Genomic DNA, 144,179 nt, shown 5'->3' with positions numbered 1-144,179 from the left:
CACTTCATTCAACTACCATAATTCTGGCACTCCTATTTGCGGTTGTTAGGTTATATCCCAGGTTGTTATGTAGACAGAGCAAAACAGCCACCTGCCTTCTAGCAGGCTTTTTCTTTCTTTCTTTTTTTTTTTGGAGAGTGAAAAGGCTGCATGCCAGAGGGTTTGAGCTCTGCATAGAGCTGAAATCCATCAGCAAGCTACTCTTCCAGCCAGCCTATAGAGATGAGATGGAGTCCTTTTGGCAGGTGGCAACAACTTTCAAACAACTTTCCTTCCTGTTACTCAAGACTTTTCACTTTACACTCAGCACTTGACTGATTCAAAACTTGTCGAATTTGGTTCACTTCATAAACACACTTAATAATAAAGTAATTGCCTTGAAGTTTTTTCTTTGACTCTTGTTAACTTTCCCTTTGTACAGGGAAACAAGATATTCTTATAATTGTTATACATTTTTTCTCTGTTATATTGTCATATCTGCAGCTTAAACATTTGTCAACATCCTCAAGGCATTTTATGACATTTTTTGCAACTATTCTTGGATTTATATTTGTTGAAAATGTAATATTTGACATATTGCTAGTATTTCTAAAGTTTCTAAATGTTGCTGTTTCATCACAATTCATTTCATCATACTTATTTCAGTTAAGTTTCATTTTGCTGGAGACATCTTCACTCACTTTCAGAATAATAAGTTAACTTCAGTCAAAATCATTTTGCATTCTCTCTATTTTTTTAATCTTTACAGTTCCTTGTTTCATTCAATTACTTTTTTGCATCTATTTTTTCTATCTATATACATCCTCATTTTTTCAAGAGTAATTTTCATTTTCACATTATTCCAGAGGCATCCTTTTCTATTCTACTCATTATTGTTCCATATTTCTGTAGCACTTGGTAATTTATTTTGTTCCAAGCACCTGCTATTTTCATTGTTTTATAACTTTTCATACATAGCTTGTATATTCCCTTTGTATAATCCTTTTACTTTCTCTCTAGTTGTTTCATTTCTCCCATATCCAATCTTGCCCAAGGTTGACTCTTGATATTGCCAAATAATGGCCTTTTTCACATTCAGAACTGTTCTAGTTTTTTTTTTAGCTTTTCTTAGTATTGTATGTCTCTAGATTTGTATTTATTCTTTGCCATGTGAACATATGTATAGACTTGTGCTTAAATCTTGTGTTTGAAACAAAACTTTTTCAATCCAAATACCTGTCACCATTTTTATTCACTGAGTCTCTTATCCATTCATTTTTATGAACTATGAGTTCTCTTGTCTCTCATCCATTTATGTCACCTAATGGAATATTTTTTCACCTGGAATTTAATATATTTAGAATTTGCATAATCTTTCCCAGAACTCATATTTGGTCCTTCCCTTTTCATTCCCCTGCAGATATTGATGCATTCAATTACTCTAATTCACAAAATCAAACCTTTTCATTCAAACCTATTACATCATTTCCCTTTCTCTTAGTTTATAGTCATACAGTAATTTTACCTTTTATTTCATTTATGGATTCATGGTCTTTGCCACTGACTCCCCTTATATTTCAATTTTGTGTGTATGTGTGCCATGATTATCACCTTATGAGATCATAAATAATTGCTATGTGCAGCCCATCATGACCTAGGTAAATTGAGATTTTCAAATAATACTTTTTAGTAAGTTAACGAAAGTATAACCTGTGTTGCTTATCTTAGTAGTACTTGTGCCATACACAGCATTCTCAATAATAAGCACACATCTGGTTTGAACCATACATCATAAGTAGAATCCAAACCTGATTTTTACCCTAAGCTCTTGTGCTTTGTTATGTGCAAGTTATGATTTATAGTTTAGAAATTACCTTGCAAGCTACCGCCCTATGACTTTTACCCCATCAATTTAGAAGTATGTGGAGTATACTGACAGATGATTAAAATGCAGCCTGAGCTATCTTAGTAGGCTCTACTTCTCCATGATTCCAGGTATAGTCCACAAATATAGTCATGCCAAATGTATCTAGAGAGTTTCAGGTTAAGAAAAGCTGTAATAGATTTCAGAGGTCAATTTCTGTGTTTGCCAGGAAGAAACTATTTCTTTACAGTATATTTAATTGGACTCAAACAGGAGCAGGCAGGATATGTAAGTAGTCTATCCAAGGCTTTGTGTGATTCTGCTGTGGTCTTGAACACTTGTTCTGTTAGAGAACCTTATCTGAATTAGCAAGATTTTCTGCTAATATCTCAATCCCCATCATCTGGTTAACCCAAGGACTTGAGTAAGTTATTTTCCTTTCCTCCTCAGAATCAGCAAGAGAAAGTGATATAATATGACATAGACTTAAGCTTAACAATTTAATAAATCCTAATCGCCACCATAATCTCATTAAGTGGATTTCTGCCATCCATTCTTTAAAACGATTATGTTAGTGCTAAGTAAAGACATGATTTTTTGGGGGTGGGGGGGTGCTCCTGAGTCAGTATTGATTCCTGGCAACTGCCTGGATTAATCCATGTAGTTTCCTACACGTTTTTTGGGGGGGTGAGGTGGAGTGGGGTGATTTGCCACTGGCTCCTTTTTAGCACTGAGAGAGAGTAACTGACCCAAGGCAGGAGTGTCGGACCTGGAAGCCATCTTTTACCTTTGAGCCTTCAGGCCTGCCACAATTTCTACACGGGGGAAAATGGGAGGGGGAATTGTATGGAGTAGGTGATATGTAGTAGTCTGAATAACGTTCTTTCCAGAAAGTCAAGGCCGCTTTGCCCTGCAGCTGCGAAGAAGTGATTGGGAGGCATCTTCAGATTTGGATGGTGCCTGATTAGATCGTGTGATGGACATGTGGGTGCTGGACAGGGACTTGAACTTTCTTTTGGATGGAGAAAACCTGGAAGTTCTCAGATTCGGGTTTTCCTAGATGTGCCAATATGACATCTCTAATAAATTGTAGCTTTGAGAAAATCCAAGCCTTGGAGTTTCTTTTCATTGGGGGTGTTACTTGGAACCCTGACAAGGAGTAGAATTCATAGTTTCCTGCTTTCTAGCCTGGTGCGTTAACAACTACAGCACATTGGACCACTAATTATGAATAAGAAAAAACTAAAAACCCTAGGTTTGTGGGAAAGAAAGCCAGCAGGACAAGAAGAAGGAATGTTCTATAATAAAATTGTGTATAAATACTTGAGATTGTGTATAAATACAATTGTGTATAAATACAAGAGACATAAACTCAAAATTCTTCTTTAATTCAGTCAAGTAAAAGTACAACAGGTGACTCTGCATCTGAATCCCATAGGTTTGTTGTTGGGTTTTTTTGTATGAGCAGGATAATGTTCTGAAAAGAGCTTGAAATTTGAAGCTGGACCTCTATAGGAATGACTAGTACATTTTCTGATTTACATTACAGAGTATAATCTTAGTTCCTGCATGAAGATATTCCAGGATGAGCCTACTGAATGGAGAGGCTATCCCTAAAAACTAATTCAACAATATATCAACTGAATTGAGCTTTTAAGAAGAAGCAGGGGTAGAGCTGTTCAGCTTGATACTTTTGGTCTGCATGAAATGCTACTCTACCTGTGATAGTCTGAATCTTTCCCTATATTGGTATTATGAAATAGTAGCATGTTAAGGTGTGCCAAACTAGTTCAAGACAGATCTGCCTTAGCTGCCCACAGGTTTCTATTCCTCATTACATAATTGCCAATCTGTATGGGAGTATTTGTCTTATTTGTTTATAAAATGGGAGTATACCATTATTATTATTTTTTTTAATTTGATTTATATGCCGCCCTTCTCCGAAGACTCAGGGCGGCTTACAATGTGCTCAGCAATAGCCTTCATCCTTTTTGTATATTTAAACAAAGTCAGCTTATTGCCCCCACAACTGGGTCCTCATTTCACCTACCTTAGAAAGGATGGAAGGCTGAGTCAACCTTGAGCCTTGGCGAGATTCGAACCCTGCAGTAATTGCAGGCAGCTGGTCTTAATAACCAGCTTAATAACAGGGTGCCTTAAACCCCTGTACTACCAAGGCTCTTATATTGCCTCTTGTGCTTTTTTCTTAATTGCTCTGTTACGAACACATAGCTTTACAAAAGAAAAAAAGTTAACACTCTTCTTATCTTGGCACTAAATGTTTGAAGCTTCAACTTTGCTAATTTTACAGATTTTAAAATAAAACTCAACAGGATTTTCAGCAACCCAAAGTGAAAAGACTCTGACTTCTTAAGATTTTCCTTCATAAAATTAAGTCAAATATTCATGAGCTCAACAAGCTGATTAACAGATAATTAAGTTGCTAAATGGGATATCACTTTGTACAAAAATGCCCTGGCCTACGAGATGCAGTTTTGCTAATTTTTTAAATATGCATATTGAAATGACATTTTTAAAATGAATTTATTTCCTTTAGATTAATACCATACCTAGACCATCTACATCTCTAAGTGTCTTGTCAGATCTGATAAGAGGGGTATGTTCTGGATCCCATATATATTAGAAGTGCTATCTTATGGGACCCAGGAACCATGCCTTTTCTTGTTGTCTTCTGGAGTACCATACCACCTGAAATTAGGTTGACCTGTATTGTGTTGGCTTTTCAGAAAACTGTTAAGACCTGGCTATTTTCTCAGCATGGGATTGGGAATTTAGCTGAGCCTATTTAGGCTGGTTGCTGGTTTCCTTGGTTGCTGCAACACATTGTTTGTTTTGTCTTTAGTTTTTATTTTACTAGTGGTACAGTTTTAGAATTTCTAAATTCTAAAGAGTCATGTTTGTGAGGTGGGCAGCTGGTCCCCAAAGATTTCAGTATCTTTATCTGCATTCTGGGAGTGTCAGACAAGCTGTGCTACAGCTGCTGAATGGTGGCTGCATTGAAGCCATTGTATTTAGAACGTGAAGGGAAAACCCCCCTGAAAACCTGGGTTCATACCCTCATCACCACTGCGAGCCCATCTTTCAATTTGAAGTAACTGCTGAAACTAGAAATTGGAAAGCAAGCAGGAATTGGTATGGTAATACCTGTGAGCAGCCTATAGCAGAAGCAATGTGAGCAGCGTCATTAATTATGGAAGCATTATCTTGCCGAATGTATCCTCTCAGTGCAGTCTGTAGAGCTGATAGATAATAGGCTCAGAAAAGGAATGAGTTGCTTCAACACTAAGACTTAGTATAAGCACCCTGTCCATCACAGCCCATGTTGGATGGAATTTATTCTAAAGCATTCCAAAAATTTATTTGATAAGCATGAAGGATTTCTTGTCAAGGCTGTAATTACAGTAATTGTGCACTCTTAGTCCATTCTGAGATTTGGCATTTATTCCTATATTGGCAAATATTTTGGTATATAAACTGGCTACTCTAAGTATGCCAAAATGATGTCGTGTAAAGGTTGGTGCTTGTCTGTCAAAGAGACAGCTGTTGAAATATTATTGGAGAAATGTGTATTTTGTTAAATGTGTATTTTGTCTCCCTCAATGACTTAAAAACTACTGACTTCAGGAAATAATTTCCTCATGATTTTCTGCAAAGCTTTTGGGGATCTTTTCAGACAAATAATACTGGATGTTGATATAATTTCACATCAGCTGCTGGTAACATTCAGATAAAGATACAGAACATCTTGAATATCTGAAATCTTGAAGCGATGTGAGAAAAATATCTATATTGAAATATATGTAATACTAGTATTGGGCTTTTCTCAGCTGAAACTAGAACCTTTACAGACAAATAGTTGATAAATAAGTTTATTGCAAAAACAAAGAATGGAACAAATAACTATTCCAGCAGCTGCTAAATATAAAATACCACCTCTATTTATGTGCCTCTTTTTCCCACCTGCACAGGTGCAGTTGTCTGGAGGTCTCATACTTTGGGACAAGAGGAATAATTATCAGGTGCCTTTTATTGTAACAGACTGGACTGGTCTAAGGATGCTTCTAACCTTACCAGAACAGAGCCTTTTGGTACACCTTCCTCCTCTATATTTCCTCCTTTCCTCCCTAACCCATTCAAGGAAGAACTTGATGCTTCTCCAATCCCTTTTTCATGTCTATATCAATATATAGAGATACATATTTTAGTTGCATTGAACTATTTGCTCTAAGCTAGAAGGTCAGCTATACGAGAAAATAAAATCTATTATATACATACAGGGATGTTGCTGTAGGCATGCCCTTAGTTTTGATCAACTTTTATACACTTTAAAAATTGAGTCCCTAGGTATCTTAGTCAAAGGAATGAAAAGTAGATTAGTGGAAAATTAAAACAAGTTTTTATGTTCTTTTTGCAATCAGTATGTTATTTACAAATCTAAAAGGATTTGTAATAAATATATTATTCATGCTTAAAACATAGTAACTGCAGTTTGTATCATGTTCTCTATTATGCCAGAACTAAGAATGGTCTGTATTTGTATCCATGTATAAATCAGAATTGGTTTGTTCCAATAAATGCCCCACATTATAACTTTTTCTCTTTGGAAAAGTTCTACTTTGAAATCTGGTGGTAAATCATTTAATTGGAAAGCTTGGGTGGAAACTGAAGTTATGACTTTAAATCAAACTGTTATGTAATGGCTGTTGTAAGTTTAACTGGTAAGAAGGAAGAATTTATTGCCTAGGCTGCAGTTACAGTAATTGGGCAAACACCCTCCGTTCTGAGATTTGGCATTCATTCCTATATTGGTTCTGTATATAAGACTGGCTACCTATGTATGCCATAGGGATGTGGTCTAAGGTTAGTTTGTTTGCTTATTTGTCAGAAAAATAGCTTTTGAAGCCATGTTATTGGAGAAATTTATATTTTGTTAGTAATCAAAGAATTGCCATTGAAAGAATAATATTGCTTGTCTAACTCAATTATTTTAAAACTACTGACGTCTGGGAACCATTCCCCATGATTTTATATTTAGTCAAGCTTTTCAGGATCTTTTCAGGGAAGTAATACCAGATGTTCTAATCTCACATCAGCTGCAAGTATATCTAGATAAAGATGCAAAGCATTTTTGAAATATCAGAAATTTTGAAGCTATGTGAGGAAAACGTTTATATTGAATATATACAATACTCAGGTAGTCTTTGACTTATGATCAGGGGTGGGTTCTAAATTTTTTTACTACTGGTTCTGTGGGTGTGGCTTATTTTGTCATCGTGGCTTGTAAGTCATGTGACCGGGTGGCCATGGCTATGTGTATAGGGACTACTCAGAGGGCTGAAAAAAGTCATTTCTGACAGGTCCTCGCACTTTTGACTGGTCCTCACACTTATGACCATCCTCACATTTATGCCCGTGCAGCATTCTTAACAACCATGTCACTCATTTCACAACTTCTTCTCTTCACCATGGTGACAAGATAGGGCGAAAAACGTAAAATGTGAGGACAGTCGTAAGTTTGAGGACTGGTCAAAAGTGTGAGGACCAGTCAAAAATAACTTTTTCAGCCCTCTGAGTAGTCCATATGCACAAAAGGATTCAATTATTTCTTCAAAGTGCTGATGATTGCATCCTGGCTGGAAGAACTCCAACAGGGGAGTATTTCCTCCCAACAGCAGTGTAAAAAACTTAAAACAACCCTTCCCCTTTAAGAAAGTCAAGCAAAAAAATAGCCTCCAGAACCAGAAGTGACAGTAAGTCTAGGCATACTGCCAGAGAGGCACTTTCTGTAATAAAGATTAGGCTAGGAAACAACACCAAATGTTGTAATTAATCCTTACAGAATTAACCCTGTAAAGTGGAAAAAAACAAAAGGAGATTTCTTTTAACAACTGGTTCTCCTAACTGCTTAACTACTTAACTACTTAGAATCCCACCACTGGGTCTGCCCATTTATTTTTGCAGGCACTGGTCTACTCATTTGTTTTCTTTTAACACTGTAGGGCGGCCCTTTGAAGCCCCGCGGCAAGAGTTTAAACAGTTTTTTTCCCTCTAGCCATCAGCTGGGACTCAGGAGGCAGCAATAGATTGGGGGTGGGGCCAAATAAAAGGTAAGAACAACCGGGGGGGGGCAGAACCGGTTTGGTGACGTCATATCGTCACCGCTACCAGCTCGGCCGAACCGGGAGGAACCCACCACTGCTTATGACCACTCATTCAGTAACTGTTTGAAGTTATGACCCACCCAAAAAGGAGACTTGCAACTTGAATTTAAAGTTTGATTGGGCTCCCTCCATGGTCATGACTGAAATTTGGATGCATTTATTGTCATTTACAACACCACGTTTTACAATGGTTTTGCTGAAAACTGTGCTGTTTTTCTGGTTTTCAGCAAAACTGTGCCTGTAGCAAACCATTGGTTTGCTTAATGACTGCCATATTCACTTAACGACTCCAGAAAAACAACAACTCATCTTGCAGCCATCACAATATAGGACCTTAATCAGCAGCCTCAATTATGGTTGAATGTTGAGGGACCTGTAGCATTAGGCTTTTCTCATTTGAAACTAGAAGTAGAAACTTTATAGAGACAACTTGTTGATAAACAAGAACAAAGAATGCAACTAAGAATTATTCTAGCAACTGCTAAATATAAAATACCATCATATTTATATCACAAACAATATGTTCTTGTGCCTTTTTTTCCCACTGCACAGGTGCAGTTGTCTGGAGGTATTATAATTTTGAACAGGAGAAATAATTGGCAGATACCTTTTATTGTAACAGACTACATTGGTCTAAAGCTATTTACTTGTACCTTTGTCAGAACATGACCTTAAACCAGTCTTCTCTATTTCCTTCTTTGCTCCATCCCTTATTTAATTCCCTTTTCCTTGGCAACAATTGAAGGATATGTTACTCTTCTACTGTCCAGGGAACTTTGACATAATTTCTATCCTTATTGAAATGATAAAGACCTGAATTTCAGGTTTTCAGGTTTTGCTTTTCACTGAGAGGAAAAGATAAGATGGTTGAATAAATGTTATGTATTCACATTCATACATATGTGGGTTGGGTGACATATATATTTAATTACTTAATTACATGCACTTAAGCTGCATTGAACTACAGATAGTCCTCCACTTATGAGCACAATGGGGCCCAGAATCTTGGTCATTGAGCAAGATACCACGTGACTTTTTTGCTCAATGACAGCAATCCTGGCTGTTCCAGCTTGTTTGTTAAGTGACTGCATAGGTCATTAAGCATAGGTCATCACGTCTGGGAGGCCTAGGGCATCTCCCTGCCCCCCTAGGGAGAATGATCACAAAACCAATGGCAGTCAGTAGTATTTTTGCCAGATTTTAGGTTTGTTCTTCAGTGTGCCGAGGAATTTCTCTGGGGAAGGCTTAGAACACTGGAAGGAAAACTGCTAGGAAAGGCCATTATTCTGAATCTTTCAGAATGATGATGTTTGGAGAGAGAAATGCTAGTATCCTTTTGGGATCGTGTATTAATGTATATAAGTAGGTTTATGGGTTGGCAGGATGGGATTTAAAATTACAGTTCTTGAGTGCTCAGATGATTTTCCTTAAATAGATTATGTGCCATCCATGACAGTCCGTCCCTAATCTGGTTTTTAGCAGGGTGGATAAAAATCAATGATTTTAAAAAAAAAAAAAATCAAAAAAATCGGATTTTTTTGATTTAAATCGGATTTTTTTGATTTTTATCTAATTTATTTTAATAAACTTTTGGGGTAAAAATCTATCGTAAGATAGTTTTCTATTTAAGATACATAAATCTTTAAGATACATAAATAAGATTCAGCATGAAATGGAGCTTAGTTATGTAGCATGAGGCTGTATATTCTGCAACACTGGGACTATCGGTGAGTCAACAGTGGGTCAAAGGAGTAGCAGAGATGACAGTTGCTCTTTAAAAATTATGATTTAAATTAAGCCTTTTTATTAGTGATTTAAATGATGATTTAAATTGTGATTTAAATCAACTCAATTTAAATCAAATCCACCCTGGTCTTTAGGTCTTCCAACAGTGCATCTTTCATAACTGAGTCCATTCATCTTGCTACTAGCTTTCTCCTCTTCTTTTTCCTTCCATCTTTCCCAGCATTAGAGCCTTTTCTAGAGAACAAAGTCTTCACATAATTAATACATCCAAAGTAGGATATCTAATTTGAGCCAGAACATTTGTGCCTTGAGTGGATTGATTAATGAGACATTTGTTTCCTTGGCTGCTTATGGTATTCACAAGAGTCTTCCACAACCAACGTTCAAAAGGGTCTATACCCCTCATGGCGAACCTATGGCACGTGTGCCACAGGTGGCACGTGGAGCCATATCTGTGGGCACGCGAGCGTTGCCCTAGCTCATCATGCGTGTGCTGGCTAGCTGATTTTCAGGCCTTCTGGGCCCACCGGAAGTCAGAAAACGAGCTGTTTCCGGCCTCCAGAGGGCCTCGGGGGGGGCTGTTTTTGCCCTCCTCAGGCTCCTAAAAAGCCTCTGGAGCCTGGGGAGGGCGAAAAACAGGCCTACCAGGCTCACCGTACCATAAGCAAGGGGAGCACGGGAGGGAGGATTGTGCGCACATGCACGGGAGGTGGGGGGCATTGAATTATGGGTGTGGGCACACATGCGAGCAACCCCCCTCACTCCCCCTGCTTTTGGCATGCGACGGCAAAAAGGTTAGCCATCACTGGTCTATACTCTTTCTATCCAGCTTTTCTACGATCTATTCCAAGGTACAGTTACTTCAATAGATGGATAGTAATATCACACTTCTGAATTTGAAGAGGGGGATATTCTACGGTAGGTGAATTTAACCTGACAATAAGCTCAATTGAAACTCAGTCACCATGACTTAAAGTGGACCTACATAAGATTGTACTGTAGTTCTTTGAGGACCACTTTTTTGGCAAGTGACCTTGACCTGTGTTTATGTGTGTTTCAGATGTTTCTTTGGACTGTGATTAAAAAGCTGTTAGTCACATTGCTTTGCCACCCTGCTTAGAACATCTGTATATTTATCTGTGTAAGGTTTTGGACTCTATGATATTTGTTTGATTGATGTCCCTTATCCTGGTTCATGGCAAATGTTGCATTTCTACTACAATTTTACATCTTTTTTTAAATAGCTCCTTGAATTGGCAGCATCAGTGGTTTAATCGAGGCAAATATAAAATTTATTAGGATATATTATAGGCCCAAGGAAAAGTTTAGAAATTCTATCAAGAACTTGTTGATGTAATGTACTTTTTCATTTTGATAACTGTTCACAAATACTGGGCATATTTTTTTTGCCTAAATTTATTGTGCTTGGTATATATGGCATTCATAATCTGTTTAGTTTTCCACAGATTTCTCTTCTATGCTTTGTTGGTGTGAAATTTTTGTATGTTTTAATCTGTATCTCATATAATTTCCTTTTGAGATTAATATATAGTATATGCTCTTTTTGTTTTAGGGGAATCCTCTCAGATAAGAAGGTCTAATTTACTCTTGGAATTCAACACTACACAAATTTGTTCTAAGGGAAGTCAACACACATGGCAAAGTAACATCAATTTCTATTGTGGGAAAACTTTGGTTAGTATGTTACTGCTGAAAATTTTATTTCTAAATAGGCAATAATTATTTTTAATTATTAAGTACTGATAAGCTATCCCAGTCCTGACAGAAGAATTATGTTTGTCCTAGAATGTATCTGCATGTTCCAGCAGTACAGATTGCTTATGTGCAATCTGTACTATTTAATGACCCTATTTAAAAAGGTGTTTAATTAATGTGCCAACATGAAAGAGAAATATCAAATTGGTCAGATTGCATAAAACTAGTGCTTCTTAAAAATTGATTAAAAAAATCTGCCTCTCAACTTATGTGCTTGGTATTAGGTAAAAATTTTTAAGGCATTTCATTATCTGTTTTCAGGGAAGTTTCTTTACCAGAATGTCTTAAAAACATTTATTTATCTATTAAATTTGCATGCCACCCATCTGCCAGATAGATGGACTCTGGGTGGCTTACAAAACAGTACGGTGCTATTAAAGATAAAAATCTTAGCTCTTGGCATTTAATTTCATACTGTCTAGGTTCTGAAATGTTAATTTTGTTTTATTTTCCCAGTTATTTTAAGTTATGGAGAATTTCCACATTCTAGAGTTGATATATATCTGGATAAAAGTAGTTTCTTGCTTGGAAATGTAAACTATACTAACCAGTAGAATTTATTTTAAACTTTATTATTATTTAGGTTTTAATTGTAATTACAAATACAAATTGATCAGTATTGTGCATCACTTTTTTCTTAATTAGGGTTCCCCAGAATTTGTGACTTCATTTGAGTGTGTTCATTATTTTGAATGGAGAACATTCCTTGCATGCAAGAAGGACTTATTTACATCAGCTGAAGAGGTAACACAATTTCTGTTTGAACATAAACTAAAAATCATTATATGCATGTTGTTTGGGAAGTCAGTCCATTAGATTCACTGGGCCAAATAGGTTAACTAAGCAATGCATCCTCAATTTATTATTTTCTCACCAATTCAGGGCTCCAAAAATTATCATCTCATATTATTTACAAGTGATATTAAATGCCATTTAGTGTTAGGTTTCTGGTAATATCATGAAAATTTTAAAATAGTAGTCAAACATGTTTTCAGTTTGAACAATCTATCACTTTTTGAATCTAGCTATAAAGATGTTATTCTCTTCTTCTAGTGCTGCTTATATAATTTCTATTGTTTGTTAAATATTCTGCAGTATGTGAAAGAAATTGATACTTTGTATACTCTGAGAACTCATTTTTATCTTTTGAATATGGTTTTATCTCGGTAGATTGTGTATTGAATTGTGTACATTCTTTCATATACCCATATCACCAATCCATCCTTGCTGTTGCTTGCTTAGTCTCGTAGAACAGAGTTCCCCACACTTTCTGTCTTGGGGGGGGGGGGCGGGAGGAGAGGGGATAGTTTTGCACGAGTGGTGGGCAAGCAGGCACGTATACTCAGCTCCATTTGTGTGAGTGGTGGGCATATGTGCCAGCCGCTCACGCAAATGGAGCACACACACTTGCCCACTGCTTGTGGAAGTGGGGATGCACATACACTCTCCAGTATATCTGCGGCCTGGTTCCGAAAGGCTCAAGGCCCAGTAGTGGGCTGCAGCCTGGGTGATGGGAGCCCCTTCCTGGAAAACTGCTGGGCAAACAGGCAATCAATTACATGACAGGAGTAAAATAACAACCCAGATATGAATATAGCAGCTGCTTTTTAACAATTGAGCATGTATGTATTAAACAATAGTCACAGAAAATTATGGATTCTGATGGCCCTTCCAGAATACTATAGGTTTGATTAGACAGTTCTGTATACACTTACTAAATACTCTGGTTTGATTTGCTCAAGCTGTGAGTAATAAATAGTAGCTTTGAATGAGTGCGCACACTCATCAGTACCACAAGATGGAAGCATAATATCTTTATTAGTTCTGCATGTTAAAAAAATAGGACCAGGTTTGAAACATAGAATGACAGATGGAATGCCGATAATGACCCTATATTGTGTATGATCCTATTTTCAAGACATGTTTTAAATTTCTAGGTACCTTGCTACATATTTGATGAAAACCTGAAGAAACGTGATTTAAATCCATTGATTAAGACTTCTGGTGGATACTTGATAGAAGACTCAGATGATGATTCACAGTTATACATCAACATCTGTAGAAACATAGGTATGAAATCCAACTAAAAATGGGTAATTTTCTCTGATCTCCATAAGGCAAGACATTTTTCTATATCTAAAATTTTACCATGCTTCCCTTCAGGATGAAATACATAAAATATTAGTGCTTTTATTTGAGTTACACTGATTCCTCAGTGTTTTCCAGTTCTCCATTTCATTTAATACCTCTTATTTTATTAAACATTCAGAAATTTATTTACTATTCATATTTATGAGACTTTCCAATTTTTGAAAATATACTCTAAATTTCCTCTTGTACCTGTAGCTTTGCAGAATTTGCTGATCAACTCTTTCCCACATTTTCCGCATAACTTTTTGTCTAAATATTAGATAATGTTTATGCCTATTTATCTTGGATATTTGGTTGTTGACTAATCTATAGTTCAATATAACCTATTGGTGCTACCTTATTCCATTTTAGTTATCAATAATAGTAAGATCTTCCTTAAATGTGTGGAAAAACTATGTTTGAACTCAAGATTTTCTCAGACTGTTGTTTGTAGGGTTTTTAGACTGCCTTATGGAAATCAGTTTGTGGATAATCGTTTAAATATAATACAATTTTTGGGGGAAATCACAATTTCAGTTATATAAAATATTTTAGATCATATATTAATAGGTATAAAGTTGATTTATAGCTTCCTTTGAGAATGCCATTTCTATGATTAGAAGATATGACTTTGGTGCATGATGTTATTCTTAAAGCTGTGAAAACCATTTTGAGGTACTAAAAATGAGTGTAATCTTGCATAATACTTCATGCAAATAACTTGATAAATATATTTGCCTTATTTCTGGAACTTCTGATCAAGGTACCTCTGTAAGACCGATATCACTTCAGTCATATAAATTTCTAAAATGTTCTTACCCACTTTGCAATGTTAGTATCTATTGTATATAAAATAAAATCTTGATTGCCATAATTCTGATTCATAACTTGGCTAAATATCTTGTCTCTTCTATTTTTTATTGATGATGTGGTTAAAGAGCATATCTTGAGTTTGATTTAAACAATCTTTTGGAAAGTTTAATCAAGGAACATACTTATACATCAGTAATACATAGGTTGTTACTCATCATTGCTTTAACAGGAAGGTCATCAGGTGAAACTCGCAGTTGTCCAGAGCACAGTGCAGCTTGCTTGGTGAAGGATGGTCATGCATTTGATCTGGGCCATACTAAAGAATTACTAAAACGGCTTGATAAAGACAGGTATGGCTGAAGTCTTTGTGTGATCTTTGAAAGTCATCAGCATGTCAGTGCTATTTATGATTAATAAGCTTGGAAGAATGTAGCTATAAAGTTCAAATATTAATGCAGAGTTTAACTCTTATTTGTATTGAGAGTTAAATTACATGTCCTTTGTTTAACTTACAACAGTTTTAAAATTAGCCTATTTTTGTATGTTTTTGGAACACAAAAATAACTTTTTATTAGAGGATGGCCTAGAATCCCTAGAAAACCACTAACATTGTTTTCATAGGTACTGTATTCTTAATTTTGTTCTAATTGTATATTATATTATTCTGTTGAATTCACTGAATTTGTAGCTGTTCTTCCCACCACTATCCCTTTATTATTTACTTGTGCTAATGTAGCAAATTTCAACAAATATTTCTTCCGAAGTGCCCAGCATCTTCCTGGAAGTATCTTACTTGCTATTTTATTTTTTGTGACTATATATTCCCTTGGGGTGGGCTAAAGGATTATGCAAGGGTACTGATAGAATTAGTGTAGTTTTAACCTGGGAAAACAATATAAAATGATTTGAGTCATCTTGTAAAGTAAATAACAATTTGAAATTGTTATGACACCATTGTTCTAGATTCTACTTGTTCACAAGTTTGGTATCTTGCAGATAAGTTTGAATTCCACTTCCTTATATTATCTAACCCTCTTGTTTCATAACTGTTACACTTCAACTACACTTTGGGAACTTTGCTTTGCGTGAATCTCCTGATATTTTTTTTCATGTTTATGTTTCTTTATTTTTTCAGGTTTCAGCTGAGATACAGCAATGTAAAAGAGAGACCAGATTTTTGTGGTAGCCATGATCCAGCAGTTACAATTACTTTTGTATGTCCAGAGGGAAGGCGAAGAGAGGTAATCAACAATTTCCTATGGTGGATGTTGAGCACTGTTACTTGACTGGGAAGACCAATGGATCATAGCATTAACTAAAAATAAATGTATCAGCATATTTCAATTTTACAGGGCCAAGTCAAGATAACCTATTGCTTGAAAAGTAAATATTGTGATCATTCTTTCTCATACTTTCTTCATTGACCAATCAGAGTTCAGTATAAAGGTTGTTAAAATTATTTTTGAGGCAGAATGTCCGACAAGTCTTTCCCCTTCCTGACAACAAAAATACTGCTTTAATGAATTTAAATTTATTCATTTTAAGTTAATGAATTAAATTATGACAATTTCTGGACACGCAAAATCACCTGTGTTGACTCTTTCATTGAGGCATTAAGATCTTTGCCATAATTCATGACACTCTAAACTGCAAACAATTTTTGACAGGCACTGCCCTGATTTTTCTAGTAGTTGAGGATTTTATTGGACAAGGATATTTATAGGTTTAGGGAGTTTTTATGATATTTAATTGATTACTTGGATTTTTAAAATCCAAAGGCAGTTGTTTTCGAGCAAGTGTTGCACTTCATTTTTTTGTTTTGTTTTCATTTATGTCCAGTTTCTAAAGACTGCTAGAGGTATGGTGGTAAAGTCACAGAAGTGATAGGCTAAAATGTTTAGCCAGTTTTTCTATTTTGAGTGGATGGATGCTTTAGTTAAAAACAGAAAAAAGGATATAAATTATACCAAAGCTTTAATCATTTATTTTAGGGTGATATTTGTTGGGTGGGAAAAGCACTACATTTTACTGCTGAAAATTGAGGTTTTGATGGTATGGTCCTCCAAGTTACAGCTAGAAGCTAGAAACAATGAAAATGGTCTATAAGAGGGCATAAGCACAACATGAAACAGTTTGTCATTTTCCACCCTCCCCAGTTTAGGCTATTAAAAATCCAAAATCTGAGAGCTAGAAGGACAAAGCAGTATATAGCAAGCAAGCAGCCATTTGAAACTAAACTACTGTATTTTATAATAAATAGTTCATATATGTTGTTCTGTTGGAAAATTTCAGAATCCAAATTTGATTTTGTATTGGAAAACTGCACCTATGTCTTGCTATAGGACACCTTTGCTTTTCCTGTCAGCTACCAGCTATTACTAAATACGCACAAAGAATTATTTGAAGAGGGAAACAAAGATGGCTGTATGACATTACGTTTTTTTTTTTTTTAATTGGTAAACAGAAAAAGCTTTTACAGAGCATGTAGGCTAAAATGGAATGAAGGGAACAAACTAAAACTGTACAGCCAGTTGTTCTACCACCTTGGTAGGATCCAGACACTGAAATGGCATTTCTGTGACCGAGTTTTAACATTTAGGTAAATGTTAAGTAACATATTTTAGCAACATTTAAATAGGGTGGTATTAAAATGAGAGATTGTGTTACTATTCTCTAATTCTGGAGACTTGTACTGGACTTGTGAGCTTATGTTTGGGGGTAAATAAATCAAAGTTCTCTGATCTGACTAGTTATTCTTTTAATACAGGATACAAATCCTACGCTCACTGCTCAAAGCAATTGCCGCTATGAGATTGAATGGGTTACTGAGTCTGCTTGTGCCAGGGACTACCTGGAGAGTCATAATTGTACTCTGAGCAGTGAACAACATGGTATTTATGTGGATCTGACACCTCTTACGCAATCTCCAGGTAACTATCCTTTTTCCCTTAGAGTGTGTGCAACATGATATTTTATACAAGTAAAACCAGTAGCTATAGCAAAAATTAAATATAGCAGAATTTGACAAATTTCAAATTCTGGTATAGATGTATGGTACAAAATATTACGTGTTTTGGTCTTGAAAATGAACCAAATGGATGGATATATAAATGAAATCACCATACATGAGATTGTACTATTTTGAAGATTATCTATTTTGAATGTATTTTTATGCATGGGAACGGTTAACTTGCTTTTTTTGTCAAAAATACAGTATTTATTAAAGCATTAAAACGAAAGCAACAAATAAATCAACAGACTGAAATTACAGATTGCTCATTACAATAAGTGCTCTAAAATCTAATGAGCTAGCAATTTAGAAACCACAACAAATCTGATCAAACACAGTGGAAGTAGCATTATATCCCCTGCTCTAGCAATCACAAAAACATGATTTCCTTTTTGGTTGTGTCAAATGAGGATGATGATCACATAAGCTTAAAGATACTAAAACAAAAATAAAAATAAACAAAAAACAAAAACATTATAAAGAGAAAAATTAGTGACATGGTTTACAGGCATTTTCACTGATTTATCAGCTTTAGACATGCATGGGATTTCACAATGCTAGATGCAGTATGAGAGTGCATTCAATTTAACCCCTCCAGAACTGGGGTATGGAGAAAAAACTAGAAAATTTGTGAGGAGACTCTTGTTTTGAATTTGAGGATGAAATGGAGAAAATTATAAATATCTAGAGTATAGTTTTCATGAAATTAAAATTTGTCTTGCAAAATTCTACACCTGAATCATTGGGTAAGTTTAGAAAATGGCTAAGAGCATCACTTGTGGCACAGAGGCAGATTATAACAATGCTATACAGTGATCATATACATATGAACATATCATATACATGTTTTCCCAAAAATAAGACCCTGTCTTATATTTTTTTGAACCTGAAATAAGTTGTTGGCCTTATTGCCATGCGCTCAAAAGCCCGATTGGGCTTATTATCAGGGAATGTCTTAATTGGAGGGTGGGGGGAAACAGGGTAAGTATTTTGGTGTCATAAATATATATTTCCATTTGTATGATCATTTGAGTATTTCAGATGTGGATTTCAATCATATTTTCTTTAGGTGATGTGTCATATCTTGCAAAAGATAAAGAGTATAACTATTATCTGAATGTATGTGGGAAAGTAGCTGGCGGTGTTTGTAAAGATAAGGATGTGTCTTCATGCCAAGTTAAATCTGAGAAAAGTCAGCAGAAAGCGGCAGGAAGATTTACCAATCAAACCCTCAGGTTAGTACTAATCCAGAAACGTAAACATGTTTCTTTTGGAAACAAAATGTGTGATATTGCCCAAAAATATTTTGTTTGATATTAGAGAAAAATAGTTTTTGTTTCTGAAAGAAGATATTTTTCACAACATAAAATGCTGTGCGGGTAGTCCTCAAATTATTACTACTCATTCAGTAATCGTACAAAGTTTTGATGGCACTGTGATACTTACAACTGGTTATTGAAATTCTGGCTGTTGCAGCATCCAATAAAACTAATTAAGTAGAATCCTATTGTTTTTTTGAAATCAGGTATGCTGATGGAGACCTTATTCTGACATATCCGGAAGGAGATAGTTGTAGCTCGGGTTTTCAGAGAATGACAGTCATAAATTTTGAATGCAATCAAACTGCAGGTAATGTACCAGTCTGGGTGTTAATGGATTAATTTGAGCAGTATTGTTCTGTTGGAGTAACTGCTGATGCTTTAAAAACAACAACATTATATATAGAAAACTAGATATTTCATTTCATTACCACCCATGTCATTCAAAGGGACACTGTGTTCAATAAAATAAGTTGTGGCTTATTTGGTAATTGAATGTACTAAACAAATTATAGGTAAGTGTAGTGTGTGAACTCTAATATTAATTGCAGTATTAAAACCTTTTTATTTCAACTTGTGATGGATTGGCTCATGCCAATTCTGTTATGGAAATGGATGCCCAGCTAAATTATATTTGACTTCAAGTTTTTAAATGTTAATCTGTTTTAGTTTCTCTTGAATTATTTGGGATGGCTGGACTCTGTTATTCTTATGTTTGATTATGTGTCATAAGTCTAAATGTGAATATTCAATGGACAGTATCAGTACTTTAATCTGGTATCTTTTTATACGTTTCCTGTTATATGTTAACACTTTTTAATCTGAATGTTTCCTGTATTTTTGTGAATTTATTAAAGATAATAATGGCAAAGGACATCCAGAATTTAATGGTGAAACAGACTGTTCATATTTTTTCACCTGGCAAACCAAATATGCTTGTGTCGGTGAAAAAGAAGGTTTACCTTGCATGGTTTCAGACAAGAAGAAAAAGTATGACTTGACACGACTGATTCGTCATTCTGGTATGAAACTTTAAAAATCTATTGTCTGCTTAATTGTTTTAAAAGCTCTAGTTGATATATAACTAGTTGCCTGAAATATTGTCCTAAACATAACATATTGTTGCCAAATATACCGGGTAAATAGTAGAATATTGATGATTTTCCAAGATAAAAGGATTTATGTTTGGAGACGTTGGTAGAAAAGCTCTTTGTTTTATTTTTGAACATAATGCACAATGCACATTACTCAATGAACATGGTGAGTTCTTGTGGTTGTAGAGGTGCAATGCAGGAGGCGATACTCCCAACACATTCATGTCACTGTGGTGTCTACAGTGCTAGCTTAACATTTTAAGAAAACCTTACGGTGTATTCAATCCAGCCCTCTGTGTCAGATGTTGATCAATCTGATCCATTGGACATGAAGCAGTTATCCTCTTCCGTTGTTCCAAGGCATGCTGCCTTGGAAATTTATGTAATCCTGGATATCACAACAAGTACCCGTATTTTTCGGATTATAAAATGCTCCAAAGTATAAGATGCACCTAGCTTTTGGGGAGGAAAACAAGAAAAAAAAATCTGCCTCTGCCTCCCAGCAATTTGCCTCCTTGCAACAAACCGCGCAGTCAGCTTCAGCACAGCCTGATTTTGCATGAGCAGCTGATTGGTGGTTGGCTCTTTTTTGATTGACTATTGGAACAGCTGATTGGCGTCTCATTTTTGGTCCGTTCCAGGCGGCAGGGATTGCCATCGCTGGCGATCCTCATCGCCTGGAGCAGGCCGAAAATGGCATGCACGGAGGTTGAAAACGGGATGCACGGAGGTGAAATATGGGGTGCACGTACGCAGTAATAGGAGACAGCACCGATGGGTAGTGGCGATCCCCGCAGCCTGGAACAGCTGATAGGAGGTATTCCAGGAGGCCAATCCAACTGTCAATCAGCTACTCATGCTAAATCAGGTTGTACTGAAGCTGACCACGCTGTTTGCTGCAAAGTGGTAAATTGTTGGGAGGCAGAGGCTGATGGGTGGAGTGTGGCGGGTGGGTGGGGGTTTGGCAACATTCGCTGTATAAGACGCACAGACATTTCCACCCACTTTTGTGGGTGGGGGAGTGCATTTTATACTCCAAAAAATATACTTGATATTTGTGTTAAGCCTACAAACACTGCAGATTAGGAATGCTCCCAATTTGACCACCTGGAAGAAGAACTTTATCTCCTTTATGATATGAGTATGGTTTTCATTAAATTGTTGTATGGTTTTATATTATACACCAAATGACAATTTTGTGGTGGCTTTTAAATAGTCTGTATGCGATAGTGTTGATTAGCTCCAGGCTCTGGTTTATCATTAGTATTTTGACCTGACCACATTTGTACATCTCTCTTTTGCATTCCTTTTTTGAACCTTGTTCTTGAGTTTTAAAAAAAGTCTTACAATAACTGAACTTAATTGTCATTTTGGATAGGGAATTAAGTGTGGAATGTTAGATAATGTGGCATTAGAAAGCAAGCAGGCAGTATATAGCTGTGGTAGAAACTAGGAAAGAAAAGTACAAAGAGTTATCATGAGTTGTATTATTGTAAATTAGATATACTATATTTTCTTATCCCTTACTTTTTACTACCTTGTTTTACAATTATTTACTCCCTTTCTGCAATGTTTATAACTGCTTACCCCAAAGGGAAATAACATGATGGATATGTGGCATCTAAATATTTTAATCCAAAATATGTCATCTTAATTCTAGAATCAGAGGAGAATTGGGAAGCTGTAGATATCAACCCCGTTGATGCAAAAAAGAAACGTTTCTTCATAAATGTCTGTCACAAGGTACTCCAGAAAGGAGAAGCCATGTACTGTGCCAAAGATGCATCAGTTTGCTCTGTTGGTGAGTAGGGGTCTAAACTCAGTCTCTCTCTTAATAAAAGCTAAGTTGCTTTTCTTTTCATAGAACAACAACAACAATAATTTATTTTAAGTCTGAAGGACAAAATGTCTGCTCTAGAATTTGCACTCCCACTTCTTCTGTTTTATATGTTTCTTTCATTTCTCATGTTTCAAATTTTAAGATGGTATCTGCATTAAAATACCTTGCACTTAGGAAATTCTTGCTTAACATTCTAGAAGATTTGATAAATCAGTTCTAAGACTGATTATAAAAATGGTAGCTATCCACATCCTAAGAGTTGACAAAAGAAGGAGAGCAAATTTAGCAGTATAGGTCTGCGAAAGTGATCTGTAAGACATCTGCTACATTTATATATACATTTCATTGAAGAGCATCTTCATTGTAGGAGGCTATGCCATGAATTTTAATAACCATCATCTTCGCTCTTCCTTTATTGTTGTTATTTTGGATGACTTGTATTTTTAATAGTTGTACTTACTTTACATTATTTCCATGCTGCATTATTCCAATCACATAGCTGTGGAAAGCATACAATTACTGTATTTTTCGCACTATAAGATGCACCGGACCATAAGACGCACATTAGCTTTAGAGAAGGAAAACAGCGAAAAAAAATCTGCCTCTGCCTCCCAGCATCCATCTGTATTCATCTGACTAGCATCCTTGCAGCAAACAGCCTGGTCAGCTTCAGCACGTTATTTCAGCCCCAGCACGTGGCTCATCAGGGCTCCGCTCTGTTGCGTCCACCACTGGTCAACTGAGCTGAGCTGCTGCCACCGCTGGGGTACGCTGGAGCCTTCGCTGCCAAACACTTGATCGCTGGTTGGATTGGCCTCCTGAAATACCATCGATCAGCTGTTCTAACCGGCGGGGATCGCTGTCTATCGCTGCTGCTGCCATTCGGCGGCGGCAATTGGTGATTTGCAGCAGCAGCAGTGACAGGTGGCAGTGGTAAATGGCGCCGCCGCACCAACCCCCCTCCCACCACCGCAATATTCGCTCTATAAGACGCAGAGACATTTCCACCAACTTTTTTTGGGGTGGGGGGAAGTGTGTCTTATAGTGCGAAAAATACGGTACATAAATGAAGCCATGAAATACATAATTGCAATAGAATAAAATAAATAGTACCTTGTAAGTACTACTCTTACATGGTTTAAGTCCAAAATCCAGGCAGAAGAGAAAACTTTTAATTCACCGTATTTTTCGGAGTATAAAACGCACCTTTTTCCCCCCTAAAAGGGGATGAAAATTTAGGTGCATCTTATACACCGAATATAGCCCCGCCCACCCATTGCCCTCCACTCTTTGGCCTCTGCCTCGCAGCAGTTACCTCCTTGCAAGCAAACAGCAAGAAAAAACAGCTCCTTTCAGCTTCTTCACAGCCTCATTAGCACAAGTTGATTGGATCGTCCTCCCAACTCTCAGCTGATTTGCTCTCAGCTGTTTTGCACAGGCTCTCTTGCTTGCTGCAAAGAGGTAAATTGCTGGAACAGATTTTTTTCCCCCATGTGCTAATCAATCTATGATGAAAACGAAAATCAAAGTAAAACAGGCTGTTTGCTGTAATGTGGCAAAATTGCTCAGGCAGAGGGAGATTTCTTTTTCTTCTTTTCCTCACCAAAAAAGGTAGGTGCGTCTTATACTCCGGTGCGTCTTATACTCCAAAAAATACGGTATTTTCTACGTGTCAATAGAAAAGGGTAATTCATAGAGGGTAGCTGTTCCCTAGGATTGGGGCAGCAACAGAAGAGGAGGCATATTTCCTGGACTCATTGAATTTCATGTTGCATAGGAATATCTATACCAGATGCAAACTTGGTATTTTTAGTTATGATTTAATAATAAACCACAAAAACAATATTTTGTGGTTTATTATAACAGAATTTTAAAACAATTCTTGAATCCCTTTACTTTCAAGATAAAATAATCTTTTCCATCTGACCACCTATATTGAAGATTTTATTTTGTATACAATCCTGCAGTCAACTTGCACTAACCCTCCAGTTTGAGAGTGAAAGTTTTTTCTGTGAAAGCCAGTGTTCATAGTTTTTATATTGTATTGCTTTTTAGATAAAAACAATAATACAAGAAATCTTGGGACTTTCATGTCTCCGCCCAAAAAGGTTGGAGAAAATATTGAGCTTCACTATTCAGATGGAGACGAATGTGCACCCAATAAAAAAATTGAAACAAGTATAATCCTTATATGTAAACCAGGTGAGTGATGTGATTTCATTATTAAACCTTAAATATCTGACCTTTATAGAGAATAGTAAAATTTTAAATGCAGTGGCAGTGAGACCCTAAAGTCTGCCAGGACATCTTTTTTATTCTTTCACTTTGATCATTAATAATTAAACCATTCTCAAGCTACTTTTGCAGCCTTAGAGTACCTTGTTTCATATTTACACATGCAAGAAAATTTGGTATTATCTTGGGAAGGCTTGTTTGTCTCAAATGGAAGTGGTATAGTAGTTCCTAGTGTGGTTGAGGATCTCAAAATGTGAACTGATCTATTGGAGATTTTTAGATTTACTTCATAGAATTACTAATATGTTGTTATGGCAAAACAGATTGCTATGTGGTGAGATTGTTTTGTAGATAACTTGATTCTAACCCATTGAATTAAGATTTCATAGGCAATAACCAGTGCCTTAAGAATTAAATCTGGTAATGAATTGAAAACTTGTGTTGTTTGCTTGATTGATTATATTCCAACACAATCAGTTTGATTGATGCAGGTGATTTGATATAAAATTATGCAAAAAGAAATCCTTGGAATCATTCCAGTTGTATTTTCTGTCAAAATACATTGTAGTAATTGTATATATTTTTACAAGCTTTGACTTTTGAGTCTTTAATGTATCTCTACAAAGTATTTTTAAATTATTTTTGGGTACAGAATAGTGAAGATTCATTGTCACAGTATTCAGGTCTACCACTACAAAGCTTCGATATAGCATATACAGTGGTGTATGTAGTGCTTAAAAGTGAACACTTTTGAATCGTCAATATTTCTGTATAAATATGAACTAAAACATGATCTGTTTTCCACACAATACTAAAACTAGGTAGAAAACACTATTTATTTATTTATTTATTTGATTTATTAGTTCAATTTATATGCCGCCCCCCTCCGAAGACTCAGGTTAGCTTACAATGCACTTAATAGCAATAGCCTTCATTCTTTTGTATATACCTGCTTATTAGGGCTTTTGGCCCCCCATAAGCGGTGTTTCTACAAAGCTTATTGCCCCCACAATCCAGGTCCTCAATTTACCTACCTCGGAAGGATGGAAGGCTGTGTCAGCCTTGAGCCTGGTGAGATTTGAACTCGCACTAATTGCAGGCAGCTGGCAGCTAAGTGCTACATAACAGCACTTAGTCCGGTGCACCACCAAGGCTCTTTAAAGATTTTAAATATCTTAAAAAACCATACTTGTTCATGTATTTATTGAGGAAAATGATCAAAACCTATGTGGAAAAGAGGTCAAAAGTGAGTTTATGCAAAATGTTTTGATTTGAACCATTTTGAACTAAAACCACTCTGGTTTGAGTGTGAAACAGCTATTTTGGCAATGGAACGATTATTTTTAGTTATTCCAAAAGTTATCTGAGCTCAGAATGCACCTAAGTTGCTTGAAATGGCCACTTTTCTGCTTGAGAATGGTTTGAATAAGAGAATGCATGCTTCTAGTCCATAAATCAGAATTTTACAGTTGAAAGAAAATCAGATAGGAAAGAATGTGGCATTTCTCACTGTTTATATTTTATCGGTGATGAAAAATACTCTGATTGAAGAAATATAAACTGATTAAATAATTGATTGCATATCTGATCAGATAATCTGGGAAGTTCTGTTACTATGTTCTTGAAGATGAGTGACTATTCAGATCAGTATTTTTCTGTTGATAGGTGATCTGGAAAGTGCTCCTGTTTTGATTAATTATGGATATAATGGATGCTTTTTTGAGTTTGAATGGCATACTGCTGCTGCCTGTGTCCTGTCTAAAACAAAAGGAGACCACTGCAAAGTTTCAGATCTTCAAGCTGGTATGTAGCTAAAAAGAATCTATGATGGGGAAATTCAGATTTCCTGTTTGAATTTGTGTCAGTTAACATTTTGTGTCAACTAGCAACACTGTTTTTTATCTTCAACGCAATATTAAGTATAGGGTCATACATATTTAGAAATGTTTATTATATATCTTCCCTCTTACAATGACTTTTTATTAAAGAAGACTTTTTAAAATTTCTACTTAGGAGTTTCCTTCGACTTATCACCACTGATGAATGAATCTTTCTCAATAAACACAAGTGACTATACCTTTCACATTAGTATTTGTGGCTCTTTGTCAAATAAGTATTGTGAGTCAGAGTCTGCAGTTTGTCAAGTAAAGAAAAGGTAAGTATTATGTGTATCTCCATTTTATGGGATGCTTGATGGCTTTTACATACTTTTGGTCCTTACTGTAAATTAGGAAAGTAACTAGGGCAGCGCTCAAAGAATGAAATAAACCAAAAATTATGAATAGGGCTGTTGCTTTACCCGCTCTGCGTTTTTTGTGTCCTGTAAAACCAGTGTTCCAATCTTGACATGGCCTTCACAACTCAAGTGAATCCAGTCTTTTCATCAGGTGAAGTGATGTTCCCTTTTTCCCCAATCCCAAGGCCAAATTAGATCCAGGATTACTGTTGACGTGCAAATAAAAATATGTTGTATCTTCAAAATGAGTTGGTTCCTTTAGCTAAGTGATTGTGAGGTGGTGAAAAAGATTAATTACATTTTGGAATATTATTCTGTGTTTTGTTAGGTTGTTTACATGACATTAAGGTTTTGGTTTATAATTCTGTCATGTATGTTTTATTCATATACTTACTGAATGGAGTATGACAACAATAATAATACTGAATGAATGCTTCCTCTAAAACAGTCTTGGAACCAAAAAAGCTCTAGGACATGTCTTCCAGTCCCAAGTGATCAATCCCAAGGAGCTGTTCCACTACATGAATTGCCCAGTGGCATGAACTCCTGATTAATACTTGACCTGAGCTCCTAATTTTATCGGGTGACTATAAATTTGTGCTAGGATGTGGCCTTAGCAATTTGACTTCTAAATAAAATATGGATTATTGTTGATTATGATCGGAAAACATGATCCAAAGATGAGTGTATCTTTGATGAGCGATAGCACAGTTGGACAAACCATTATAGAGAAAGTTGGTTCATAAGATTGAACTTATCAGTCAAGAAACATATATGTGATAGTTACATATGGTTTTGTAATGCAGCTTAATTTTTGGGAATGTGAGATTATGCTGGAACATTTAAAACAAATTTACATGAAATTGGATTATTATATACTTTTAGTGGCCAGGGTTCTTGGAATCTTGGGATGCCCAGTTCTCAGCTGTCCTATTATGATGGAATTATTCAGCTAAACTATCAGAATGGCACACCCTACAACAATGTGGAGCATACAAGACGGTCTACCCATATAACGTTCCTGTGCGATCGTGATGCAAACAAGAGTGTACTGGAGTATCAGGTAGGAGCTGAATAAGAAAAAATTCCTTTAATTCTGTTCTTGCACTGCATCTTTAAGTCAGCTTTTGAAGGGCTAACAAAACGGGTAATTAACTCACCAGACTTACTTTTTGAGTGGTATAGAGGGGGATCGTGCAGCTTTTTTTTTTTTTTTTTTTTTAAATTGATTTATATGCCGCCCTTCTCCGGAGACTCAGGGCGGCTTACAATGCGTTAAGCAATAGCCTTCATACTTTTGTATATTTATACCAAGTCAGCTTATTGCCCCCACAAACTGGGTCCTCAATTTACCTACCTTAGAAAGGATGGAAGGCTGAGTCAACCTTGAGCCTGGTGAGATTCGAACTTACAGCAATTGCAGACAGCTGGTGTTAATCACAATGCTATCAGTCTGCTGAGCCACCAGGCCCTTGTGGCCTTGTGTTGATAAAAATAGACTCGTCAACATGATTGCCAATGTCCAATGATGGATATGGCACAAGAAGAAGATGATAGACGGGGAATTCTAATTCCATATAAGCCTTATATCAGTGGTGAAATCCAAATTATGTTACTACCGGTTCTATGGGCGTGGCTTGGTGGGCGTAGTGTGGCTTGGTGGGTGTGGCTTGGTGGGTGTGGCAGGGGAAGGATACTGCAAAATCTCCATTCCCACCCCACTCCAGGGGAAGGATATTGCAAAATCCCAATTCCCTCCCCACTCCTGGGGGAAGGAAATTGCAAAATCTCCATTCCCACTCCACTCTGGGGCTAGCCAGCGGTGGTATTTGCCAGTTCTCCGAACTATTCAAAATTTCTGCTACCGGTTCTCCAAACTGCTCAAAATTTCCACTACCGGTTCTCTAGAACCTGTCAGAACTTGCTGGATTTCACCCCTGCCTTATATGCCTTGGAGATCTATCTTTATAGATTGCCTAGAAAGCATCAATAAATCAGCTTTGATGTCAATTTTAGATATTTTCATATAATTCTTACGCTTTGGGATGAAGTATACATACATTTCAGCTTTAAAGTAGCCTGCTCAGGGTCCCCTTGCTAACTCATTCATAAAATTGGCATATGGGGCATCTCCAGTTACACATTGGCAATTTACCAGAATGCTATCTACCAACCTCTGTAACCACTCCTGATATAGGACATTTCATCCTATCTGAACTTTTTTTTCCTTTATCTGGGCAAGTTATATTTCTAGGCAAAGTGCTTTTATATTTTTTAAATTTTTCAGTGAAGCCTCTATGGCTTATTGGGGGCTCTGAGAACCTTTTAGAAGTAGAGATGATGTTGGAATCTGGCACTTTGCTGTGCATCAGTTTTGTTTTCTTTTTTAACTTTACAGTTAGAAAAGTTTAATAGAATTTTTTAACTTTAACTTTTTAAACATTAATAGTTTCAGTTATCTGAAAGGAGAAGCTTAGTGGGCATTAAAAGAAGGTGCCTTCATTGTTGTCCTGGGCACCGCATTGAGGAATCTGTAGTTAAGCACATACATATTGAAAGTTTTTGTTTGGGGTCTGCTGCTTCTAATTACAAGTATAAATATAGATTTTACTGAACATTCTGGTAGAAAAGCCTGAATCTATAAAGACAAAATCTGTGTCTGAAAGCTGAAACTTCTCATTTTGAACTGTCATAATATTGAGGTGTTCTATTTCCAATCTTGATTTTTTGCTTTCTATATTTTTGATCATGATAACTTAGAAGGAAGACAATTTCACATATAACTTCAAGTTGTATACTCAGTATGCTTGCCCAGAAATACCCACAGAATGTGTTGTAACAGATCCTCAAACCATGAAGCAATATGATCTGTCAAGGTAAATAAGAAAACAAAAGTTCTGAATGTAAATTTTAAATATGTGGAATTCTCAGCTAGCAATTTTTCCAAGCCAAAAAACAACTTTATATTTTAATCTTAACACTACCTTGCATTGACCAGCAGTGCTGTCATTATGCTTAACTATCAGAGAATCAGTTTGTTGTGGAAAAATCGCTTGTTATCTTACAACTCCTAAAGGTATAGTTTTAATTGTTCATCCATCAGTATTGCTACTATTTCTGATGTGGATTAAATCTTATTTTCTCAATAGTGTGTTTTAAATCAACAATGGATAATTTCTAGTGCATTTCCATACTTATTTCAGTAGGGAAATATAGGAATACAATTACTTCTGTCTTGTTTCTGAATACATTATTGCCAACTGTAACCTTTGTTTTTTATTTTTAAAAACTGATGTATAAAGGCTTAATAATGTTTGGTCTATTTTTAGTTTATCATTATTTGGCAATGTAAAAGAAAATTGGTTTGCAATGGACAACTCTGGAGAGACTGTTCACAAAAAATACTACATAAATGTCTGCCGACCTTTGAGCCCCATCCCAGGATGTGACAGAAGAGCATCCATCTGTGAAATGACATTCAAAAGGGGCGAGAGTGTAAGTATGTCCATTGTATAGAGAGACAGAATCAAAACTAACTTTGGAGTTCTCCTTTTCTTTGTATTCCTGGGTATTTATACAATATATGGGTAAGACCTGGAGAATTTTTATAATCTTTACAGAAAGAATGTGTGCATTTCTTATTGCATTATTTTAAATATTTTTTTCTTATTATAAATGCCTTTGCTTTAAAAATATTTCATTTCTCTCATTTCAGGCTGGCTCTTCTAAAATTTCCAATAGTAACCTTGGGATTGCCTGGAAAAGTCCCATTTTTGAAGGACCTGGTAGAATCCTCCTAAATTATACTGGTGGCTCACTATGCATAAGGGCAGATGATGAGAAGTCAGAACCTTTCTCAAGCCTCATCCATCTTATTTGTGCCAAGGGCCTTCTTGTAAGTTTCTGATGGTTTGTTTGTTTGTTTATTTATTTTACGCACTGTAGGTTCATAGTGTTATGGAATTGACTGCCACTATATAAGAGTAGAAATTATAGATTTCACCTTATAGATCAGTGGTTCCCAACCATGTTTTGGCCATGCCCCATCTAAGCATCTCTAAAATCCTGATCCCCCCCCCCCGTGACATATAATTCTTCGAGTCTTGTCTATGCATATATTAAAAAGTGTTGCTAAGGTCTAGACTCCAGACACCACATATTTTCCAGACTTGCTGTGATGACAATCCACGCATGGATATTCACTTCTTGCTTTGCTAGAGACTGAGTGTAAACAATTTTTTCCGTTGGTGTAGCCATGCCCCCTGCTCCTGCTCTTCAGTCTTCACTCAGTCTAGCTGAAGAGACTTGAGTTAGATTTTTCTGATATTGTCAGTTTTTTCTTAAGGTTTATTTCTGTTGGTTTTTTGTGGATTTCTACTTTTATTAATTTCTTATTATGATCAATTGGACTTAGTTGTTTGGATTTAACAGGAAGGGCTGCGCAACGTGAATTCGAATTGCCCCCATTAAAAATCAAACTACCCCCCTGTGGGGCGTGGGCCCCACGTTGGGAACCACTGTTATAGATGAATTCTTTGATTCCTCTTGTCATATTTTATGTATTTATTAATTTTAAAAATCTATACAACCACCCATCTCACAAAACAAGTGACTCTAGGTAGCATACAATACATCTAAATAACAATAAAACACAAATGCCGTTTATTATTATTAAAAACATTAAAAACGATAAAAGCCCAACTAAAAAAATGGATCTTGAAGGGGTGTCAATAATAATGGAACTATTTTACTAGTTTGCCAGTTCTCTGGGATCGCGAGACCAGGTGCCAATCTACCTTCTGGAAAGATATTCCACAGTGTGGATGCCACAGCCTAGAAAGCCTGCCACCTAGGGCCCTCCAAATGTAGTTGAGTGAGGGAGCCTATAGCATGCCTTCTCTACTAAATCCGGTGGCACAGAAAGATGTAATTGGGGAGAAAGAGTCCTGAAATGACCCAATCCCATGCCATGTAAGGATTTAAAGGTCAAAAACAACAGCTTGAATTGGACTTGGAAAAAAACTGGCAACCAATGAAGCTCATGGAGCAGAGATGTAGCAGGTGTTCTATGAAGAACACATGTAACTGTCTGCGCTAATGCATTTTGCACTAGGTGAAGTTTCCAGATACTCTTCAAGGACAACCTGATGTAGAGTGCATTACAGTAGTCCAACAGGGAGGTGACTAGGGATGAGGGAATGTGAATAGAACTTGATCTAGGAATGAGCGCAACTGATGCACAATACAATGTTGTGTGAAGGCCCTTCTAGCCATGACTGCCACCTCCTTGTTGGTAAGAGTTGCGAGTCCACGAGGATCCCCAGATTGCACATGTGGTCTACTTCAGGCAGTATAATTCCATTGAGCAGCAAAGATGGCATAGTGATGAAATGTAGATGGATTTTACACTTGTTCAGTTAAGAGTGGAATGAATAATCTTTATATCATAATACTCCAACATATGCTTTGAAACCTTTGTGATTCATTTCATCTTCATCCAGCTGAAGTATCATTCAAGAGTGGAAATAAAGCACAACCAAAAAAAACCCTAGAATTTTCAGAAATATGAAGAACTGGAACATTTTCAAAGCACCTTAACAAGGACCACATATATGTAGTTATTATAGTATGCTAAATAATTCCCAATGTTGGGAAATCAGAACAGAGGTGGGAATAAGGTAGAGCAGGGTTGTCAAACCTGCGACCCACAGGCTGGATACGTCACATGCTGGCCACCCCCACCTCCGTTTTAGCAAAGGGGAAAAAAATTGCGATACGTCACATGATGATGTGTCGTCACAAGTTTGACCCCCCCTCCCCTGGGATAGAGCATCCAGTTAATTAAACAGGACTAATTTAACTTTTCTATCACAGATTATATTATTAAAAATGATATAACTGCAGGATGAATTATTCTAGGCTTTTCAATTTCTTCATTACTAAGTAGAAGTGATGATGGCTAAGTAAGTTCTGTGTTTTAGAGGACAGTAGAGTACATTTCGCTTCGTCTATAGGCATGCTATTTTCTAGTTGCCAAGGTACTAACCAAGTCCAACTCTGCTTAGATTTTCAGTATTGCCCAGATTGGAACACTGACCCATTTCAGATTCACTTATCTCTCATCCAGAGCAATTTCAAAATTGACATGTTGGCCTTCCAAAGTTTTGTTCCAAAATTGGCAAAATAAATATGTGTGTTTCTTTTAATATATTCCTTATCTTAACTTTTGGACCTGTTATATTTCCAGAATAGCAGCCCAAGATTTGTAGAGATGAAAGATTGTATTGCAACTTTTCTGTGGGAAACTGAAGCTGCCTGTCCAGTCACCACTACACAAGGCGAGTCTCAGGTAAGAGCAGAGCAGAACAGGCTTATACTTGCATGCTATGTGTAATAGCATGCAAGTATAAGGATCCACATATAATACATGTTATTATATATGGATCCATATATAATACATGTGAATCCTCATAATCCATCTTTTGCTTGTTGCTGTCAAATTCAGTCTGAGAAAGCTTGCATGCATTCTATAGGTGAAATCTTGTTTCATCTGCCTCTTCTTTCTTCGCCTCTGCAAAGACTAAATAATTCTAGTTTTACATTTTTACCCAGCAACTCCTTATTAATTTTCAATATGTAGAAAGGCTTCTGGGAGATGATTAAGACAGTAGAGGCAAGCGCTTGAAGCAAACAAATTTACAAAGAGCTCTAAATAGGATATTGATGTTAGAATTCACTTTTATTCAACTTCTTACAATATCTTTTTTTTAAAAATCAGATTTTCCTAGATCATCCCCTTGATCCGTGATGGTGAACCTATGGCACGTGTGCCACAGGTGGCACGCAGAGCCATATTGGTGGGCCCGTGAGCTCAGCTCGGGCCAGCTGGTTTTCAGGCCTTCTGGGTCACCCATAAGTCGGCAAACGGGCTGTTTCTGTCCTCTAGAGGGCCTCTGGGGGGGTGGGGAAGGCCGTTTTTGCCCTCCCCAGGCTCCTAGAGAGGCTCTGGAGCCTGGGGAGATCACATGCCAAAAGCGTGGGGAGCATAGAATTATGGGTGTGGGCACACGACCCCCCCACTTTTGGCACACGATGGCAAAAAGGTTAGCCATCACTGCCCTAGATCATTTCCTAGATCAATTTTATTGGGACAAACTTTAAAGTCTGTTTTTTTAAAAATTTCCAAGGAAGATTTGAGACACAAATGGCATAACCCTTAAACCTTGTATGTGATTTGGTACTAACACTGCTGTAGATAGAGGGCATTTTTGTAAATATTACTAACCTTACTTTACTTGATATTTGACTTTGACTTTCAACAAGATAAATATCCTGAATATAAATAGTTTTGAACTTACCTCTAGATAATCATAATCATATGGTAGATACTACTTCCTTGTCTCTTTATTTTTAAGGCTGAAAATGTTTTAAGTTTATGAATTGTGTCTTTCCCTCCAGAGCTGCTCTGTAAAAGACCCAAACACTGGATTTCTATATAACCTGGAACCATTAGCTTTGGAAAAAGCATACGTTGTTGAAGGAATTAAAAAGAGCTACATGGTAATAATTTTCGTTTCTAATTCTTACGGTTTTTCTGAAGTGAGTTAATAAATCAGTGTGCTTTCTTGAAGGAAGTATAGAAAACACTCAGAACCATATCTTGTGCATTGTAAAAAGAATTCCTGATAATAGTAATGTTAATAAACAGCAAATACCGTAAATATACTGTGAGCTACACACTGGGAAAAGCTCTAGCCCAAGAACTGAACAAATGATTTATATGCAGGATTTAGTAGTTAAAGATTAAAGACAGGTCATTTAAATCCTTCAAAGCTGCTATGAAACAGAACAGAAAATACTGAGTTATGATTTAGATGAGTTAGTTATATGGGCTAGTTAGAAGGGTAAAAGGCAACTTACAAAGTTGTTACTGTGAAATTAGAATTTTTCATGTCAAAATCAAAGCTTACATTTATATTCTCTATCACTTTGGCTGAGCTAAAAACCTTGTAAAGATAACATGAATAAAACGGGAGGCTGCAATTACTAAGTGTGGTCTTGATAATCATGTCCATCAAATAGTAGAAAACTAACATTGATTGTGTTCAATCTTTTAGGTAAGTATCTGTAGACCAGCCAAGGAATGTGGGCCTATTCATGGTACTGAAGTTGATGATTCAATTGGTGGGTGTGAAACAGAAGATCTGGAACACATTCGCTTGGTGAAATTGAACAAAACTCTTCAATTGTCTACAGAAGGATATCTGTCACTTACTTATAGAGGTAAAGGGAGTGTGGCTTACTTTGTAAATGTTTGCCTTCCAATATAGTCATTACATGTTTTTGAGAGGTAATATTTAGTCATTATACAGTGCTCACCCCCTCATCCAAACAGGCTTTATTCTGCAATCTGTGGTTCCTAGAGCTCATATCTAGAGAAACACCTATTATTGTTAATTCAAAGGAAAGTAAAGAGTCAATGCATAATGTACAGCTTGTTGGCTATTGCCTTAGAAATTGTATATTCTTGCCCACCTTCTGAATTCACAGACATAAAGGTTTAATGTTTCTCCACATTCCTGTTAAAAAAAAAAAAAGAGTTTGGAGCTTAAAAATCTGGAGATGTGGAATTCAAGATATATAAAAAAAGCCCAGTAAGAGAGATTGTAGAAAATGTTCTTTGCTTAAAGGGTATAATTTATCTCCATCATACTTTAATATTTTCTCTTTCTTTAACCTATGCTAGTGAATGTATCCTGACTCGGTCATGTAAACGACATTTTATTTTTTTTAAAAGTACATGCTGAACTTGGGTGAAAGTCTTTCCCTTGCCATCCCTGAAAACCATCATATTTCTCCTTACATTTAACTGTATTGTTCTTGTGGGTTGTTGTTGGTTTTTTTGTTTTTTGCTCTTATTACTGTCTGATGTTCCAATGTGTGCAGATTTAAAGGAACAACATATACTTTAGTCCTTGTTCAGCAATCACTTGTTCAGTGACTGAAGTTATGATGGTGCTGAACAACAAAATTTATGGCTAATCCGTGTAGTTGTGGCTGTTGTAGTGTCCTCAAGGTCATGTGATAGAGCAAGGTGAATGTTTGGCAACTGGCTCACAATTACAACCTTGAAGTGTCCGTCACTTGATTGCTATTTGCTGCGTTTATTACTGTTTTCTGACAAGCAAAACCAATAGGGAAATCAGCAGGAGGTTGCAAATGACAATCCTGCGATGTTATGCCTAAGTGAGATTTGTCTAACAATAGCACTTAGACTTATATACTGCTTCACAGTGCTTTACAGCCCTCTCTAAGCGGTTTACAGAGTCAGCATATTGCCCCCAACAGTCTGTTCCTCATTTTACCCACCTTGGAAGGATGGAAGGCTGAGTCAACCTTGAGCCGGTGAGATTCAGACTGCTGAATTGCAGCCAGCAGTCAGCAGAAGTAGTTTTCAGTACTCTATTCTAACCACTGCCCCACCACGACAGCAACTCAGACTTGGCAATGGAATTCCCAGCTCCAAGTACTGTAGTTTACCACTACCTGAAAAGAGTTGGAGAATACTTTGTCTTGACGTTTTATGTTCATTCTTCAGGGCCCAATGACAGTTTTATCATCACTTTTACTTGTAATCGGTCCTATCCTGGAGAACTCAAATTTGTACATGAAGAAATGGATTCTGCAAGAAATATTCATAATACTTACTTTAACTTCTACACGGCGTTAGCCTGCCCACCTGTTCCAGTTGATTGCCAAGTCACTGGTAAGTAAACTAGAAAAGGTAAATTTTCCATGTCAGGCACTAAGTGCCTTTATATATGTTTTTCCCCCCTACATTCAAATAGTAGGTAATGGAATTTCAGAGTTATGGACATCCGTATATTGTTATTTTCTAGAATCCAAAGATCGTTCAAGTGGAACATGGTTTAAAAGATGTAGAATTTAAGAAATTCTGAGTTCACATGTAGAGTGACTTCATTACCCTTCCACAGAAGGCATGAACTGCTTTTAAACATATTAGTAGTATAATCTTTGATTTTGAGGTGCTAGTCATTTTGTTCTTGTTCTATTTAGTAATTATTTTTTATTATACTACAAATCGTCTCTTTTACCTAAGGTACTGTAGTGGTTTTTCTTGTAAATTATGTTTAAAAAGAAAGAAGAAACCTTTTAAGAGGTTTTTGTTGATTTAATACTGCAAAGGTATTTTTAGGTGAAAATTTAAAACGCTCAGTCACTTTAAAAATTATTTTTTTAAATGTAGGAGGTCCAGAATTTATATTTATATTATTTACACATTCACATGCACACACTCATACATACATTTTTGTTTATTTCTTGAGATGTGCTTGAATATTTGATATAAAGATACTGGGAAGTTAAGTATAGTGAAGCACCCAACATTTATCTGTAGAATCTTCTGATTTCATAATGCATATTTTGTTTTAATATTATTTTATTACTTTGCTCTTCAAATGTCAGGCTTGGATAACTAACCTGTTGGAAATTGGGGTCTGACTTGGATAAGGAGGATTTGATTTAATCAAGCATTTCCAGTTCCTGCTTGTGTTTTCAGATTCTGATGGCAATGAATACGATCTGAGTGACTTGAGCAGAGACCATGAACCCTGGATTGCCCTGGATACAACAACAGATGCCAAAAAAAGAACTTTCTATCTCAATGTTTGCAGGCCACTTCCCTATATACCTGGATGTCCAGGTAAGTATCTTGGGTTAACTAATGATGTAGGTTTGAGCTCCCAGTGCTTAGAATCCAAATGAGCAGACATGGTTGAACAGACTACAGGGATAAGGTTCAGGCAATAGGTTGAATCAGGAATCTGCATCTGGTTATTCATGAGCTGCAAGCTTCTCCCCAGTTGTAATTTTGTTACTCTTTATTGAATTGAATTGATTGATTGATTGATTGATTATATACCATCAAGTCACTGTCAATTCTTAAGTGATTACATAGATAAATTTTCTCCATGATGATTTATCCCTAACCTGGTCTTTCATGTCTTCTGATGGTGCACTCGTCATCACCTTAAGTCAGGGCTGTCAAACTCGCGGTCCATGGGCCGGATGTGTCACGCGTTGGCCACACCCATGCCTGGTTTAGCAAAGGGGGGAAAAGCCCCGATATATCACGTGACGCAGCTGTGACGACGCAAGTTTGACACCCCTGCTTTAACTGAATCCATTCGCCATGGCTTTTGGTCCTTCTCTTTTTCTCTTTTCTTTCATCTTTCCCAACATTGTGGTGACTTCATTTGCCAATCATATTAATCAAAACTAAATAAACAGTTTTGCCACATTTCTTATGTAAACCTGTCAATAGTTTATTTGTTTAAGGACCTTCAAATGATTTAAAAAATTGACTGAACTTTTTCTAAAAGCCTTTTAAACTGGCTTATTCTTCTATCTTTGTCAGCTTGAATTCTAATGTTGGAATGTATATTATAATTGGGGAGAATAGCAATTATCAGCTCGATGCTTGGGTAAGGTAAAGATAGAAATAATAGTTTTAAACCAATTTTAATTTTTTTAACAAAAAGACAACTGTAAAAATAAGGGAAGTAAAGAAAAATCCTTGTATATCAGCAAAGTCATATAGAGTTTATATTTAACTAGCCCATCATCAGTTCAGATATGATTAACTTAAGAAAAGGAGAAAATAATGTTAAATTACTGTAAGCCCTTCTTAAAAAGAATGAATGCAACCCTTTTTGGAAAACATAAACATCTATTTTGAAATGTGTCTTTTGGCTACAGCTGGCATACTGGGAGCTTGTGTGAAATATGCTGATAAAAGCCAAAATCTTGGTGTTATTCAAATAAGTCCTCAGGCTGCCACCGATGGATCCCTTACTATTGTGTATTTAAGTGGAGACATATGCAAAGATAAACTACAGTACTCAACCCGGATAATTTTCCAGTGTGATCAAGCTATGGTAAGTTCATGTTTGGGCAGTTTTTTTCAAACTTGGCAACTTTAAGATGTGTGGTATCCCAGAATTCCAAAGCCAGCCTACTGAGTTGAAATCTATACATCTTAAACTTGCCAGGTTTGAAAAACATTATGTACTGTATATGCAAAATCAAGTACCGTGATGGCGAACCTATGGCACGCGTGCCCAAAGTGGCATGCAGAGCCATATTGCCTGGCACGTGCGGCATCGCCCATTCCTCTTCCAGGTTTCTGGCATGCATGCGCAGGTGACAATGAGCCGGCCCTTGTGAGTGTGGCAGTGCCAGAAACCAGAAGAGTTCGTCTTCCATTTTCCAGCATGAGCATGCGCCCCGGCCAGCTGATCGGCGCATGCAAGGGCAGTAACCGGAAGACTTGCTGGTTGAAACCAAAAGTACTTTATCCAGCGCACGCATGCCCACTGGGCAGTTCCTCTTCCTGGTCACTGCCCTGATGTGCTTCCTTTTTGGCACTCTGTGCAGTGAGCATTCATGTGTGCTCCTTTTTCGGCACTCTGTGCCGAAAAGGTTCGCCATCACTGGTCTAGTATCTAGATGCCATAACACGATTGCTTTTTGAAACCTTGCAGGCTGGAATTATATCTGTCATTCATATCTTTTTCCAACTTGTTTGTATTGTTGCAGCATTCTTTATCCTAGTGTGTCATGAAGCTTAGGAATTCTGTTCCTTTAAAAATATATATCAAATAATTGTGCATAGGTGCATTTTTCAAGACTTCATTTTTTCTAACCTCAAAGGCTTTGGTTGGAAGAAACTTGAGTGTACAGCTGCACATTATCCCTTTCCCAGATGGCTTCTTGGGATACTGTCATGGCTCCGTTAGAGCAGTCTTTAACATCCTTCCCCCACCTTCCTCTACACCTGAAGAGAATCAGGGACTCCAAAAGTAATAACATACTGTACCTGTGTCATATGATTGTGTGTAGTTGATTTGGGTGGAATAGCTTCACAAACTTCCTTCTGCTTCTAAAGATGTAAAAATAAATTTAGAAGAACTAATCAATGGATGCTTCCTATTTGAAATCTAAATAGGAAGGACACTAAAATAGGACACTAAATTTTAAGTAAAAATAAAGTAAAAGGCTCTGTTTTTTCTCATTATTTAAAAATGACTATTTCACATTGAGCAGTACATACTGCTCAATTTGAACATTCATTTCCATTTTTCCACTTCAGAGAGAGCCTCAGGGGATGTGACCAATATAGGTTGATGGGAAGTTTATTCATTTAGGCTTAAAAAGCTTTAAGTTAAGTCTGATGACTTGCCTGACAGTTCAGCATCTTAGCCTTCCCTCCCTCCCTCCCTGCACCAAAACTTGATGGTGTGATCTACAGAGGCAGTATGGATAAGAGTTGCAATTCAAATCACTTGCTTAATTATTATTGTTTATTGTGCATTTGAATGAAGTTGGAGCTAAGCTAACAGAGGCAGAGGGAAAAATGAAGAAAAACAATATAGGAAAGATTGGTAGAGACAATGTAGACAGTAGATAGATACCGTAGGTGTTTAGATATGTGTTTGAAAACCTGGCTCTGCTGACTCATTTGGGCTCACAGATCCTCTTGGGATGGGTCAGCGCCTTGAAGGACCTCCCCCTCTTTTTAACTTTTATTATTTTATTCCTATTTTAACTACCCCCTATGGGACCAAAATATTTATATGGTTTTTTTATGTTTTAATTGTAGAACAACCAGAATTACTGTGTGAGTAAGATGGGCAGTCTCCAAATTTGATAAATAAATATACTCTATCAATACTCTAAAGAAGCCAGTGTATTATGAGAACAAAGGCTGCTTCCATAGGTTACAAAAACAGCCAGTATGTGATGAAATGTCTGCAAATTGAGAATCATGTCACCTCCCCCACAATCATTACTGTGATTCTGCTGCGAACATATTTAAAATGGGGATAAAGCTAAACACATTTTCCCACAACATAGATTATATCTGTTATGTGGCAATACTGGTTGGTTCTCCTGTTGGGTTGTAAAGTGATAGGTCAAAAATGAAATTCTCAGGTTTTCAGGTTTTTGTTTTTGTTTTTACAAATGAAATTTGAATAGAATGGATTGCCAATGAATCAGAAAATGGTGATTTAGTAGCATATAGGAGAATCAGAAGTCCATTCATGAATGCATGAAACTTGTCAAACCATTCATCTTTATGTTTAAGGGATCACCAGTGTTTCAATATGAAAAGGACTGTGAGTTTGTGTTTCTCTGGAGAACACTAGCAGCTTGCCCTGTGCACAGAGCAGAAGGTAAGTATGTGCACTTAAAAGAGTTTTGTTCTTCAATCTGTATATCTAAAACTTGTGAATACGTTTATATCAGGGATGAAATGCTCCCGGTTCGGACCGGATCGCCCGATCTGGTAGCAATGGAGGCAGGTGGTTTGGAGAACCGGTAGCAAAAATCTCTGCCCTCCCCCCCTCCATGCCCAGCTGAGCCGCACAATCATCAGAGGCTTTTTTTTTAACTTTTAAAAGCATTTTTTCTACAACCTTTTCGGCTGAAAAAATGCTTTTAAAAGTAAAAAAAAAAAAGCCTCTTATGATTACGCAGCTCAGTTGGGTTCATCAAAGGCTTTTAAAAGGAAAAAAGCCTCTGCCGATCAGGCAACTCAGCTGGGATCGTCAGAGCCTTTTGAAAGCATTTTTTTACAACCTCTTCACCGAAGAGGTTGTAGAAAAAATGGTTTTAAAAGTTAAAAAAAAAAAAAAAAGGCCACGCCCACACAGTTACATTACCCCCCCTCACCAAACCACCTCCACAGAACCGGTAGTAACAAATTTTAGATTTCACCACTGGTTTATATTTAATATGCCAGTTGAAAGGCAGGTATTATCTTGAACTTCAATGTCCTGTCAGTTCTTTTCTAATTTGTGTATAACAGAAATCTTAACTTCCAAATATGTCATATAGGAGCATTATGATTATGCATATACATTCCAACTCCAAAATTGTTATCGTTACAACTGCTAATATTAACTATTTTTTAATTTAATGTAAATTAAATAAAAAGTTGTTATTGACCTAATTCTACCTTTTAGTTTTTGGAATTGGAGCCTTCAGTATTTGTTATAAACCAGAGATAGGCTTTGGACCAGAAGAGATTGTCTTACTTTTTGTATGTTTGTGATATGCATGTAATATGAGCCTTGATAGTACAGTGGTCTAAGCACCCTGTTATTAACACAGCTGCCTGCAATTTACTACTGGTTCGAATCTCTCCAAGGCTCAAGGTTGACTCAGCCTTCCATCCTTTCTAAGGTAGGTGAAATGAGGACCCAGTTTGTGGGGGCAATAAGCTGACTTTGTATAAATATACAAAAGTATGAAGGCTATTGCTTAATGCATTGTAAGCCGCCCTGAGTCTCCGGAGAAGGGCGGCATATAAATCAAATTAAAAATAAAAAAATAAATCAATAAAAATAATATATTCAGAAAACAGGTGATTCAGGTGTTTTTGGAACAGAAGTATTGTGTAACTAAAAATTGTCTGTACTGTTAGTTTTAATATTTTTAATTATATACTGTAAAATATATAGGAAAAAGGAAGGATTTGTGAAGAAAAATAAAATACATAAAATGTTTAATTTTTAATTCTCTTTAGAAGTGTGGAGTCATTTGTTACATCTTGTATATTCTTTAGTTTGCTTTTTAGTGATACCCCTTGGCCATATAGTTTCAGAGTGAGGAGATGAAGGAAAAAACAAGAGTAGTCATTAAGGGAAGGTATTGGAAAGGAAGTTGATGGTACATAGGCATGCAAATATGAAACAGAGAAAGTGGGGCAGGATGCATCAGCCTTACCTCATAACTTGCGTCATAAGACCTGCCTGTTTTTTGTGCTCAAAAACCTGGAACAATCAAGCGGTTCCAAGTTTAATTCAGACAACCTGCATCATACCTAGAATGGTTCAGCTATATAGGAATAGTACTTAAATCTCTCTCTCTAAGTGGTTTACAATAGTCAGCATATACTGCCCCCAACAATCTGCATCCTCATTCAGTCTTGGAAGAATGGAGGGCTGAGTCAACCTTAGGGTCGAACTCCAGACTGTGGGCACAGAGGCAGCCTACAATTCTGCATTCAAACCGCTGCGCCACCTTGGCTCCATATTTCTTTGTGGCTTTTTTTTTTTTTTTGCTTTTGATACTTGCATTGGATAATCTATTACTGTGAAAGCAGTTTTAATGATAGTCAATTTGCTTTACAAAAATTTGTACACTGGAATTTCTGTTTAATTTGCTGAAAGAAAGTTAAGTGATAACTGTATGTCATTCTACAGCATTAGATCATAATTTTTTCCCTTGTGGCTTTGGTTTTTTTTTTTTAAGGTGAGAACTGTCAAGTGAAAGATCCAAGATATAGTTATGTATATAACTTGTCACCACTTCGTGGGAATGACATTAAAGTCAGCACCGAAGAATATGACTACTACTTTAGAATTTGTGATGGGTTAAGAACAGGGCTTTGCAAACAATCAAGCAACAATGAAGATGTTGTGTCATCATGTCAAATTAAAAAACAAGACCCACGTGTTAAAAAAATAGCAGGTAAGGTCATTCTCAGATTGTTGCCTTGATTTGTTATCCAAACAAATGTCGTCATAGAACTTTTCTTGAATCTCCATTAGTGATATTACTCTAGCTAACTTGAGCCAGCAGTCCTCTGGGTGTGCTAATAATTCCATGTGATTACAATAGGCCAACTAAGATGAAACTCTTTGCTGCTGATTGTTAATGTCCTTTCCCCCTGTACCCTCACAGAATTTTAAATTCAACTGAAAGCACTGTGGACTTCTTAATTTCTGTACATTTTTATAAACATGCAAATCTATATGTACAGTATATAAATGCATATACTTGTCAGTTTATGTATCTTAGGTACACTTTTATTTGCTAATTTTTATCTTTACATCTTATGCCACTAAATAATTTCCATTCTCTTTTTGTGTGATAAAGTAAAAGTAATTAGACCACAGGCAGGATGCCTGGACGCTCTGCAGCAGAACAGGCAATGGGATGCCATCCACATTGTAAGGGCCCCCCCAGAGTCATTGAGATACGGATGGCTATAGACGTGGAATAAATAAAACCTCTCCATGTGGGTACTCCCTTGTTGCAGGGATGGGTCTTGAACAAATGATATGCAGGAAATAGTTTGCGTGACTGCTCAACTTAATGTAAAGACTAGCATTGGAAGTTTTAGTAGGGTATTGTATGCTGTGATTAAAACTGGATTGTTAAGCTTCCATTCTCTTCTCCCAGAAACATAACTATGTTAGTTTTTTTGATACAACTCTAAGAATCTTCTTCCAGATAAGGACAGCTCATTCTCTCTCTGCACACATATGCTTAAAACTTTAATACATTTTCAATAGGTTTCTCTTAATATTTTGTCATATACATTTCTGTAACTAGGTTTGCAGACTGAAAAACTGACATATGAAAATGGATTGCTTAAGATAAACTACACTGGTGGGGACATATGTCACAAGGTGTTTAACAGATCAACAGCCATATTTTTCTACTGTGATCCTAATCCTAATTTGCAGGTAAGGGGTCTTGGGGACTTTAGTCTGTTCCAGAATAATTAAATGTGGCTTGGCAGTTGTCTAAACTTGGAAAGAGAAAGAAGCTCTGTATAGATCATACAAAAATTAAATGCAGTGAGAGATTAGAGTTGCATAATCCCGAGAACTGCCTATTAGATAACATGTTTATTAAGGACAAAGGTATATACTGAGTCCTCAGATGCAAATGAAGCTGCTAATGATCAAGGACAATCCCTTTTTTGCATTGTGTCAGAAGGGAAAATATTAAATATATGTAATTTCACCATTTAATTAATTTTAATTTTAGTTAAGTTTAAAGAAAATCATATGTAGCTTTTGTCCAGGCCTAACCCTAACCCTAACCCTATTCATTGCTTTGTCCTCTGCAGTGCTTCTCTTAAAGAATTACCCTGCTTGAAGGACATAAGACTGGACTGATGGGGTTTTGATTTTTAATGTATTTAATATGCTTTTAATATGTATTTTAACATGTTTCTTACTTGGATTGAGATTGTATATCTTAATTGTTGTGAGCCGCCCTGAGTCCTATGGAGATAGGGCGGCATATAAATCTAATTAAAATAAATAAAATAAATAAATAAGATATATAAATTCTTGCCATGTCACTGTCATTTCTTTTTCATTAATTTTGTGCTGTCACTTATTTATATATGTTCTGATTCTTTTATTGAAGAAAGCCTGATAAATGGCATGGAAATAAAAAAAAATGTTGAAATTGCAATAGCTTAAAGCAGGCATCTCCAACCTGCAGCCCTCGGGCCACAGCCAGCAACGCAGCCCCACAAGATCATAAACTTTTACCCTTATGTGTGTTTGTATATATATTAACTATATATTTATATGTGACCCAATTTAATTCGTCTTCACTCAATATGGACCAGGCAAGCCGAAACGTTCGAGATGCCTGTTTTAAAGGAAGAGGCTGTTGTGGCCTGTTGGCCGCCGGCCCCTCCAGCAGTTGAATCAGAAGAGGAGGAGAAGGCATGGGAGTCAGTGTCAGCATCAAGGCAACCTGAGAGTTCCAAGGGGAAAGAGGGAATGGAGCTGGCAGAGAGAGAGAGAGAAAGAGAGAGAGAGGCAGAGGCAGAGGCAGAGCCATCAGCCCTCAGCCCTCAGATGGAGAGTCAACAGCCCCTAGGTCTGGAGGTGGCTAATGAGGAAGAGGAGGAACAGCTGGGTCCAGTGCCTGACACACAGATGCGTGGAAGGCAGAGAAGAGGAGAGTAGTGGAAATCCGTGGCCCAATCCTTGGGAAGGAAGAGCCACCGCTGTTTGTGAAGCCCCACCTTAGCTCTGGGGATAAAAGGTAGGGGGCGGAGATGAATAGTTGTGGCAGACAACTATTCATCTTCTGGCTGGACAGACTTGTTAGCCTGCATTGAGAGAGAAACTATTTGCCAGGGCTGCTGGCGCTCCTAATAAAGGAATCTTTTGAGTTAACTTCAGACGGTTTGTCGTGTTTGGGGAGATGGGTCAGAACAGAGGCTCTGTCAAAGGATTGGTTCGTTTGATGATAGATTGCTAAGACTTTCTAGGTTTACAGTGGGAAGAGTCCAGCCCATGTTTCTGGCCTTGCCTTCTTTCTTCCACTCTTCAGTCTTGGAATTACTCCCTTGTGCAAAAGAGCTTGAGGATCCACTTCCAAATTTCCATCCATGATTTAATATTTTTAGCTGTGATGCTGATGTGGTCTAGACTCTAGAATATGCAATAGTTTTTTTTTTATCTATTTCCATAGCCAGTATTTCTGAAGGAAACCGAAGATTGCACCTATATGTTTGAATGGCACACTCCTTTTGCCTGCCCACCTGCCAAATCTGTTGAATGCTCCTATAAGTAAGTTGTCTTTCCCCAGAGTGTTTTTAGGATTTTCTGTTTTATTGATCTATTGCTTAATCCATACCAGATATAAGATTTGCTGTGACATTCTGAGAACATGAGTTTTCCTCTTCTGTAACTGTAGCCTTACTTGTACATGAGCAGCATTTGAGTGCTGTCAAGGTAAAATTGTGTGGTCTAACTCAAACAAAAGAGGAATTAATTAAAGTAATTAATTACTTTAATATTACAATATTACAATAATTACAAATTTTGAAAAATAGAGACAAATGCTAGTATATGTTTAAGTCTTTTCTTGCAATATTCCAATATGCCTGTCAGAGTTGTAGGCTAAGATTAATAGCAATAGCAATAGCAATAAGACTTATATACCGCTTCACAGTGCTTTACAGCCCTCTCTAAGTGGTTTACAGAGTCAGCATATTGACCCCAACAATTTGGATCCCCATTTTACCCACCTTGGAAGGATGGAAGGCTGAATCAACCTTGAGCCTGGTGAGATTCAAACTGCCAAATTGCAGTCAGCTGGCAGTCAGCAGAAGTAGCCTGCAGTAATGCATTCTAACTGCTGCGCCATCATGGCTCAATTTTCCAAATTTCCCAATTTTCTCCTGCAGGCAGCTGTGCTTGCCAAGAAACTGGGGACAAATCTTGGGCTTTGGATCGCAGTCTATTTTAGCCCTAATGCTCCAGTGTGCAGTTTGGATGATGGACAACATTGGATGTCAGTAGTGCATTAGAATTGCTTTATGCGGTTAGAGAGGAATTCAAAAGAATTGTGCATACATTCAAAATTTATGTAAATACGATTGTTTTGAATATTTCACTTGGATTTTTGTAATAAAAGTTGTCTACATCTTGAATATATTTACTCTGTTCAGTTATCATTAAATGTTTTTTTCTTGTATGTAGAGATAGTGATGGCTATTCCTATGATCTCTCTCCTCTGACCCAACAAAAGAAAAACTGGGAGGCTATTTCAAAGACTAGCTCTTCACAGAAATACTACATCAATGTTTGTAGATCATTAGTACCTCATGTTGGAGCTGGTAAGAATTGGGGGAAGTGTATGCTATTTACTCAGACGTTTTATAGGAGGTTGAATGTGCCACCAGATTCTGAACAAAATAATTCAGTATCTTTGTGGTGAGTCATTTTGCTCAAGTTAAATCTAGCCTTTTATGCCTGATTTGCCATCTATCTGCTGGTAAATTCCTATCTGTGTTAATGAATAAAATTTCATTATCAGTTATACAAATCTGGACAATGAAATAGTCGCCAGCAGACTGTAAGCTTGGTGCCACGCTATTGGATCAAGCTAGGACTTGGGCAGCTGAGACTGGGATGGGATGGCTGCAACTTTGTGCCAGGTTGCTGGAGCAGCTGATGCTCCCTGAGTCGTGATGCCCCAAGAAACCCCTGAGTTGAGTGGCCCTGGGGCTCTTTACTGTACCACAAGGCACAGTGCAGGAAAGCCAGAAGGGCAAAGATGGGAAAAATGGGGATAGTTGAAGGGAAGTCATTCCCTTATCTTGGAAAAATTGAGGCTTAGGTCTGGGAAAGGACCAAGCCTAGAATGGCTTGGATATGGTGGGTCCTTGGCTAATGATGGCAATTGGGGGGGGGGGGGGGGGGGGCTAGCAGGATTGCTGTTGCTATTTGATGTAGTCATGTGACATTGCATTTTCTGACTGCGTCACTTAGCGATCTAAATTCTGGTCCAAATCACTGGTGTAACTCGAGGATTATGCTGAGTATGTATTAAGGGAAGTTGGAATGGAAAAAGAAAAACATGGTTTTAAAACAGGATGAAGAAACATCACTAGCTTGCACTATGCTAAATATGTATATATTTATCCATACTAAATTACTTTTGTTTTCTTACTGAGTTTTTTTTGTTGTTGTTCCATATTTAGATTTTTGTCCCCCAGATGCTGCAGCCTGCCTAATGAATGGTTCTAAGTATATAAGCTTAGGTGAAGTGTCTGAGGGGCTGAGATGGGAAAATGGTGTTTTTGTTCTTAAATATATAAATGGTGAGAAGTGTGAAGACCATATCCGGAAGAAATCTGCAATCATCCATTTCAAATGTGATGAAAAGAAAGATGTAAGTATGTTTCATTTATTGAGGGCTTGATGAAAACATTTCATAGGCTCCTATGAAAATATCATAGAATTAGAATCCTAATTCTTATTTGGATCTCATTTTCATAAATTTGCCTCTACATGGAATAAAATTCATCTTTTCATTTCTTAGGAGGAAACAGTTATTTAGCTACAGCTATTTGGGTATAGTAGCAAGATAGCAGATAACCAGTATTTACTGTAAGAAAAAAAACAAAAAGAAGTTTTCTGCTTCAAAAAACTTTTATAAGTAATAATAGGCAAACTGGTATCTTCCAGAAATTTAGACCATTGCTTCCAAAATTCCTGACCGTTGGTTATACTGATGTAATAATGCTTTAAAGTATGTGGAGATCATCTCCATACCTGTCTTGAAATGTAAATTCATTAGCATTATCCAGTTAATATTAGTCACAATTTTTATGTGACCGCTGAAAAAAGATGAACTGATCCCAGCTTGCCATGTTTTCATTATTTTTCTAAGTGGAAAAGTTGTTTCTTGAATACTGAGAAAACCATTGTCTATCAGCTTTGCATGTACTCATATTCTCCTTTTTTTATCTGCCAGAATTCCAATCCAGAATTGGTAACAGCCCATATGGATTGTGAATATAATTTTATGTGGTATACAGCTGCTGCATGTCCTCTGAAAAGCAATATGCACAATAATTGCACTGTGTCTAACCCTCGTACAGGTAATATTTTTCTCTAAATGCGGGTTGACTAAATGTAATAAGTAAGTAGAAAAGAGGACTGGAGTTGACATCTAATGCCATAGAAATGTCTCAGGATATGGAACAAGCAGTTCATGCTAGAAAATGCTCAATGTTTTTTCAAATGTTAACTGAACTGAAGCAGTTTGCCCTGAAGGAATGGGCCATAATTCCCATGTAGTCACACAAAATCTTGATCACTAAGTACCAAAAGTGTTTGGTTGCAGTTGTTACAGCCAAAGATAGAACAATTAGTTACTGAATCTAGTGAGGTGATTTGTTTTCTTTTTGGCATATTGCATGTTGGTTGCATTAATAAATTTGGGAGAGGTTCATTGAGACCCATAGAAAGCTCTGACAACATTCATTGACAAAGATAGACAAAAGGTTAAGAAATCCAAAAGGAAGCAAGTGCTTTTTTACAGAACTAGACTTGTTACCTTCCCATCTAGAAAAATTATACTTTTTTCTGTCCTGTAATTCTGTTAGCATAATCCCCATATTCCTCATCTTTACCAGCAAGGAAGTTGCCCTCTGGTCTATATACCCATATGCCTCTTGGTATTTCTTAGTTCCACTTTCTCTCCATATTTGGTAAATGCTGCTTTCCTTTCCCTATATATTTTGTTCTGTAGTGTTTAGTTGAGAATACTTTAGAACTAGCGTTTGACTGATTTATGACAACAATACACATATTAATCAATATCTCTTTTAATGAAGTAGATTACTGCCCTATTATTATTTTTTTATATATTAAAGCCTTTTCCTTTTAACTTGATTGAGATGAATGTTCCCCATTCCTCATTCCTTTTATGGTAATGGTATTTTTTTCCCAAGTCATTTTTTTCTTCAAGTAATGAATTGATTACAGCTGTGCAAAATCTTCAGATGTGTGCTTTATAAATTAAAGTACTTCCTTGAAGCTACTTGCACTGCATTACAGCTACTGCTGTCTCAGAGTGAAGCAAAGGGATCTAAATTCCAGCAATTACACATTTAAATGTTCATTGATCTCTCTCTCTCTCTCTTTCTCTCTCTCTCTCTCTCTCTCTCTCTCTCTCTCTCTCTCTCTCTCTCTCTCCCTCCCTCCCTCCCTCCCTCCCTCTCTCTCTCTCTCTCTCTCTCTCTCTCTCTCTCTCTCTCTCACACACACACACACACACACACACACACACACAAACCTTGGAAATATTTGCTATTGTATCTGATTGCAGGAAAATATGCACACCATATAATTTCAAAGGAAGCTTGCATAGAAGAAAAGGGCAATACAGTCATTCACAATTGCAACATTTGCAGCATCCTGCGGCTATGTCAGGACGGTGAAACTCGCAGCTCGGATGCGCCGCTCTGGCAACGCCCATGCGCAGTTTAGCAAACGGGAAACAAGTCGTGATACATCACGTGATGCCTCCGTGACGATGCAAGTTTGATACCCCTGGGCTATGTGACCCCCATTTGTAATTTTCCCACAAGCAAGGAGAATGGGGAAGCTGTCAGGAGGTTGCAAGTCACTAAAGCAAGTTGTTCCCAACTCTTGCCATTTTTTTCTGACACCTGCCCACATAATACCCTATAGTGCTTGCTCACACTCCTTAGTGCCCATCCATGATGCCCACCTGGCCCATCATAGGCATACATATCACCTGGCCCATCAAAGGTCTTGGCCTGCTTGCCTTGATTCTTGCCTCTTTCCATTGGTCCTTGTTTAACCACAGCAGTGGGGACTGCCGGGATTGCCATCACTAAGTGATGCAGTCATGTGACATCATGCTTTAAAACTGGATCGCTTTGTGATGGAAATTTCAGTCCTAACTGTCATCATGACCTTCTATATCCACTGGTACAGAATAAAAGCCATAACCGTTATTATATTAAATTTTTATCTCTTGTTTGACCACAGTAACAGGAAGGCTTTGGGTCTCATTCTATGGACCTTATGGTTATACTGAGATGCAAACCATCATACCATATGCACTTATGTTTATGGCTCATGTTAAAATTCTGTGGGTATATATTGATATACTGTATTATTTTTATAAATAATATGTCAAAAGCCCTGAATGAATGACTTTTATACTGGTTTTGAATTTTTGATGTCCTTTTACTGGAGTCAGCTTATTCAGCATCTTGATTGTTTTAATAAAAATGTGTTTTCCATAGTAATATTTCTTTTTTTCTCCCTCCTCTGTTTTCTTTCAGGTCATCTCTTTGACCTTAATCCTTTAAAGAGACAGGCTGGCTACACTCTCTCTGATTTTGGGAACGAAAGAATGCTCCAGTTGAGTGTGTGTGATGAACCCAACACTTCATGTGGTGGAGGCATTGGTAAGTTTTGACTTGCTGAGATGCTGATATTGAACCCAGGTTCATAGGATGGAAAGAGATTGTTGTGATACTTTGTTTTCTTAAGCCTATGTTATCATTGATATGTGATGCAACAGTAGTAATGTAGTAAAGTACATTTCAATAAAAATGTAGGACAATATCTGGATAACAATATGTGCTCTTCTCCTGGGGTAAGCTTTTCCTTCCTTCCCCGGATATCCAGTTTATCAGCTATTCATACAATCTGTGCAGGTAGGTCTCAATTAGTTCATTAATGAATTCCACAAATGGTCACATTATTTGAATTCACATTATTCAAAGAGATTTTTCTACGGGAAGTAGGGTAATTGGTTCCAGCTCAATGGAAATAGGCAGTTTTAAAATGCAACATAATGTTTATATGTTTATTAATAGAATACTGTATAAAAGTAAAAAAGGTTAAACCCACATCCAAAGTATATATGATATCTTCTGTATGCTGCTGCAGTTCTTCAAACTGAACTTTCCTTTTCTCCATTTTGCACAAAAGACCATTAGCTTCTAAAACCCCAACTGTGGCTGTGCATGCACGAGCCTCAACTGCATATATGCAGCCTTGCACTAATTGAATGCTGACTTACATTAAAGGAGGCTTGGTATCAGTTTATAAACTATGCTAAATCAAATTTTGCACTATTCAAACTTGCTCTAATTGTGATCTATCTGTAACTTAAAAAAATAGATAACTGTAAAACCTGCTACACGGCTCAGATTTCTTAGTTTCCATAATTTACCTGGGGTAGCAGTAAAATGCTTATTGGAGTGCATATGCATGTTATATTTTACAAGTGTGCACTGAAGTCCATTATGCCATATTTATTTAAACAGCCACTCGCTATATTGTTAACATAATGAGATACAAGATAGGTGGAGGAAAAAGGTGCATATTCACTGCATATCATGCTGTGGAGTGGATATGGTGGAGATACTATCCCATCTATCTGATGTTAAGAAACCTACATAGCCTCCTGTTAGGCATTGTAAGCCTTAATTGATCACTTTATATTGAAAAAATAAGTCTGAAAGAACAAAACTGTATTAGGACTATTCAGTGAATCATTGAGCAACTTGATCCCAGCACTGGAGAATAGATAGAAGTCTTTTTAACCAAAATCATAAAAGCATATATTTTTCTTGATGTATTAATAATGTAGCATTTTCCCTATTAATTGTGTTGAAGTTAATATTTCTTCTGTCAAAAAACAAGGAAAAAGAAAAAAAAGCACTAGAATTGCTCTATTAATTCTGTTAATAGGAGTTTGCATCACGGGTGGCCATCAGCCATCAATTAATGCTGGACAACTAAGCAAAGCATTAACCTATGAAGATGGAGTTTTGAAACTTGTCTACAAAGAAGGCGAGTCCTGTCCTGCAGATCCTGTTTTGAAGTACACAAGCTATTTCACCTTTGTATGCAGGTTGGATGCTGGGCCCGGCAGTCGGCCGGTTCTCATTTCTTTTGATGAGAAAACATGCACTTATTTTTTCTCTTGGCATACTGTTTTAGCCTGTGAAGAAGAAAGAGTGGTAAGCAAATTGACTGTTTTATCAACTTAAATTTATCTAAAATGACCTGGCGTTATTTAAGATTTTTAAAAAGTTTAAATCCTCTAGGGGGGGGGAGGAGGGAGTTGCAACATAATACATTGACAGATTTATTACACTCATTTGTGCTATTTTGCATCGCAGTTGTTGAAGTAGAATAAGCTAGTCTTATTAAGCATAATAGAGGCGATATAGTGTTTATTTATTAGATCACTTGAAATCTCTCTGCCAAAAAGGCACTCAACTCTAGGACAACGCAGACATAATACAACTAATGATTAACAAAACTGAAGCAAGCCATTGTAATTTTGAAAGACAGTTAAAATTCATCTTAGCCAGAGTAATTGGAGGAGGATGAGAAGGAGGAGATAGAACAAATTTATTTATGAGATGTCAGGCTGAAGAAGAGAGCCCAGAATCTCACAACTAAGTCCCTGAATAGCAGGATGTCTGTATTTAGTCTCTCTGTCGTAATTAGTATGTGCAGAACATTCCAGGCATAACTCAACTGGCTTGGTGTACTTCATGTCCAGACCAAAATACGCACATACGGTTATTGTTTAGTTCCATAATCAGGCTATTTTATCTTGGGCAGGTGGAAATAATAAAAAAAAATCAAGGACAATGGTGGCTGAAGGGAGGAAGGAAAGGTGTTGGGAAGAATGGGGAGTCTAGAGGTATGAGATACGCTGCAATATCAGCAACAGATGAAGGAAGAGGGAGGAAAGAGATGAGGTGCAGGTGAACTGGTTTTATATGCCATACTGGAACATAAATGGTGGAAATAAGAGAATGCCATGGGTTTATGCCATGGTTGTCCAGTGGTTAGAATGCAGTATTGCAGGCTAACTCTGCCCACAGTCGGGAATTCAGTCTGGACCGGCTCAAGGTTGACTCATCCTTCCATCCTTCCAAGATCGGTAAAAAGATATGCTGGCATTGTAAACTGCTCAGAGAGTGCTATAAAGCATTATGCAGTGGCATATAAGTATGATTGCTATGCCATGCTGAAAGCTGCTGAAAGTAAGCGGTGACATACATCCATTTTTCCCTTATTCACTCAATACAGATTTACCTATAAATGTTAACAATCAAATTTCTTTCTTTTAATAATTTTATTAAAAGTTTGTAAAAAGATAAAAGCTAATACAATAATACAAGAAAAAAATCAAGGGGAAAGCTAAAAGTATAAGAAATTTTAAAAAGTTTAAGGAAAGATTGCAAAGAAATGATATCTAATCTTAGCAGTTACGTTTACAAGTTGGGTCTCTGTTGTTTTTGTGCAGATATTTCCTTACTTGGCTAGGCAACATCTTCATGTTGGAAAAGAGCAGGGTTTGCTCTCTGTTTATATAGAATAGCCTGCCCTGTCAGTATTGGTGATAGTTCCTTTATAGTTCCTTGATAATAACAGTAATAAAACAAGACAACTCCTCCTTTTTCTTTTTTTTAACTTCCTACTGTAATAAATTCTTTCCCTCCAATTTTTATGGATGAAATGTTTTATGTTCTTTTTTCCAATATGTATCTATAATCTGTCATAATGCTTATTTCGACTGATATGTGAATCTTCTCTCCCCCGCCTACAGGTAGACTGCTCTGTTACCAATGGCAGCAGAGTAATTGACCTTTCCCCTTTAATCCATTGGACAAGTGCTTATGAGATATTTGATGACTTTTCTGACCAGAATCCAGATTTCTATATAAATATTTGCCAACCATTAAATTCCATCAAGGATGTCAGTTGTCCACCTGGAGCAGCTGTCTGCATGATCCCATTTAATGGCTCTCCTGTAGTAAGTAATATTATCAGCATGTATCAAATTGTCTTCTTTTTCACAACAGGATATTAGAATGAATTTCTAATGTACCGTAGCTAATAAACTGGTTTAGTAGATTAATGTATTATTTAAGAGCCCAGTTCTTCGGTCACTTCACATTCTTCAAATAATTATTTGGAAACGCAATTTCAGCATTTGATATAGGATAAAATATTGAAAGGAGGAGAGAAAAATGTTATCTTTGGGATAACTGTTTCACTTTGGGACACATCCACTACTAAAAAGTCATGGCCCAAATTTCAGGAAACATTTCAATTATTTTCAAAGGGTTTTTGAATTTTGAACAATATGTGTTCACATATCATGGCAAATCTGTTTAAAAATTGAAAAGATCTACAACCTTGGGGCAAGTAAAGATTATGATTATTATTCATTAAAGTAGTCCAATTTCTTTCAGCCTTCTATACAAACAGGAAGAAACATTTTGACTGCTTTAAGCAGCTGACTTATTTAAAATTAATACGATTTTGAAAGTAGAACAACTCAAACCGGGTCAGACTACTTGAAATATATAGCTTCTGATTCCTGGGCCATTTTGTGCTAAATGGATAGCAATTTCAGATAATGGATCATATTGATCTTGCCTATGTTTTTAGCAGTACTATTATAAAGATTTTGAGTACATCAGAACAAAATGTAATTGAAATCATATCTCATCATATGAGAAATACATCATAAAAATGGATGGATTCCTTCTAACTCATTCATTCATTCTGTCCCTTATTTTAACACATGTTATTACAATTTGTATATAGATAGAAGTAATTTATTTCCCAGTTGATGCTGAAGCTTCAGTTTCATTTTGTGGTCAATCATATTTATATTATATTTAATTAGGATATTGGTCGAATCACAGCACCTCCTCAGCTCAACAGTGCAACAAATGAAGTTAATATTGCCTTCAGCAGTACCACTCCTTGTCCAGAAGATAAAAATATCAACTATTCTTCCCTTATTGTGTTTCACTGCAAAAAAGGAACAAATCTGGTAATCATAGTTTTATTTTGCTTGTTGACAAAAACTTAGAAGTATTTACAAATTAAGAAAAGGTTGGGGGAAAAAAATCCCTTCCAGGCATAGGGCACAACCAAACAGCTGGTTTAACCTTTTGTGAGTTGGCAGAAAGCATGAGGCAAAAGAGCTATGCTCTGTTTGCATAGCTAATTCTTACTCTGCTTCACTAATGAGACTGGTGAATGAGGTTGTCTGCTGCCAGGAAAGTTAATGTGCAGTAATTGGTGGGTTTTCTAGTGTTAGAGAAGACATTCTTCAATTGCTTTTTCTGGTGGAGTGAGAGTGGGACTCCAGAAAATGGAGAGTTTTGGAGATGATTAGAAAACTAGATTTATTGAAACTGATCTGTGGAGTAGATGGGGGGGGGCTTTCTTGTCCTGCTTTACCAGGAAACCCATAACTTTCTTGTGCATCACCTATGGTGCCAGATCCATGGGGTAGGTTAGGTACACAGATATAGGAGGATTAAGATGGGTACAGATGGAGGGGAGAGTCTCCCTTGCTTCATTGGAAGCCTCTATTCAATCAACAAATCACTTGTATCTACTTGGAGAGGTTAGTACATATCCTTCCCTCTCAAATTCCACCATGCTACAAGAAGATTCTGAGAACAACCACTACCCATCCACAGGTGACCACACCAGACAAAACCAAAAAATAGGTGCTGGACACATCCGTTTCCTCCTGCATCATTATCTACCACCAAACGACTCAGATCGAATGGATGGCATAGCTTGTGTTGGGAGAAGATTGAAAACACTTATTTCCACATTAGATCGATACATTTCAAAGTTGGCTGACCTCATCTTTGATTTGGAGATGCATTATGTTGATATGTCCTTGTAGAATGCTTAGTGAGGCATGACATTAGAGGGATATTAAATGTGCTAATAGATATGCGAGGTTCCTTAACTACAAATTAAATAATTTCACCCATCACAACGGTTCAACTTTCTGATTAGTAAAATAGATACTTTGCCAACAGAGTCCATGATGATGATGAGGGGGAAATGTATTTAATTTTCTGCTTTTGTCAGTTATCAAGCACTTGTTTATTCCATTTTTTAACTAAATGAGAAGTGGAGAAAGAATGAATTTTGAAGGCTCAAAGGGAATATTCAAGTTGTGTACATAACCTGATATCAAACCCTTCTCTGGTACAGACAAATTAATTTTTAAAATTGTCTTAGATTTGTATATAAGCATGTGATCTGCAGTTCTCTCCAGAAAGTCAGCATGAAGCAACAGAAGTTGGGACATGATCTTATTCTTTTGTTGTTGTAGAAATTTTTGAAGCTTGATTATTTCCAGTGTCATCAACCTCAGTCACAGCAAGCAAAACCAACATAATATAAATAAAAGCAGATGGGTTTATTTAACTTCAGTGTGTGCTTAATTTTCAGTCATTTAGCTTTCTTATTGAGACATCTGATTCTCAAGCTTAACCATTTTATTCCCTGGTTTGTTGTGTTGGTAATAGGGGAAGCCCAGAATGATAGAAAAGTCCGGCTGTGAATATATATTTGAATGGAGCACCCCAGTGGTATGCCCTGATGAAGAGAATGTTTTGGGCTGCTCTGTCATGGATGAACAGTTACACTATGCTTTCAACCTGTCAAGCCTTGCAGGAAAGCCCTATAAGGTGATTGTATTGCTGTGGCTAATAAGGGGAACCGTTAATACTGTTCTGACATGAAAAAAGTGGAGTTGGTCTGTTGCAGAGCCACGTGATCAGAGCTCAGCGATAAAATACATGCTTTTAGCACCATCACAAATCACATATTCTGGGATAAAGTAAGAGAGGAATCAGGTTGCAGCACAGTGGCAAATTTTATGTATATCAAATTATTTTGTCAATGAAAATGACTCCCAAGGGACTGAGCTGCATTTCTCATATTTTCTCTCCAAAACATGAGAAGTTGAGAGTAGTAGTTAAGGCGTTGGGAGTGGAATCCAACAGCAGCATTTGGGTTAGTCATCATTGTTTAGGCCAAAATATGTCAAGAAACCCCGTGGACATAAATTTGAGTTTCTCTAGTAAAATAGGGTGTACATAATATAATAAAATGTGCTCATCATACAAAAAGATTTCTTTTTCTGCAAGACATGGGCCTAAAAATCATGCATATAATATAGATGCATTGATCATCAGTAGATGAATAAATACCATCAAAGGCATTCCTAGAACTGTTTCCCCCTATGAGTGTGAGATGAAATTCTGGTAACAACGGTTGGAAATTTTACGAGCATCATATTCACAGGAGTATTTTGGAAAGTGAGCAAAGCAACCCTCTGAACCTGCTGTATAAAGTGAACATTCTCTGGAAGATTCATTCTGAGACCCTTCACATGTTACCTTACATAATCTGGGGAGGCCCTTGGCATGGCCATACTGAACCTTTAGAAATATTTAGCATTTTCTCTGATTCCATTTACAGTTCTTTAATGGTATAGTTTTGGCTGTCAAAACAGGTTCCTTCTGGACGTAGGAGCTACCATCTTGGGGTATGTTCAGAAGCAGCAGATATACCTCAAGGAAAATGCAAAGACGCTGCAGTTTGTCTTATCTCTGGCAGTAATGCCATCTCATTTGGCAACAAAAAAGAAATAAAATTGGACTACAGGCATCAAGATGAAGCTGTTTTCTTGCAGTATAAGGGTGGTGATAAATGTCCTCCAGGTATGAGATTTGCAAGGAATTTACTTCGAAAATTACACCATTGCTTGCTTAGTATCTTAATTCATCAGCTTTTAAGTTTAAGATAAACTAACCTTATTTCCTTAATTTATTTAATCCTAAAAATAATTCCATTGAGAATTTAAGGAAGGTAACATTTAAGGCTACTCAGGGTGAATTCACCCATAGAATTTTACTGAGTGATTTTGAGATTGAAGTTTGTCCAGCGGTCATATAAATTAATTTATGTACCATTCTGGACTATTTAATTATAAGAGGTGAAAAGGAGGAATTGATGGATAATACAGAGTGTCTTCATGTATATATAAATACATGCATCTTGAACATTGTAAGATGCTGTTTTTGGGCTTGCGTCTTGTTCCTCTTTGTACAATGTCGTTTTGAAAGGAGAGCTGGCAGGCAGAAGCATTCCAGGTGAAAGTGGCCAAGAGTGATGATCTTTGAGACCATCTCAGTTTGTTCTAAAATAAACTTTATGTAGAAAAATGGTGGCTGCTAGCAGTAGTTACATAAATTATTACTTAAAATATGGCCTTTCTTAATTCTGGGTGCCATTGACAAACCACTTCTGTGCTAAGTTTTTTGTTAAGAAATATTATATTATATTTTACTGTTTATATTTCATAGGTATTGCCCATTAAATATTTTGTCTGTTTTTTACTTCCAGTGACTGAAAAGGGTGAGCTTTGTGTCTTCCCTTTCCAGTATAATGGTAAAAGTTATGACAGGTGCATAGCGGAGGGACGAGAGCGTCCATGGTGTGCCACAACTGATAACTTAGGGAGAGACCAAAAATGGGGATTCTGTGTAAATGGTAAGTAAGGAGATCAAGCTCTGCTACACAGGATGAAGCATTAAGATGCACAGCTGTACTGTATAGTGATGGAATATCTGGTGGCTTGAGATAAAACAACAGCTGCTGAAAAGAAAATCCAATCAGGATACAGGTAGTTCTTGATTTACGACCACAATTGAGCTCAAAATTTCTGTTGCTAAATGAGACAGTTATTGAGTGAGTTTTGCCCCATTTTATGACCTTTCTTGCCATGGTTGTTAAGTAAATCACTGCAGTTGTTAAATTATTAACACGGTTGTAAAGTGAATCTGACTTCCCCATTGGCTTTGTTAGAAGGTCGCGAAAGATGGTCACACGACCCCAGAATACTGCAACGGTCATAAATATGAGCCAGTTGCCAAGTGTCCAAATTTTGATGTAGCCATGGGGATGCTGCAATGGTTGTGAGTGTGAAAAATTGTCATAAGTCACTTTTTTCAGTGCCATTGTAACTTGAAATGGTCACTAAACAAGTGGTTATAAGTTGAGGACCACCTGTAATTTGTATTGCTGCACTTTAGGTGTTGTTTTGTAACAGCACTAACATCAGTCTTGTGCTCTAAATACAGACAATAAATACCACAGTGTTTGTATTTGAATAGCATGCGTTTATCCATATTTGGGAGCATCATTCAGAGAGAACTGGCCATTAACCCTGCCTGTTGATGAATTACAGGTAGTCCTTGACTTACGACTGCAATTCAGCCCAGAATTATGCTGGTTGTTAAGTGGGCCATCACATGATCAATTCAGTTTTTTGGCTGCCAGAACCTTTGAATCATCAAAGTCATAAGTACCTTTCTTGGAGTCTTTTGTAACTTCGAACAACTGTTAGGTGACTGGTCATAAGTCAAGGGACTATCTGTACTATAATTGGGTTTCCTGCTGAGGCCAGGAAAAATAGAAACCTCATGCAGATTAATTAACCCCCTGTCATGTTTTCTTGAAGAAGAAAATGTGACTGAATATTAAGATTGGGGATTCCAAGTATACTTGAATATTAATACCCTCCAAAATCAATAAGACTCAGCTTATTTTAAATACATTTCTAAATGAGAATTTTATAGGAAATATATAAGATTGCTTTGCTTTCTGAAACCTCCCTCCTTCCCAAATTCACTATGTCCCTTTTGATATTATTACTTTGAATTGGAGTATAATAATTCCAGCTCTGATCACTAACTCAGATAGCTGATATGCCTAGACTTATACAATTTTCCCCAAATATAACACTACTGAACCATTGTACCCTATGGACCATATGAACATTACAAGGCAAAGATAGATGTATTTATTGTTAATAACTTTCCTATAGAATTTAAGATTTACAGTCTTGTTTATAAACTTTTGTTTATATCTTGCAGAAGCTGGACAGCGTGAATCTACTATTATTTTTAAGTGTGATGAAAATGGTAATAGCGGAAGTCCTCAGTTGTTGAGTGAGACCCTTGGCTGCTCTGTCACATTTGAATGGAGGACACAGCTTCTATGTCCTCCAAGGAAAATGGAATGCAAGTTTATTCAGAAGCACAAAACTTACGATTTGAGAATACTTTCCTCACTCACAGGCTCATGGGTCTTCGCAGACAAGGGCAGCTCGTGAGTGTGCTCAACTCAGTTGACTAGTTTGTTATTCATTGCTAGCATAGCTAATCATTCTTCCAAGTGTGTATCTTGTAATTCAGGCAAGGTTGCCTAAGTTTCAGGAAAGTGTCTAAGATTAGGCAGTGCTTAAATCAAGTTTTGTAGTCCTGTTTTTTTTCAGTCAAGGGACTGATTGAAGGAAAACGTACATCAAAGGGAAATGCAGGGTGCTTACTAATTATAAGGGGGTATATCTTTACTAGAATTATTTGACCACTCAGCTTTGCTCTGTTGAATAACCTAGAATCATTGGGATACTGTGTTTAGATTGACAATCACTTAAGAAATTGCCAGATGGTAAAAAAATTCTAAAAAGATCTTTGAAGTTTATAGAAGAACTTTTGGAAAATTCTTTCAGTCAAGTAACCTTATATAAATTGGTTGTCATAGATAGACAATGTTCCATTTCATGTACTTGGAAATTTAAAAAAATATAAGATAGTCCTTATTGATGTCCTATATTGATTGTCTTTTTTTAAAAAAACTTTTGAGTGAAAGGTAGAGTATTGATGCTTTAAATAATTATTACATATGTTGTGCGCTGACAATAAAGATTTGAATTTGAATTGAATTGTATTAAACTGATGGGAGGTCTGCTGAAATGACCGTCTTTTCCTTCTTGGATTTAGCTACTACATGAACCTTTGTCAGAGAGTCCATGAAGGACCCTCAGGCTGTCCTGACAGGGCAAGTGTTTGCCGACGTAATCAGAATGGTGCTGTCCAAGTTCTGGGGTTAGTTCATACGCAAAAACTTAATATTACAGGTATGTCTCTTTGGTGTCCCCTACTATTTTATGCAGGGGAAAGTGAAAATAGCCTTAATTTGTTAACATTTATTTATTATTTCCCTTGCACCATTTTGTACTCCTATGCAAACAAATCCAGGTGGTATACAGTAAAATTGTGATAAAAAGATTAAGTTGGTCCCACATTATTAATGAATACTTAAGCCACAGCTAAAAGCAGAATTGTTAGCTTTGCAAGTTAAAAGTGTCCCAATGTTCATTTGCTAGGAACTAAATATTCAATAAAAAATGATAAGGTTTTTAGTGCCATCCAGGATGCCAGAATGAAAGTGCTTGAGTGCATTTTTGTTTCACCAAGTGGAAAGAATCATAAAGTCTTGTTTTCTAGCTTATGTCCATATCAGGGGTGCGTTCTACTTACCTTTACTACTGGTTCGCATCGTGCCCATGGGCACTCTTCTGCGCATGCGCAGATCACTTCTGATGATGTCCAGGTCAGTGGCGGAGCCACCTGCCAATTTTACTACCGGTTCTTGCGGACCAGCCGGGGGCAACCCACCACTGGTCCATATCCTTTGCAGAGAAAGGAACTTAAGAAGATACTCTGTAGATGTTTGTAGATAATGAGTGGGTAAAGAGGTCCCTAATGTGAACTGATCACTCCTTGAATAGTCTTATGGTGATAACCAGCACTTAAAACAGGGCCTGGAAGCCTGTTGGTGGCAGCTGCAAGCTATGTGTTGATCTTGCAACAGTGGGTTCCACTCTAGAGTTATCCTTAGGTTTAATTTTGTTTTCTAATTTCATTAGGGTTACATGAGCTCATTTGCATATGGATGCATGAAAAAACCCTAAAGCTAATAGATATTATCCATTACCTCCATGCAATTCCCCTTAAATAAAGTGATGTTCTTCTAGAAATAGTCTGCAGATGTGGAAATAGAAAGAAACCTCCTGGTGCTCGGTGCTTATATGGGTCTTTAAAATTCAAACAGTTGTTGGAACAAAATATTTTTAATTTTGCAAAAATATTGATATCAATCTATGAAATCAAAATATGGACATATACTAAATATATTCATAGGCCCCAGCTATAAAATATTAGCCCTTGAAGATATAACCAATCATTTTTGATGAAGGAAATATTACTAAGGCCAAGTCATAAAGAATTTTAATTTTTTTTTTAAAACCCTCACAAATAGCACCTAGTTAAATTCATTTTGCTTTAGATTCAGAATCTCATTTGCTTTTAATAAAATCTGGTGCTTTATTTCAGGTGACAAAGTTCTTGTCAGCTACTCCAATGGTCATGAATGTCCACAGAGGAACAAAAAGGCAACAACGGTGATAGAATTGAAATGTGGAAAAACTGTTGGGTTGCCAAGATTCAACAGGTAAGGAGGTACATGGATGATTGGTTTTTTATGGCATAACAAAGGCCACCTCAGCTTTTATCAAGGTATATATTATGCACATGGCATCATTTAGGTTTTAGGGAAGGTTTCTTTAATCTAATGCAGGGGTGTCAAACTCGCGTCGTTATGGCGGCGTCACGTGACGTATCACAACTTTTTTCTTCTTCGCTAAACTAGGCATGGCGTGCCGTGAGCTTGACAGCCCTGATCTAGTGTGTTCTATATATTTCAGTAACTCCTAATCAGCCACAATATGGCCATACAAATGAAGTCAATAAAATGAATGAGTGAGTCAATGTTGAGAAAGACCAATATTGTGGTGTGGAAAAGTGATCTACACTTATCATCAAATTAAATAGTAGAAATAAAATAATTGTCATGCTAACAGTACCACTAAAAATAAAATCTATGTTCCAGTCTAGTTTTGGTTCTAATTCTTCCATTTTTTGAGCATGAATGTCTGTATCGGCTGAAAACCAACTGCAGAGGTTAGCAATTCGGCGGTTCGAATCCCTAGTACAGGTCTCCTGCGTGAGCAGGGGGTTGGACTAGATGACCTCCAAGGTCCCTTCCAACTCTGTTACGGTTACCCCCCATGAAACCATTCTGCTCAGTTATGAGGCAGTGTGGAAGAAATAGAAGAGAATTCCCCCCCCCTTTTTTTTTCTTGACAGCATGCCTGTCAAGGTCAAATTCTCTAAAGGTTTACATTGGATTACTAAATAAAACCATCTGTTCTAAATGGGTGATTTATAAACCTTTGCCTCTTATGGCTATAAAGAAGCGTTGAAGTAATTCTTTAAAACTGAAACTCTTTACATAATTGCATTCTGATTTACACAGCAGAAAAAGGTTTTTTTTGTCTTTTTTTTTTTTTTTGTTTAAACTTTATTGAATAAACCCAATTGGCTAGGTTCAAAAAGAACATTAAATTATGAAGTAGAATAACCATAATGGAACTCGGGAAAATGTGTGCTTGATTTAAATTCATTGAAATGTGTAAATCCAACCATCACATCCACACAATAGAAAAGATAAATAGCAAATTTTATTTCTCTACCTCTTAGTCTTTATTATCATGCCATTTCTGCCTCTGCTGTTAATTTCCCAAATGCTTCCTTTTAGGATTGATGAAGAAAATTGTGCCTATTATATTACCTGGGAAACTCGAGCTGCTTGTGCTGTGAAACCTCAAGAAGTAAAGATAGAGAATGGCACAGTTATAAATCCAGAGACAGGAAAGAATTTCAGTTTGGGTAATATTTATTACAAGTAAGTTAATGTTTTAAATATTTATAAGAGACCAGGAGAAGACTCTTAATAATCTGCCAATTGGTGTAGTGAAAAACTGTTAAATGAACTGCTGAGCAAAATGTCTATCTGCCACTTCTAGAAATGTGAAGTTTCAAGTCATAACCATCAATCTGGATTTTTTTTAAAGTGATGCAATAACTTTTAAATCTGGGTGGATGTACTGACAACTTTATAAGAAGGGTCGTTTAAGAACTAAAGTTTGGTATATGGTGTATTGGTTAATACATTTCTTAAGGAATTAACTAATTTTGCATTTGTATGGCTTATTTATGTAAATTAAATAGATAATTCTACTGTTACAAAGTTATGTGTGCATATTGAAAAACAAACTCCATTTTCTCACAGAGACAGATTCATCTTAATCTGTTGGATTTTTTTTTAAAAAAGATTCTCTTAGTGCAACATAAATCCATAGACTAGTAAGTAAATCCATAGAACAGAAGTAAATTCCACTCCAGGAGGTACAGTAGCAAATTTGTGTATATGTGGTAGATTGATGCAAAAGCTATATGGTAGATTTTCCAATCTTTAGGAAAGTACTTATTGTAGATATATTATAAAGCTATGATAAATATATAACTTTAAATTTACCCCATCATTTAAATTGATCCCTATGCCTATCATTAAAAGTAGAAACTAGTTCTAGAATGAAGGATATTTGAACAAAATATTTTCTCCAACCCAACTGTGTATTCTTGTGCATTATACCTATGGTTTTCATAAATAATAGTGAAGATGGGTACAGGTATTTATTTATTTATTTATTTATTTATTAAATTTCTATACCGCCCCCTCTCCCGAAGGACTCGGGGCGGTGAACAGCCAAAATTAAAAACACACAATACAAATATTAAAATGCATTAAAACAGAATTAAATTATCTTAGGCTTCTCCAATTTAAAACCCCGTTACCCATAAAATTCACCAATTAAAAAAATTTTAACCCAGCCCGGCTTGCTGAAACAAAAAAGTCTTCAGGGCCCGGCGGAAGGTCCGGAGATCCGGGATTAGTCGTATCCCTGGGGGCAGCTCATTCCAGAGGGCGGGTGCCCCCACAGAGAAGGCTCTTCCCCGGGGGGTCGCCAGCCGACATTGCCTGACAGACGGCACCCTGAGGAGACCCTCTCTGTGGGAGCGTGTTGGCCGAAGGAAGGTTATCGGAGGCAGAAGGTGGTCTCGTAAATAACTGGGTCCTAAGCCATGGAGCGCTTTGAAGATGAGAACCAACACCTTGAAGCGCACTCGGAAGACCACTGGAAGCCAATGCAGCTCGCGCAGGAGAGGTGTCACGTGGGAGCGCCATGCCGCCCCCATAAGTACCCGCGCGGCCGCATTCTGCACCAGTTGGAGCCTCCGAGTGCTCCTCAAGGGGAGCCCCATGTAGAGAGCATTACAGTAGTCAAGGCGGGAAGTAACGAGGGCATGAGTGACCGTGCATAGGGAGTCCCGATCCAGAAAGGGGCGCAACTGGCGTATCAGGCGAACCTGATAGAAAGCCCCCCTGGCCACGGCCGTCAAATGCTCTTCTAAGGACAGCCGTGCGTCCAGGAGGACACCCAAGTTACGCACCCTCTCCGTGGGGGCCAATGTCTCGCCCCCAATAGTCAGCGATGGCACCAGCTGACTATATCGGGACGCCGGCAGCCACAGCCACTCAGTCTTGGAGGGATTGAGTCGGAGCCTGTTCCGCCCCATCCAGACCCGCACCGCCTCCAGGCACCGGGAAATCACTTCAAGGGCATCGTTGGGGTGGTCTGGGGTGGAGATGTACAGCTGGGTGTCATCAGCGTACAGATGGCACTGCACCCCAAAACCACGGATGATCTCGCCCAGCGGCTTCACATAAATGTTGAACAGGAGAGGCGAGAGGACCGACCCTTGTGGCACCCCACAAACCAAGTGCCTTGAGGTCGACCTCTGCCCTCCAGCCAACACAGACTGCGACCTGTCGGAGAGATAGGAGGAGAACCACGGTAGAACAGTGCCTCCCACTCCCAACCCCTCCAACCGGCGCAGCATGATACCATGGTCGATGGTATCAAAAGCCGCTGAGAGGTCTAATAGGACCAGAACAGAGGAGCAACCTCTGTCCCGAGCCCTCCAGAGATCATCAACCAACGCGACCAATGCCGTTTCCGTGCTGTACCCGGGCCTGAAGCCGGACTGGAACGGATCTAGATAGACGGTTTCCTCCAGGTACTGCGGGAGCTGTCGCGCAACCACACTCTCAACAACCTTCGCCAGGAAGCGAAGGTTGGAAACTGGACGATAGTTTGCTAAAACAGCTGGGTCCAGAGAGGGCTTCTTGAGGAGGGGCCTCACCACCGCCTCTTTCAAGGCGGGAGGCAAGAACCCCTCACTCAAGGAAGCATTTATAATCCTCTGGAGCCAGCCTCGTGTAACCTCCCGGGTAGCCAGCACCAACCAGGAGGGACACGGGTCCAATAAACATGTGGTTGCGTTCAACCTCCCCAGCATCCTGTCCACGTCCTCGGGAGTCACAGGGTCAAACTCATCCCAGATAACCGTCTCAAGACAGACCTCGGACAACCCGCCTGTACCTACCCAGTCGGAGTCCAAGCCTTCCCGAATTTGAGCGACTTTATCGTGCAGATAATGCGCAAAATCCTCAGCACGACCTTGCAGGTAGTCCTCTACTTATGACCACAATTGAGCCCAAAATTTCCATTGCTATACAAGACAGTTGTTAGGTGAATTTTGCCCCATTTTAACAAGCTTTCTTGCCACAGTTGTTAAATGAACCACTGAAATTGTAAAGCTAACACTGTGTTAGGTTAATCTGCCTTCCCTATTGATTTTGCTTATCAGAAGATCACAAAAGGTGACCCAGGGATCCAGCAACTGTCATAAATATAAGAGTTGCCAAGCATCCAAATTTTGATAATGTGACCTTAGGGATGTTGCAATGGTTGTAATGTGTGAAAAACAGTCATAAGTCACTTTTTTCAATGCCATTGAAACTTTGAACGGTCACTAAATGAATGGTTGTAAGTTGAGGACTACCTATATAGCATTTAGGTAAAATAAAAATTGAGGAATTGTAGATTACTTGGAAATGGGTGAGGAAAGTCCTTGCTAGATGGAACTAAACTTGAGATTTTAGGTGAATTAAAATAGATTCTTTAGAATAGCAGTAATTAGCTAGGTGAAAAGAGGTGCTTCCAAAGACTTAGCTCTGGTTATTTCTGTACCATTATTCTGTATATGTGTGAGTATTATGTAATTTTATTTTTATTTTTTTGTTGCAGATTATACAATGCATCAGGAGATTTCAGAACAAATGGGGACAAATACATTTATGAGATTCAGCTTTCTGCTATCACTGGTTCAAAGAATCCAGAGTGCATAGGAGCTAACATCTGTCAAGTTAAAATATCAGAGAAACGTATTCGTAGAGTTGGATCATCAAAAAAAGCTCACTATTATATTCAAGGTAAGTGGTGACTTGCTAGGGATGATGACAGCCTGGGTTATATGCAAAATAGAAACCCAAACTAAACCAATTGTATTGGGAATTCTGTTGGCACTATTCCACCCTTCACTAAAAATAAAATCTAGAATGTTTTGCTTATTCCTAGTTTCTTCTAAATCTTCTGTTGAAATCCAGAGTGATTCCAAAGTGATTTTACTAAGCAAGTAGGGCAAGTCTGCTATGTTGTGCCTCTCCACCACCATCACCACCCAGCCCCATGTCTGCTGAGGTATCAGCCCCAGAATGTAACTATGTCCCATAATCAGATATCTCACTCACATGCCCATCCTCAATCTTCCCAGTGTATTTCCTTCTTATCCTTTTTGCCACCCTTCAGTTTTTTTTCAAAAAGGCTATACCCAGTCATCCCAACACAATCCAAGACAGGTGCTCCAATTCTTTAGGGCACGCCTGTCAAACTGGCAGCCCGTGGGCCAGATATGGCCCACGCAGGCCACACCCACCCGTTTCACAAAGGCAAAAAACATCGCAATATGTCACGATGCGGCCCACGTTGCGAGCAGGTTTGACACCCCTGCTTTAGGGCTGTCTTAAAAAGCCACCTTTTTATGGCTCTCCTAAAGTTTGATTTTGGGAGATTTTTTTTTTTCCATTCTCACCTTCCCCTCCCAACAATTCTATTCAGGACATATTTCAATGTGTATCTCGAAGGAAACAATCACATTTCATTCCATATAATTGAGGAAAGAACTAGCCAGCAGTAGCTGTTTTGTGCCTAAATTATTTGAGCATAAATCTACCCAGTAACTTTTGTGTGAGAGGGCAGCCATATAAATTTGATAAAACATATATAAATAAAGCACATCCCCATCATCTACTTATTTGTTATAATTATACTGATGCCTCAGTATCAGTGTATTTTCTTTATTCATTCTCCCTGTTGATTTCTTAATGTCTCCAAATTCACCTTCTTGGTTTCGATTCCTGTGAGTAGAACTGAATAATGCTATTAATAACCTGTCAGTTACTCCCAACTCCGAAGGATATTAATGTATCCTCTTGTCCCTCCAGATGTTAGCATATACCCTTTCTTGGCTGTTTAGGCAAATTGAGAAGCATTGAGAATTTGTGAACAGTCCTATTTTTTGGACATGGGAATTCTTTGATCTGACTGTCTGTGGAAATTCTCAGTCATCCAGGTCATGGTTGTCTTTGACAAGGTGCTTTTCAAGAGGCTACTGGACTTTCTGGTTTTTCTTTGAAGACATTTTGCTTCTCAGGAGAGCTGAAAAAGCTTCTTGGATGAGAAGCGAAATGTCTTCAAAGAAAAAGCACCTTTGGGATTTTGATTCTGACCTTTTCCTATCCCAGGGAGTGAAGATAAAATGGCTCCTTATTTCTGCTTATCCCTATATATAGAGAGAGGGTGGGGGGAGAGAATGAGTTACATTTCACCCTTCTATCTTCCCTCTATTGCCTTTCCAAGTTAAAGAACTGAAAAAGCAATAGTCAATAACAGAAGAGCAGAGTGAAGGATAAGTTGTTGGATATACAGTATAATTTTTTCACTGCATCTTCTCTTGCTTTCTGAGAGGAGAATGGTTGAAAAAAATAATTTTTTTACACACATGGATCCTGTTTTTTCATTTGCTTAAACCAAATGTGGGAAAACAAAAAAGATCAATCTTTGTGTACTTACCTCTTTTCCTTCCATTCATTACATGAATGGAAACTTAATGTGTAAATTTGCCAGCTCACCTCCATGAGAGGCAAGAAGAACATTATTTACTAAGCGAGAATTTAGCAACTTTTCTGTATAAATAAGAACAAGTAGTCCTCACTTAGCAACTGCTAAGTGACCATTCAGTTAAGATGGCGCTGAAAAAAGTAACTTTAGGACCAATGCCTATATTTACAATCTTCACAATGTCCCTCAGTCATGTGATTGCCTTTACAGTTAGTATGACTTGTTCTGTGCTTGATCTTTCTCCCGTCCTGCTTGTAGAGCAGAGAACTTGGAAAAGACGGGAGTAAGGCACACAATGGGGAATGTACATAGAAAGAAATACAAGGGAGGAGTTGTTAAAAAATAATATCCTGTTTTCCTGAAAAAAAGGACACCCCCTGATAATAAGCCAAATTGCGCTTTTGAGCGCATGCGCTAAAATAAGCTTCTCCCTGCAAATAAGCCCTCCCCGAAAATATTTAACCGGATGCGCAGTCAGTCCCCGCCATTTCCTCTGGTTAGGGTTAGGGAAACAGCTGGAAATCAGGTAAGACAGCAAGAGGAGTCCCGTCTTGCTCCACACACCCCAAAATCATAATACCTCCCCAAAAATAAGGCCAAGCACTTATTTCGGGGTTCAAAAAATATAAGACAGGGTCTTATTTTCAGGAAAACATGGTAGTCAAGCACAGGAGAGATTGCCCACAGAAATTGATTGGGTTTCCTCCTCCCCCCCCCACCCCAGTTGCTTGTTTAAGCAATCTCTGCTCGGGGGGGGGGGAAGGGGGGGAGTGATTTTTTAAATAGGCAATTGCTCCTATGCTTGGCCCCATTTTTTATTCCCTCTTCCCTCTCTGGCAAAGAAAGAGATTGGAGAGGAAGGATTTATAACAGAATAAGTAGGCACACAATGAGGAAGTAGGCCAGCAGCTGTATCTTGTCGAAACCTGCAAGACTGAAAGTACATTTCTTCCCTGTCACTTTAACAGCCCAAAAACTAGGGAATGCCTCTTTTGAGATATCCACAAAATATCCACAACCAACAATTGATTGTGAATTTTTTATCTTTTTTTCTTCCTTTGCAGATGATGTTTTGGATCTTGTGTTCGTCTCTGACTCCACATGTGGCAGAGATTCCCAAAAATCTGTGTCCTCAACTATTGTCTTCCACTGTGATAAAGATGCTGAAGAAGGCATCCCAGAATTTCTTCATGAATCAATGGACTGCCAGTACTTATTCACCTGGTACACCTCGGCCGTTTGCCAGTTGGTGTAAGTAAATTTCATGAGAATAATTCTTGTTAATTCTTACTTCCATGTTTGTTTGTCTGTTTTTTAATTGTAAACTACCCAAAATCATTCTGGAGACTGGCAGTCTCTTAAAATTGAGTAAAAAAACCAATGCCGGGAAATTTTGCTTGTTTGGTTGGAAGTTGATTAATCTCCTCTGAAATGGGGGGGATTAAAATAATTAATTTTTAAAAAGTACTTATAATTATAGCTTATTCTATTTCCAGGAATGTATTGGAACATGGTTGTTAATCATTTCCAAATAGAATAGAATAGAATTCTTTATTGGTCAAGTGTGATTGGACACACAAGGAATTTGTCTTAGGTGTATATGCTCTCAGTGTACATAAGGAGAATAAAATTCATTCATCAAGAATAAAAAGATACACTTCATTCTTTATTCTTAGATTGACTTAGTGATAGTCAAAGTTATTAATAAGCTATCAAATCGTACTAGGAAACAAAAACAATATAATTGAAAGATATACAACCTTCATCTCTTGTTTCAGAATTGAACAGAGTTTTTTTTATACATTATTGAATTTAATTAAAAGTTTGCAAGGATCATTTATGAACTGAGTCCAGGGAAATACAATAGAAATATGTACTCTGAGTAAGGCTAACTTGTTTCTTCTTCTCTGCACCAAACCTTTCCAAGGGTTAAAGAGACCCATTCTAGTGGACAGAATAGAGAGAACAGGAGGGCTGCTTTTGCAGATGATACCTTTTGAATTTAAATTCCCATTTCTTTAATCATTTGCAGTAGCTCTGAAACAACAAATGATGGAAAGTATGTGGAAGATTTTTCTAAAGGCCTTTCAGGAAGAAGCCAAGCAGTTGGAGCACTATTGAGTTTACTTCTTGTGATTCTCACAGCATGTCTTGTGATCCTGTTACTTTACAAAAAAGAAAGAAGGTAGGACAAAAGAGAATGCTCAAGATGTTTTGCTTTTGCAATAACTCCCCAATATAACATTTTGGAAAAGTTTTAAAGCCAGAAAGCTTGGAGTATCATTGAAAACAACATGTCCAGCACCCATAAAACTGTGCTAGAACGGTTTCTTCATTAAATATTATTACTATTCTTAAAGGATAGTAGAAATGGCAATAGCACTTAGACTTATATACCACTTCTTAGTGATTTACAGCCCTCTCTAAGCGGTTTACCGAATCAGTATATTGCCCCCAATAATCTGGGTCCTCATTTTACAGACCTCGGAAGGATGGAAGGCTGAGTCAACCTTGAGCCGGTGAGATTCAAACTGCTGAACTGTTGGCAGTGAGCAGAATTAGCTGCAATACTGCATTCTAACCACCGTGCCACCACAGCTCTAATAGTAGCACACAACAAATAGTACCGGTCAATATTCTGATATCAGACCACGCCTCATTTTTTAAAAAGCAAGCACAAGTGTTTTTGAAAGAGCTAATGTCTACAGGCATCTTTAGAAATTGCTATTGGTGTCAAAACTTTGCTACTAGTAGCATGTCATTCCCACTTTTGTCATCCACTGTAACCAAACTGCCTCCTGCCTTTAGTCTGCCATCAGGGTCCTCTTCAAAGCCTGCAGTGCTATTCCTTGACATGTGGGCTTTCTTTCTTTCTTTCTTTTTTCAAAATGGTATCCCTCTTTCCCCCTTTCATTTGCAACTTGAAAATGGCTTGTTTTATTGAAAGACACCCAAACTTATGTTACCTCAGAATATAAAGTGTATAACATTGATGTTTTGTTTCGTAGAGAATCTATGAAGCAGAAGATAGTCAACTGCTGTCGGAGATCATCAAATGTTTCTTATAAATATACTAAGGTATTTTATTATATAAGTGCATCAAATATTCTGCTTACAGCTCTGTATTGTAATCATAACTATACTGTGTGCAGAGCTATATCCTGTTTAAAATCAGCGCTACTTAATTATATATAAACATGAAGTATAAATAATTGGATGAAATTTACAATCTGCCCTACCTTCACTAAGCATTATTTATTGATAGCTTTCAGTTGAGATTTTTGGCTATTGTTCAGTATTTGAAAAAACTGTATAAAAATATTTCCATTCCTCCAAAGCTTCATGTTTGAACAGTTGTGGGAAAATATTGAAAGCATGGCTGTGTGTCATTTAAAAGGAATAAGGGCCAAATGGAGAAGCAGCCAGACTTTTGAAAGAGAAGGTGTAGAGGTTTACAGCCTATTCCTCTAGATCACATTGTGGAACTGATGGCCTTCTGAACTATAAATATAAGCCATCCTATCAGTGTCCATGCCAGATTCTTAGAAAATATAGTTAGCAAGCGAAGGTGACAACTTTCTCATCCTGTCTGTAGAAAACAACTAAATTCTTTTATGTAGGAACAAGGCTGTTTGTATTTAATCAAATAATGTGGTGCGTAAAACTTTGGGAATCCTTTTGAATTTTCAATATTTCTGCATAAATTTGATGTAAAAAACGATCTGTTTTCCATACAAGTCCTAAAACCAGATAAAGAAAACTCAATTAAATAAATAAGCCAAATATATATATTTGTTTATTTATTGAAAGAAATGATTCAAAGCTATTTTGGTAAAAGTACGTGAACCTTTGCTTTCAGTAACTGGTATGCTTTCCTTGGGTAGCAATAAGTGCAATTAAATATTTTTTGATAACTGTTAATCAGTCCTGCACATCAGCTTGGAGGAATTTTAGTCCATTCCTCCATACAGAATAGCTTCAACTCAGAGATGTTGGGGGCTTCTTCACATGAATTGTTCTCTCAGGTTTTTCCACATTTCTATTAGATTAAGGTATGGACTTTGACTTGGCCATTTCAATACATTAACTTTCTTTTGATTTAATCATTCTTTGGTTTTATGACGTGTGTGTTTTCAGCTGTTGTCATGCTGCATGATCCACTTTCTCTTAAGTTTCAATTCTGGGACACATATCCTTACATTTTCCTTAGAGTTGGCCATACAATAATTCAGAATTCATAGTTCCAACAATAATGGCAAGCCATCCTAGTCAAAAAGCAGCAAAGCAGGCCCAAACCATGATATTGCCATCACCATGTTTCACAGATGAGACAAGGTTCTTGTGCTGGAATGCAGTGTTTGCCTTTCACCAACAGAATGTTTTTCATTCAAGGCAAAAAACAAAAACCTCTTTTAGTCTCATCCATCCACAGAACGTTCTTCCAATAGCTTTCTGTCATTTTCAGGTCTTCTGCAAACTGTAGATGGGCAGCAATATTCTTTTTGGAGAGAAGTAATTTTCTCCTTGCAATCCTGCCATGCACACCATTATTCTTCATTGTTTTCTTGATGATGGTTTCACGAACACTGCCATTTATCAATGAAAAAGAGACCCTCAGTTTCTAAAACATTACCCTGGAATTCTTTGAAAGCTTCCAGTATATTATACACCTTGCTCTTGGTGTGAGCTTAGTGGATCAAACACTCTTGGGGAGGGTAGAGTTGAGTTGCCTCCATTTGTACACAATCTTCCTTACCAGAGTCCAAACCCTTTGGAAATAGCCTTGTAACCCCCTCTAGTCTGTTGAGAATCAGCTGTTTTTCAGAGAACTTCAGAGGTCTCCTTTGTTCTAGCTATTACATATTTCCATGTATCTGTATTGTAAAGATTAGATTTCGATAGTGGATTCCCAGAATTCTGTTCTTTAAGGAAGGACTTCCCACATTCACATCTGATCACGATCACTCTAATTTCCCCTTTAAATGAACTTATATTCCTAGCTTCACATACTTTTGCCACACAGAAATATGTAGTTTTGGATAATTTTCCTCAATAAATATATGAACAAGTATAGTAAAACTCATTTGTTTAATTGAGCTTTCTTTATCTAGTTTCAGGACTTGTGTGAAGAATACATCACGTTTTAGGTCATATTTTTGCAAAACTATTGAACATTCAAAGGGGTTCACAGATATTTGAGCACCACTGAAGAGATCCATAAAGCACTGTGTTCTTTGCCCAGTGATCCATATAACCTGAGCAGATGCTTTTCAAGATCTCAGGCAAAGGTTTTCCCATTGTTTGTTCCTGATTCTCTCTAGTAAAAGAATTGAACCTGCAAAACACTTATTTTGCTGAATATAGTTCTCCAAAATCAAACATACCTTGCTTTTCAGTAAACTAAATTATCATGTTTTTAATACCATTCACTACCTGTGTGTCCTTGGACTTAACAGATAAATACTGAAGAAGTAAATGAGAATGAAACAGAATGGCTCATGGAAGAAGTAGCTACACCCAATCACAGTTCAGGAAACGAAGCACACATAAATGGCCACGTAGCACGAAAGGCAGCCATGTCAGATACCCTCATGTCCCTTCCGGTGGATGACATGGACAGCGAGGATGAAGTATTGACAATACCAGAGGTGAAGATTCATTCAGCAAAAGATGTTGATTCAAGAGGCTTGAGCAGCACTATAAGGCCTTATCATAACAAAGCGTATAAGCCTTCAGGCAGTGGAAAAACTGCTCTGCCTAACGGAAGGAAGAATAGCAAAACCAGCCCCACTTTTGGTCAAGAAGAAATGCAGAATTCCATGAACATTGCATCATACCATGATGATAGCGATGAGGACTTGTTGAACGTTTAACCTGCAATTGTGCCTAATGAAAATTCCATATGTGTATATGTATATTAAATATATTAAGGTGGGACAGCAAAACACTTCCAACCAAAAAAACGAAGACTTGAGTTGCAGATGCCTTTAGCAAGGGATTGTTTCAAGGGAAGGGGAGAAAGGGTCAGTCCTAGTTGTTTACAATGATTAGTGACAGCTGGGTTTCTAGCATTCAGTGAATGAAATAAAGGTAATTCTCCTTAGCTAGAACACTCACACATATCCCTTGGGAAGGTTTTAGAAACTATCATATTTTACAATGATGGGCTCAAATCCAAATGAAGTCCTTTCCGCTTCATTGTGAGACTTGCATTTAACACACTTTATATTTATTGCTCTCACTACTCAGGTTCACTGAAAAAAAATTTGTTCTTCCTGCAGGCAGGGTATTTTCTTCTGTAGATTCACCCATCTCATTAGGTTGGGTTTCTTTGGTGTACATCTTGGAGCTGGTCTGTATCTTGAATTTGCCTGTATATTTGATTTCTGTAATCTTATTCAATTAAAATGATTTGATTTGATTTGAAAAATGTTTTAGCTGGAAGATATAAATCCTATAGCTTTAGCCTTGAGCTGTGGCTGTCCTTTGCATGTTAAGTCTGTTTTTTGGTACCAGTCATATAATGTCGTTCATCAGTGTTTACAAGACTGTTGGTATAGCAACCCAGTGCTATCCTTCAACATTAGCTGGGCAAAAAATAATAGAGTATGCCCTTTCCCAAAGACCCTTTCAGGTTAGATACTAATGCTTGTAGCTTTTTCTCGCCAACTGTTGTTGTGATGAAAAAACACGTGTACCTTTTTCCGAATGCTGTCTCTCATCAGAAGCTTAAACAATATTTTTTTTTCCTTCTTGGGAAATTGCCAACTAATTCCAGATCAAACTAGCGTATCAGCTTTATTGCCCTACAATTTTTTATCGCTGTTTTAAAGCCGCAGCCTTGCAGAACATGGGCACACAAAGGTTTTGGTACTAGGTGCATTTCCTTTCAAAGGTAAAACTCTTCGGATATTGTCACCGAACTCCATCATTGTTACATGCTGCAACAATTAACCTTAAGGGAAAGATGGAACAAGTTCTTCTTGCAGTATTTAGCATCTTAGTGCTTTTTAAGAGGCTCATGGCCAACATGTGAGTTTCTAAGAACTGTGCACCAGTATTTAGGCTGGTCAGAGGCTCTTCCTTCATTCCTCCTTTCTACCTTGTACTGTTTGCCTTGGAGTACTTAAGATTGGCTTCCTCTTGGTACCTGGATTTGATGTAACAAAGTGTTTAAAGAATTTCAATAAATAAAAATTAAATTATGTTTCTGTAGGAATCTTTGTAGTACATGTTTTTTCATGCCTTCGCATGTTTATTATGCTCGGTTTTCAAACAAGCAAGGGCCAAACCTTTCCAAAGGCCTTAATGCAGAATGCAAATAACTTACAAAATAGTGATGAACCACGATAATGTTAAAATGGGTGAAAGAGGGATGGTATGAAAAAGTTCATTTCAAGTACCGATATGGCAGATTCGTTGGGAGGTGGTCAGCATAAAATGTTAGTAAGTAAATAAAATGCTGACTTCTCCAGTTACATGAAGGGCACTAAGGTAGATCTTAGCAAATAGTCTTCCAAAGGCAGAACTACAACGATAAGGGGCAGCTGAAACTAGTACTGAATTGGAAACTTGAAGGACTGCATACTGTCGTGCAATACTCAGTATACTTTTACATATAAAATTGCAAAGTTGCCTTTAAATATAAGTACTGTTTAGAGTTACTATAGGTCTAATACAGAGATGGGTTGTTAAAAACAGCATGCTTCTGGCATGCACTGCAGCAATAGCAATAGCACTTAGACTTATATACCGCTTTACAATGCTTTACAGCCCTCTGTAAGCGGTTTATAGAGTCAGCTTATTGCCCCAACAATTTGGGTCCTCATTTTACCCACCTTGGAAGGATGGAAGGCTGAGTCAACCTTGGGCCTGGTGTGATTTGAATTGCCAAATTGCAGACAGCCGGCAGTCAGAAGTAGCCTGCAATACTGCACTCTAACCACTCCGCCACCGTGTAAGTTCTTTCCCCCCCCTTAAGTGCAGTGCTTAAGTAGGTAGAAGCCTACTCAAGAAAATTGAGTAGAAGCCTACTCAATTTGTCAAGAAAGACAAATTGATCCCCATTTTAATCTGTATCGTATCTATTTTTTCTAGAGTATGTTATAGTTACACCACATTATCTTAGGTTTACTCATCCTAACTGCATTTGTGCAACCTACCGAACTGTAAACTTAATCACACAAGCTTGGTTCATCCAATGCACTGAACTACAGATTGACCAATTGGACCACGCAGTACTAGATATTGAATTCCAGAAATTTCTTTAGGAGGCCTGTGGGTATGCATGTACAGTAGCATACAGGTAGTCCTCAACTTACAACAGCTCATTTAGTCACCGTTCGAAGTTAACAATGACACTGAAAAGGTCACAGTTACGACCTTTGCAGCATCCCTATAGTCACATGATCAAAATCCCAATGCTTGGCAACTGGTTCATATTTATGAAGGTTGCTGTGTCCGAAGGTCACGTGATAATCTTTTGCGACCTGACAGTCAATGGGCAAGCCAAGTAGCAAACGGATTACCAACTTATCAACTGCAGTGATTCACTTAACAACTGTGGCAAGAAAGTTAAAATGGGACAAAACAAATGTCTCGTTTATCAACAGAAATTTTGGGCTCAATTCTGGTCATAAGTCAAGAACTACCTGTATATCTTTTTCTGGGATTGTTCTGTAGCCATGGACAGGAAAATTGGCTTCTTTTTAAGGAATTTCAAATGGATGCTATTTTTGTTCCCCTGCATGTTCCAAGCTTTTCTTTTTGAAGTGAATCCATAACTTTTCTAACCAACCTCACAAAACAATATGGGTGAATTCAACTGCAGTCTAAATTCAAAAGTAGGATTTAATAACAGCAGCACATGTCTATACTCAGTGATGCTGTCAAGACTGCTGACTTCAAACCACAATAATTTGCACTAAGGTACCAGGTTTGGAATTAGGAATATGGTCAGACTTCAAGGCAGACCAGACCAGAAAACAGACTCTGCAAAGACTCATGGAATTATATTTTATTTTTGCAGAAGTTCAACACCCCCACCCCCACTGCATTAGACCAGAGAGAATCTAGATAGAGCAATCTTAGATTTCTCTCGCTATCCTCCCTCTCAGGGTTAAACTGAGGTTTATGGAACTGATCTTGCATTCCTTCTTTCAGACTATTGCTATACTCCTCTACGGACATTTAAGTATATCTGCATTGATCTATAGATGCAACAAGAAATATTTTCTGCAAAGGAATCTACTATTTGTCACAATTTCATAGGATCCAAAATGCATAACATGGCAAACTTCATCAGTTTCTAGATAACTATCTATACAAAAATAACACATCCCACTATCCAGGTATTTCTGATGAGTTTTCTCTGACTGAAATAGCTAATGTCACTCTGTCTGTCATTTGTGCTCCTTGATTATTCACCTGTGGAAAAAATAGTTTGATCTTATAACACCATCCAACAGGAAGCAGTGGAGAAATTAAAGACTAAGGGTTGGATGGCATTTATCCAGATCTCTGGTTAAATATCTTCTTTCTAAATTCTCAGAGTTAAAAGAGATCCCAATGAAACAAAAGGCAATTGAGGGGTGTCTGGTTATTTATCCAGATTTTTTTTAATGTTTGTGGGTAAAGGTGATAACTTTTATCAAAAGCAAAACAAAAATATCTGATGTTACACATTTGAACAATGAATTATTGTAAGTACTGTTCAAGTAAAAGAGGGTTAATCCATAACTGATGAATGGTATCTGATTCACTATATAACATACTTGATATATAGCATATATATATAATATATATATGTTGTTTACCACATTTATAAATTGTATGTTATAAAAAGTCTCAAAATTTATTTTTAATGGCTTTCAACTATCTGATATTTCCTATTCCAACTTTCTTTAGATAAACAAGGTTTTTCACTGGTTTGTTTTTTCATGAACCTCTGAGGACCGTTTAACAATGAATCTCCAAGAGTCCTTCAAGCATTGCCTCGGGATATAAATATGATAAATATTCACCTTGAACAATATGGTTCTAACAAGGAGTCAGTGTGGATTTGCAAGTCCAGGTTTTGCAGATTAATCTTCCTTTTTTTAAAAAAAAATCAGATAATTTCCTTAAAAGATTGTAGGTTGGATTCAATGACCCAGTTAGGATTCTATCATAGTATGAATCTTGCAGCACCTTAAAGACTAACATTATTAAATATTGCATGCATTTTCATGGATTACAGCCCCTTCGTTTCTGTAGCAGGATTGTGAACCTTTATGTACTTTCCCTTTGTCATGCATTTGTATTTTCAGTTATTGCTTCCTTATTTGCGGTTATTTTCTTCTTAACATTTCATGATGAAATCCCCTTTATAGCACTGCTAGAAAGTCTTGCCAAGAACCTGGATTCTGTGATATGATAGAGATACTAATAACACTCTAAATGTATCTCTGTACTCAATGATCTGGAATGCTTGCTTGTCTGAAGTGGTGATTACAATACATTATTGCAGACCCTTGCTTGGAAAAATCATTGTTGCAACAATAGACAAATAGAGAACAATAGCTCTCAGTGAGGGAGGTGGAGTTTCTAATGGCCTTCTGAGAACAGTAAGAAGAGGTCTATAGGGGCAAATCTGCTGGGAGCTGAGCAATAGTTAGATCACCCAATGTGAGTTTCTTTCTCCCACCCACCACTTCACAGTCACCATATGATCTCAAGCAAAACAACAACTTGCAAATGGAAAACATAATACAAGCAATTCTCCCAGCCAAAGAAAACCTAAAACAGCCAGCTTTGGCTCTCCACTGCTTAGAAAATTAGGAGAGCGTACAATCTTTCTTAAAACTGTGAGTACATTTCTACTTTAAAAGAGGTGCTCGAAAAACCAAGCCTCTCTGTAGCAGATGTCAGTAGGTTATATACAACAGGGTTTGTTCTTGACCTTTCCCAGTGTCCTCCTTGCAAAAGTAATTGATAATCACGGTTTAATTTTTAACCATAGCACTCTAGCAATATACCTTCCAGTTCTCATTTCTCATTAGGAGATGAAGAGGAAAAACAAGCCCCTTACTCTTTTTATTGAGTGGAGGCCCCACTCACTGCTTTCAGCCAAGTTTATTGTAACTGCACAGAGGGAAAATACATTGTTCTGCTCATTGGGCAAGGAAGGAGAAGCAACTTACAGAGCTTGGTCAGATAATGGTTCATAGCAACAGCACCCTTTCCTTGGCACCCAGAGCCATCTTTGTCTTATCTAATCATAGCAGACAAAATGTCCATAAGTGTTCTCACAACTCTTCCTAGGTGTTCCCCTTCTGCTTTATCAAACTGTATAACCTGTTGCTATCCTTATGCTTCTTTGCATCAGGCTAGTTCTTTTTAGCAAACTGAAGGCATTTGTCCTAAGCCAAGCTACCTCTTCGATCAGCTTTTCTCCTTCAGAGGAAGCCTGAGAAATGTGACTTTGCACATTATCTCAGTTCTAATGCAGCAGAGATGGGCAATGCCTTATAGGCTGTCACCTCTTCTTGATGTTGGAAATGGGTGAAAAACCCAGAGATGGAGCAATGACCCAGAAACTGAGGGAACCATATCAGGCACAGAGCAAGGTTGTATATTTTTCTTCGTGCTTTTGAGCAAAATATTGGAGAGGGGTGGGTGGAGTCTCTTCTTTTTTAAGAACTTAAAAACCAGGTAAGTCTACTTTAAAGCTTACACTATTTGTTTTAAGTCTCTTTCTCTATGTTAGCCTTTTTTGGCAATCATGATAAAGAAGCGTCTCACCCTTGGGCCTATGTTGTGTAATGCATATTTCCATATAAAGTACCTTGCACAGTGTTTGTGCAGGGATTTCATTGCAAATGAAAAGATTTCCTGTATTAAAAAGCCTTCTTCATTAATTCTGATATTCTGATCCCTGGCTCATAGAATTCATTGTCACAACAATACTCTAGTCAGAGAAGAATAGTTCTCAGTGATGGAGGCAAAGTCTCTACTAGCCTTCTGAGGACAGTAAAAGCAGCTGTCTATAGGGCCAAATTTGCTGGGCGCTGACTAGTGTTTAGCTTATGCAACGGGAGCTTCTTCCTCTCTCTTCCCTCTTGCAGTCCCCATCTGATCTCAAATAAATCAAGAACAGCAACTTGCAATTGCAAAACATAGCACAAGCAGTTCTCACAGCCAAAGAAAACCTAGAATAGTCAGCATTGGCTCTCCAGCTTCCCCACCACTTAAGAAATTAGGAGAGCACATAATCTATCCTAAATCAGGGAATAAATTTTCACTTAAAAAGTGGTACCTGAAAAAGCAGGTAGCCTGGCCCTATAGCAGGTAAGTGTCAATTTTCAACAGGGATTATCTTGGGGCCTATGTTATGAGATACATATTTCCCCATTTCTTTTCCACGTTCCTTTGCAAAAACCCTTGAAAGAATTCCCATTTGAAAAACCCTTCTTGATTAATCCCTATGTGTTTACACAATGATTGACATTATGGGTGCTTCATCACTGGACGTTTTTAAGAAGAGACTGGACAGTCACTTGTCTGAAATGGTACAGGATCTCCTGCTTGAGGAGGGGGCTGGACTAGAAGACCTCCAAGGTCCCTTCCGACTCTATTCTGATATTTGATTTAATGTGGAAAGTAGAAACAGGAGGTTGTCATCATCTAGAAAGTGGCAGGTCAGTATTATTAGTAAATTGGAGACTTCTGAGGTCGCCAGGCCATAAGATAAAAAATTTGCTACTGTAGAACATCCCTGTACCCATATTTATGAGGTAACTTTGTTGTCATTGTGGTTATACAGTAGTGAATTCCTACATTTGTTTAGATCACTAAAGTCCCATATAATTGTTACATATTATGAGTTATATCATCATAAGGATGGTTGGGTGATGCTATAAATTATTAGTATGGAGGATTTTTTTTGTGCAATAATGATTCCTTACTCACATAATTTTATGGGAGATCTGGATAATGTCAATGTCCACATATAACCTTCTTGTATTGTAGAAAGAAATATCCTTCTGGGTTCAGTTCCAAGTGGGGAAAAAGACGCTGGAAACATGGAGACTTCTTGGAAAGATGGTTTAATGGTGGACAGGATCACATGGTTTGAATTCCTGAACAGAAAAGGGCCGAGATGCAGCGAGTCCCCGGGTTTTATGCCCTCTCTGGCTTTGAACTTCCTGGGGCCCAGAAAGAGTATCCTGATTGGTTGTCAGACTCCCAGAGGGTGGGGGTCTTAGCTAGCCTTGCTGGCTGATGTAATCTTCCCAGGTGCCATGGGGTGAGTTTCTGTTGCTAGATGAGTCCTATTGTGTTAGTTTCTGTTGCTAGATGGGTCCTATTGTGTTGCAGATGATGGTCCATTGACAAAGATTGAGTTTCTGTCTCTGGCCCACTGACAAAGAGTGGGGCAGGAAGATGGGAGCTGCTTCGTTTTTAAAATGAAATATTTCTCATCCAGGGAAACATAATATTCTGCCTTTTTTAATATTTCCTAAAATATTTCATTCTTCTAGGAAAGGGGTGGGTGCTAACCTCCTACAGTATCTTACTGTTATTTCTTCTATCTTTTTTATTTTTACTGAAAAGAAGGAAAATTGAAGAAAGATTAGAGTCAGTAACATTAAGAAGGTCATACATTCACCCAAATATAAAATTAGCAAATAATGTATAGCTTTAAATATTTGGAAGCAATAGGCACAAGTATTGGAAATAGAGCTAATAGATAACCCTCAGAAGTGTAGACTGCAAGGTAGTAATCTAAAATTGTGGGTATGGCTAGATGGCAAAAGGAACAATGATAAATGAAAAACAACACTGTCAGAGTTTGTTGCAGAAATCAAACATTCAGAAAGCGCACACAGAGTAACTGATTCAGCAGGATTCATTAACTTCTCTTTATATACAATATAACACATGAAGATAAATGTACAATACTAGTAGCATTTACAAGCAAAACACAAGCAGAATACAGCAGACTGGTCTGCAGCTTTAGAGCTCAGAATTTAATACAGAGCCATGCCCAGGCTCCTTTCAGTTTCAGTTTCAATTCAGCAGAGCAGATCTCATTGGCTGACCTAGTTGCTATGCCTATTCATTGGCTGACCTTGTTATCATGTCTTCCCAGTAATGAACTCTCATACACACTGACAAACACTAATTGTTTGTGAATCTGATGGCTATATGAGCCAATCTGCTCATATAGCCATCAGATCTTCAGTTTATATTTATGTTGTACCACATTGCATTTTTAGTAGTTATCTGTTTTAAAACACAGTTTTTAGAATAGAAGGTAGTTGCAATGGTGTCAAAGGCCTTTAATGAATTTCTGTGGTGAACCTGATAATCCAACTAAATATTCCACTCAAAATAACCTGACCTCTTTTCCCACAGATTGCCTCGTTTTGCTGACCAACAGAATACGGTGGCCAAAGTGCATTTGACATTTTTCCATGAAACCCTGATAGATAAGAATAAAATGTGGACTGGATAATGCTACCATTGTGTTTGTGTGTGTGTCTTCAAGTCAGTGTTTATTCCTGGCAACTGCCTGGACCAGTTCCTGCAGTTTTGTTGACAAGATTTCAGAAGTGGCTTGCCATAGTCCCCTTCTTAGGGCTGAGAGAGAGTGACTGGCCCGAAGTCATCCAGCCGGCGTTGTGTCCAAGGTAGGACCAGAAATCACAGGCTCCTGATTTCTAGCATGGTGCCTTAACCTTTGTACCAAATTGACTCTAAACTGCTATTAGTTGGGTATAAAACTACTTGAACTATCATCCTAGTACATCGATGACTCAACTTCAGAAGTAAGAATTGAATTGAATTCCAGTCCAGTTCCATTTTGGCTCTGATCATGTTCATAAATAATTTGGATGAGGGTTAGAAAACACGATTATCAAATTTGCAGATGACACCAAAGTAGCATGGCAAACAACAGAGAATAATATCAAAATTCAGCAGGACCTTGACAAGCTCATACAATGGGCAACAAACAAGCTGCATTTCAAGAGGGACATATGCATACGTGAAAGAAAAATCAGATGGCAGAAGTGGAGAAAACCATAATGGATAGCAGTACATGAATAATGGTTCTGGGTATTTTAATAACTTGCAGGCTGAATACGAATTAAATATAATATTCAGGTTTTTTTTTTGAAAGATGCAATTCTAAGCTGCAACTTCATAAGCACAGGATCAAAATCAAGAGAGGTAATAGCTGCTTTCTATTTTGTGTTGGTCAGGCGATGTCTAAAACATGGCATCCAATTCTGGGGAGTTGGATTTTAGGAAGGACATTGATGGAACCAAGTGTGTCCAAAAGACAGCAACAACAATGATAATCATGAAAATTTCCTACCTGCAGATTTGGAGGAAGATGATTTTCTCAATTTACCTTTTTCATTCTCTCTGGGTCTCTTACAAATGTACTCCAGGGTTATGACAAACTCTCTGACCCAGCATGGGAGGAACTGCTGCAGAGACTGTGAAATTGGCAAAAATATATATCGTCCCTCCGCCTTAACCAGTAGGAATCTCTGCTGCTTGATGAACCTTCCACATCACTAAAAAAAGGTCCCTCTTTCTCTCTTCTCTTGAACATAAGGACTCATACCCCCACACATGAACAAACAGGCCGGATTGCAGCTCTCTTCATACCTTGACCCTGCAATTCTCCCTGACTCAGCCAAACAGTAGAACTTGGTTGAGAAGTAAATACTGTAGATTTAAATCTACGGCCGTCCATTTTCTAATGGAAGCAATTCAAATTATTGCTTCAGTTTAGTTGCAGAAATATCTGTGTAAAGCAAGTGGAAGGAGCGAAAAATCACCTACACTTTAAGAAAGGAATTGATACCGTCGAACATCAGAAACTACTCAAACAGGTAAGTATCCAAACAGGAGGTCAGAAATCTTTCTCTCTTTCCCCTAACCTTGTTTTTCCTTTAAAAGAAGCAAAAGATTGTCAATTTTTTTATTGATTCAAGGTAGATTTAACTAACCAAGTCTGTTTTATTAAAAGTTATCTTTTTACATCTAAGAAATTTTGAATGTAAGAATATATAGTTTTAGATAAAATTTAACTTGCACGTTAAATTATGATTACGACTAAATAATAAAGAGAAAAGAATAATAAAAGGGAAAAGAATAAATACAAGTACAACAAAATTATATACATAAAACTGCTTCTCACAGATGTGTATATGTGCATACATTTTATTATACATTTATACATTTTACACAACAGTTCCAATAAACGTGTTACTTATGATCAGTTTGAGATTTAGATGTATAATATTGCAATTTAATCTAACTATATTTCAACATGGATAGCAAATGATGATATCTGATCAGTAACTGCTGCATTTTTAGTTGGAGTTTTGCTTTTGAGAAAAAAAGCTGGAAAAAATACACTTGCCAGCTTTAATTGGAGGGGGCGGAATTAGAGGTTATGTTTTCTTACTTTATAAAGTGAAAAGGCAATGTAACAGCCTAAAGAACGATGGAAGGGGTGAAAAACTTGGAAACAAAATTCTATGAAGATTGGTTAAAAGAACTGAGTATCTTTGTCTTAAAGGGAGCTATGGGGGTGGGAGACAGGATTGCAGTCTTTCAAGGGATGTCACTTCCAATGACATTCTATTAACAATCCTATCAACCATTCATGATAAAAAAACTTAGGTGGTAAACAATCAATTCTTTAAAATAAGACATTACTTGGAATAAAGTGAAAATTAATACGTTGAATGAGGGGTGTACAACCTGTAGACTATGTGCAGTCCCCAATACCTTGAGATGTGAAAATTATGGCAAAATAGCTGATTTCGTTTCCAAAAAAATAAAAATAAAATGAGGTCAGGTGGCCTCAGGAAGCAATCATTTTCCATTTCTGCACCTAAAACATCCCCCAATCTTTTTTTTGTTCAAAATCCCCCAAATTACACTACCAAAATGTAGCAATTTTGCCAGTGAATTTCAAAAGCATGAATTGGGACTGTTTTTCAGAATTTGGGAGAACGTTTTAAAGGGTATAAATGGGAGCCGTCTGCTTTCCCAGGGCTCTTAGCTACTAGTTCAACTCCCTTACACTCTCTGAATGAGCTGATACAGTTTGGGCAAATACCATGTAATGAAGGCACTGTACAATTCATGATTATTATTATTTTTTACTTTTGCTTTACTTGCTGTTTACTTCACTGGATTTTAGTTGTAAATGACTGGGCATCTTGGCAGATATGACAGGATGCAAATGCAATAAACAAACAAATGGGGCATTTTGTGGAATTAGTGTCAAAGAAACAAATATGCCAATCTGGATATTGTCTACATGAAAAATAGCACAAAACTGACTGCTAGATTTGAAAAATGTTTATAAAGGGTAAAAAAGTTGCAGTATCGATTATTCATGGCCACAACTGGGTTTAAATGAAAATCGGGTAAGGAAAAACCATTAAGATATATACTCATTTTTAAAATAACTTAAATATTTCTGTTTAATTAGTATGCCTGAAATTATATTAAGCTGCTATTAAATAGGAAAACATTGTTTTGAAATATATGTATGAATAAATGAAATAGGAGAGTATTTTTAGAGGTGTGCTAAATTATGCAATAGTTAATGAAAAATGAAGATATGTTTTAGGAAAAAGTATTAATACCGTCTGCTGTGGTAGTAAGATTCTGATTGTAGAAAGTCAAATGGTATTACTTAGATTTGTTAGCATGTGCTAAATAAAAATGTTGGAAATTAAGCAATGGAGATTCATCATGTCTTTGTTGACTTAGGTAGTTCAGAAGTTAGAAGATCCGTGAATCAATTAGGATCCTAAACATACTTCCTTATTAGGAAATCTATGTATGTATACACAGATACACACTCACACAGTGTCCATATTATACAGTATGTATGTGATTTGTGCATATGTTGTTCGGGCTTTCAAAAAATAATAATGGAAGTATTACTGTAAAATTGTACTAACCTAGAGTATTAACAAGTAGCTGATAGCTCTGTTGAATAGCTCTGAAAGTCAAATTGTAACAGAATCCTTGTACCTCTCTCCAGATTGCCAGTCTATCGCATGATGGGTTTTTCCTAGAATATTCATTACAGGGTAAATTAGGGACAACATTTGAAGAAATGTACTATGGAATGCAGAGTACATGATTATACAAGAGTGTCCAACGCTGGACAAATAATCTAGTGAAGCAAGAGAAAGAAACTTTACTCTCCACCAGAGGTTTGTGGATTGCACTATTGGTATTCACACTGATATTTGCCTTGATGAATAAATTCAGATTGTTCATTTGGTTCCAGCTGATTTTTTACCCACAACAAGCCAGAGAAATCATGATTTCTAGAATACTTCATAGAAGTTTATTATCAAACCTGATTGTCTGCTAAATAAGTCAAACAAGCCACTAAAGATATTTGAAGCTTCCTGAGATAATCTTCCCTCTGGTGAAACATCTATAAAAATTGCAATGGATGGCTTAATCATTCATAAATTAACTCTTTATCTTGGGGCTAAATGCCTTGTTGTATAAGCACCTCTCTTCTCAGTACAATTAAATACTGGATTGCAATTGACTCAGCCTTCATCCAAAATGCCCGACTTTGATGATCTTTTGGAACACATTGGGGAATTTGACTTCTTCCAGAAAAAGGTCTTTTTCCTTGTTTGCTTTCTCTCAGTTGCCTTCGCCCCAGTCTATGTAGGAGTTGTTTTCCTAGGGTTTATACCAGAGCACCGTTGTCGGACTCCAGGAGTTACTGAATTAAGCAACCGGTGTGGCTGGACTCTTGAAGATGAACTGAATCACACCGTTCCAAAAGGGACATCCAAAGAGGATACTTTCACCCCTCAATGCATGAGATACAACGTCAACTGGAATGAAAGTGGGCTGAGCTGTACAAATCCCCTGGAAGACTTCACCAGTCTGGAGAACAGGAGCCTCCTTGTGACCACTTGTCAAGATGGCTGGGTTTATGATGCTTCAGTCATATCCATTGTGACTGAGGTAAGGTCTTGCAGTTGTTTAAAATCTAATATAAAATTTTGTTTTAAAAATATATGCCGCGTGTCATGTTTTTCCACTTGGATTTATTCAACAAGAAGATAAATGCATTTCTCCAGGGGTGAAATGTAAAATTTGTTACTACCGGTTCTGTGGGTGTGGCTTGGTGGTGGTGATGGTAATGTGACTGGGTGGGCGTGGCCAACTTTTTTTTTTTTTAAACTTTTCAAAGCATTTTTCTAATGCTTTAAAAAGCCTCTGCCGATCAGGCAACTCAGCTGGGATCATCGACTTTTCAAAGCATTTTTTTTACCACCTCTTCGGCCAAGAGGTTGCAGAAAAAAATGCTTTGAAAAGCCTCTGATGATCCCAGCTGAGCCGCGCGATCATCTGAGGCTTTTTTTTTTTAACTTTTCAAAGCATTTTTTTGTCAGAAGAGGTTGTAGAAAAAATGCTTTTAAAAGTAAAAAAAAAAGCCTCTGATGATCGTATGGCTCAGCTGGGCATGTGGGGGGACAGGGACGCAGGGATTTTTGATACTGGTTCTCCGAACCACCTGCCGCCATCGCTACCGGATCGGGTGATCCGGTCCAAACCGGGAGCATTTTACTCCTGCATTTCTCCCATGGCTACTACAGAGAATTCTAGAATATGCATGCTCAAGGGTTAGACTTTGTAAACATTATAAAGTGTAATCTAAACTGATTTATCTCTCTCTCTCCATGTTTGTGCATGCGCATGTGTACATGTACCTTTGACTCAATGTTTACTCCTGGTGCCTGCCTGGACTAATACCTACAGTTTTGTTGACAAGATTTGGAAATGCTTTATTATTGCTTGCTTCTTAAGGCTGAGAGGAAGTGAATGGCCTTAAGAAGCACTAAGTTGTGTTGGATGATCCCAAGCTAGGGGTGAAATCCAGCAGGTTCTGACAGGTTCTGGAGAAACTGTAGCGGAAATTTTGAGCAGTTCAGAGAACCAGTAGCAGAAATTTTGAGTAGTTCGGAGAACCGGCAAATATCACCTCTGGCTGGCCCCCAGACTAGGGTGGGAATGGAGATTTTGCAATATCCTTCCCCCAGGAGTGGGGTGGGAATGGAGATTTTGCAATATCCTTCCCCTGGAGTGGGATGGGAATGGAGGTTTTGCAGTATCCTTCCCCTGCCATGCCCACCAAGCCACGCCCACCAAGCCACGCCCACAGAACCGGTAGTAAAAAAAATTGGATTTCACCACTGTCCCAAGCATTATTTGCTAGCATGTGAAATTAAGAATTTTATATGACGGCTTATATATTTGATTTTTTTTTATTGGACTGTATATTGATTTATTTCAGTCTGTTGACCACAATTTTCTCCAGATTTGCTGGCATAGCTTGATTAGAACTTTTCTTCTTTTGCTTGCTATATTTCAGTGGGTATTCCATCTCTTCCTATAGCCTTCCAAATTGATAATGACCAGAATGCTGATCTAACTTCATCTTCTAGTCCTAGAGATTTTTGTAACTAGGGAATATGTTTCCAGGCATCTTGGATGTTGATATCTCTACTGTAATCCTCAATATACTCCTTCAATTTTTGTTTGATTGCTTTTAAATTACTTGTAATCTCTTCACTGGAATCATTCACTGAATTCAAGGTTGGAATTAGTTTAGAGTTTTTTTTTCATGTCTGTTGCCATCCTCAATGTCTTCACTAATACCGTTATAACACATGTCTTGTCTAGTCTGATAGTTGTCTGAAAACTCCTAATCCATAAGGGGAGGATAATCAAAAAAGAGAAAGCATTTGCTGGTTATGACATTAAAGGATCCACAGGATAGATAACTGGATTGAGGACAGCCATAATGCATTTGTTTCATTGACTACATGTATGCATGTTATATAATCAAGTGTCAACACCGTGGAAGATGTCCATATCCTATATAGTTATGAAGAAACGGACTTGTCATTTTAAAAATGCTGAATTGTCATTTCCTCATTTTGAAATCCTTTTGACATGTTTTCTGAACTTGTGGTAGTTATTTCCTGGACTGTGACTTGCTCCTCTGGAGAAGATGAGAGTGGAGGGCCTTCACTTGCTACAGTTTAGTTTTGTACTGTTTGTCTTGCCCAGCCTTCCTGCAGAACAATCAATCGGCAACCCACCATGGATTAGGGCTCCCAGATATCATTTTGGCAACCTCTTCCCTGACAGTCCCAATTTCTGTCACTAAACAAAGCAGGTACTAAGTGAAACCTCAGGTGACTGCACTGCACCATGTAGTGACAGCATTTCTGGTAGTCTCCATCGCAGTTGTTAGACCAGAACCATGACATCATTAGGTGATTCACTCCTCCTGCCCTGATGCACACACTTCCACTTCAATTCCTCTCAAATGTCCACCTCTCCCCATCTTTGCCCTTTTGACTGCCTTTGTTCTGCCATTCCTGCTGCCCCCAACTGACCTTTGCCATCTTCTTCACCCAGTTGGCAAGGCATGTCTGGTCCGGCCTTTCACAAGGCAGCTGCTGGCCATGTGAGGCCTTCCCAAGGCTTACATCAGTATTTTTTGTTTCTTTGTAGAGTGAAATTTCCTAATAGCAATAGCAATAGCACTTCGACTTATATATTGCTTCACAGTGCTTTACAGCCCACTCTAAGCAGTTTACAGAGTCAGCATATTGCCCCCAATAATCTGGGTCCTCATTTTATCGACCTAGGAAGGATGGAAGGCTGAGTCAATCTTGAACCGGTCAGGATCAAACTCCTGGCTGTGAGCAGAGTTAACCTGTAGTATGGCACCACAGCTCTTGAGAAGAAGTCGTACCATGAGGAGTCATATGTTTCTGGCAGAAGACAAATGAGATAAGAAGAAAAAAAAACAAATTAATTAATGAATGCATGCATGCATGCATACATACATTTTGCCAAACAGTATCTTCCTTTGTCTTCCCTAATTGCTTGAATCCCAGGAGAAAACTAAAGGTCTGGCCTATTCAGCAATAATTTAGTGGTATACAACCAAAAATAACAACATTTTGGAGAAGTTGTTCTCCTAAATTTGGAGCAAAGCAGTTGGCAGGGAGGGTTGTGGGGATGAATCTGGTTTATTTGGTTTTATCTGTTTCCCCTTTCCTTGTAGATTTCTCTGTGAACAGCTCTTAACTGTCTTAATGATTATAACTAATTTTATTTCTGTTTTTTTGTCTTCTCAGTTTAACTTGGTTTGTGAAGATTCCTGGAAACTAGATGTGTTTCAGTCGGCTGTGAATGGTGGGTTTCTGGTTGGATCTATATTCGCTGGCTACATAGCGGACAGGTGGGTACATCATTCAATTTTGTTAAAACTAAATATGAATGACGGAAAGTAAGGACTGGTGAAATGAAAAAAACCTGTTCTGAAAGTGGGTGAAGAAAACTAAACTGCCTCCACTAGAGTAGATAGAATTAAAAATAAGTGAATAGTTTATTTGGGATGCAACTGAAGTGAGACAATACTGAAAGGAATATTTTAGAGATTGGTTCCAGAATAATAGTGATTACGTCAAAGACTCAAGTTGAAACAAATGCTGAGAATATTTTTGACTAAGAAAAAACTTTAAGGAAAATTATAAAAGCTGTGAGCATGCCGAAAGCTGGGAAGGCTGCAAAAAATCATACATCAAAGAAATATTAAAATATGGATGTGGTTAGCTGATGGTGTATTTGTGTACTTATTCTGCACCTATTTCTGCTGGTTTGAAAAATGTTACTCCTAAGAATAATGGAAAAGTAAGAAGCATGAAAGCCAAAACTACAAAAGGATTCATATGATGAAGGTTTGGAAATGGTGCATGGCAGCATTCTGACATAAGGATACAAGAGTGACAATCAGGGAAATGTAGGAAACACAGCATCACTATATCCTAGGCAGAAATTCTGCCAAAGGAATTTCTATTTTTCAACAGATCACTGAGAAGTGTCTGAATATGATCAAGAAAGTGAGCCAATTTAGAGAAAGCATATGGTAAAATGAATAAGCTTGAAATACAGGTAGACCTTGACTTATGCCCACAATTGGGCCCAAAATTTCTGTTGCTAAGTAAAACATTTGTTAACTGAGTGTTGCCCCATTTTGTGACCTTTCTTGCCACAGTTGTTAAGTGAATCACTGCAATTGTTAAGTTAGTAACACGATTGTTAAGTGAATCTGGCATTGACTTTGTCAGAAGGTCGCAGAAGGTGATTTCATGACCCCAAGGCATTTCCACTGTCATAAAAATATGACTCAGTGGCCAAACATCTGATTTTTGATCATGTGACCACAGGGATGCACAGTGATTGCAAGAAAAATGGTCATAAGTTACTTTTTTCAGTACCGTTGTAACTTTGAACAGTCACTAAATGAACTGCTGTCATTCGAGACCTACCAGTATGGAATTTTTGTGAGATTAGGTAATTGAAGTTTGATTGAGGAATGCAACTATATACAATATATGATTTAAATAAAGCATGTGTGGGAATACATAAATTGCACAGGAGGTTAGATAAGTATCCTTGTCTATTTAATAAAAGCATAAGGAATGTTTGTGATGGTGATGAAGTGGATTGGTAGAGGATATGAATTCAGGAATATTGTGTATTGTCAATTGAGACCTGAATGTTAATATATGAAACAAGGCAGACGGTTCTGAAAAGTAATGTACCAAAGACCAAGCAAATTATATTTGACAAGAGAAATGGGTTTTACTTGTGCTAGCTTTTTGCAATGTATGAGAACATGTCTTCATATGCATATACAAACTTGTATAATATTGGTTTTTACAGCTGGTGTCAATCAACCAATGATGAGGTTTGGGCTGAATAGCCAGGTCTAGTTTTCTGGTGCTGTTGCTCATTTTGAAGACACCAGCCACAGCTGCTTGCAAACATCAGGATGCCAGAAAACTATACCCTGGCCATTCAATCCAATGGTGAAATCCTCTGCATTTTGCCACTGGTTCGCTGCCTGCGCACGCGTGGTGTGCGCCAAAGGCACGCTGCATGCGCAGATGCGCAGTGCACACCAAATGCACACTGCGTGCACATGCATGAGCAGTACACGCCAAACGCATGCTGCGTGTGCATGCGCAGTGCACACCAAAAGTGCGCTTCAAGCGGAAAAAGGACACTTAACAAGGTAAGTAGAACAGCAGGGGGGAAACAGCTGTGCTGCGCTATTTAGATTCGCTAAAAAGTAGGATTTCCTGCTTTCTAGCAAATATAAATCACGCTTCACAGCTGATTGTCGGAAATACCGGTTCGGACCAACCGGTAGCTTTTATCACTACCAGTTCGCCCAAGGATTTCACTGCTGATTCAATCTAAAACTTCATCTCTGGTTGGTATTTGTATAAACTCATACATACACTTCAGGGGTGGGTTCTACTTACCTTTACTACCGCAGAATGCGCAGAAGCGTTCTGATGATGTCGGGATCGGTGGGCTGAGCCTCCCTCCGGTTTTACTACCGGTTCTATAGAACTGGTCAGAACCGGGGGCAACCCACCACTGATACACTTATGCTTACACTCTCCATATAGGATACTTTATACTTTCTGGATACTTTATACTGTACTTCTAACTAAACTGAAGAACTGAACATTTGATAATCTAAGTGAGTTTATGGAGCAAAGCTTAACTGAGTACAAAATATATGTTTTTTTTACTAGAGCTCTTTATCTTCAAAACTGCAACATCAAATAAAATATAAGCCAGATGGTATGCTAATATATTGTTATTACAGTTTGCTATCCCTAATTATTTGAGACTTCCAATTACAGGAAGTCCTCGATTTAACAGCCACTCATTTAGTTATTATTCGAATTTATGATGGTGCTGAAAAAAGTGACTTATGACCAGTCCTTGCATTTATGACTGTTTCAGCATCCCTGTGGTCATTTGATCAAAATTGGGAAACCTGGCAACTGCCATGTATTTACAATGATTACAGCAGATCACATCAGAGGTGGTATTCAGCAGGTTCTGACCAGTTCTGAAGAACCGGTAGTGGAAATTTTGAGTAGTTCGGAGAACCGGTAAATACCACCTCTGACTGGCCCCGCCCCCATCTATTCTCTCCTCCTGAGTCCCAGCTGATCGGGAGGAAATGGGGATTTTGCAGTAACCTTCCCCTGGAGTGGGGAGGGAATGGAGATTTTACAGTATCCCTGCTCCTGCCACGTCCACCAAGCCACGCCCACCAAGCCACGCCCACAGAACCGGTAGTAAAATTTTTTGAATCTCAGTGACCTTCCCAGCTGGATTCTGACAAACAAGGTTAATGGGAGAAGGTGAATTCATTTAAAAGTCACACAATTCACTTAATAACTGCAGTGATTTGCTTAATGACAATGGCAAAAAAGTTTGGCCACAACTCACTTAATTTGCTTAATGACCATCTCACTTAGTAACTGAAGTTCCAGTTCCAATTGTGATGGTAAGTTCAAGGCTATTTATAATATCTATTTCAGATGTATTGTAAAAGAACAGAATAATGGACTAACCATACAACTACAGGTGAAGTGATAATATAGAGGAACATACAAAGTTTGGAACACATCTACATGTAGAGTTGATGTCTTACATATTTGCTAACTATTCTGACAGCCACAACTTAGGAAAATAATATTACAAGGAATTATCTGCAAAAAATCCCAATATTCTAAAATGAGGTTTTTGATGGAGAGAATAAACAGAGATTAAAATCCAAACTGGTATTCACATCTTGGCTTGCAAAGACCTTGTACTACTGCTTTATATACCTGCTGCAGGTACTAATTGCTGGGTGACCTCTTCCTTGTTAAGTTTCTTAAAATTTGTTTAAAGCTTGCTAAAAAGACCAGTGGTAAAAAAAAACCCCGCTTTCCTCTGGATGAGGAGAAGAGAGGATAAACAAAATAAAGCTTTATTTATTCTTCTTTCCATGGTGCTTTGTTCTTGAATATTATGTTGTTTTCCAGTGCATGATTCTCAATGGGATTTGTTAGTTTAGCTGAAAGCAACAGGGATTCCACCATACTTAGCCCTAAGAAGCTAATAATGTTCCCAGTGCCTCCTCTCACATTTCTTGCCAAAGCGGCATCATCCTTCTAGTCTTTTTTTTTTAAAGCTTTATAGAATTCCTTTCTTTTTCAAACTGTTATCCTAATAGTCAAATTTTCAGCCAACTTTTTAAAATAAATGTATAATGAAAGGTACACTCATGCCAGCATGCTTTTAGGATAAGCAATTTTTTGCAAAGTGCAAAAAAGTAAGAAGCAAGAAGAAAATATCTATGGGGATTCTCAATCATCCAGGTCATGGTTTTCCCAAAGGTGCTTCCCTCCCCCTCAAAAGGCAACTGGACTTTTTTTTTTCTTTGAAAATGTTTCACTTCTCATCCAAGAACGGGAGGGATACAACCACTGGTGGGATTCAGCCAGTTCGGGCCAGTTCAGGTGTTAAATTTCTGGTTGGCCCTGCCCTTCCCGCCCCACCTTTTCAGGAGTCCCCATGGATCCCATTTTTGCTCCCAGGAGGTTGCAGGAAGGCCTAATAGGCCCAAAACGGGGTGTGGCGGGGGGAGGCCCGGCCCCCTGCATCCCATTTTCGCTCCCAGGAGGCTTCAGGGAGGCCTCCTAGGCCCAAAATGGGCACGGAAGCAAGGCCCCCCCTGTGGCCCGTTTTTGCTCCCAGGGGGGTGCAGGAGGCCGAGTGCTGTCTGTAACATCCCCTGGCCACGCCCACCATGGCCACCCCCACCCAGGCAGTCATTAGGGCAGAGAATCAGTTGTTAAATTATTTGAATCCCCCCACTGGATACAACACCACCTATCTCCATTTACAATGGAGTCTTTTCAGCAGTCCCAAGAAAGTTGCATACTTATTTACACTCTGATTCAGGTGATCCTGAGGACACAGAAAAACCCTCAAGTGGCCTCAATGACTCTCAAATTTTAACCATTTGTGGATAATGATTTAAGGGTGAATTACTTCTGTTATCACACTTCAAAGTCTCTATTATTGCTTTATTAAACGTATGGCAAACGCAATTAACATTGTTTCAACATATATTTTGATTGGGGTTAAGGCAAGGTTTTGCTCTCCTTGTGCCAAACACTACTGGAGCCTCAGTTATTAATCTGTACTTTAAAACCATTGGTTAACAGTTTGAAAAAAAGAACACATGTTTGAGGAACAAACATTATTTCCTGCACATACACATACGTGTATACACTATGTCCCAGGGATGAAATCCAGCAGGTTCTGACAGGTTCTGGAGAACCAGTAGTGGAAATTTTGAGTAGTCCGGAGAACCGGCAAATACCACCTCTGGCTGGCCCCAGAGTGGGGTGGGGATGGAGATTTTGCAATCTCCTTCCCCCAGGAGTGGGGTGGGAATGGGGATTTTGCAGTATCCTTTCCCTGGAGTGGGGTGGGAATGGAGATTTTGCAGTATCCGTCCCCTGCCATGCCCACTAAGCCACGCCCACCAAGCCATGCCCACAGAACCGGTGGTAAAAAAAATTGGATTTCACTACTGCTATGTCCCTTTGACTGATGGGTATCAAGATTATTGAAATATTTTTTGCCTTCTCTTCCAGGTTTTGTAGAGTTTTACTATTCCTAAACCTGGTGAATAAACAAAATAAAATTAGAGTGCAGATACGGTATAAATGTCTCATCAGAGAGAAGAATACAAAATTGGGCCTACAATGCTTTATATTGCTGTGAACATTGCCACCTTGTGTTCAGATTCACTACTGTTAATCAAACACTATGATGCAGGCTGCTTACTATTGCCGAAGAAAAACATTTATTCCTTTAGGCAAGGCTGCTCAGCTAGTGGTTTTGTCAGCTGAGGCAGGGATGCATTCATCATAATCCATTTTTATTCATGATGTTCAAGAAATAGAAAAGAATAGAATAGAATTTTATTGGCCAAGTGTGATTGGACACACAAGGAATTTGTCTTGGTGCATAGGCTCTCATAAAAGAAAAGAATCATAAGGTACAACACTTAATGATAGTCATAGGGTACAAATAAGCAATCAGGAAACAATATCAATATAAATTGTAAGGATACAAGCAACAAAATTACAGTCACACAGTCATAAGTGGAAGGAGATGGGTGGTGGAAACGATGAGAAGATTAATAGTAATGCAGACTTAGTAAATAGTTTGAGGGAATTATTTGTTCAGCAGAGCAATGGCATTCGGGGGAAAAATTGTTCTTGTGTCTAGTTGTTCTGGTGTGCAGTGCTCTATAGCGTCGTTTTGAGGGTATGAGTTGAAACAGTTTATGTCTAGGATGCGAGGGGTCTTTAAATATTTTCACAGCCCTCTTTTTGACTCGTGCAGTATACAGATCCTCAATTGAAGGCAGGTTGGTAGCAATTGTTTTTTCTGCAGTTCTAATTATCCTCTGAAGTCTGTATCTGTCTTGTTGGGTTGCAGAACCAAACCAGACAGTTATAGAGGTGCAGATGACAGACTCAATAATTCCTCTGTAGAACTGTATCAGCAGCTCCTTGGGCAGTTTGAGCTTCCTGAGTTGGCGCAGAAAGAACATTCTCTGTTGTGCTTTTTTGATCACGTTTTTGATGTTAGCTGTCTATTTTAGATCTTGCGATATGGTAGAACCTAGAAATTTGAAGAAAATTGAAAAATTCTTAGTAACTCAAAACTTTAGTGCAGCACACTACATTAATCTAACACAGAGCTGGGAAGTGTAGGACTCAGTGTGTTGTGGGAGACCAGTCATAATCTTAGCAGGTTGTATGAATTATAAATCATCGGAAGCCATATGTGCCTAATTTAGTTGGGCAGAGTATTTTATACGAGCAGAGCAAATTTGAATCTGGGTTTAGGGTTTAGATGTTGTGTGAACTCAGGCAGCAAATAATGAACTTAGAAAGAGCTAAACAAATTTGATAGAATGAGACAGTTGGAAGATACCTTACAAGTATATCTCCTGCTCAGGGCAGAACAGGTAGTCCTCCAGTTACAACAGTTTGTTTAGTGACCGTTCAAAGTTACAACAACACTGAAAAAAGTGACATATGACAATTTTTCACACCATGTGAGAAATGACCATTGCAGCATCCCCATGGTCACACGATTTACATTTGGCTGCTTGACAATTGGTTCATATTTATGACAGTTGGGGTGTCCTGGGGTCATCTGATCACTTTTTGCAACCTTCAGGCAAGAAAGTCATTTTGGAAAGCCAAATTCACTTAACAACCATGATACTAACTTAACAACTCTACTGATTCACTTAACAATTGTGGCAATAAAAGTCATAAAGTGGGGCAAAACTCACTTAACAAATTTCTCACTCAGCAACATCAATTTGGCGTTCAATTACGGTCATTAGTCAAGGACAACCTATATCACTAGGGCACCTTAAGTAAAACTTCAGCATATGGTTTTCCTTGTATCTTTCTGAGCACATGTATCTATTGCTTCTCTTAATGCAGATTTGGTCGGAAAGTAAGCCTTTTAATTTCTGTCCTGGTAACTACAATCTCTGGAGTACTAGTTGCCTTCTCACCAAGCTACTTATGGTCTGTGATATTTCGTTTCATCCAAGGCCTGTTCTGCAAGGGCAGCTGGATGGCAGGTTACAGTTTGCGTAAGTATGACACTTTTCTACAGATTGGTATTCTGTGAGAGGACAGAATCTAACATATTAGTGGAACCCATTTAACTCTTTTAAAGATTAAAAAGAGAATTAATCTTTAACACTGTTTCCTAAATTAGTAGTAATCAAGTCCAACTCTAATAAACCAAACCTATTCTTAGAACTCAAATCTAAAGTTTTGAATACATTTAATAATTCCAGGAAAAAATGTCTCTGAAGCTTTAAAAAATCATTTTGCATTAGATTTTAAAAAAGGTAAAGGTTTCCCCTGCCTAATCATGTCTGATTCTAGGGGGCAGCAGTGCTCATCTACGTTTCTTAGTTGAGGGAGCCACCATTTTCCATGGTCATGTGGCCAGCATGACGATATGCCAAGGAACATGAAACTCTGTTATCTTCCCACCAAAGTAGGAAGTATTTATCTATTTGAGAAGTATTTGCATGTTTTTGAACTGCTAGTTAGCTAAATTGGCAGAAGCTGGGGCAAAAACGGGAGCTCACCCCTTCATGAGGTACTTAGGTCTTAAACTGCCAACCTTTTGCAGCCTTATTAATTTGTGATACTTTTGCTACAAGGTATATTAATATGCTAAAGTTAAAGGCTTCCTTCTCATGACCAGATTAAATTAAATCTATCCATGTCTTGAGCCAGCAGGGTGATCTACCAGCAATTAAAGCTGCTGTTCCTGCCACAGTCCTAATGCCAAAAACGTGCGCTGTTCCTATTGAATGTCTACAAGACACGTTAGGGACAAGGAATGATAGATTTCCCCAGGCTTGTTTCCCTCCTTTCCTCTTCCACCAAACATTATCATCTGGGGGAGAAACATACATCAATCATGAGGAGGTGGGATAAAACCAGATACGTTTTCTGCAAGAGTTTTGCATGAGTGTCTTCAAAAAGTGCTAATTCAGGGTTCAAGAAGAGCTGAATAGAGATATAACACTGGTTCCAGAAATGCACAAATCCAAAGGAGCCTGATTACCAGTTGACATCTGAGTGTCTGGAAAAGCTTTAAACCTGGGTTCCAGAGCTTATTAGTTTTTTATTGTTTGAAACAAATGTGCTTTCCACTGGTTTTTTTTGCTTACAAGCATTCTTCCTAATCAAAGCCTACAAAAAAGCTATTTCTCAATTAAGAATTAATATGGAAAGTCCTCATTTTATTTTCCAGTCACAGAAATTGTTGGTCCAAGCTACAGGAGGACTGTGGCCATTCTCTATCAACTAGCATATGGTTTTGGCCTCCTCATCCTCAATGCTTTGGCTTATGCAATTCCCAACTGGAGGTGGCTTCAACTTGCTGTTACCCTTCCAATGTTCCTTCTCTTACTCTACTACTGGTAAGAACGTCTTGCTTAGAGTCAGTGTTTTGCCTATAATATCCAAGGAATAGATTCTATTATGGAACAAGGAAAGACTGGGTCTAGTAACAGTAACAGTAACAGTAACAGTAACAGTAACAGTAACAGTAACAGTAACAGTAACAACAACAACAACAACAACAACAACAACAACAACAATAATAATAATAATAATAATAATAATAATAATAATAATAATAATAATAATAATTTTATTTCTATACCGCCCTTCTCCCGAAGGACTCAGGGCGGTCTACAGCCTATTAAAAACACAAAACAACATCAGTTAAAATAGTTTAAAATTATTAAATGAATTCGGCTAAATTTTAAAACCCCAGAAATTTAAAAGCCAATCTAAAATTGTTATGTTGATAGCCCAGTCTGGCGGAACAACAGGGTCTTGAGTGCACAATGAAATACCCGGAGGTCGGAGATCTTACGTATTTCCGGGGGCAGTTCATTCCACAGGGCTGGGGCTCCCACAGAGAAGGCCCTCCCCCTGGGTGTCGCCAGCTGACATAATTTGGCCAATGGCACCCTGAGGAGGCCCTCTCTGTGGGAGCGAACTGGCTGGTGGGAGGCTATTGGTGGCAGAAGTCGGTCTCGAAGGTACCCGGGTCCTATGCCATGGATTCTCCATGGATGGAGAATCTCTGGGTGATATTAGATTCCAACATCCAGCAGCTATGTCTACCATGGCAATTTTGAAGGATTGTGAAAGCTGTAATTTAACAACCCCACGAGGCCCATAATTATTTGCTTATTTCTAATAAATGAGTAAGCTTGATTCTCAGTAACTCATCTTCCTCTCTTCTGCATATAAGTGAATTATTTCTATTTAGTGGCTGTTTTTCACAAATTACTAAACCACTAAGCCAGTCTAGCCTAAATCATGGTTGCCACCAGAGATCCTAAGAACTAGAGTGATCAAGGATAGACTTAGAGATGAGTTTATTATAATAAAAACATTCTCCTTTTTGAGAGGCATGTGTGCTAAGATTGCCTTGAAGCAGGGCTTCTCAACCTTTTCTTTACCACAGACAACCTTTAAATCCTTAAATACTGGCTAGGTGGCTCAGTGGCTAAGACACTGAGCTTGTCAATCAGAAAGGTCAGCAGTTCGGCAGTTTGAATCCCTAGTATAGGTCTCCTGTGTGAGCAGGGGGTTGGTCTAGATGACCTCCAATGTCCCTCCCAACTTGGTTACTGTTACCTGTTACTTTTTGTGGTCATGGAACATGGCCACAGACCCCCAAGTCTTAACCAAGATTTAAATCATAATATTTCTTCAAGCCTTCGCGGACCCCCTATGATGACATTGTGGCCCATTGTGGTCTGTGTCCCCAGGGGTCCACAGACCACAGATTGAGAACCATGGCCTTAAAGGATGATTATCTGGTATCAACAGCCTCCCCTGAAAAGCTTATTTTTATTGCTGTAAGTGTAAGCCAATAGAGGCTGCAATAGGCATTGTCACAGGGGTGAAAATCTAAATTTTTTTGCTACGGTTCTGTGGGCGGGGCTTAATTAGTGGGCAGGCTTGGTAGGAAGGTGACTGGGAGGGCGTGGCTTATTGGTCAGGTGGGCGTGGCCAAGTCAATGTCACTTCTTTGCCCTTTTTTAACCTATAAAACACAACACAACACAATTGGCTCACCCACAATATAAAAGCAGCTGTGCTAGACCCAAAATGGCCCCTGCAACAAGCAGAAACCTCATACAGCCACAAAAAGCCCAAAAAAACAACTTTCACACTTTACACACACACAATACAACACAACACAACTGGCTCACCCACAATGTAAAAGCAGCTGTGCTAGACCAAAAATGGCCCCTGCAACAAGCAGGAACCTCACACAGCCACAAAAAGCCCAAAAAACCAACTTTCACACTTTACACACACAAAATTCCACATACAGCTTTGTGAGATTTTGTGTGATTGTGTAGTTAGAGTGAAACACTACAGAAACACACTAAATCTCAGAAAGCTGCACAAATATTATTTTATTTTATTTTATTTTTATTTTTATATAAAAGCAGCTACATTTAAAACTTCCTAAACTTTAAATGGCTAGGTCTAAAAAAAGAACAACTAAAAAAAACTCCAATTAACTATTTTTTTAAAGCTCCCAAAGGGGAAAAAAACTTACCCAATTGAACAGGTCTCCAACCTTGGCAACTTTAAGACTTGTAGACTTCAACTCCCAGAATTCCTCAGCCAGCTTTGCTTTGCTGGCTGAGGAATTCTGGGAGTTGAAGTCCACAACTCCCTGCCTGCTTGATTGCAGGCAGGGAGATTCAGTTGCGTGCTGATGCAATGGATTGCAGGGATTACAGCAAGGCGTTGCAACCAGCAGCTAAGGTAAGCAAGATGAGGGGGGGGGGAGGGGGAGGGATTTTTGCTACCGATTAACAGGCAGAGCCATTTAAAAGGAAAAAGGTTTTTTTCTTTTACATGGCTCTGGCAAGCCAAGCTGAGTTGCCTGATTAGCAGGCAACTCAGCTGGGATCGTCAGAGCTTGGCTGATCAGAGCCATTTAAAAGAAAAAAAAAGGCTCTGATGATCATGCGGCTCAGCTGGGCATGGGGGGCGGTGGCATGGATTTTTGCTACCAGTTCTCCGAACTGCCCGCCGCCATTGCTACCTACTCACCCGAGCTGGTCCGAACCGGGAACATTTCACCCCTGCATTGTCACCAATAAGGGGCCACTCCAGCTTCAAAGGTTGTGCTGCCTGTGACCTCAAACAAGTCACCTTTGAGCAAAGAAGTGAAGGAAACCAAGATTATGTAGTCATAGTCATCTATTTCTCAAGAAGTAAACAAAAACCCAGGCCCCTTATCATCCTACAAGAATAAAATAATGTTTGTGTTGCATCCAACAATTGATTTGTGAATAGCCAGGAACAATAGGTAATTTTCACTGCTTGCTTCTCCTACATCTCCATTTCCTTCTGAATTATGTTACTGCTCTTTAACCTGTCCCGATAAGCATAGCTATGGAAGTATTCCTTTTATGGAATAATGCTGTTTGTATCACATGACAGTTTACACCACAATAAACTGGTTATATCTTTAAAGTGCAACAAGCCTAAATGAATGCATGTAGAAGAAGGTAGAAGTCTGGTCCCACCCTATGAGCTTGTTTTTTGCCATGAGCATTTCTGGACCAGACCAATGATTCCAGTTCTTTTGTAGGTGCCTCCCTGAGTCACCGAGGTGGCTGATCACTCAAGGACAGCATGCCCGAGCTATGAAACTCGTGGATGAAATTGCTAAAAAAAATGGAAAAGTTGTACCTGCCTTTTTTGAGGTGAGTCTTAAACACTACCGTGTTTCCCCCAAAATAATACCCTGTCTTGTATTTTTTTGAACTCCAAAATAAGTGCTTGGCCTTATTTTCGGGGAGGTCTTATTATTATGGGGCACATGGAGCAAGTTGGGGCTCCTCTTGCTATCTTACCTGATTTCCAGCTTTGAGTTTAAATATTTTCGGGGAGGGCTTATTTTCGAGGGGAGGCTTATTTTAGTGCATACACTCAAAAGCCCAATTGGGCTTATTATCAGGGGATGTCTTATTCTGGGGGAAACAGGGTACATGTGCCTACTTATCATTGGTAGGCTATTGTCATAGGATGTTGTCGCAGTCCATTAATCTTCTGCTGATCGTCTTCCACCTCTGCCTCATTAGATGGATTTGAATCTTTCAGTGGTGGGTTTGAGCAGACAGATGGACAGTGGGTGGTGTCTCCTACACATTTGCACTACCCCATTCTCCATTCTTTTGCAGCTGCCCATACCTTCTAAAATGAAAAGGCCCCAGGACAAAACTTATCATATGATTTCTTGCCCTGGCTTTAATTGCGAGATAGAGAGCAGAATGCAGGCTGCCAGAAAGATGCATCTACCATGAATGATAGGACATTTCATAGGCATAGTGTATCTCTTCCTAACCATGATAAGCATAAATAATCCCATAATCATGATAATGTCAGTGAATCTGGAGGGTGGAGATGATAATTCTGTTGTAAGCTGCCCAGAGTCACTTGGGAGAATGAGTGGGTGGCATATAAATTTAATGCAATAAAATAAAAAATAAAATACTGTTTTAACTGCTGCAAAGAAGATTGGAAGTCACTTATTTAGATTTCTTTATCTTTCTTTTTTCTGTTACTCTTTTACATTTTGTTTCTTTTCCTACTTTTTCTTTGTTTCTGTAGTTTTTTTAAAAATATAAGTAAAATTTTCATATAATAAAAATTATTTGCCAACCCCCCCAAAACAACAACAACAACAACAACAACAACAACAACAACAACGGAGAACATCAGTGAACTGTTCCATTCTGCTCTGTTTGTTTCTATTCTTTAAAAGTATTCCACCAGAAATTTGAGATATATTAATTATACTATATGCCTGAGTATATAGTATAATTTTGGAAATGCTGAAATATGGAAATAGATACCATAAGATGCTTGTGCTACTTGTTTAACATGTATATGGTAACAACTGGGGGAATCATTATTTTTCCTTAATGTTAAGAGAAAGACACAGGAGTGAGTGCAAAAAACTACAGAGGAATTAGTTTATTAAGCATTTCTGGCAAGATGTTTAGCAGAACTTTGCTTGAAAGAGTATAAAAAGTGATAATAAACCCAGTTTGGAATTGCACTATGATTTCATGCCATCAGGGGACACTTCAGTCATCAGATGACACTTCGTGTCATCCCCATCGGGGGATGTCCAGATTAGATTTTTGCTCACTGAGAAGTGTATGAATGTGAGAAGGAAAGTTAATTGCATGATTGTTTATTTCTGAATAACATATAACTAAAAAAAAGGTTTAAATCGTAGTATATTTTTGTGAATATGAATTTCAACACTGAAGATATGATAAGAATGGCATATGATGGAAAAAAGCAATTAATCGAATGCTTAGTGAATGGTTCAATACTGAGCTTGCCATAAGGCAAGGTAATTTGATGTGTCCTTGATTATTTAATGTACTTTTAGATAATAGTATACAGCAGTGTTTCTTAAACATTTTCTCTTAGGACCTTTCCCCTTTTAAAAATTAGGTAGGTAGGACCCCCCAAAAAAACTTTGTTTGTATGGTTTATATTATCCATATTTATTAAAAACTAAAATTGACACATTGACACATTTGCTGCCACTACTGCCTTTCACAATGGTTTGATGGGATTTTAATATTGTATTACTTTTCATTAGGAAACATGTTAGGGATAGATCATCATGGAAAAAAAATCTATGTGATTGCTGGGAATTGAAAGTGTCTTAATGGTACTTAATCAATCAATTATTTTTCAACATAGTCTGGCGAGTAATATTGATTAGATTAGCTGAGAAGGATCCTTGAGCCACACTTTGAGAAACACTAGTATAAAGATGAACTGAATGTTTACAATTTATACATACTTGACAAAAAACTAGAGCAAGTAGATGAATGTACATATCTTGTTAAAAAGATTAACTGAAGATGGAAAATTCATGGAAATATTTTAAGACATGCAAATACTGGTAGAATGTCATGTTGCTAGTTCTGAGGAATGAATGTTGAATGATGCTAAAAAGTTGCATTCAAGAGCTTGTTTCTCTCCACTATATGATAGAGAAGTGGGAGTTTAGTATTTATTTACTTATTTACATTTCTAAAGCCCTCCAACTTCTTGACTTCTCTGAGCAGCATACAAAATTAAAAGTAAAGGTATAGAACCCTGATGGTGAACCTATGGCACGCGTGCCACAGGTGGCATGTGGAGCCATATCTGTGGGCATGCGAGCGTTGCCCTAGCTCAGCTCCAGCGTGCATGCGCGCGCCGGCCATCTGATTTTCGGGCCTTTTGGGCCTACCAGAAGTCGGGAAATGGGCCATTTCCAGCCTCCAGGGGGGTGGGGAAGGCCATTTTTGCCCTCTTCAGGCTCCTAGAAAGCCTGGGGAGCCTGGGGAGGGCGAAAAAATGGGCCTACGTGGCCCACCGTGCCATTACGTGCCAAGAGTGGGATGGGGGGTGGGGTCACATGCACATGCACAGTGGGTGGGATGCATTGAATTATGGGTGTGGGCACGCGCGAGACCTCCACTGCGCTCCCCCCCTTTTGGCACGCGACGGCAAAAAGATTAGCCATCACTGGTATAGAACAACATTAGACAACAGAAAAGGGAGATGGTCATCTGATGGAACAGACATAAAAGTATGCCAGCAAAAAGATAAAAGTAAGTTGACTATAGTGGCATCAGACATTTCCTATGGTTATCCAAAATGGAAATGGTTAATCTAACAAAGGTCTCAAAGCTCTGATTGATATTTATTAGATGCAAGGTGAGGTTACAACACATGAATTCTAGCCTGTACTCTACTTCCAAATAGGAAAATTATATTCAGGCAATATAAGCCGCAAAGTTCTGGGTTATTTTCTTGTGTTTTTGGAGAAAAAGGGCAGACGCTTTGTGTTTGCATCTACTGACAGTCTTACAAACAGACCATAAGACTTTTTATCAATGTGAATACAAAAACTCATGATGAGATATTTAAAAGATATGTAGAGCAAGAGAAAAAGCTGTAGGGTCAAGGATGTAAAAGTATGAATGAATGTAGATTGAGAAGGAAAGTGAGTGAAAAGTTTGAATGAATGTAGAGTTGGTCATAGAAAAAGAATGAAAGAGGGTTAAATTTGCAAAATAAATAAATAAATGAAGAGTCAGGTGCATCTGCAGAGGCTGTGATTAACATCAAAATGGTGGGTGTGAAAGCTCTACCCCTTTTACATGTGATGCATTTGATACATGCTAGAAAAGGACTTTGATTGCCTGGTCACCTGCAATTTTGATGTCATAGTTGATCAGTGCAGGATGCCCTGAGCAGAGCGAATGGATAGAGAAACAGAGGAAGTCCAAGAAAGATGTGGTTGACTGGAAAGACTGTATTCCTCAAAGGGAGAAGATGTTGGTCTTGGTGTTAATTAGCTTTAACTTTTTCTTTTAGATTAACTTTTTCTAATCTCGTGCCTTACATTTCTTACTCAATTTCTGTTTTCAGCGTAACATTTATCCTGAACAAAAACAATGCGATGGATATGTATGGATTTATGTTCCTTGTCTTTTTATTTATTTTGCAATTGTTACCTTATAGAATATTAATCTTGAAGAAGAACATGTAGAAGACACAAAGCTCAGCCCTTCACTGCTGGACCTTGTGAGGACACCACAGATCAGGAAATACACATTAATTTTGATGTATAACTGGTAAGAGGCCATTTATTTCATGCAATTCATTGAATCCTTGTTTACTTTAGCTATGCCAGCTATGTTGGCTCTATTGGTACACACATAACCCTAATATGTTACATTTACAATTTTTTGTGCAACTGAGGGTCAGGTAAACCCTTGGTTAGAGTTCATATTTTGCTTGAAGCTCAGACTCCTCTGCTCATTAGAAAATTGGGTCCATATTCTTATAACATTATTAGTGGTAAAAGAAAACCAGGCCACCAAAGAACACAGTGTCTAGACACCTGTTGTGGCCCGCCAGCGGCCAGTAGAGCTGACAGCAGACTCAGACAGTGAGGAGGTTGGAGAAGAACATGGGCCAGTCCTGGAGCCTGGGGAAGGCTCTGATGAGTGCTCTGCGTCAGAGGCAGAGATGGGGCCAGGGCCCTCCGACAGTTATCAGCTACCTTCAGAGTCAGAGATAAGTGGGGCTGAAGAACAGCTGGAGCCTGTTCCCGATGTGTGCATGTGCAGAGCTGTCAGGAGACAGTTAAGGAACAGAGGTCGACTCAGAAGTAAAAGCACGAGGGGACGCTGAATGGCCCCTCCCATAGGAAATAAATAGGAGCGAAAGGGGAGCAGTGTTTGCAGGAGACAATTAGTTCATTTAATTAGTGTGAAGATTTGTTAGTGACTCTCAGAGACTCCTTGACAAGTATTTTCTTGTACAGCATTGTGTTTGGAAGATATCGACCTGGCAGCTCTCCAAGCCTGATAAGGTCTATGGTTGTAAATTCACCCTTGAAAGACTGTTTGCCAGGACTTTGCTGGATATCAATGAGAGGAAATTACATTAGCTTAATAAAAAGGGGTTTTGTCAGGACAAGGAGTTTGCTTCATGTTTTTGTGAAGCCTAAGTCAGAACAACACCATCAAAACTGACACCAATTACAGCATAGACAAACTAAAAGAATCGGCAGATGTGGAGACACTGAATGGCCCATAGAATCACCAAGTGTTGAACATGATTGAATGGATAATATCATCATCATCTTTCTATAACATTAAACCTTGCTCCAGACAGTTCATTTTTCATACTGAGTGTTCCGAATACATTGAAATTGTATTGCCCTGAAAACATTACAATTTGAGATTGGTATCATCATCCTTTTTTTGGGGGGGGTTGTTCCTTTGAGACAGTTTTGACTCCTAGTGACTGTCTGGACAAGACCCTGCAGTTTTCTTGGCAAAATTGCAGAAGTGGTTTGCCTTTGCCTCTCTCCTAGGGATGAGAGAGAAAGATTGACCCCAAACCATCTCTGACTTCATACTTAAGGTGGAACTAGAGTTCATAATCTCCACGCTTCCAGCCTGATGCCTTAACCAACATCTTAATTGCACCAAACTTTGTTCCTGTCCCTGCTGGCTGTAATGCTATATAGCAGGGGTGTCAAACTCGTGGTGGTGGTGTCACATGACGTATCGAGACTTTTTTCCCCTTCACTAAACCGGGCAGAGGCGGGGCCAGCACATGATGCAACCGGCCTGCGGGCCACGAGTTTGACACCCCCGCTATATAGGAATGACCTTGGGAGACAGGAGGCCGCAACCAGGGCAATGGTTGGATAAGTGACAGCTTAGCCACAGCAAGAATGTTGTTGTTGTTAGTTGTGAAATCATGTCAGACCCATAGCGACCCCATGGACAACGTTCCTCCAGGCCTTCCTGTCCTCTACCATCCTCTGGAGTCCATTTAAGCTCACACCTACTGCTTCAGTGACTCCATCCAGCCACCTCGTTCTCTGTCGTCCCATTCTTCTTTTGCCCTCAATCTTTCCCAGCATTAGGCTCTTCTCCAGTGAGTCCTTCCTTCTCATTAGGTGGCCAAAGTATTTCAGTTTCATCTTCAGGATCTGGCCTTCTAAAGAGCAGTCAGGGTTTGTCAGATGTAAATGCCTTGTTCTCTAATGTGTAAATAATGTATATATGGAACATCAGGGGTTAACTTATTCTTTGGACTTTAATGTATTCATAATTTACCACTCCCATTCCTGGCTCCACCCCTTGTATATATAAGGAGCCACCCTCACCTTTTTGCTTTGCTTCTATCTTGAATATTCAGCGAATATAGAATGCCTACTATGATTAAAGAGAAATATATTTAAACCTCTAACTCCTATTATCTTTATTGAGTCTGATCCTAAAAATATTGCAACAAGCTGGTAGCAGAGGATGGTTAATTGACTCAATAAGTAATTAAAAATGCCCAAGAAAGATAGGCCCAACACCAGGGCCTACAGCAAAGAAATAGAAACTGATCAAGAGATGATCAACGAATCCACTAACGCGATTTCGAGAGAATCCGAAGAATACACCACTGAAGAAGAAGAACTGATGAGTGAAAATAATGACCAGGAAGAAATCAAAATAGAAAATAACGAACTCAGGTCAGAGATATTAAAGATATTAAAAAGCCAGAAAAATGATGAAAGCCTCATCGCGGACCTCCAGGAGATGCTGAGGAACAGCGGAGCAGCGAGAGAGAAAAACGTCATTAAAGAAAAACCCAAAGATCAAAAAACTGTGAGTGAAATGACTACTGAGAAAATCGTTGTAAAAAAGAAAAGATATGATCCCGCGCGAAATTTTGAATGGCAGCCATCTTGGTTTCAACGAACTTCAAAAGAGAGTGAAGCAGAGCCAATCAAAACGCTCAGTTCAAAATTTCTGGCGCGAAAAACGCTATCAGACGAAGAAAGCGAAAAAGAAGTCTCAAACTCTTCAGATGAACCAAAATCAGAAAATGAAGACGATTTAACAAAATCTCAAGTAAAGTCAGCAATGAAAACGCTTTTTGCTGCTTTTGGGCCAAGATTGAAAATTTCCAAGACATCAACGAAGAAGCAAGAAATCAAACCAACAACTCAAGACCTGCACGCTCCCATTCTGACTTCGAAAGCGACGACACCCGAGCCCAGAGAGCCATGCCGATTCCGTCCTACACCGCAGACAGGATCGAGTGCCAACGCACACAAAAGAAAGAAAAGAACCGTCGCCACCATCAGAACCCCAAAAACCGAGCCAGAGACCGACTCATCTGAAGAGGAGCGGATCGAGAGAGCTGAAATGCAGAGAACCTTCCACGACGACGCCAAGGAAAAAATGAGCAACGCGCATGTGCAAAACTACGCAGACGGCCCCGAAAGACTTGAACTGGCCAGAGAACCGCGCAGACTCGTTGCAAGCATCCCAATGCCGTTCTGTAATTTCCTGCACTTGAGAGACCACGGACTGCCTCAGGTTGTAAGTAATGGACAAAATAATGTGGGGAACTTACCCAGTGACTTCCCAAAACTTAGAGTTGATGGCATTAATTTACAAGAGTGGTATCAACAGCTTCAGGTTGTTTTTATGAAAGAAAATTTACTATTCTTTATAACTAGTCCTCCAAGAAGACCTTGGACTTTAAATATAGATTGTTTACATCATAGAGCATTTTTCATAATAATATCTAGCATGTCTCCTGCAATGTATCATAGCATCAAACCAAACCTAACTGTATCAGAAATAATTCAATGCATGTTTAATCTATTTCACAGCGATAGCGTAGCTACAACTACAAGAATGTCTAAGGATTTCTTTTCTTCTAGAGTGAAACCAGGGGTTTCTATAAGTGAGCATTTGATAAATCTAAACAAAATAAGAGCTGAGCTGCAATTAAGGGGGGAAGTGATCTCAGATCAAACAATGAAAAGTGTTATTATCAATTCACTTGACCCATCATGGGATAGCTTTATGTCACACTTAGATACCATTAATTTGGGATATTTATCCATAGAAAGTCTATCTAACAAATTGATAGCAGAAGACAATTCAAGAAAAAATCGTTCCAGTAACCAAACAGAACACAAACCTTTTAGGAAAGTAGTCTTTCAAGATAAATATAATGAGGCCTTTAGATGCCACAATTGTGGATCCAGGGAACACAGTAGAAGAGACTGCCCCAAAGTCTCAAGAGAGAGACATAGGCCAGAATATAGGAGCAAATATAATTACAGACAGTCCTCCACAGATAGACACAAATATAGAAGTCCACCAAATTACAGAGAAAGTAGAGGGGGTAGAGAAAATTCAAAAGAGAGAAAATCTGGGTCACTAAATGGACTAAATAAACAAGACAGCACCAGAACACAACAAGATGAGAACAATAATTGGCTTATTGATTCTGGTGCAACAAACCACACCACTAACAACAAAAGTATATTATCTTCATTTAAAGAAGATAAGTTTGTGATAAAGGTAGCTAATCAAGAAAAAGTTCAAGTATTAGGCAGAGGAAATGTGACCTTGCCTGGTTTAGGGAAAATAGAGGGGGTATTATTAATTCCAGAAATACCTCACAACATACTGAGTGCTATAAAACTAAGCAGAGAATCTGACATCAATATAGTTTTCTCAAAGGGGAAAGCAACTATAGAGAAGAACAAAACAAATGTAGGCACTGTGATGATAAAAGGAGGTCTACCCTATCTGATAACTAAAGAAAGATGGTTACATAACATTGATTCAAATATGGAAGGTTGTAGTGAAGCAGATGATGAAAATGTCAGTAACAGTGACAATGATGAATGTAAAATAACTCATGATCACAAAAATACACACAATGAGAAGAAACCAAAAATAGGTAAACCATGATGAGTGTGCTCACATCTTACATAGGAAGTTAGGACATGCAAGCTTTCCTGTAGTACAAAAAATGACTGAACACGCAGAAGGTGTCAAAATAAAAAATTGTGAAAATTATTTGGAATGCTCAGTATGTAAATCCACCAAACTAAAAACCAGTCCCAGACCAAAAAAATCTAACAGATCAACTAACAATATTTTTGATTTAGTACATATGGACTTAGTTGGTCCATTAACTCCATCAATTACCTATAGAAAACGTTACTTTCTAACAATAGTGGATGATTACAGTCGCTATGGTTTTGTTTACACATTAAAGCACAAGGATGAAACATTTCAGAAATTTAAGGAATTCTACAAACGCATAGAAACACAACATAATATCAGAATAAAACAAATTATGACAGATAGGGGATGTGAATTCATGTCTAAAGAATTCTCCCAATGGTTAAAGGATAGAGGAATGCTACATTTCACGTCCAATCCATTTTCTGCATTTCAAAATGGAATTGCAGAGAGAAAGAATTCCACACTACAAACCATGATTAGATGCACATTAGAGGATGCTGGTTTAGGCAAACAATTTTGGTCAGAAGCCTTACATTATTCAAATTACACTCAAAATAGAACCTGGTCCAGTATTGTGAATAAGACACCATATGAGGTGATGTACAATAGGAAACCTAAATTAGCACACATGCACATATTTGGAGTCACTGCAGACGTACACATACCTAAACAGTTGAGGAGAAAGGGAGAAAACGTATCCAGAAGATTAAGATTCATGGGATACGAAACTGGAACCAAAGGGTACAGATTCATTGATAATAATAACAAATTTATAGTATCCAGAACAGCTGTGTTCCATGAGCAGGCCAATTGGTCTAAATTGCACCTTAATGAAATATTCCCAAATAAATGCAAAGATACGATATCTTGCGAGGAAGAAACAACAGAAAATCAAAATACTAACAAAAATAAGAACAAAACCAAAACTTGGACAAATAGTCAGCATAAAATAAAGACAGACACATTAACAAAAAAGGAAGCTAGATTTTTGCATGACAACCATAGCAAGCCTGGAAGAACTATTAGAAACAATAGAAACCAAATACCAAATAAATACAGAGATTACATAATGCATATGGATGGAGAACAAATAACACCTAATACATATGAGGAAGTATTGAAACTTCCCCGTGAAGAAAGAGAAAAATGGGAACTAGCTATGGAAAAAGAGATGGAAAGTTTGCAAGGATTAAATGTATTCACACCTGCGATCGCACCTAAGGATAAAACAATTATAGGTACCAGGTGGATTTATAAAATTAAGAACTTAGAAGGAGGCAATACCTTATACAAGGCTAGACTAGTTGCACAAGGTTATGCACAGAAATATCCAGAAGACTATACTGACACATATTCACCCACAGTGAGAACAGAGAGTGTCAAAACAGCTCTTGTAATAGCATCTGCACTCAATCTGGACGTATTTCAATATGACATACAGACTGCGTATTTACACGCAAAATTAGATAAGGAAATATATGTAAGAGCACCACACAGCCAATACACTAATAAGAACGAAATTTGGTTATTAAATAAGAGTCTGTACGGATTAAAGCAATCTGGCAAAAGATGGTACGATTGCTTGGTAAAGGTACTTAAGACCATGGATTTCAACGCCACCACTGCTGATAACTGTTTCTTTGTAAAAAAGAGTAATGATCATATTGAATTTGTATTAATTTATGTGGATGATATTTTATATATTGGAAAACATAAAGAGAGCAGGGAAATCTTTGTAAATAAGTTAAACGAACATTTCTCCTTAAAATCTCTAGGTAAAGTGAATAAATACCTTGGTGTACAAATTAACAAAACTAGAAGGGGATTCAAACTTACTCAGAAAGATAAAATCATTGAACTTCTAAACAAGTGTAACTTAAATAATGCCAAAACCTGTGACACCCCTATGCAAACTGATTTTCTTAGAAACACTGATGAATCTTCCCCTGAGTTTAAAGACAACACATTTTACAGATCAGTTATAGGTTCACTCCTTTATATATCTAATTGGACCAGGCCAGATATTGCATTACCTCTCAATTTATTGTCAAGATATGTTAGCAAACCAACCATGTATCATTGGGAAGCTGTCAAAAGAATTTTAAGATATCTGAAAAGTACATTAGATTTTTGTTTAGTATTAGAACCTAATAATGACAAAGAACCAAAAATTACTTGTTATGCTGATGCAGATTGGGCTGGTGATACAACATGCAGAAAGAGTACCTCTGGTTATGTTTTTCTATTGAATGATTGTCCAGTTTACTGGTATACTGGTAAACAAGAACTGGTAGCCACTTCTACCACAGAAGCGGAATATGTTTGTTTGTCCAAAGCTGCAAATAACCTTGTATGGTTCAACGATTTGATCACAGATGTTTGGAAAAAACCTACTTTACCATTTATTATGCATGAAGACAATAAAGCGGCCATTGAAATATCCAGATCCGATGCAATTGGACAAAGGTCCAGGCATATTGATATAAAATTTAAGCACGTGAGACAACTATCTCAAGATGGATTCATCAAAGCAATACACTGTGACACTTCTGAACAATTAGCTGACATATTAACGAAGCCTTTGCCTTCTAAACAACACAAATATTTAACTTCTAAATTATATGTATTATATTGTCCTGAATCTGAATGTAATTGGTGTTGTATAACAAACCGGCATTTAGAGGGGGATTTGTCAGATGTAAATGCCTTGTTCTCTAATGTGTAAATAATGTATATATGGAACATCAGGGGTTAACTTATTCTTTGGACTTTAATGTATTCATAATTTACCACTCCCATTCCTGGCTCCACCCCTTGTATATATAAGGAGCCACCCTCACCTTTTTGCTTTGCTTCTATCTTGAATATTCAGCGAATATAGAATGCCTACTATGATTAAAGAGAAATATATTTAAACCTCTAACTCCTATTATCTTTATTGAGTCTGATCCTAAAAATATTGCAACAGGGTTGATTTCCTCTAGGACTGACCGGTTTGATCACCTTGCAGTCCAAGGGACTCGCAGGAGTCTTCTCCAGCACCACAGTTCAAAGGCCTCAATTCTTTGGCGCTCAGCCTTTCTTATGGTCCAACTTTGTGGCAAATATCTCAGAAGGGATCCTCTGTAGTTTCTTTGGCTCTAAAGAGGACAGGGGGAGAAATGTAATTTCAGACTTGCAAGATTCTGTTACTGAAATCTTATAAAGGAGAATTAGCTCTTGTAGCCATGCTTCCTATCTAATCTACTTCACAAAGCTAATGTTAGGCTATTCTGCCTCTTACTGTTGTCAACTTCATTGCACTGAGCAAAGCAAAATTTACATTCACATTCAGGTAGATGCAAGTACAGCTCTCTCTGTAATTCTTTGCTTTCAGATCTACCTGCTGAGTGCATGGAGACTGAGGAGAGGGGAAATAGGATGTAAGAATTTGGATCACTGAAGACAACCCAATTCTCTGCTCAGTTTCCAATTCTCATGCAGTATGTTCAGAGATAGCACATGAAGTGTTGGCTTAGGACTGGGGAAACCCAATGCCAGCCCATATTAGATGGGCTTTAAATTGACAACTTCAGCATAAATGGTAGACTATCTGAGAAGATATTGTAGGCTTTTCTATAATTCATTCATTCATTCATTCATTCATTCATTCATTCATTCATTCATTCATTCATTCATATTTTGGAGTGGGGCAGCTCCATAAACAAGTAAAGGAAGCAAGTTAAGGGAGAGATGGGAGTAGTCCATTCCCCATTCATATAAATTGTGGATGTCTTGGGGTTGTGGGGTTGCAATATCTAATAGAAACAACTTCCTGTTTTCCAACATGCTCCTGTTACCTAATTACTTTTTTTAATCCATTCACGCAGCTACTCATCAGTTAATGGCAGGAAATTCCAGAAGGAGAAAAGAATCATGGAGTCCTTGGTGCTCTCTGAGCTTGGTTGTTTGGTTACAGATTAATTACCCAACTAGGTAACATCACCAGGGCACCAAGGACTCCACAGTTCAACTCTGAGCTACATATATTCTCTTCTAATAGAAGAAATATGGATGCATATCTAAGGAACATACATGCCCACATGGAGAACTAAACTCTTTTAAACAGTCAAAATTCCAGAAGACAAAAAAGCTTCTACTAACAAAACTTGATCATGCATCAGCTTGCTTATATTAGTAATACAATGTGGGATTGACATGTCAAATCTGGAGCAATGATTCTTTCAAGATTTATTGAAATCTTGAAAGAAGCCCGAATTAACTCTTGTCCCTCCTCTTTTCCTAGGTTCACAAGTGCCATTATGTACCAAGGACTTATTATGCACATAGGAGTTGCTGGTGGAAATGTTTACCTGGATTTTTTCTATGCCACCCTTGTTGAATTTCCAGCTGCTTTCATCCTCATCGTCACCATAGAGCGTGTGGGCCGTCGTTATCCCTGGGCAGCTTCTAATCTGGTGGCTGGAATTGCTTGCCTTATTACAGCTTTCAGCCCAGATGGTAAGTACATAATGTCTGTCCATCTTTTTTAATTGCCCTGACCAAGGGCAGCCTGGAGGAAAATGCTGCAAGAATCTACTTTAGCAAAATGATGGTCAGAAGCAGCCTTTCTGCAGGGACATCAAGAGGAACAGCCCAAGATGTGGAGGGTCACTTGATAAGAGAAAAAAAAACTATGTACAATATGGATAAAAATGATAGTGATCGTAGTCATGATGATGATGATAATCGTGATGATGAATAAAGAGGTTTGGGGGATTCAGATTTTCTGAGCTCTGATAGAAACGGACTGAACCACTTCACCAAAGGTAATATAGTGGTCAGAATGAAGCTATTTGGTGGCTTTCACACTTACTTTCAGTGCAAAAGAATATCAAATAGCTTTTTGAAATGTATTTTGAACAGACCTACTACGCATATCGTTAAATAATTAACAAGGGCATAAATAAATGGATTTTGTAAGTAGTTGAATTCAAAGATGGATAGTGACATGTGCAAAAGGACATGATTAGAAACAGGCCATTTACTCCTTCTCTATTATATTGATTGCTTTGTGCTATTAATATGTCCTAAGAGTGCCTTTTCTAATTCCTGCCTAAATCCCTTTCCACCCCATTTGCTGTAATTGTCCCAACAGGGGAGGACTCTAAGGGACATCATCTCTCCAAAACTCAAGAGACTTCTAGTTATGAACAGACAACAGACTTTTGTTTCCCTTGTTTACAGAACCAAAAGTTGAGAACAGCCCTTTCTCACTAATTGCACAAAACTAGTGGAAGGAAGAAAGGAAAATGAAGAGGGAAGGAAAAAGAGGAAGGAAGGAAGGAAGGAAGGAAGGAAGGAAGGAAGGAAGGAAGGAAGGAAGGAAGGAGATTATAATGAGAGTAAGGGAGGGTCTAAGGGAGGAGGGGGTCAAGCTATTTTCCAAAGCACCTGAAGACCAGACAAGGAATAATGGATGGAAACCGATCAAGGAGAGATTCAACCTGGAAATAAGGAGAAATTTTCTGACAGTGAGAGCAATCAACCCGTGGAACAGAAGTTGCCTTTGGAAGTTGTGGGAGCTTCATCACTGGAGGCTTTCAGGAAGAGATTGGACTGCCCTCTGTCAGAAATGGTGTAGGGTCTTCTGCTTGGGCAGGGGGTTGGACTAAATGACCTACAAGGTCCCATCCAACTCTGTTAATGTTAATGTTAAAAAAAAGTCCTGCCTTAGCACTTGGCCACGAAACGTGCCCCCAACACGAGTGATATTGAGCTAGCCACATCTACCCTACCCTGTCCACACCTATCCTGACCATGCCCTCCTCCTCACCCCATCAAGGTCAAACACAACCATGATGCGACCCTCATTGAATCGAATTTGACACCCCTGCTTTAGGGGGACTTATCTTTATCACTAGTTCTCTGGGAAATTGCACAGGTAGTCCTTATTTAGTGATTGCTTTGGACAGTGAGTGACCATCTGCAGTTATGATGGTGATGAAAAAAGCAACTTTGCTACCAATGTCCTATGACATATGTTTTTTCTCCATCCCACCTCCAGAGTAGAGAGATTGCCTAAACAAGCTATCTCTTCCTGAGCTGCTTTTTTCTGCAGTGCAGTGCATCCCTAAAAAATACTCAGGCAAATTAACAAGCTCAATGGTGACCTTAATTGATTAGAATTCTTCTATGGCTTGTGTTGTTGCCTGACACTGATAAGACTCTAATCACTTGCATGCTAAAGTCTTTTGTTTGCCTCCTAAGCTCTGCTTTCAACTGTAGGCCCTATTCCTTTAGATCAGGGGTCGGCAACCTTAAACACTCAAAGAACCACAAAGTTCCTAACCGGAAGCCCCCAATTCTGGAGCTGACCAGAAGCCCAGTTCCCCCACCATAGAGACTCCTCCTAGTGTGGCGTCCTTTTTCCTCTACCTGCCCTAACCGAAAGCCCTATCAATTGTGGAGCTGACCAGCAACAGGGAGCTGCAGCAGAGGGATGAAAGAGCCACACGCGGCTCCAGAGCCGCAGGTTGCTGACCCCTGCTTTAGATGTATATTCACCATTGCTTACTTGCATACTCTCTTGTAATCCTTCCTCTGCAATGAATGTAAATACAAACATTAATTCTCTTCTTGCTAATTATCCCAGTGCCAGGTGAGCATTTCAAAGGGTGGGAGAATTGGGTAAAAGGACTTTAAAAGATTTATCCAGCCTCCTTGTGAATTGAGTTCCAGGAACCTACCCCACCATTTAGCTTCACCTGGCTATTTAGAGCTGGATCTTTCTGATGCAGTAAAACAAAGGAAAGCTGAAGTAAAATTTTGAGCACACTTGTGGTCATGTGGTTTTTTACTTAGCGACCATTTCCCAGTTGTCCCAATTCCCATTGTGGTTGCAAGATGGGGACTACCTATTATATCATCAGTATTAATCATCTTCCTCCAATAAATTATTTTGGGTAAACTATGTACATATGCTTTCTTTTCAGATATGCATTGGTTAAAGATTCTTGCAGGTTCCTTTGGCAGGTTGGGAATTACTATGGCTTTCGAAATGGTCTGCTTTGTCAATGCTGAATTGTACCCAACATTTCTTAGGTAGGTGCTGCTTCAAAGAATGGTTTAATGTAGAAATTCTGTATCTTTGATTACTCAACTATCACCAATTTTGAGGCACTATCCCTCTGAATTAACATCATAAATAGAATTAGCATGTCAAGCCAAAGTGGGGAAACGGAGATGAGGCAGGACAAGACCAATGGCATCTCTTTTTCCATGGGTAAAAGCTAACTGGGGAATCTTTGGTCAATACTGGGGATGAGATGGTGGCCTTCACCACATCTAAGGGAGAACCTTGGTCTCACCAAGAGGGAAATAAACAAGGAGGTGGCTAGAAATAGGGGCAGTTTTGAACTGGAATGCCATAGAAGAGAATATAACAATCACTCCATTCAATGGCTTGGGGAGGGGTGTCAAACTCACATCGTCACATCATCGTCACGTGACGTATCATGACATTTCCCCCCTTCACTAAACGGGTGGATGTGGCCAGTGCATGACGCATCTGGCCCACAAGCCCTGAGTTAGACACTTCTGGCTTGGAGAACCTGAAGCACATCAGCTGACTGTGCTGCCTTCTTCATAAATCTATTTCCTCCCTGCTTTGTATCTACATTTGTAAATAAGCCTAGGATATGAGGTCTGCAGTTGTCCTGGATATTCTTAGTAAAAACAAAAAAAATCAGCATAAACCGCAAACTAGAGAGGTCTGCCACTTTTGCTTTCCTTCATAACTGATTTTTAGTGATATTTCTTTCCATTCTGTTCAAAAAGACATTAATTTCTTATAAAAACATAAATCAAAAGGGGTTTTAACTTTTATGCACTAGATAGACTTAATCAGTGGCAGTTGTTTCCAGCATGGAAGTGATTACATAGAAATAGCTTATCATGTAGCTGTGAAAGGCTTTATTTCAGGACTATAAACAGGAATTGAACTTCAGGCCTTTAAGAGTTAAGCAACTAACATATGAAATAAACAAATTTGTTAGTTTTCCTTTCTCCCACTTTCAATTCCTTTAAATTTGAACCTCTTTACTTTTCTGTAAAGAAGAGGAAAAAAAGGAAAATATTGGTAAAGTTTTGATTTTTAAAAACAATGTCTCATGCACCTACCTCTACGGAGAATCAGATGATCTTAAAATCAGATCTCCCCCAGACATTTTGCAGGACAAATGAATTCAGTGGGGAAGAATTTGTATTTGTTCAACTTGTCATTTCTCTTTAATCCATCTATGCCTTCTTCTGATCCCTTTATGAAGAGTAATCTGAAGGGCTCAGTGTCATTTCAGACAAATGACTGGGTTGCAACCACCCATCAAACTCATAGGTTTAGCTGGAGGTCAGAGCTATTCTAGGGAATGAAAATGATAATAAGGTTTGGCTCTTGGATTTCTAATAAGACAATTTCTCATTTATTCATTTATTTTATATGTATGTATGTATGTATGTATGTATGTATGTATGTATGTATGTATGTATATCATTGAATCTGATCTTTCTGTCTGTCTTTCAGAAACCTTGGCTTGATGGTATGTTCTTCCCTGTGCGATTTTGGTGGAATCATTTCCCCATTTATAGTCTACAGATTGGCAGAGTTCTGGCATGAACTACCTCTTGTAGTCTTCTGTAAGTAATATTCTATCTGTGGCAGCTACAGCTCATTAATGCTCAATCATACACTTTTGTATTCATTCAGGGATTCAGTCCAACTGAATCTAACTGGGCTTAGGTCAGTGGTGGGATTCAACTGGTTCGCACCACTTCGGCTTAACCAGTTGTTAAATTGCTGGCTGGCCCCTCCCCGCCTCTTCCAGAAGTCCCCATGAGCCCCGGTTTGTCTCCCAGGTAAGTGCAGGGAGGCCTACTAGGCCGAAAATGGAGCACAAGGAGGGGCAGTGCGCCCCCCCTTCCACAGCCCATTTTTGCTCCCAAGGGGGTGCAGGAGTTCTGCCTGTCACACCCCTGGCAATGGCCACGCTCACCCAGCCGGTCTTTAGGGCAGAGAACCAGTTGTTAAATTATTTGAATCCCACCACTGGCTTAGGTCTATGTAGATCTGTATCATACAATAAATTAGCAAAATATGCAGGTAAGATGCACTGCTTGTGATTACAGATTGGAATGCCAATGTTGGAAACACAAAAGAGGAAACTATAGTATGATTACATGGTTTAGGAAACCAACATGAAGCAGAAGACCGTTTTATCTATTTCTGTCACTCCAAAAAAACAGCTAACATGGTCTTCAAATAATCAGAATGGTTTTATGCATGGACATTATCAGATGAAATATATAGAAATCAAATAAAAGAAAATAGATGAGTTCATATATGGCATCAAGATTTGGCCAGGTGCTGAGTGTGGAACAGATCACAAACTGCTCCTGTGCAAATTTCAAGTTAAGCTAAAGAAGAGAAAAGCAGTCAGTTTCTATGATATGATCTTGAACATATACCAACCATTTTCAAGGAGAACATCAGGAGTCATTTTGAAGTCCTGAACTCATTGATAGAAAACCAAAAGAATTGTGGAATGAACTTAAAGAAGTAATTAAGAGACTGCCAAAAATGAGGAAAGAGAAGAAAGTAAACTCAATAAAAGAAGGTATGGAAATTGCCAAGAAGAGAAGAGAAACCAAAGCCAAGTAAGAGAAAAATCTCAGAAAGGAACGTCTAATGAGATTCTCAGTCATCCTGGTCATGGTTGTCCCAAAGGTGCTTTTTTTCAAGAGGCAACTGGACTTTCTGGTTTTTCTTTGAAGATGTTTTCTGAGCTGAAGAAGCTTCTTGGATGAAAAGTGAAACATATTCAAAGAAAACCCAGAAAGTCCAGATGCCTCTTGAAAACAAAGCACCTTTGGGACTCCAAAAGGAACGTAATAAAGTTATATCAGAGAGCTGTTAATTAACATCCCAGGTACAGATGCCAACATTCATGGTAACTTAGAAGATATTATCTACTTACAAGAACCTCAAGTACCAGAATGTGACATTAGATCAGCACTCTGATCATTATCAATTCAGGATGAAATGGAAGAAGAATGGAAACAGACATAAAAAAAAAAGATATTTGAACTAGTTCCAACCTTGAATTGAATGAATTACTCCAAAGGACATGTTGCAGGGTGTCAAACTGGATTTCTTCGCGGGCCGGATCAGCATTGGAGTTCTCTGCGGGGTGGTTTGGGGGTGGGGGAGATATGGGTTGGATGCCTCCTGTAGCACCCTGCTGGCCAAAATGGGGCACGGGAGACATGTGCAGACCCCCCCCCCACATACACACACCCTGTTTTTGGCCTGGACGGCCTCCTGCAGCACTCTGCCAGCCAAAATGGGGCGTGTTTTGGCCAGCAGTGTGCTGCAGGAGGTGTCCATCCTGTCTCCCCCCCACGCACCTTGTTTTCCGCCTGGATGGCCTCCTGCAGCATTTTGCCAGCCAAAACGTGCCCCATTTTGGCCAGCAGAGTGCTACAAGAGGCTGTCTAGGCTGAAAATGGGGCATGGTGGGGGGACTGCGCGTGGACCCCCCGTGCCCCGTTTTGGCTGCAAGATGCACCACCGGCTGCTCCTTTGCTATTTCCAGGCCAGATTCCCCATGGGCCAGATTTAAGTACCCCGCGGGCCTTGAGTTTGACACCTCTGACATATTGTAATTTAAGCAATTCAAAGGTGATCAAACAAAGATGGAAGGAGTATACGAAGCACTGTACAGTATAGAGATCAATATCCAAGATGCCTTAAAAGATATTCCCTATTTACAAGAATCTTTAGTCCTAGAAGACGAATTTAAGAGATCAGCATTCTGGTCATTACCAATTCAGAAAGCTATAGGAAGTGATGGAATCCACACTGAAATATGGCTAGCAACAGAAGTTGAAATCAGTAAAAGTTCTAACCAATCTATGCCAGCAAATCTGGAGAACAACATTTTGGCCAACAGACTGGAAGGAATCAATCTACATTCCACTACCAAAAAAGACTTAATAGAGTGTGCAAACAATAATGCGATATCCTTAATTTCATATGCTAGTGAAATAATGCTTAGGATCATTCAACATAAATAAGAGCTGTATATGAAAAAAGAAATGCCAGATGTTCAAGCTAGGTCACCAGACTTTCAAAGGGACTCATGGCATGACAAAGTTAAGAATCCCAATTTTTAAGACAGGTAATCCTCGACTTAAGACCACAATTGAGCCCAGAATTTATGTTGCTAATTGAGAAATTTGTTAAGTGAGTTTTGTCCCATTTTTACGACTTTTCTTGCCACCTTTGTTAAGTGAATCACTGCAGTTGTTAAATTAGTAACATGGTTGTTAAGTGAATCTGGCTTCCCCATTGACTTTGCCTGTTAGAAGGTCGCAAAAGGGGATCACATGAGTCCGGGATACTGCAACCGTCATAAATGTGAGTCAGTTGTCAAGCATTGAAATGTAAATCACGTGGCCATGGGCTTGCTGCAATGGTTGTAAGTGTGAAAAACGGTCACAAGTCACTTTTTCAGTGCCATTGTAACTTTGAACAATTACTAAATGAACTGTTGTAAGTTGAGGACTAGCTGTACAGATAATTTTGATGCAGCAGAAATAAAACATCCAAAATAAAATGATTGTGTGTCCATCTTGACAATATGTTATAATTTGGTTTCTCATGTTTGTTTTTTTTTTTTTGTTATGTTTTATTTGCAGCTGTCATAGGGTTAATAGCTGCTGGATCAGTGCTGCTTTTGCCTGAGACCAAAGGAAGCACCTTGCCGGAGACCATTGATGACATAGAAAACTTCCACAAACTTGCATTAAACAATAAATCTTGAAGCAAATTCAAGTTTAATTATTTTTGAAATGTGTGTGCTCAGCTTATGGTCCATAAAAAGTTCAGATCTAATCACTAACTAATAAAAATATTACACTATACAGTCTTTCATTTGGACAGGTATTTTATGCACACACAAAGCGCTCATTTCTTCCACTGATGAACATTGTCAATATAGCAAATGCAAACGCAGCATGTAAACAGTAAACATAAGCAGAGGGCAGTGAAAATAATACTTTTTACCTGATATTTAAACATTGTGTTATGACTGGAGGTTTTAGATTTGTTAAAACACTATTCCTTCTTTTTATTTTAACTTTTGCTACTTTATTAGTTTTCTATGCATATATGTATGCTGTAAATCTTTGGGGGATTCTTTGTAGTGCCCAGATCCAAGATAAACATCCTTTTGCAGGTAAAAGAGATCAATATATAAATAAATGGAAATTTCTATATTATCCTGTTGGTTACAGCAGAGTTGAAAAATAGGCAAAGAAAGGGGGTAAAATTGGTGCAAAGCGGCAAGAGTTTGCCAGGACAAGTAAGGAAATTAATATGGGTGTTTTGTTTCTGGTTGTACAGGCCTAGAACTGAAAGGAGTCAGATGTGGAGGAATGATCACCCTTGGAGATGCTAAGATAAACAGAGATAGCAATAAAAGGCTTCTTATTGGATAGCTTTGAATCAGGAAGTCAACATGGGAGATGTCTAGAAGGAAATGAAGATTTGTCCCAAAAAATGGAGAGAAAGAAACAAAATCCAGAAGGATTAGGGGGTGGGAAACAAAAAAAGCTTGAATGCACATACAAAACTATCCTTGATTCACAAACATGGGTGAATCAAGGACAGAAAAAGAAAGAAGCAGAATATTAGTTAAGGAAAAAAAAGAGAAATGTAACATAAACAGCTAAAGGGAATATGAGCCAAGTCTTAAGGCAGGGAAAAAGACCATCCAGGAAATAAGAATTAAAGGAGAGAGGAAGCAAGAGGTTTCCACTCATGCAACCAACAAGGGTAGAGAGGTGGCGAAGGTGCAAAGATTCACAAGTACAGTATCAACTTGGGCAATGCAGATAGACAGAGGCAGCTGACCATTTCACTGTTGGGGGAAACTGCACAGCAGATCAATCAGCTGTGGGAGGATAGAAGCTTGGAGGACCAAGAGGAAGAGCAGATAGGATTCAGATGGGCCAGGCAGGAAGAAATTTAAGAAAAACAGAGTTGGAAGGGACCCTGGAGGTCTTCTAGTCCAACTCCCTGGTCAAGCAGGAGATCCTATACGATTCCAGACAAATGGTTGTCCAAACTCTTCTTAAAAATTCCCAGTGATGGAGCACTCGCAACTTCTGAAGGCAAGCTGTTCCACTGATTAATTTGGGGGGAGGGGGGGTTAAGCAGCCCACAAGAGAGGGGAAGAACTGTCCCATGAGATTTTTGCAGAGATAACTCTTTGGGCCTTTTACGAGGTAGGAAGGAGAGTTAGATCGTTTAAATATGCACTGTGCCTTGGATGAGCTGCATGTTGAAGGCAATTGCTCAGTATATGTACTGTATGGATGTAGGAACTGCTGACTCTGAACAAGCTCCTGTGTGGGACATATGGAAAATCACCCCATTGAGCTCAGTACCTTATTTTTATTTAAAATTAGTCCTGTGCCTATTTGATACTGTCTGTAAATCTGTATGTTTATTGCTTTTCTATTGCTAATAGTAAAGTTTTTCTTGTCTATTCAAGAGGTTGGATATTTTTTTTTCCTTATTGGATAGCCCAGGGGGAAGGTGGGAATTCTCCCCTTAGAATCTCCTTATGGATAGAAGATTCAGCAGCAGGCTTGATTACGGGAACTGCACTACCGTTAGTAGGATCTCTGCTGTGAGGTTGGGGAATCAACTCCTTGGATTCAGGATCCGCAATTATGTTAAAACGGGGAACCAGTTCTACTTCATAAGCTCAGGGTTTTAATAATCTTTTATTTATCCCTTCAATGCAATGCATATTCACTTCCCCCCTTTCACAGAATCATTCATTTCCTTTCTGGTGATCCAGCAAATTTTCTGGATTTCAAATGGTTAATGAGGTAACCAAGATATTTCTGCCTTTTTAAAAAGAAAACATTCATCCTCTGTCCCTATAATTGCCTACTTCCAAGTGTAAAATAGGAAACCCTGAGAAAAATGCTAGTTTCAGGGGTACTTGGGAAAGAGGTAAAAACATCCCTGTTCACTATAACCTGCTCTCTGCACAACATAAACATGCTTATGTTTATAGATCTTCACAGTAGGAGAAAGCAATTGGATCAGGGGTGGGCTGCTGGTGGTTCGCAGTGGTTCGGGAGAACCTCTAGCTAAGATTCTGTGCAGTTTGGAGAACCCCTAAATCTCCACCCTGCCCCTCCCAGGAGTCCCCACGGGGCCAGCGTGGAGGCTCAGGGAGGGCGAAAAACAGGCCTACCAGAAGTTTGGGAAGAGTGCCTCCAGAGCTTGGGGAGGCCGTTTCGCCCTCCTGGAGGCTCAAGGAAAGCCTTCGGAGCCCGGGGAGGGCACAAATGCTCCCCCGTTGTGCAGGAGGCCGACTATGCCATGCCTACCATGGTCATGCCCTCCCAGCAACCGGGCAGAAAACCCCTTGCTAAAATTTTTGAAGCCCACCCCTGAATTGGATCCCTCTCGGTGCATCTCCCCCAGCATCTCAGTTATGTAACACTTCTATCATAGTGTCCAGTTTTACTGAGAGAACACCACCAGCCCAAATCATCCCCAAAAGTGGGAGGTGAAAAGGAAAACTGCACATACAAGTGCAGGTAGGCAGTGGTGTGTGTGTGTGTGTGTGTGTGTGTGTGTGTGTGTGTGTGTGTGTGATGCGTACCTAGGGATATAAAATTGCGCCCTAGGAAAAGGTTTTGTGTGATTTTTGCATAATCTTCAAAATTCTCAATTTTGTCAGGTTGCAGCCAGAGTTAGGAAGAAAAGAATGAATCAGCACATTTTCTAAAGCACAGGTGTTTGACACTTGGGGGAATAGAAATTAAGAGCCAGAGCAGGTTGGAGAGTGAGGCAAATTGGTCAAGGTCATATTATTTATTTACATGAGGGGTGATAGGTCTTCTGCTATTTCTCTAATTTAACAGAATAACAGAGTTATAAGGGACTTTGGAGGTCTTCTAATCCAACCCCCTGCTCAGGCAGGAAACCCTATACCCTTTCAGATAAATGGTTATCCAATGTCTTCTTAAAAACTTCCAGTGTTGGAGCATTCACAACTTCTGGATGCAAGTTGTTCCACTGATTAATTGTTTTTACTGTCAGGAAATTTCTTCTTAGTTGCTTCTCTCTTTGATTAGTTTCCACCTATTGCTTCTTGTCCTACCTTCAGGTGCTTTGGAGAATAGCTTGACTCCCTCTTCTTTGTGACAGCCCCTGAGATATTGGAACACTGCTATCATATCACCCCTAGTCCTTCTTTTCATTAAACTAGATATACCCAGTTCCAGCAACCGTTCTTTATATGTTTTAGCTTCCAGTCCCCTAATCATCTTTGTTGCTCTTCTCTGCACTTTTTCTAGAGTCTCATTTTTCCATGTCTTTTTGAAATAATGGTTAAGCATATTTTCAAATGCATACTAAATTGTTTCCTCTCCCTCGAAAATAGTTATAAACAGTTGGTTTTGCCACTCATAGTCAGAAAGGTCTCTGGGTTGCAAAACTCACCATCCACTCACAGGATGGATTTAAGTTAATGATCCTGAGCCTCAGATTTCTCCTGAAATCTTGATTACTGCCCTTCTCTGAAAGCTTCCAAAAGCTGTTATCAAATGATAATGTTTAACGGACAGAAGATCACATGATTAACTGCAAGTACTTCTTGTTTAGCAACTGCCTTGTTGAACAACTGTTTGCAGTTATGATGATGATGAAAAAGTAACTTTATGGTTGATCCTTGCACTTATGTTCTTGTAAAGCAAAAGAAATTTGAAGTAAGATCATAAGCACTGCTGCAGTTTTACTTAGTGATTGTTTTGCTGAACGATTGAGTCACCAGTCCCAATTTTGGTTGCTAAATGAAGACTGGCTACACATAAGCAGAATAAAATGAAACTCTGGGAGATGTTTTGAGACTATGCATTACTATTTGGTTAGTGTCCTTTAGTTTGTCTCCCCTAAACCAAGAGAGATCCCTGGCTCAGAATGCTGGTTCCTTCTGAAAAGTTCTCACAGAGATCTGTATATTAGGAGCATTGTTAACAGCATTCTATATTTGAAGAAATGTTCATGAAAATGCATATACATTTGTGTGTGAGAAACAGAAAACGATAAATGAAACAGAACAAAACTTAAGGGAAAAATAGGAACGGGTTGAAATCAAGTTTTCAGGCAATGTCAATTTCTCGGTCATATTTTATGTTACATTACACAAAAGTATCTCCATTTGAATGAGGGGCATCTCCACGTATGGCTCCTTAATTTTATTTAGGGCTTATTAGACTCAATGCTGCTTATATAAATATATATATGAAGGCCATAATTTGCATGTTACATTTTGGCCTACTAATAGGCACTGTCCCTAGCCCGGTTTCTCCAATCTGAGAAATTCAAGACAGATTACATAACTAAAGGGGACCACCCTGGGGAAGACTTTAAAATGTTTGCCAGGACCACAGAATTCTCTGGAATATATCACAGTCATAGCTGCACACAAAAAGCAGAGGATATCGAATGTTTAAAGACTTCAGAGCCCCCATGAAGAGTTATGTTTGTCTCCACCATTTTGCTTTTTTCTCCTTATGCATCCATGGACATTTGTGGGGAACACAGTTGTTCTTCAGTAAATTGACACATCTGAATTCTGCACATGAAGATAAATCATTTTTTCTTTGGGCCTCCCAGGTCTATATAGAGGAACCAAGAGATTAATGGGAACAGGTAAAATAAATCAAACTGATAACCACAGCCATTTCATCCAAATTCTTGTGTATATTATAATGTCCTATTTGGCCAATTTATTTTTGAAAGAAAAAGAATAGTGGCTCTGCATTAACTGAAGAAATACTTTAGACCCTGTATGACTCGCATGACCCTGACTTTTTTCAGGCTTTCACTCTAATAACTGAAAGAAGAAGGACTATTTTAAATTTACCAAGCTATCTCAATGTCAGCCAGATCATAGAACACTACAGGAAATATGAATTTGCTGCTGTAAATTGTCAAAGTGGGCGGATGTGGGCCTCGGATTGGGACCCCAATAGGACATCTGCCCCAAGAAAATTTCCCGAGAGTTCCCCATGCTGCTTCAGTTTGGTATGGGTGTCTTAGGATGCTAAAGAAAATAATGTTATTGTCATCCGATATCACCCGCTAGGACAGTCCCGCAGCATGAGGCTTTAGGCTAGTTCAAGGACCTGGATGAGAGCAGGTAAGTGCTTTTTTTTTTCCTATGTAAGGCTGAGAGTTTTTCAGAGGTTGGAAAAAGGTGAAGCATAAAGCTCTTGGGAAATTGTTTTTTAAGCTTTGAGGAGAGCTGGGCTGTTCCCAAATAATTTTGGGAAATGGTTGGCAGATTTCCCTGATTAATTGAAGTCCTTTGAATTCTGGCTCATTTTAGGGAGAGAATGATCCAGGTTTTAAAATTACTAGAATGTTTTATCCTAGGAAGCTGGCCAGTTTTATCACAACCCCCAAACCAATGGTTGAGTCTTCATAAAGTTTGTCTCCTAAGACTCTGTTTTTTGGGATGTTAGGGAAGGAGAGGAACATTCAGCCTGCATCACCATGCAACCTTGTTTTCTGATTCTGAACAGAAAATATTCCTCTTTAAGAAATGTCACGTGCCCATACCTGTGCAGATTTTCAGCATCATCAATAGTCTCAGGTAAAGGTTTCCCTTTGGTTTCAGGTAAGAGCAACACCAGACCACCATCCACAAGGCCAATGACAGCTTCAGGAACAGAGAAGAAACAAAAGGAACCACCTGTGACTCCTGTCATGGAGGTGGCATACCAACCATGCCTTTTCAGTCATTTATTTGTAAAAAAATGCACTCCCGAAATGCATTGATTATTTTTTTTTCTCCACCAAGCCTTTAGGTATACTAAACTAACAATCAGAATACGAATCAAATGTATCCTTTAAATATCACCACAAAATTGTATGAAGGAAAGAATTTCCAGACAAGTGCAAAGAAAGTAGGAACTTGGATAGGCAGATATCCATAATCCGGGCTTTTTTTGCAATGAAAACTCTTAGGCAGCCTTCTTTTTAAAATAAACCTACAGGGAGTGGTTGGTTTGGCCACTGATGGGATCTCTTAAACAATGACATCAAGTTTTTTTTTTTTAAAAAAAAAGAATAACCAAAGGCTGCCCTACTAATTTGCCAGATTGGCTGATTCACAAGGGCAAGGGAGAAATTGGTCTTAAAATTGGTCTTTTCACTGTTGCGACTGGTCATTATGCCAGAATTCAGGGCTATGTGGTGAGGTCATTCCTATCCTCCCCCCTTGCCTTTTCTTATAATGCCTGTCCATGTAATTCTTCCTCCCTAGATATCTCTAGTGACATGCAGTAAATCATTGATTAAACTGAATTGCTTAATAGAACAAGATAAAATTCCATTGCCTTGACCCTGAGATTTAGAGATCTTATTTTAAGAGCTTGAACAGAAATCCCCCAAGGCTGTGCTGTTCTGCCAGGATACTTCTGAGATACAGGAAGAAATCTGAAACTTGCTATGACAGAAGCACAAATGGTGCCCTTATTCTCAATCACTCAAAAGAACAAAAGGTCATTCTTACCGAAGACAATAAGCGGAAGCTCATGCCAAATATTTGCCAGCCTATAGACAATGAACGGAGTTATGATCCCCCCAATATCACTCATGGAAGAGCAGACAAGAACCCCCAGATTCCTTTAAAAAAGAAAAAAAAAAGCACAGGAAAAAACCCTTATCTTTATCAATAGCATATTTAAAGGATCCCTAAACAATATGATGATTATTTTTTTAATCAACCATATTTCTCAAGCCAGTTCCTTCATTTTGCCTGGAGAACCAATTAAGCTTTCTTTGGTAGCACCATTCCCCTTAGCTTTTGAGACCAAAAGAATTGAGAAAAACTTTCATGAACTTGGTAGATGGAAATGTGCATGCATCACAACTTGGCTTTGAATATCAAAAGCTACTTGAGCAAGAATAACAGAATAACAGAGTTGGAAGGGATCTTGAAGATCTTCTAGTTCAACCTCCTGCTGAAGCAGGAAACCCTATACAAGTATTGGTGAAACTTTTGGGCACCAAGTGCAGAAACGGGAGCCCGTGTGGCCAGGGGAGCTCCAGAAACCAGAAGACCAGTTCCCCAGCACACATGTGCGCGCCGGGAAGCTGAGCTTCCTGTTTCTGGCACGTGCATTTATTTATTTATTTATTTATTTATTTATTTATTTATTTATTTATTTATTTATTTATTGCGATTTATATGCCGCCTTTCTCCCTAGGGACTGAAGGCGGCTTACAAAATGACAACTTCAATACAAATCACAATACAATACCAAATTAAAATCAGTAACCCAATTAAAAAACGATTTAAAATTATACCAGTGTACCCCCAAACGGATCAGTTTAATTGGCGGAAGAGCCACGTCTTCAGCTCGCGACGGAAGGAAAGAAGGTCGGAGGCTGTCCTGAGCTCAGTGGGCAATCCATTCCAGAGGGTCGGGGCTCCCACAGAGAACGCCCTCCCCCTGGGGGTCGTCAGCCAACATTGTTTGGCCGACGGCACCCTGAGGAGGCCGACTCTGTGAGAGCGCACAGGACGATGGGAGAACGGCTGGAGATGGTCCTGCAAGTACCCCGGGCCTAAGCCATTTGCACTGGTCACCTGGTCTTCCAGTTTCCAGTTTTCTGGCCAGCACGCATGTGCATGTTGAAACCCGGAAGAGCAACAGTTGATGGTTGGCGTGCCCAGAGCGATGCCTCTGTGTGCCACTTCGGGCATGCATGCCATATGTTCAGCATCACAGCCCTAAACCATTCTAGACAAATGGCTGTTCAGTCTCTCCTTGAAAACCTCCAATGATGGAGCGCCCACAACCTCTGCAGATACAGTAAGTCGTTCCACTGATTAATTGTTCTGTCAGGAAATTCCTCCTTAGTTCAGCCCAATCCAACCCAGAAAGGTCATCCCAATCCAGTATAACGGAAGAGGATTCACTCACCTGAGGAAGGTTGGATAGAGCTCTGCATTGACTAAGCAAACCATTTCATAGCACATTGTAATACCCAGCCTGCCAAAGCAAGATGCAGTCATTTTTAGCCAATAGAAATCTGAAAAAATATTGAAAGAGATGCTCAGCTGAATGTTGTCTTTTAACATCTTGGGGTTTTTTTTTTTTTTGGTTTTATACTTTTTTTATAAGTGGGGGACGCAAAACTGGTAGAGGAGTTCATACCTAATAAGGAAATCTAGTTTGTTCGACAAGTGATAACTACTCAAATAACATGATATGCATCAGGGGATAAGGGATTAAGGGATAACATATAGGCACAAAACCTCCAAACTGCATAGAAATAAGTTGCCTTGTGTTCTGGATTTGGCGTGTTCTAGAATCTAGATGACCCAAGCAGCTGCTGTTTTCTTTGTACTTCTTTAAATAAATGCTTACATAATGAATATTTATATATTATACAAATACTTAGATAAAAAAAGCATATAGTACTTTATGTACTCAGTGGTGTCTACTTGTCTATGAGATCTGGCAGATGACCAGATCTCTCTGTCTGTGAGAGAGAGGGCTGCTGTCTCTCAGGACCCAGGAGGAAGGTCTTTTCTGCCGTAACGCCTGCCCTTGAGAATATCAAGTCCCATGCTGAAATTAGATGAGTCTTTCATAGAGCACTAAAAACCTGGCTTTTACCATCAAGCCTGGGGGTCTGATAGCATGGGTGAGTTTATGTCATGACTTGTTTGAATGTTTGTGACTCTTCTCAGCTCCTATTTTTATGTCATTTTTTGATGCATTTTTACTCTGGTTGGGTTTTTTTCACTATTTTTGTTCTGTTTTAACTCTGAACTACCCAGATGAAATGTGGCAGCCTATAAATTCACTAAATAAATTAAAAAATCCAGAGCATGCACGGCATTTATACATATGTCCATGCTTCAAGAGTCAAGGTTACCCAATAACCATTGTGCAAAGCACATGTGGGAAGGGGGCAGTGGTGGAATTCAAATTTTTTTACTACCGGTTCTGTGGGTGTGGCTTGGTGGGCATGGCTTGGTGGGCATGGCAGGGGAAGGATACTGCAAAATCTCCATTCCCACCCCACTCCAGGGGAAGGATACTTCAAAATCTTCATTCCCATCCCACTCCTGGGGGAAGGATATTGGAAAATCTCCATTCCCACCCCACTCAGCCAGAGGTGATATTTGCCGTTTCTCCAAACTACTCAAAATTTCCTCTACCAGTTCTCCAGAACCTGTCAGAACCTGCTGAATTTCACCCCTGGGAGGGGAGACAATTTTGCATGCCTATAACACAAAAGGATGGCTTTCACTTATGAAGAAATTGGGATGAAGGAAGGATGGACAAAGAAATGTCTGCTTAACTCTTTCCTAATTGGACCACTTCATTTGCAGAATTATTTCCAAATTTTATTTGCCCCTGTCCATGAGAGGGAGGGGAATGGTACAAGCTGTATACATTATATTTTGGTAGAAAAAAAGTTGCAAAGAATAGCATCTACTTGTCTTTGGACTGCTTCTCCTTTCATTTCTCACCACTAGTCATGCTGCCTGGGACTTGTGGGTGTCAGAACTCAACCCAACTCGAAGGTCACTGTTGTTGACCCCTAGATTAGAGAGAAAAGGGGCACACAAAATGTATCACTACAATACTCACCTTCCGGAACTAAGGCAGTAATGAGACAGGCGATTCCTGTCATAAAATTTGCCACAGCCCAAGGAAAACGGCGGCCTATGCGGTCAACTGTGACTATGAGTATGATGGCAGCAGGGAATTCCACAAGAGCAGAATAGAAAAAGTCCAGGTAAATGTTGCCTCCGCCGATTCCCAGATGCATGATGAGGCCCTGATACACTACAGCGCTGGTAAACCTAGGCAAAGAAGTAAAACTAGATGAAGCCAAGGTTGTTGTTGGTTTTTTTGTTTGCAAAGAGTTATTCCCCCAGAAAGTCCTGTACTGTATTGCCTCACACCATTTTCTAAAGCTGGAAGACATTTTGAAATTAAATGTGAATATAGTTTAATGCCAAAGAGCTTGAGAATTAATGCATATAAAGTGTACCTTTGAGAGCTACCTATCAACATTAATGCCAGGACACATTGCATTATAAAAGCAGGTTTCCTTCACATCTCTTTAGCCATAATGTAGTTTGTTTCATTTTGGCATAGCATATTGTTGGGTGAACTTAAGCACTGTGATTTGTAAAGCACATTTTGTGACCTAAAACAGATGTATCCCACCTTGGCAACTTTTAAGACTTTTGGAGTTCAACTCCCAGAATTGAGAGTGGCTGGCTGGCTGGCTGGGGAATTCTAGGAGTTGAAGTTCACAAGTCTTAAAGTTGCTAAGGTTGGACATCCCTGGCCTAGAATGTTAAGTTTGCTAACTGAGAGAAATCACTGAACTGCAGCTAACCAAACAATGGTTTACCACCAGTGGTGGGCTGAAACCGGTTTAACAACTGACTCTGTAAGCATGCACTTTGCGTGCGCACCAATAGTGAGTTCCACTTACCTTTGCTACTGGTTCGGAACCGGGAATGCGCTCATGTGCGCGCTTGCTTTGCTCACATGCAGAGCACTTCTGAGCATCCACAGAAACTCCTGCACATGTGCAGAATGTCCATGATGACATCCAGGAAGATGGGTGGAGCATCCCGCCTCCGCCACTACTAGTTTGCCCGAACTGGGGCGAACCGGTAGAAACCCATCACTGGCGCCCATGCAGGCTTTGTGCACAACATTCAAAATACAGCAATTTGAAGCTCAGCTGCTTGCCTTCTAAGGCAGCCCCAGTAAATAGAACAGCAGAGATGCGGAAATAAGCTGTGCTGCATGAATCAGCTGAGCCAGAGAGAAGAAAATATATGACAGGATAGAGCAGGGGCAGGTGGGCAGGACCAGCTGATCATCGGAACTACTGGTTCGCCCGAACCGGTCTGAGCTGGCAGCAGCCCACCACTGCTTACCACAGTGTGCAAATTTAATCAAGTAACTAAAGAGCTCCTTTAAGTGTAGGTATTGTGGATGTGAGAGAAAATGGACTGCTTTCATGAAGAAAGATTGAATCAAGACATTCTGCTCAAGTAATAAAGGCTAACCTTTTCCATACCACAGTCAAAAGCTAAACAAGTAACAGTTAATTAAATTAAATAAGTTGTTTAATTAAAGTTTAATGAAAAAAGAAAACCACTGACATTTCTGATTGATTCTATCCTTGATTTCAATGCTATCTCTTCCGGTCTCCTATTGCCACTCTTACTATTTCTGCAGACTCCCCCTGAGCTAGTCAGTTACATAGAGATGTCTTTGGACCTTTTTATTAAAAAATGAACTTTTCTTACCAAGTGTACATTAAGATTAATGTATGTTTCCTTATCTGTGGTGTTCTCACCAGGTCTATAAAGGAAGGATTAGGCTTATCGCTCATTTCTTCCTCAGGCTGAAGTTTCTAGGACAAAAAAAATAACAACAACAAATTTTTCAATGTTGGAGGTAGTTGAAATCATGTTATTGGATTCTGATGGGAGGACTTAGCTTTTTGATTTTTTAAAGTAAAAAAAATACATAGAAAACACAGTAGTCAGCTATAAAGAAAGGAAATGTGTCCTATTTTGTAACTCAAGCGTGTGTCTGTTCTCCATGTTCATTTCCTGACTGACAGCAATTAGAGTAAAGTCAAAGTTCCAATAAATAAGGTGAGTTTCTCATCTTCTCCTCACCACAACAGTCCAATCTGTCCAAAAATGCATTTCCCAAAAGCCGTTGGATCTCATGAGTGGATTTGTACTGATCTGAGTAGGAGAAATCAGAGACTTCTTATAAACCTAGGGAGAAAAATAATCTTCCACCAGCCTCCTTCTACAGTTATTTCCTTGGGCAAATGTCTTACTTAACCAGGGTTCTTCTTCTTCTTCTTCTTGTTATTTTGCTCTTTCCATGCTGTACATAGTGATGTCCACATGGAAGCAATTCTGTTGGGATAACTTTTGCTTTGGAGTTACTAACTTGTTGAGCTTCTTATTTATTTGCTATTATATGTATACTGCATTCTCCATCCAAGAAGCTCTAAATAATATACAGCAATATCTACTCACAAGACACAGTAGGGTGAACTGAGGCAATATGACTGCAAAGAGTACTTTGAAAATTACAAGTTCTGTCCAGAATCCTGGCTTACCAAGTGAGATGCTAAATCCATATTTTGGAATATTATCTGCACAGCATACAACTCCTGGGATAGTTTTGCAAGGAGATAGGTCTGATTACCTCCATGGATGGTGGCAGCTTCTTTTGGTTCCCCTTGGCAATACGTTTAATAATTTTCAGGGCTTTGTCATTTTCCTGCTGGGCTATCAACCATCTTGGGGATTCTGGAAGACACCTGTAAAGCAGTGTACAGTATCTGTGTAACATTGATGGTAACACAAAATCAGGATGACATAGGACTTGTCTTGGCTGAAACATTATTTTGGAAACAAGATTCATCTTTTTTGTAGCAAGTGTGCAGTATCTGGACCAAGTTCCCTTTTTGTAACATGTTGAATCTTGTGATGATAGAGAATACCGAGGTAGTCCTTGAGTTATAACTATCTGTTTATACTCTGTTCAAAGTGATGAAAAAAGTGACTTACAACTATCAAGGAGAATTTGAACCCTTCCGACATGCATTTACAATGGTTGCAGTGTCCTGAGGTCACATGATCACCATTTGTGTCCTGCCCAGCTGGCTTCCACCAAATAAAGTCAGTAGAGGAAGTTGGATTTATTTGACAACCGGGTGTTTCACTTAACAACTATGGTGATTTGCTTACAAACCATAACACAAAATGATGGTAAAAGTGGTCATGACTCATGCAACAACTATCTCACTTAACAATGGAAGATTCTGGGCCCAATTACGGTCATAAGTCAAGGACTACCTATATGTTATTCAGGGTTGGAGTGTCAGGAGTTGTCTGGGTTTGACCCAGAGGTGGTATTCAGTAGGTTTTGAACAGTTCTGGTGAACTGGTAGCAGAAATTTTGAGTAGTTTGGAGAACCGGTAAATATCACCTCTGACTGGCCCCGCCCCCATCTATTCTCTGCCTCCCAAGTCCCAGCTGATTGGGAGGAAATGGGGATTTTGCAGTAACCTTCCCCTGGAGTGGGGTTGGAATGGAGATTTTACAGTATCCTTCCCCTGCCATGCCCACCAAGCCACGCCCACCAAGCCACACCCACAGAACTGGTAGTAAAAAAATTTGAATCCTACCACTGGTTTGACCCACCAAGGTCATATCTTTCATGGAATGTAGTCTGGAGGAAATGCATTTCAGAGGAGTAATTAGCAACTTAGTTCAGTTAGTTGGTGTGAGAGAAAGAGGGCGAAGACAGCCTCTCCCTAACAGTACCCAAAGTGTATGCTTCATATAGGAAGTAGTTTGCTTTAGTTTGGTAAGATTCTGTCTATAGGTATGGAACAATAAAGATATCTGCTTAGAAGAATCACTATATGTCCTTCTTGGTTCTTGAAGCCTGACACATCTCATTTTGGAGAAATGAGGTTTGTTGGTTAGCTGGGGAATGTATAGTGGTCTGTCTTACCAGGATTTTATGTGATTGAGTGAGCTATGCAGTTGAGTGCTGCTGTTTACCATGTGATTGACATATTATTTGGTTCTTGTAATGTTCACGCAGCATCATCTGCTGCTCATCTGGGTGTTGTTTAATAGTTGCATGAGAAAACACTACAATAGGTGGCACCACATCAGTATAACAAAAGTGGCCCAGCAATCACATAGAAAGCAATAAAATGCAGCAGCCTAGACTATCCACTTCCATATAAGTAGTTTCCACAATAAGCAGAAAATCTCACTTCCCCAACGTCATAGCACTGAAGATGTTACCTAGGTAGGATATAAAACTTCCACAAATGAAAAGCCAGCTCAAACTCAACTCTTACAACACAATAGTTCTTTCCTAAAAACTTCGCACGGATTAATATTGCCAATCTTCAATGACCTTTCCTAATTAAAATATACTATCTTGGAAATAATTGACAAAATAGACTTTGGAGTGCACAGAACCATGAACGCAGCACCTATCTGCCACGCTAAAGCACCATGACTTTTCATAGGATCAAGCAGCTGCCCTCTGTAGCTATCAAATGACTGCAAGAAAAAACACAGCTGTTTTAAAGACAATTGCTACATTCATTGCCCTTCACGTTCTGAATCCAAAGTCTTACACACCTCCCAAGATTAACATCTTGAAATATTAAATTTGGGCGATACTGTCAAAGCAAAGCTGGCAACAGGTGCATTTTTCCTGGAAAAATGCAAGTATCTAGTTAGGTCCCAATTTAAAAAAAAAAAAAAACACACACCAAAGGTTCTTCTTGATTACAATATTTTTTTTGCATTCTTGTTGTTGTTTTCTTTTCTGTTTTAATTAGAAGGGCAGCCTTACTTACCAATAATAGAGCAAAAAGAAGAAATTTGGCAATGTGACAGCAAGTTGAAGCCATCTCCAGTGAGGAATTCCATAAGCTAGAGCAGCAAGTATGAGGAGTCCAACAGAGAAGGCCACTTGATAAACAATACCAACCGTTCTTCTATAGTTCAGACCAACAAACTCTGCAACTTTGAAAGGACAGAGGAAATTAAACTTAGTACTGTATCATCATCATCATCATCATCATCATCATCATCATCATCATCATCGGAACGGAGCTCAGTTTTAGTCGTCTGCACGTAGTGCTCAATTAGGAAATTTCCCATTTTTTAATGTATGAGATGCTATTCATCATTTAAAATTCAGTTTTTATAAAATGGTGAAGCATACCCTTCTATAACACCATCAAAAAATATTTAGTATACTCCTGGAATGTTGTGAACCTTCCCAAGATTAAAATATGCACACCATCCCACCAAAGCTGTCTACAAAAGAATCAAAACATTCAAGCTATTGGCCACAATTGTATGACTTGAGCACCACCTCTTTTTAATGTATGCCACAACATACTTTAAGCAGGGGTGGGTTCTAAATTTTTTTACTGCTGGTTCTGTGGGCGTGTCTTATTTTGTGGGCGTGGTTTGATGGTCATATGACAATTCTTTAGAATTTGGCAGAGGTACTGGTCTACCAAGCTTTTAATTGCTTGCAGAGCCATACCTGTCTACCCATTTGTTTTTGGAGCACACTGGTCTACCACCACACTGCCTTTTACTGCTGATCAGCTGTAGGGCGGCCCTTTGAAGCGCCGCGGCAAGAGTTTAAACAGTTTTTTTCCTTCTAGCCGATCAGCTGGGACTCAGCAGATCCCAGCAGGAGGCAGCAAATAGATTGGGAGCAGGGCCAGGCAGAGGTGGTATTTACCGGTTCTCCAAACTACTCAAAATTTTCACTACCGGTTCACAAGAACCGGGGAGAACCGGTAACAACCCACCACTGACTTCAAGGGTAGGGCTCAGATTGCACAGTTGTGGCCAACACCTTATTTGACTCCTCCCTGCAAATATTCCTGTGTCTCACATATCCTTTATTAATTGTACAAAGCATCTTCTATGAACAGTGAATAAGCAGCTTTCCATATTAGCAAAAGTTACTACTGGTACATTCTGAAATAACGAAAAAACCTATACGGCAACTTTTAATTCAATAAATGAAAGGTTAGCCAGTGTTGTTAGATGGAAATAGTAATTATTTTATTTTAATTAGTCAATGTATAAGGGTAGGGTCAGGAGCATGCTTAATGTACAATAGTATATTGTGCAGTATCAACTCAATATTTAAACTATCAACTCTCTTACTCAAGATATATCCTGTTAACCAGCCTCCTTTGCTGACCAATCCTTGTATCAAGCGAAAAACCACTACCCATGTGTAACTAGGGACAACAGCCACAAGAACACCGGAGATTGAATTTATTAGGATGATAATCAGTAAGCACCGTTTTCGGCCAAACCTAGAGAGAAAAAACATTATAGTCATTGTTATGTACTTGGAAAGCGGAAGGGAGATGAACAGTATTAATGTTATTGAAGACATGGAAATTATTTGCCAATGGAACTCTAGACAATTTTTTTAAAAAACTCACTTCTTTTTTAACGAACTTAGTTTTTTTTTAAAAAAACTCAAGAGCCGAGTTGGCACAGCGGTTAGAGTGCAGCACTGCAGGCTACTTCAGCTGACTGCTGGCTGCAGTTTGGCAGTTCAAATCTCACCAACTCAAGGTTGACTCAGCCTTCCGTCCTTCCGAGGTGGGTAAAATGAGGACCCAGATTGTTGGGGACAATAGGCTGACTCTGTAAACCACTTAGAGAGGGCTGTAAGCACTGTGAAGCGGCATATAAATCTAAATGCTATTGCTATTGCTATCCATTAATTTAAAGCAGTCCTCTTGCTCCAGAGTGCTGTGATGTTGAAAAGGCTGAGAGAACAAAGACCATCTATGTTCAGACTTGAGGCCATGCAATGCAGTATGTTATTGCCGGTGGCATTCCCATGTCCCTTCTTCAGGTCTTCTTAAAACATCTGTTCATAAGTCTGCACTGGCTGCCCAGCTCCAAAATGTTTAAAAAGTTGCTCACTTGGATCGGATTACTTCATTTATTGTAATTTAATATTTTTATTGTTTACTGTGAACATTTACATTTATTACTGAATGATTGTTATGGTGTAGTTGCTAATCTCCAGTTGCCCTTGGAGATTATGATAGCCTGCAAATATAATCTTTTTTTAAAATTTTGCCTTCAAGTTCCTGTTGACTCCTAGTAGACAAGTCCTTGCAGTTTTCTTGGCAAGATTTTCAGAAGGATGAGAGGATGAGAACAAACACTTTTCCAGTTTCTAGCTTGATGCCTTATCTACTACACCAAACTGGCTAAGTAAAATTTATTAGCCAAACTAAAGTCTAATTGGTCACAAACCAGGGGAAAATGCCACAAGAAATGATAATTCACACCATTTAATTTCCTGTTGGCTGGATGGACATTCTCTTAACAAAGTAACATTAGATTGCATGGAATCTCATTGGACAGAATCAAAGGGCAGCTAAAGGCCAGCTGCGAGAACAAATATTCTCACCTGCTGGATACATTATACAACATTTCATTCCATGTGTTAATTTTCCAACAAAAGGCAACTTTGTTCTAAAGAATGTCTCTGCAACTTCCCCTTTTCTTTGTAATAGAGAAACAGTAAACACTACAATTCAACATGGGAAATCTTACTCACTTGTCTGCCAGGTAACCGATGCTTACGCAACCAAGAAAAAAGCCCACATTCACACACGACTGAAATAGATCCAGTTTCCAGGCGTCTTTGCACACCAGGTTAAACTGAAAAGTTGAAGCATGTTGGTTGGAGAAAGTACATCGAAATGTTTCAAATATTTTACACAAAAGTAACTTTCTCTTTAAATTTAAGATATAATAGAAAAAATATATTTCTTCCCCCTCCCCCACACTTTTTTGCTGTAAATAATGTTCACAGCATTTAACTATAACATATAGACATTAAAATTAAGACATAACTCTCATAAATTAAAACTACACCAGCATGTCTAAATTGTCCTATTATGATCAGTGAGTCTCCTCTAAACAGGACAAGGTCTGAATCTTCGTCATTTAATTCCAAATTCTTTCCAGGCAATTATTATTGTCTCATGTCTCCCTCTCTGATATTTGTCCTCTCTGAATACATTTAAAGGTAAAGGTAAAGATTCCCCTTGCACATATGTGCTAGTCGTTCCCGACTCTAGGGGGCGGTGTTCATCTCTGTTTCAAAGTTGAAGTGCCAGTGCTGTCCGAAGAGGTCTCCGTGGTCATTGGCCGTGCTTTCAAATTGCTAGGTTGGCAGAAGCTGGGAGAAGTAACGGGAGCTCACCCTGTTATGCGGCACTAGGGATTCGAACTGCTGAACTGCCGACCTTTCGATTGGCAAGCTCAGCATCTTAGCCACTGAGCCACTGCTCTCCTATCTGAATACATTTAAACACCTCTATTTCCCACTGAACATCCAAGGGCTTTTAAAAAATATCTGTTTAGAACATTTATACAGGGTGCACCAAAAGTCAACCCCATAGGCCAACTGCAATATGTTTTATTAATTACAGGTAGCCCTTGATTTACAGCCGTAATTGATCCTGAAATTGTGGTTGTAAAGGGGTCATCATGTGCCTGATTTTACCACTTTTTCTAAGGTGATTGTTAACCTTGAACTCAGATGAATAGTACATATTTTGTTTGATGTCCAAAAGATAATATGGAAATAATTAGTAGATCTACCTTGGCAGAGAGCTTGTCAGCTCTTTCATCTGTCTAACTTCAAGAGGCAATAACATCTGGAGATATTTAGTGTCCTAAACATCTGGAGATGTTTAGAGCCTTTAGTGTCCATCAGTGGTGGCTTGCTATCAGTTCACCCCAGATCGGGTGAACCGGTAACGGTGGTGGTGGGAGGCTCCACCCACCTGCCTGGACGCTTCTGCACATGTGCAGAAGTGTCACGCAAGTGCCCACGAGTGGACCAGTAGTGACGGGTCTTGAAACCCACCCCTGGTGTCCATCTCAGTTGCACTGACCAAAATGGTTTAGCAGAGGTTTAGCTCTTTACATTAGCTTTATCACCTACTGTAGCAAGCAATTTCTGATTATTGCAGGGATCTTACCTCAGTCACAATGGATGATCCATGGAAATCATAAAGCCAACCATCTTGGCATGCAACAACAGGTACGTGGCTGATGTTGCTATCTGCAGTGAAAAAATTAATTGGATTTGTGCAGTTAAGCCCAGATACATTCCAATCCACATTGTATCTCTGGCACTGACTAATGAAAGCATCTCCATGAGTTTCTTTCTTTGGAAAGGTATGATTCAGCTCCTCTTCAAGGCTCCAGCCACATCTGGCTGTTAATTCAGGAAGACCAGCTGTCCGGCAACGATGCTCAGGAGTAAAACCTAAGAAAACGATACCAACGTAGATGGGTGTGAAGGCAGCAGAGAGCAAACACAGGACAAAAAAGGCTCTTTTCTGATACAAGTCAAACTCTCCAATGTGCTCTAGAATATCATCTAAGGTTGGCATTCTTGCACCAGGAACAGGTCACCAAAAGTGACAGCCTCACCTGCATCTCTCAACATTTTGTAGGCAGAAAAATTGCTTAAATTAACAAAGTGTGACCAGACCAAAAGTCACAGGAAAGCCATTAATTTACTTTGTACATTGACAGACCATGCATTGCAGACTTCCTTTCTAATCTGCTAATTCACATTACACTTGCAAGCTCACGTTCTTACACGTTGGGTGATTTCTTATTGTTAAAATTAATACTTCACTATTAACTGTCTGGTATAGTCTTCCCTCCAACCATCAGAATATATAACACAAAGATCTTCAGGAATGCACAAGATCTTGTGAATCTTCACATCCTAAGTCCAACAATTGCTTTTTTTTTTTTTTTTTGGTATTTTGGTTCACCTAAATGGACCTTGATTCTTCCATGATGTCTGCTCAGGGTCCAAGCAGAACAGCGGTCCGTAACCTTTCCACCTTGATGACCAGGCCTAGTGTAGGGAGTGGCGTGCGAATGGTAGGTGCGTGTACACAGTTCCTTTGGTGTAAGAGGCGTGTGCGCGTGCCCTACACTTGTACAAATGGAGTTTAATGCATGAGCGGAAGGCGCTCACATGCAAAGTTCACATGCAAAGCTCATACGTAAAGCTCCACTCATGTGAGCGATGGGCACTTATGCTCAGGGTTAGGCTGCAACCTGCTTCTGAAGAAGGGAGAGTAGTAGCCTTCACCAAGCACATCAACACTGTGGACAGGTATGTTAAATTCAAACAGGAAGATGTTAAGAGGAATCGTCTCGCTTTCCTGACCTATGCAGTACACATTAAGGAAGACAAAAGCCTCAGCATTCAAGTATACAGAAAATGAACACACAGAGATCAGTATTTACATTTATATTTTTTTCTTTTCTTAAAACCATCAAATTGCTTTGGGAGTCTTT

General features: G+C 38.4%; 3 protein-coding genes across 5 annotated transcripts in view; 2 read left to right on the top strand and 1 right to left on the bottom strand.

The window, feature by feature from the left end:
• Window positions 1-76,319, top strand: part of IGF2R (insulin like growth factor 2 receptor) — an 84,697-nt gene extending 8,378 nt beyond the window's left edge. The window contains exons 3-48 of the mRNA XM_070932619.1: window positions 11,345-11,466; window positions 12,193-12,291; window positions 13,485-13,617; window positions 14,720-14,840; window positions 15,626-15,731; window positions 17,258-17,420; window positions 18,570-18,735; window positions 19,026-19,129; window positions 19,677-19,841; window positions 21,574-21,714; window positions 23,809-23,955; window positions 25,654-25,791; window positions 26,002-26,143; window positions 27,110-27,287; window positions 28,985-29,100; window positions 29,554-29,719; window positions 29,940-30,119; window positions 32,472-32,573; window positions 33,683-33,784; window positions 34,342-34,507; window positions 35,823-35,990; window positions 36,804-36,947; window positions 38,003-38,181; window positions 40,392-40,479; window positions 42,563-42,781; window positions 43,649-43,782; window positions 45,542-45,639; window positions 46,555-46,691; window positions 47,559-47,749; window positions 48,335-48,461; window positions 50,682-50,807; window positions 52,102-52,373; window positions 53,981-54,187; window positions 55,070-55,219; window positions 56,727-56,888; window positions 57,719-57,926; window positions 58,612-58,758; window positions 60,144-60,378; window positions 61,053-61,189; window positions 62,448-62,565; window positions 63,712-63,858; window positions 67,169-67,353; window positions 70,165-70,351; window positions 71,133-71,285; window positions 72,109-72,178; window positions 74,557-76,319. Coding sequence (XP_070788720.1) covers window positions 11,345-11,466; window positions 12,193-12,291; window positions 13,485-13,617; window positions 14,720-14,840; window positions 15,626-15,731; window positions 17,258-17,420; window positions 18,570-18,735; window positions 19,026-19,129; window positions 19,677-19,841; window positions 21,574-21,714; window positions 23,809-23,955; window positions 25,654-25,791; window positions 26,002-26,143; window positions 27,110-27,287; window positions 28,985-29,100; window positions 29,554-29,719; window positions 29,940-30,119; window positions 32,472-32,573; window positions 33,683-33,784; window positions 34,342-34,507; window positions 35,823-35,990; window positions 36,804-36,947; window positions 38,003-38,181; window positions 40,392-40,479; window positions 42,563-42,781; window positions 43,649-43,782; window positions 45,542-45,639; window positions 46,555-46,691; window positions 47,559-47,749; window positions 48,335-48,461; window positions 50,682-50,807; window positions 52,102-52,373; window positions 53,981-54,187; window positions 55,070-55,219; window positions 56,727-56,888; window positions 57,719-57,926; window positions 58,612-58,758; window positions 60,144-60,378; window positions 61,053-61,189; window positions 62,448-62,565; window positions 63,712-63,858; window positions 67,169-67,353; window positions 70,165-70,351; window positions 71,133-71,285; window positions 72,109-72,178; window positions 74,557-74,973 — 7,163 coding nt within the window. The 3' untranslated portion in view covers window positions 74,974-76,319. The remainder of the gene's footprint in view (window positions 1-11,344; window positions 11,467-12,192; window positions 12,292-13,484; window positions 13,618-14,719; window positions 14,841-15,625; window positions 15,732-17,257; window positions 17,421-18,569; window positions 18,736-19,025; window positions 19,130-19,676; window positions 19,842-21,573; window positions 21,715-23,808; window positions 23,956-25,653; window positions 25,792-26,001; window positions 26,144-27,109; window positions 27,288-28,984; window positions 29,101-29,553; window positions 29,720-29,939; window positions 30,120-32,471; window positions 32,574-33,682; window positions 33,785-34,341; window positions 34,508-35,822; window positions 35,991-36,803; window positions 36,948-38,002; window positions 38,182-40,391; window positions 40,480-42,562; window positions 42,782-43,648; window positions 43,783-45,541; window positions 45,640-46,554; window positions 46,692-47,558; window positions 47,750-48,334; window positions 48,462-50,681; window positions 50,808-52,101; window positions 52,374-53,980; window positions 54,188-55,069; window positions 55,220-56,726; window positions 56,889-57,718; window positions 57,927-58,611; window positions 58,759-60,143; window positions 60,379-61,052; window positions 61,190-62,447; window positions 62,566-63,711; window positions 63,859-67,168; window positions 67,354-70,164; window positions 70,352-71,132; window positions 71,286-72,108; window positions 72,179-74,556) is intronic.
• A 4,132-nt stretch (window positions 76,320-80,451) lies between these two features.
• LOC139308777 (solute carrier family 22 member 2-like) lies at window positions 80,452-125,682 on the top strand. 3 transcript variants are annotated; one of them, XM_070932615.1, is made up of 14 exons: window positions 80,452-80,706; window positions 82,109-82,385; window positions 83,498-83,772; window positions 84,883-84,987; window positions 87,165-88,120; window positions 91,315-91,418; window positions 98,581-98,735; window positions 99,920-100,088; window positions 103,307-103,421; window positions 107,260-107,372; window positions 116,377-116,591; window positions 119,066-119,174; window positions 120,652-120,764; window positions 123,825-125,682. In XM_070932615.1, exons 5-14 carry the CDS (start codon window positions 87,707-87,709, stop codon window positions 123,947-123,949), a joined length of 1,632 nt encoding a protein of 543 aa, XP_070788716.1. In that variant the 5' UTR covers window positions 80,452-80,706; window positions 82,109-82,385; window positions 83,498-83,772; window positions 84,883-84,987; window positions 87,165-87,706; the 3' UTR covers window positions 123,950-125,682. The 3 variants fall into 3 exon arrangements, with proteins under 3 accessions (XP_070788716.1, XP_070788717.1, XP_070788718.1); XM_070932616.1 differs by lacking the exon at window positions 82,109-82,385; XM_070932617.1 differs by lacking the exons at window positions 119,066-119,174; window positions 120,652-120,764; window positions 123,825-125,682 and adding an exon at window positions 117,318-117,392.
• Window positions 125,683-128,767: 3,085 nt separating this feature from the next.
• On the bottom strand, window positions 128,768-143,251 carry LOC139308778 (solute carrier family 22 member 2-like). The gene is made up of 11 exons (XM_070932618.1): window positions 142,835-143,251; window positions 141,400-141,503; window positions 139,974-140,128; window positions 138,635-138,803; window positions 136,449-136,563; window positions 135,524-135,630; window positions 133,836-134,050; window positions 132,153-132,261; window positions 130,736-130,848; window positions 129,781-129,880; window positions 128,768-128,834 (listed from the first exon to the last, which is right to left on the bottom strand). Exons 1-11 carry the CDS (start codon window positions 143,249-143,251, stop codon window positions 128,768-128,770), a joined length of 1,671 nt encoding a protein of 556 aa, XP_070788719.1.
• Between the last annotated feature and the right edge of the window lie 928 nt (window positions 143,252-144,179).

The sequence above is a fragment of the Pituophis catenifer genome, unplaced genomic scaffold, assembly GCF_029215685.1.
Source record: "Pituophis catenifer annectens isolate HBS135680 unplaced genomic scaffold, rPitCat1.0.hap2 SCAF_1, whole genome shotgun sequence".
NCBI classification, from domain to species: Eukaryota; Metazoa; Chordata; class Lepidosauria; order Squamata; family Colubridae; genus Pituophis; species Pituophis catenifer.
The sequence above is the reverse complement of the archived record's forward strand: the minus strand, read 5'-3'. Positions and strand labels throughout refer to the sequence as shown.

What these genes read in the sequence shown, in the direction of transcription:
- LOC139308778 (XM_070932618.1), bottom strand. Translation starts at nt 143,251, where the DNA reads ATGCCAACCTTAGATGATATTCTAGAGCACATTGGAGAGTTTGACTTG. An exon ending in TTAATCTTAATGTACACTTG is followed by an intron (nt 134,051 to 135,523) that starts GTAAGAAAAGTT and finishes TTCTTTGCCTAG; the next exon opens with GTTTACCAGCGCTGTAGTGT. An exon ending in GATGCTGAAAATCTGCACAG is followed by an intron (nt 128,835 to 129,780) that starts GTATGGGCACGT and finishes TCCTCTATATAG; the next exon opens with ACCTGGGAGGCCCAAAGAAA.
- LOC139308777 (XM_070932616.1), top strand. Translation starts at nt 87,707, where the DNA reads ATGCCCGACTTTGATGATCTTTTGGAACACATTGGGGAATTTGACTTC. An exon ending in TTGTACCCAACATTTCTTAG is followed by an intron (nt 119,175 to 120,651) that starts GTAGGTGCTGCT and finishes TCTGTCTTTCAG; the next exon opens with AAACCTTGGCTTGATGGTAT. An exon ending in ACTACCTCTTGTAGTCTTCT is followed by an intron (nt 120,765 to 123,824) that starts GTAAGTAATATT and finishes TTTTATTTGCAG; the next exon opens with CTGTCATAGGGTTAATAGCT.